Below are 144,179 nucleotides of genomic sequence, written 5' to 3'. Positions count from 1 at the left end.
ATTATCAAGCATCATGTTCGTATATAAGTATGTACGTACTTTACATGCAGAAACATCTAAGCTACTGATTTTTATTTTTTTATTACACTCTAACTGACCTTAGCATAAAAAACACAAGAGATGAGACTGCTGTTTCCAAATTTCATTTTTAAAGGAGATCTGCCAAATTTAAAATGCTGCTCCATCTTCAGTTTTTTAAAACTCATTCTTGTTCCCTGCATCCCCTTCAAATTTATTGGAATTGATGTAGCTAAAGAATAAGATGTTCCTTTTTTTTATTTAGTTTCCTCCATTGATTTAGAGTATCTTGAGTGCGGTCAGGTTTTGCTATCCTGGGGTACCCTTTAGGCAGAGTACTAACTCCTTAAAGGGTTTGTGAACTGCCCTGCAGTGCTCAGTGTGTTTTAGAGGCCATCGGAATGTGGTATGTTCGTAATGAAGCCTCTGTGTTCATCAAAACTTAAAAAGACATTTGATACTGCACTGCCTTATGTTGTTCATTCATATAGTTATAAGACTAAGGCATGGCACTCCGAATAATTTATTTCCCATTCTCTTTCTTTTTTTTTTAACATGGAATTGCGAGTGTGACAAAGTTCCTCTTTTTTCTATCCCACACACAAAGGAGGGGCAGGCAAGTGAGAAAAGTAAAAAGTGCTTAATCACTTCAAATACTTTTGTCTTGAAATTGACTAGTTATGACTTAGATCATGTTTCTCTTAGGCAGTAATGTATTTATGCTTCTGTGCCATTCTAGAATAATCAGCATACATATGTGTCACTTGAAGAAAAAGTGATTGCAAATTTAAGTAAAAAAATGTTCTATAAGAATAAATGTTTTTTACAGCCAAATGAAGGCACTTGCAGATGTTCTTGTGTGAAGGCTGCTCTGGAGTTTTTTATTTCACTATAAATGGTTTTAGTCCAATATTCCACTCTCCTTACACTCATTTAAAACTGAATCAGAATTCAAATAAGGATTAACCACCCACGGAGTCTGGCACAACAATAGAAGTACTTTCTAACTTTTTTCTTGCATGTTATTAGCAAAGGGAATCGAGGTTAAAGAGTTTCATTACGGAAATACAATTTTTAATTCTTGACTCGTCGTCATTTTTGCTTTCTACTCAGCAACTGAAAAGTTTCCATATGGCCTTGTGACCTAGATTAATCTTTATTCAATAAATATTTCAGATAGTGAATAACATACATTCTTATGAGCAACTGGAGAAGTCACTCGGCAAGGCAAATAAATTGATTTGGTTTGCTGAGTTGGCATCTAGTACTCGGAAAGAAAAAAGAGTCAATTCTTGTCTATCCTTTTCTTGCCTTTAGACATTTGTTCAAAATAGTTAAAATCAGGCACAGGCAACAAATATTCATAGTCATTTAGGATGTTTGTCTTCATATTTAAGAGTATCATTTCTTTCAGTCATTTTGAATGCTTACAGTAGAGCACTAGAAGAAAAATTAAATTTAGAGTTATCAAATGAAGATTTTAATTGGCTGAAATAACAATGTTATTTATTCCAGACTAATTTTCAGATGTTAACATGTTAATGAATGGCTGAATCTTGGATATGCCAACTGCCACTAAGTACAACTATATGAAATAGCTGTTACTAAGCTTGAGAAGCTCTTCCAAAGGTGGAATTTAGCCAGGTTATTCAGTTTTCATTGCTGGGTATCGAATATACATTATTAGTAACGACATTTCAGAGGTAACCGTATATATATGCAAATATCTTGACTAGGGTTTGGAGCTGTAGTTGCAAAGTAATGCAACATTGCCTGAAAATTAATGGTCTTATTCAAACCGCCTTATTCAAACAAAAAGCAAAACTTCCATTGATTTTAACAGTGCGAGAACTTCACCTGTGAGATGAGTTCAAGTGCAATGTGTTTTTACACCCCAGACTGCAAGGAAACTGTAGTAATACAGTGCGGTACTAAACTGCTCATCGTGAAAAAACCTGCCTGGGAAAGAGAGCTGGCCTCCAGACTTTTAAATCAGGGTCCACCAGATGCTGTCTGTACAGATGGGCTAGCGTAGACTGAGCAGTAACTCAATGCTAAGACAAGTTGGAGCAGTTGGGATCATTAAAATGGCTCTGGGAGCCTGACAGAGGTTTACTTTCCTGGTTTATTGTTTTACCATGGCCTTTCACAAACATTATGTTGTCATATTGCATAATTTCTTGCCTATAGGTTTATTAGAGTGATTTGCTTGTGATTTCTAACTGCATCTGAAACTAGGGGTTGAGCCAAAATACAGAAAGATTCCTTCCCCTGCAGTAGCAGAGCTTCATTTCTAAAGCCTTTCTCCCCCTTCTATTGTATTTACATTCATTTCTCTTCCTTAACAGCTAACTCCCAATGAGGGAGTATAAAATGTAGAGATAGAGGTCTTCATCTTGCAAAGACCAGTGTGAATTGTTTGCACTCTGAATAGTTCCATTGAGTCCATGCAAATGTGGTGAAACTAAGCCTTTTCAAGATGGGGGCTGTAATTTACACCACTGTGCATGGTAAAGAGGAGATTCTATGACTAGATCATCCTTCCTACTTTTCATCTACAAGGTAGGATGGAACAAGAAAAAAAGTCACACCTCAGCTGGAAAAGCTAGTTTTAGAAAATAATTCTTTCAATAGCTAACATCCTATTTAATTACAAAGCACTCATCTTTCAAGATATCTGTACCCCAAGTGCTATACTTCTTGTCTGAATACTTCATTTGCAAGGACATAATGTTCTCTGGTATAAAAATAACAAAACAAAACAAAAACTCCCAAACTCCACCAAAACTAATTTCATTAATTTTCTCTTGGCCAGACTGTTACATTTCTATAGAACTACATATAGTCCAGAGAACAGAATATGTGGCAGAATTTATTCCAGGCATTCAGAGCTTTTATTTTCTTGGGATAAAATTTTCCGCTGTGAAAAAAGCCTGCCTAGAACCTAAGCATAATGTAAACCTCATTTAATACTTCTAAAGAGAGGGATCAAATAGCATGTATGTCTTCAACCAATGCTCTGAGAAGGTGAAAGTATTATTCTTTGCCTAGTCCTAGAGAGATCTCACTTGCGCCAGGAAGTCACGGATACACCAGCAGTCATCCTCAGATATGTGGGAGCTTTATGTCCTGCTTTAAGAACGAGTGCTGTGTCATCACAATGAATGGGGCCAACATTCCTCTTCAGTATCCATGGATTTTTTACACTAATTTTGTTTTCAGTACTTTTATCTCCTTTCAGTGTTTATGCATCTTGGATGTTTTGTCTCAGATCACTGCAGGAAACTACAAATTTTAAGCAAATATCTCCAAGCAATTGAAGACAGAAAAATCTGAACTTCTGAATGGGAAATCATTTCTCTGATGGTGGAACAGATGTGCTCCACGTCCTGCTCAGCACGGATCATGTGGCAAAACATGGAGGACCTGGGTGCAAGAATAGCATTTTGTCTACTTAAGTATAAATAATAAAATACAGTACTATTTCTTCAGCAAAGAAAAAAGTTGCTTTGCCTGACACTTGCCATCTGTGGCATTTAATGGCCAGTGGCATGGGCATTGCCTGCCAGGTGGGGTGTACCTCTTGTTATCTGTTTAAAGCCCAAGTAGACATTATCATTCCTATAGCATGTCCAGCTAGGCAGGTGAAAGTGAGTCATGAGCTTTGCACCCTGCATGTGCAGATGGGACCATGCTAGAAGCCATTCAGACATTCAAGACTGTGTGCTAACTGACAAGTCCTGGTATTCAGCTCTGGATTAACACATGTAAGTAGGGAAGTCAGAAGATGAGTGGAGCTAGCTTTAATCTTGCTCCATGCAACCCTTGTGCACCTGATAAAAGCTCAACAATACAGGCTAAACTTCACACTACTAAACTTGACAGAGGTCCGATCGCACACTGAAGTGAAGTGCAAAACAAGAACTGCACACAGGAACAATTTGGGAAAACTTCCTGAGAAAATATGTGTTTGCATGTTTGCAAGAATTTGATGAACGGGATAAATTTGTGAAATTTAGCAGTCGAATGTTTTTCTGAAAAGTATTTGCTTGTTTGCATCTATTATTATAAAACTGGTCAGTCCTTAAATACTTCCTTTCCAAGTTGCTGGTGCATTATGGGCCTGGAAACAGACTGAAAATGATCAGCTAGTTAGAGAGAGACAGATGGAGCACAGGCGCACAGGCCTTTTTATTTTATTTATTTTTTTTGCCGTTGTTAAGAAAAAGGGTAGCCAAATTAAGTGTTCAAATTACCATGACCAACTCATGCATGCTATTTGCATGACTTGCTAACACTTTTGCCCATTTCAGGAAATTCATTTGCCTTTGAAAATTGAGGCTGTAGTGTTCAAATGAAGTGCCTACCCTCCAACTCAGTAGGTGCCTGATGGAGCTGAACAGCTGCACCGGCTTGAAAAGAGTTGCTATTGTGCATTGCTCGTTAAAGTCCCGGGAGCAAGAAATGACTGCTGCCAACCAGGCCTGCTCTTCACGTTTACTGCTAGTAAGTGCCCTCAAATTGAGAAATTGATGCCTCTGAGTAGTTTCCTCTGTATTTCTTCTTCCCATGTGTCTATATCCCTATGAACAAACCTCTTCTGTACTTATCCTCCTGGAGATAGGATAAGTGTAAGGGGTGCCATTACAGGTGATGTAGGTGGAAGACAAAGTGCTGGCCTCTGGTGCTTCCTCACAGCTGGTGCCTCTTTCCCTGGCTGTAATCCCTTGATAACACCCCTGGCTGAGTAACGTTTTAGGCTGGCTATTTAGCCTGCACTGTAGCCCATTGAGAAAGAGAAGAGCATTGCATTCCTAGTGCTGATTCATCCTGAGTGCCAAGCGCAACAGCAGTAACCACAATTTGTGTTATATGCATGTGGATGCCACCTATTCTTCCCCACATGCACTTTAAAGGGTTGTGTTCTCACCAGGCACGAGATCTGCATTTTGTGATGACCAGCGCTGGCCTCTTGCTCTGCCAGTGGCAGGTGCGCGCAGCCCTGTGGAGGTGACACCATTGGCCCCTCTGGGATCCTTCACAGTACTCGGCAGCAGTCTCTCCCACCAAGTAAGTTGGTGGGTGGACGAGCTCCAAGGGGAACGGCAACCCGTTTGCCTTGGCCAGGGGAATGAAGGCTCTGCCTGACGCTGCTGGAGCTGAAAGCAGGGAGAAAAGGAAAGAACTGTTTGAAAACAGATCCATTCTGAGAGATGCACAAATAAACCAGAGGATGTTTAAAGATTAAAGCAAATACGGTACTTTTGACAGGACAGGAGAATGTTTTTTAGCCCTTTATCTCCTGCTAAGCTACTGGGCACTTGGAACAGAGTACAGCAGAGTATTTTTAAAGGCTCATTCTCCTGTTATGATACATAAGTGAAGCATCACTAAGAACTCATGGAAACACCAAAAGGGTCAGGCTGCAGCAGCCTGCCCACTATGCTTTCCACAGTTAGACAGTGAAACACTATTTAGTGATTATTAGTGTGTGCATGGGTGGGGGGCGGACTATCAGCTGGAAGAGCTGCCAATATCTTGTGCCATCCTCCACAGTGCAGAGGTTTACTATGGTTTTGAGGCTGCACTATGGTTTTGGAGGTCTTTTCTTCAAAACAGCTCTTCTGTTGTTTAGTGACAGTACTGTGGGCTGTCGTATGATCTGGTAAGATCTGGGGCTGTGGTAAAACCCATTAGATAGCAGAGGAAACATATCCCTGTCCAGAATCAAAACCCTGATTCCCTCCTTCTCCTTGCAGAGCTTGCACTAGTCAGATCAGGGAAGGTCGTGCAGTAGTGCTTATCTGCTATACATTAGTAATCATTATGATTGCTTTTTTATAGAAATCTGAGTTCTGAGGCTGTGAACTCAGAGCAGCCTCACAAGAACAGGTATGAGCATGACCATTTCTGCATGAACTGAATTTTTCATTTTAAAACACAACATGAGTTGTGTCATGAGTTATTTGATCCACACAGCGATGCCTTCCCTTAGCGCACAGCCCTGCCGTCAAACTACCCTCTCTCATAACTAGCAAATACCTTTTAGCAGTGGAAGAAAATAATCTGGCAATGAGACAATGGTCCTTAATCAACACCAAGTTGCCCTGCTGCTTGTTGGATAACCATGGAAACGTTACTGTGTATGTCTGTGAATGGAGGAGGAAAGGATGTGACCTGGAAGATCTGTGGATTTGCATCACCAAAATAACACTTCAACTCCCTCACAAAACAGATTTCTCTGCTCATATTAAATTTTCAAGGAACTTGAAGAAAATAACCTCTTTGGAAACCTGGGGAATGGAATATTCATTCACTGAGCAGGGAAACATCTTTGTTAATGGTCAGTTTTTTGGCCAGTCAAATTGTTCTGAAGTTTTATGTTTGCCAGAGGAATTGCCCTTGCCCCCATCCCCCACCCCGCCGGCCCAAGTCAGGGCTCTCCTATTCCTGTGATCTTCATCCACTGGCTATTGTGATGTGAACGGAGAAATCCATTCCTTTCCATGGTGAGGGGTGGAGGGATAAAAATGAAGCTAAAAAGAGTAAATGATATTCTTATGTCTTTATTGCCTCCAGGCACTGGCAGAACTATTGCTCATGTTACATTTCTGCAGTAGCATCACTTATCTTCCAAGAGAAGTACAGCTTGTCTTTCTGCGTTTGAGAAAAGGATATCCTGATGCAGGACCCCTAGAAACTCTTAAGGGCTGCTTGAAGGATGGGCCTGTACAGAGGAATACTGCACTGTGAACACGATGTGGAGGCAATTCCTTAAATATTCCTAACAAGGTCTTTTAACACTGTTCACTCCCCTTCCCCTCCGCGCCTCCTCCCCTAAGTGTCAGACGACTAGCCAAGATTTTTTTGCCAGTACGATGTGAATGTTAATTAAGGATTATTCTGGCCATTTCAGGACATGTAGCCAGCTGGGGCTCACTTCTGTGCATGGGTAATAAACACCATGCACATTTCCTGTTTCCTGATCTCACACTGGGTATTTATATATGTCGATCTGGTGGTTGATTTCAATGTTTATCACTGTTTCCCAGCTCATTTCCGGCTTTCCTTCTCCCAAAAGCACACTCCTTCCTGAATTATATCAAAGTAAAGTACATTTCTGGATGGCAAACATTTGTTTCCGGACAGGTAACACCCAGCAGAAGCAGATAACTCTGCAGAGTTGAGGTTTCAACATGCCGATATTTTTGCAGAGCTACTGAATCCCAACACAGCTCCTGCACATCCTGCGAATGTTGGCAGAAGACAACTCCTTGCCAGCTGGTGTGGATCAAACTTTTCCTCACTCTTCATTTTACTTCGAGCTACATACCATATGGCAGTTGGTGATGTGCCTATGTGTAAAGGAAGAACAAGGCTGAATCCATACAGTGAAGTTGCACCTAGTCCCTCACCTTTGCCAGGGCAGGGTATTTTCTAAGGTATTGTCCCGTCTTATTTCATGATCCAGTACATATGTGATAACCTTGCTTGCACATAAGACAATGCATTAATATACGCAGAGTTTTATTTTATTAGCAATCTTATTGTCATAAAGTCTGCATATTAATAGCGGAGTTTTTGTTTGTTTATTTGTTTGTTTGTTTTTTATGATAGGCTTTTCATCTCTCTTCAAGCTTGGCATATATATATTTTTTAATCCTGTCTTAAGCAATTCCTTACACTGAAAAGATACCTACTTTTCAAAATAAACCCATGTTTCTGCTTAAAAGTCTACACAGCATTTGAAGACATGACATTTTGATGACATTGTAAACTGAAGTCGTCTTTTTCCCCAGTAAACTCTTCTAGCACTAGTGGGAGCCAGTTCTGCACAAACTACTAATCTGCATTGACCTCTTTCTGGAGGAAGAGCTCTCATAACGACAGACTTTGCCCACATGCCTCACTTACTGTGGTTTTGGACCTATCTGGGAAAGTCAACAGGGGTACCATTTATAACGGCTGATTTCTTTTCCTTATCGGAGAGAACTGAGCAAAGACCACAGAGGTCACCAATGCAACTTTTAGTCAGTGCTGTATTCTGACTGGAATGATCTGAACTGTTGAGGTCCCTCTATATGAAGGACTTAGGCCATTAGCTTTCTCACACCCTTACACAACACTTCAGCCAATCTGCCTCCCCCTGCCAACCCCCCGCCCACCCCCTCACCCATCTTTTATATTTAGGTAGCTCTTCACTTTTTCTGTCTACAGATTTACAAAGTAATACAACTAGGTTTTAGTGGCAGTTTTTCAAGAAATAATGTAGGGGTTTTGCCTCATGGCCCTTATTAATGAGTCATTTAATGAGTCAAATGACTAAATCCCTCACAAAATGAATAAAAAGTTTGGTTTGACAGTTAGTCAAAACCAACAGACATGCATCTGGAGCAAGGAAGACTTATTCCCGTTGGAGATACACCAGACAGATATGCTGCCACTTAGAGAGACTTTGACAGGTAGGAAAATAGGCAGAGAGGAACTCATAAAGATAACAAAGGCAAGGGCAAAGTCCTTTCCCTGGGAAGGGGAAAGGACTTTGTGAATTCTCTTTCCCCATGCACTGGCACGTGCTGGGGGCCGACCACTTGGAAAGCAGCTCTGCAGAGCAGGACGTGGGAGTCCTGGTGGACAAGACATTGACCATGAGCCAGCAATGTGCCCTTGTGCAAAGAAGGCCACCAGCCTCCTGGGGTACATTAGGAAGATCATTGCCAGCAGGTGCAGGAAGGTCATCCTTCCCCTCCACTCAGCGCTGGTGAGGCCATAACTGGAGTGCTGTGTCCAGTGCAAGGGCTCCCCAGCACAAGGGAGAGATATGGAGCTGCAGGAGTGAGTCTAGCAAAGGGCCACTAAGATGATGAAGGGACTGGAGCATCTCTCATACAAGGAGAGGCTAAGAGAGCTGGGAGTGTTCAGCCTGGAGAAGGAGAAGACTTAAGAGGGATCTGATCAATGTGTATGAATATCTGAAGGGTACATGGAAAAAGGATGGGGCCAGACTCTTCTTAGTGGTGACAAGTGACAGGATGAGACACCGCAGGCACAAACGGAAACACGGGAAGGTCCATCACAAGGAAAACATAAGGAAAACAAAAGAAAAACTATTTTTACTGTGAGGATGACTGAGCAGAGAAACAAGTTACTGAGAAAGGCTGTGGAGTCTCCATCCTTGGAGATATCCAAAAGCTGACTGGACAGAGTCCTGAACAATGTGCTCTAGGTGACCCTGCTGTGAGCAGGGGGTTGAACTGGACAATCTCCACAGGTGATTGCCAGCCTCAAAGCCTCTGTGATTCTGTCGTTCTATCACCGAGACAATGGAAAATTAGATGGCTTTGTGTTTTATTGTGAATTCTAATAAATAAAGAAAAATGGTACTTAAATGGTGAAGCAGCTGAACAAAAATATAAGTTAGGCAGCAGTTTCTTTTCCTTTTTGGAGATTTTTTCTGAGCAGGTTAATTTCAATGAGATGGGGACAGTGAGTAGATTGTGAAATCAAATCCAAATGTTGATGGTTCCTTATTGCATTTGTAAAAAATGCTTTGTTCCACTGAGAATACTTTCAGCTCTGAATAAGGCTTTGAAGTTCTTTATTTTAGACCAAAAGATAAGGTACCACATGCAAAACAGAAAGAGATTGTATTGTTTTTTAGCAACTCTTCCTGAAATGTTCAGTGAACATTTAAAGAACTTGATTACATGATTTTAGTAGATTACAGCTGAGTTAATGCCAGCAAGTTACAGACTCCAAGAAAGGTGAAAATTTCTCCAAACTACAGTGAAATTACTGCTGCCAAAACTGAGCTGAATACTCTCCAAAAGTATTTCCAAATAAAACTCCTCCATTACTCAGTTGGGTGCCAATAAACAGGTCAACTTTAAGCCTTGGAACTTTAAATGCAGTGAAAGCCAAGAGCTTATTTGCTGCATTTTCATGACAAGAAACTTTTTATTTTTCATTTGAGCTATTAGAAGACACTTTCTATATTTAAAAAAAAACAAGCTGCTTCGCTTGGATTTATTTAAGTTTATTTTATTGTATTTATATCTATTTAAAAAATTATATTTATTTACTTTATTGTGGTCCTCTTAGGTAGAACAAAAGAACTGGAAGAAAAGTTCTAAGATGCATTCTCCTCTCAGTTAAATTGGTGAAAATAAAGGGTAGTCATACTGATTTATACTAGTGTAACTGAGAAGATGATATGGTTTTTAATCTGGAAATTTACTGTGAGTGCCTAGCAATTTAGCTATCCTTTCATGCATTTTTTCCCTTTTTTATAGTGAAAGTTGTTCTCATGATAAATATCTTAGTAGATTAACTCAGGTTACTGCCTGTATCCAATCCAACTTGTCAGGCTCTGTCTGTGTATGAATATGTAATTGAAGTAAAAATATCAATAAGATGTAGTAGTATAAATACATATACGAATTAGAGAAGTACAAAAAAAAGTATTGACAGTTTTACATGTGATTATTTTTATGTTTTTAAAATCTATTATACTTTATAAGCATAATTTTGCATGTAGGTTTTCTACGGGTCTTTGATCTCTGACAGAACAATCTGAGCCAGACTTAGCTTTTGTGGTACCCAAATGAACGCTACACAGCTACATCAGTGATAAATGTAGTCATCTATGTTTTCTTGCCTTGTACTTTTTTCCAAAGATCTTTAGAGACAAATCTGCTATAAGTCATGCTAAGAGTTGGATTGGAACCTGTTATCTGAACAGCTCAACTGAGCTTTCACTGAAGTCAGTATAAATGAGAGCATGCTCCTGGGCTAAGTGATGAGTGCTGCCCTGCATATAAGTAATTTGCAGAGACTCTCTCATGCAACATTGGAGTAAACAATTCTTCAGATGAAAATCATGGAAGATTTCTTGCGGCTTAGCATGCAGCAGGAAAAGGAAATACTCTTGATGCAATTCTGCAGAGCACCTCTCATGACAAGAGGGAAGCGGACACCTGAGTTTACTTTACCTTTAATATTTTAGATATTTTGGTGCAATTGCCTTTATATAATCATGCACATTTAACCATCAAATTGGCAGGTATGCAGCAGTAAGCTACATTATTCAGTGCTGTATATACGTGTATGTAAGTATATATGGCATCTGCTGCAGAATAATAGGTTTCTTTTGTGTGACTTCTCTTACTAAGACTGTGTACCAGGAGTTTCAATTTTCCATTTCAGTCTATATGAATCTATACATATTGCTTTCAATAACTAACCTCAGTAGATATAACTAGCTAAGTCCAAACTCCATGATTTCAAAAATAAAAAAGTGAAAGGCATAAGGAGAACAACTAAACTGATTTACTTTCAAAATGGTTGTTGAAATGAAGAAAAGGAGTTCAGAAGAAAAACTATTCTGCTAAGTCTCAAAATATTTCAGCAAAAAGGTTGACGAAAAACTGAAGAAGAAAATGATTTGAAGAAAAATGATTTACCATGTAGGAGGGAAAAAAATAAAGTAGAAATAGAAAACAAATATTTGAAGTAGAAAAGTAAGATGAAAGAGAATACTCTTAAGAAAACTATCTGTAAAAACAAACTGAATAAAAAGTTTGGAATAAAAAGACTAAAGGAAAGACAAGCAAGAAAACAAAATTGCATGGATTGAGTTTATTATCACATACAGTATACATACAGTCTGTTGTTGATTTACAATACAACTACAGAGAAAAATCTCTGTACCTCAGATTCCACCGGTGCAGCAAACCTAGAAGAAAGAACTGAGCTCTATATCTGATAAAGGATACTAAATTCAGCAAATTTTTATAATATTTTCCTTTTTTCTACTATTTTCTTACTGTACTTTGTGGATAAAGCTGGATTGCAGATATACCAGTACGAAGGGGAAAATAAAACCCCCAAGCATCCCTATGAGTGCCCTGACGCTGCCCGTCTCCAGCCCAGGCACAGACCCAGAAATCCCCACCCTGGTAGCACAGGAGGGTTGGTCCTGTCACCTCCTGGACCAAATCCCACTGTTTGCTCCCCCCAAAACACACCTGCAGGGCCGCTTCTTGCAGCCTAACTGCACAATATTGAAAAGATACTGAGTTCCTAATCTGCTGTAAAAAGCCTGATGCCAGTAACCCCATAAAAATACTCACAAATACATCTGGAGGATTCAGGTGTGTGATGGTACGAGACGGCAACAGGAACAGGGGGAGGGGAAGCGTGTGCAAGGTGGGCAGTGTGCTAGAAATGTGGTTAGTGAAGGGAAGAGGGCCAGGGAGAGTAATTTGAGTGCATGCAGTTTCTTGCTTTAGTAAGTATAGCATTTTTGTTTGACACAAGTGTTTTCACTTGTGTTTCTTCTGGTAGTCTTCCTCTATTTTTTATATATATGATTTGATTTTATCTGATGGGACATATACCAGCATGCTAGGGGCCCTGTGGCCTTATTCATTTATTATTATGACACAGCTTGCTAAGGAATCGCAGATAAATACAAAGCAGGTTTCAAGATAAAATGTTTGGTTTTTTTCAATGTCTTAAAAATCTTCTCCAAGCAATTGAGCTTCGTGTTTGCAGTACTGGTGCGTTCTTGGACTACCAGTGGACTCATTTACTTTTCAAGTAAAGATTTTTATGACTCTTCTTCAGATGAAATTCTGCTTGTTGGCTATGTGTAACTGTTTGTCTCAGTCAATGTGAATAGTGCTGTATATAACTTATGCCTATGGAATGCTGTGGAATCTGAAAGTAAGTTTCTCAAATCTTTATTTTCCCCTCTGTCTTGTCAATTTTTCTTCACTGTCACAGGTCAAGAGAGGAAAAGTTTCAGATCTGTTCCCTGCATTGCTCACAAAAGCAAAACAAAACAGAACAAAACAAAAAATATTGAAGTAATTAATCTGAAATAAACTTTTTTTTTATTGTTAGTGCTCACATGGAGAAATTATAACTATTGTACAGCTTTAATGGGAAGTTTGTTCTGTTATGCTGTGAATTTCCACATATAGATGAGTGCTGAAAATGGAAAGTCAGGATATGAAAAGAAGACTTATCCTTGCAAACCCTTTGTGTGGATCCAGCATCTGTCCTAGGCATGCCAGCCAGTAGAGACCTCTAGAGGCTGCTCGTGGCTTCATCCTTCCGCACTTTGGCATCCATCATATAGGAGTTGCATCTAAATACTCCATCATCTGTGGGACAGCCATTTGTTCCCATGTTGTGTACATGAAAGTCCCACAGCTTTCCCATTTCTGGACCATATGCTGCTCTCATTTATATCCCATGGATTTGGAACTGAGGCATAATGTAAATGGAGAAGCCTAGTTATCCGGCTCTGCTGTTTAATTTATGTAAAACCGGGGCGCTGTCATTCTACGAATCATATGGTATCCATTTCAGGAATCCATCCATTTGCATAAAGATGGAGGTGTCCTTTAAAGTACATGGGAACATATGCATATACACATCTGAATCACAGAATTCACACTTAGATTCCTGCTACTACTTCACCTCCAGCTTCCACGTTACTCCATTTCTCACATTTAGGTCAGATCATCGCAGACACAAATATGAAATTTGGGTCTAGGCGAGGTTTCCAAATGCCTTCAATATGTAGGTGGATATGCAGCTTTCAGTTAGACATTCTCTATTTTAAAATCTCCTTTTACTCAAAATTCTATGAAGATTCTTCTTTCTCTCTTTCAAAAACATGCTTCTGACCATTTTAACCTGTGGAAAATTTGGTTCTCAGCAGATAACAAAGGTTATTCTCTTTCTCTTCTGAATTAAAATATTGAGTTGACTCCACCAGGGACATGGACTCTGTAATCTGTGTTTCAAGTCAGATGCTGTGGATGGATTTTTTTTAAATTATTTGTACTATGGGCCTGGTAAGAATCAGCAGTCAAACTCATAATATTGTTTCCTTCAGCACAAACTGACATACAATTTTACTGCTTTCAGAATTAGTTTCAGAATAGCTTTGCAGCTGGCACCAAGTAATGCGACTGAAGGATGGACTTTGACTAAGCTCATCTCATCCACCCTTGTGGGAGCCAATCTTGATCAGCCGAGCAGCTGCTGCTGTCTATAAAAAGGTGCTAGGGAAGGTGCAAGACTCCTCGTTGTGTTTGCTGCTCAAGTGAGCAGCATGCCATGTGCTTTCCTTAGATGACATATTTTCTTCTGTTGCCCTGACTAAAGGCCAGATGCATAATGCTCAAAGCAGTCATTGGCTGGGAGTAAGATGCCTAAATACCTTTGTGGATTTAGACTTTAATGCCTCCCTCTTAGCACCATGAAACTACTGCCTCTGCGATGAGCCGCTGTACCACTGAGGCAAACCACTGAAAAATTGCTGGTGCTACCACTAGGCTTGCTTATTTCTATTGCTGTCAAGAGTTTTGTTAGGGCAGGTTACTTTTCATGCCCTATTTGGCAGTATCTCTCATAGCTCTAGCTAATGAGGATCCTTCTCAATGAATAGCTGTCTAGCAGTCTTCAAAAGAGAGAGGAAAAAAATGGAGTGAATAATTGTCTTCCTTGTTCTACTCAGTCATCCTTCCTTTACTTTCTGAAAAGCTGCCATACAATACGGAGTTTAGGGAAATATTCAGCTGCCCACTTCAACTTAACCTTTAAACAACCTATCAAGACTCCGGATCTCAACCTATGTCAAACACTGACTGCAAAGCTACAGAAATTGGAATCCAACAGCACCCTGCTATCTCGTAGCTATGTGATAAGTACGCTGAAGCACAACTGGTTGCTGAATTCCTGAAAAGAAGCAAGGAGGATGAAGGAAGGTTCAGTTAAGTTGCATATGTTGTTAAGTGATGCCACCCTCTGGTGCACTATCATTTTTCACAGTAGATTTTCATGACACCCATCCCCAGCTGAGCTGTCACTGCAAAGGCTACGGTTGGAGCTCTGTCCACCTGTGCTGGCCAAGTGCCCCCTGGTGACCAAGGACAGGCCAGACTGTGTAAGGAGAGCACCCACCTGTGAAGACAACGGAGGAGCTGTAGGACAGTAAGACTTTAGCAGGTAATGTTCTACGTTTCTCTTCGACTTTGTTATTTCCCTGCTGGAGGTGAATTTTGTGACCTAGTGGTGAGGCCAATCCCCTTGGGGCTACCAAAGCTCTTGCATAAAGAATACTGTGATGATCTTCCTCATACAGGGAAGGCATGACAAAGGGGGCCTTCCGCCAGCAAACACTAGGGAGGGTGCTTGGTGCTGTTGCAATTCAAGATGGGCAGCCTTGTATCACATTTTGAAGTTCTTCTTTAAGTAAAATGCAACAGTGCCTAACTAGTGACCACCCTCTCTCAGAAATACAGTGCTTGTTGTGCTACGTTATGTGCGATTTATCTTCTCTCTGCTGGTTAGCTCTCTTTTTAACAAGAGTTTATTTATTGAAGGGACCAAGTTTTCCCTTGTATTTTGTCAAAAAAAAAGACTAATTTTAGATATTTGTCTCTTTAAAGAGCAAAAAGTGAAAAGATTGTCTCTTTTTCACAGAGAAGCCCTTCTCGTGTAGTACCTATTTCCGTGTGGTTGTATCAGAGTATCAGGGAAATGGACCAAAAGCTTCGCAGTGTTACATGTCATAATCTATTTTCTTTCAGTGGTATGTTGATTACAAATGGCTAGTCTTCACTTATCTATTCTTCACCATCTTTGACCCTAACCACAATTCCCAGGTTGCATATTGAGCACAGGCTCCTCAGTGCCTGATTTTATCTCTCTTCTTTCTTGTTTAGAGTTTCACTTATCTGGCCAGAGAATTGAAAGTGACTGATGAATCCTCATCCTGAGCTCCATAATTACTCTCCTTTACTGGATATTATGTCCGATATACATCTTAATGCTGGCTATCTGCTAATGATCAGCAATGTGCAACTTGCCTGTCACGAGAACTGCAGACATTGTAAATAATACAGCCTGTAGGTTTTGAAGAAGAGATGTTAAACTTTCTATGATTCATGAAACCAAGAAGCATGTTAGTCAAGAACAGATCTGAGGCTGGTATTCCTCTAAAACTATACTGGCCTCTTTAGAGAACAATGTGAAACATCCCACCTCGTCACAGAACTTGAAATTTGTGCATGGCTAGGACACAGATAACAGGAGTCAGAAAGAGGAGATAGGAGCAAGTGCCCTGGTAAGATTCCCCAAATTGAACGAGGTCCAATCTGCATTCCACATTCAGGATCCTTATATGAGTTTCTAAACCCTAAAACAATAGAGCAAGTTGTCCATAATGGCTTTGTTTAAGCTGATAGTAATATGTCTGCGTTTATTTAAACATGGTTGTTTCATAGATTTTTTTTTCTTCTCTGTGCTTCTGCTTCATCAGTTTCAGGTGTGTGTACCAACAATTTTCATTCTGCATGATGCTGATAGACTTTGCTTTGTAGAAGGAGGAGTTTTAGTTAGTTTTGTGTTTTCTCTGCCAATAATGACCTCAATAAACACCTAACATGGTGAAGAATATAACTTTGTGTTCTACTTTAGGAATTAGGGCTATCATCAGCTCTTGTAGGAAAGGATAAAGAATCACAGCCTTGAAATACAAAACATTAAAATGTAGGAGAACAGTATCTTCAGTTATTTTATGTTTTTATGTGATTATAAATCTATGCATTCAACATATCTGGTCTTGGTAGCTAACATATTTATATAAACCTACATACACATGCATATTTCTGAGAAAAGATAGGTGTATGCAGAAATATAACAGGAATGTAAAATGTGTTTTTTACCAAACTAAAGCACATTCTTTATGCTTAGCTTGAATTTCATCATATGCTTAAATAAAATTTCTCTCCATATTCCTTCCTGAGAGAAAATAGAGCTTAATCATGCCTCTTGTAGCATTTGCTATTTTTACCTCCAGTCTGTAAAACACTTTACTAGCCTCAAATGAAAAAGTGGAGGGCAGATAACCCGTTACAGCTGCTCAGGTCCAGAGACAAAATCCAGGCCTTTGTGGTTCCAGTCTGATGTCCTGTGGATCAGTTTGTCACCTATGCAAGGACAGTAAAAAAGTGTATCTGCAGGACATGGAGTAATAGAGAGAGAACCAAGGCACTGCTATACTTTAAGTGCAGGTCCTCTTTTTAACAGTTGTCCCAAGGTCTCTCATAGCAAACACTGATCAATATGACATAGAAGTCCCACAGCAGAACAGTTGCAAGCATATAAATTCAAAACAGTCAAAGTGGTGCCAGAATGAGAAGGTCTATTATAGTGCAGCTTGACAAATGTTCACCAGCAGGGATAAAAGATGGTACCAGCGTAGAAATTAGATCTTGTGCTACCTCCCATTTCTCGTCTTCCTTAGGCTGAGTCCAAGCTGGAACTCGTACTGTGAGTGAGCACTGGTGAGACCCAGGCACCCAACAGGCGCTTTGCCCTTGCTGCATCCTTCCATCCTGGTCTCCACAGAAAAGAATCTTCAATGTGCAGGCCAGAAAGGAACAACAGCAGGCTACATCTGGGCCCCTGGAACTCACTTTAGCCTCATCTTTCATTTCTTTGGGCATATATCTGTATCTCTGTGGAATGCAGTGAGGATAAAATTTCTGTCTGTTTCTGATCAGTTCTCACTTTGTCTAGGTGTCTTTTGGAAAGTGTCTAGGTGTCACATCTTGCAAAATAGATCTGTTTGTGGCAGTTAAAAAAATTCACTGGCAGGCTACTTCTTATTTTAGGTTCTAGATTGTAATGGATGCTATCAGCCTCAGATCCTTTTGGTCAGATGTAAGAGAAATCAAGCTGTGACACTAAGGGTTCAGTTTTCAAAGTATTATGGCTTGATAATGTTCAGATCCAGGATTCAAACTGTTGTAAATAGCAGGGTCATATATCGTCAAATATGGGTATATTGTATACCTAGGTATTTTTTTGTGCGGGAAGCCATTGCAGTTTTTAGGCTGTCAGATAGGAAGTACAATTGAATTGGTGGGGCAAGCATATTAATTGCCTCAAATACAGATTTTTGGTTGTTTTGGTGCTACTCACAGTGTCAATTCTACAGCTTTTGGGGGATTCTGGAAGGCAGGGTTTAGTCACAATTTCAACCCAAGGAGCAAGATGCTTTGAAAAAAAAAAAAAAAAGGAGAGGAGATGAAACTGTATCAGAACACTGTGGGGAGATAATCCCCCTGGACGATAGCTGATAAAGCCATCACCACGCCACTCCTACTCCTCCTTGCTTTGAGTGTATCTGGTTCCAGGGTCTCTACCCATTGACTACCTCAGGCTTTGTTTAAACTTGCCCATCCCCTTGAAAGTCAGAGAAAGGCTTAATAAACATGAATTATAGTCCTCTCAAGTCTGGTCTTGTGGATATTAGCTGGAAAGACCAGAGAGAACTGCAGTTAGCTTTGATGAAGTTTAGCCACCTCGCAGGAGCTGGGCTTCTAATTCCAAGGCCAGCTGGCAAAAAGTAATAGTCGCAATACCTACTTCTTTAAATGCTATGAATTCATTAAGGTACAAGCAGAGGATTTGGGAAAGAAAATGGACAATTAGCATTGCTCTTCAGCAAGTAATGAAGATGGCTGCAAAAATACCTTTTAAATTGTTTAAAACAGAAAATCTGTATAAGCACTAGATGTTGTAAATCAATCCATTAAAAAAATACAGACTCAGTTTTACACAAAACTCCAGGATTGCTGTACCGTGATATACTAATTTTCAGGCTATATTCCCTGTTTGCGGTAACAAACAGGGAGAATACACCGTGCTGTTTTTGTAGTTGAGTTTAATGATTGTACTGACATCTACTGGTACGGTAATATTTATAACTAGAATATGACATATTTGACATAAAAGATTACAAACTTGTTAGCTGTGGTGTAGAAGAAAATCACTCTCTTCAGATAACTTCTTTTTTGCATTAAAACAAACTATGTTATTTTATTAACATCCTTTAATAACTGAATGGAATTGCATTTTCTGAAAATGGATTTGCCATTTTCTGAACATGAAATGTCACTGCCATATGTTAAGCATTTTAGCAAAGTGGAGAATGATGTAAACTGTCTCTAGGGAGAAAATCTTATGAATATGTAGTGGCTGCAGAAGAGAAAGGCAGAGGAAAACTAGCTGTACTGTGTTGAGGGACAAGGCAGTGGAGATGTGTCCAGCACATCCCTGTAACCCTGCATATCATAGCAGTTAATCTCTGGAGATCCACGCAGGAAGAGATATGCTGGGTTTAAGGGTTGTTCAGGGGAATGGCAGAGGCATGCATGGTTGGTGAGATATTGAAGGACTCCTAGTCCTGCAGAAAGGGACTGGGGATGCTACAGCCTAATTCTGCACTGAATGTAAGTGATTGCAGGGACACAGAAGGGCATGACCACAGACTTAATGTTAGATACAGGTTTACTGAATTAGGGTTTAAATTACGTTTGGGTTACAACTAAACAGAACTGCTGTGCTATCATTTTAACAGTTCACACGTCTTGCACCTGGCCTCTGTGCGAGGACAGAAAGACAACCTACCCTGTCCTGCATTTCTCTATGAATAAACTTATTTTGACAGTTCTTAGGGGAAATTTTAATTTATAGCTGGCCAAATGCATCATAAAATGAAAGTGAATCTCATTAGAAATGAATATACTAAAAAGTTGTCTAGGAGGGAACAGAATTATTGCTCTTCACAAATCACTTTGTTAAAAAGACAATAAAGACAAATAAACCAGAACTATTAAGTGTAATAAAATTTCCAGTGGAAAATATCTTCACCTATTTAAAACACGAAAGAGGTTAGGTCAGTCTTTTTTAAACTCCAGCTCAAAAACTTTTAATAGGTAACCTACACTACATTTTAGATGCTTTTATACGTCAAAACTTGAAGAAATAAAAATAAGTTAAGGTAATACTTTTAAAATAATGATTAATTGCTGGGCTTCAAAGTCATATTACACAAAATGTCTGAAATTAGTAATGTTCTCTCTAATTTTAGCAGAGACTTCCCTGACTGCAGATCAACATTCTTAATCTTGACCAGAGAAGGGAGGTAAAATAGTCACTGTGCTAGTTCAGGAGTGGACTAGAGATGACATAGATCCTCTGTGATTTAATAAGAAACGTGTGTGCTTTGTCTCTCAGAAGCTCTTTGAAGTGGTCTGTGGAGCAGCCTATTTAAAAATGAAATTTGTGGGATATGTATAGCAGCTGTTGCTTGATTTTTATTACCATCATTAAATTTACCCCACTAACAAGAGGTGCAAAAAGTCAACATAACACTGTATAGGCCTGTGTTAGCCTGAGGAGAGCTACCCTTAAAATGGCTGATTCATGTTTGACCTGCAATCGAACAGGAACTACAGAGTTGCACGCTTCTTAAATGTGATTATAATTTTTATGTCAGGCTTAGGACTTTTATCAAAACAATGAGAAAACATGAAGTGGAAGCTGAAGGAGTGGTAATCCTGACAAGTATTATAAGCTTCATTTGGGAGGTTAGAATACTCATAGTTTCTTGATTCCCAGTGGCTTTGGATATTAGAATATTTTGCATGTGTGAAGATCTCAGATTCTTTATAAATTACACATCATACTTACATATAAATTAATGCTATAAAATTGAGTCATTATAGGAATACACAATTCACTGTAGTTTACTAAGAGAAACTGTTGATTGATAGCCATGACCTTTAACTACTAATGCTTTTCCTTTACTGATATGGTACAAGCTTTCCAAAACTATGACAAAGCATGAACATTTGGCCCAGCCTAACCACCCTGTCATAACATGTTTTCAGTGTGCCATTAGAGCAAGGCATGATGAATATTAATTCACTTTTAATAAATGGCTATTATTTAAGATATTTAAATACAGTTGGTAACAATATGAAAATCAGCTTTAGCTGGAGCCTTCAAACTGAATATTCCATAAATGTTATTTATAAAACACAGCACTTTTACAGTGCTGTGTTAATTTATGTGAATAATATTCTTTTTATATTTTACAATACTAAATAAACCTTGTATATCTGTCAATAATCCCTAAGGCAGTGGTAAGTGAAAATCTAAACTGAGATTCGCAGCTGCAAGGATTCAAGTTATTTAAAATTTAATTGAAATGCTGCTGTAACCAGCAAAGCTAAAGATTTGAAAATGAGAATTTAATGTCCCTACAAAGACTTAAAGCTAACCTTTTATTTTCACACTGTGAGAGTATTGCAACAGAGTTTTGTCTTTGTAAAGGGAGACAAAAATGAGCATACTGATAAGCTGTTATAGCTGCTTTTAGAAACTGTTTGTATAATTAGGTATCACACTTAAATACCTATATGGCTGCATTTTTAACCATGTACCTTAAATGCCTGTAATATTTTGCCACCTATGTTCAAATCTATCATGTACTTCATGACCCTATGATGCTCTAGGTGACCCTGCTTGAACAGGGAGGTTGGACTAGATGATCTCCAGAGGTCCCTTCCAACCTAAACGATTCTGTGATTCTGTGATTCTGTGATTCTGTGATGACAGAAGACATCACATACTTCTGAAGCAATGCCCCTTCATTCCATATACCTTTGAAGGACAACACAATGTTTCTACCCTGAATTTGTGAATTCACTGATACTGAGACCATGAAAATAACTTTAAGCATAGCAGTCTGATTTCTGCTGTGTTCTGGAACATTAGATTTTACATCACAGGATCACAGAACGGTTGAGGTTGGAAGGGACCTCTGGAGATCATCTAGTCCAACCTCCCTGCTCAAGCAGGGTCCTCTAGAGCATATTGTCCAGGATCACATCCAGACGGCTTTTGAATATCTCCAGCGAAGGAGACTCCACATCCTCTCTGGGCAACCTGTTCCAGTGCTCTGTCACCCTCACAGTGAAGAAGTTTTTCCTTAGGTTTAGATGGAACTGCCTGGGGTTCAGTTTGTGCCTGTTGTCCTGTCACTAGGCGCAACCAAGAAGAGTTGGGCCCCACCCTCTTGACACCCTCCCTTCAGATACTTTTACACATTGATGAGATTGCCTCTCAGTCGTCTCTTCTCCAGGCTGAACAGGCCCAGCTCTCGCAGCCTTTCTTCAGAGGAGAGATGTTTGAGTCTCATAATCGTCTTTGTAGCCCTCCGCTGGACTCTCTCCAGGAGTGCCATGTCTCTCTTGTACTGGGGAGCCCAGAACTGGACACAGGACTCCAGGGGAGGCCTCCCCAGGGCTGAGTAGACAGGCAGGATCACCTCCCTCCACCTGCTGGCAACACTCTGCCTAATGCACCCCAGGATCCCATTGGCCTTCTTGGCCACAAGGGCACACTGCTGGCTCATGTTTAACTTGTTGTCCACCAGCACTCCCAGGTCCTTCTCGGCAGAGCTACTTTCCAACAGGTCAGTCCCCAGCCTGTACTGGTGCATGGGATTATTCCTGCCTAGGTGCAGGACCTTGCACTTGCCTTTGTTGAACTTCAGGAGGTTGCTCTTTGCCCAACTCTCCAGCCTGTCCAGGTCCCTCTGAATGGCAGCACAGTCTTCTGGTGTGTCAGCCACTCCTCCCAGTTTTGTATCATCAGCAAACTTGCTGAGAGTGCACTCTGTCCCTTCATCCAGGTCATTGAGGAAGAGGTTGAAAAAGACCGGACCCTGGACTGACCCCTGGGGGACACCACTAGCCACAGGCCTCCAACTAGACTCTGCACCACCGATCACAACCCTCTGAGCTCTGCCATCCAGCCAGTTCTCGATCCACCTCACCATCCACTCAGCCAACCCGCGCTTCCTGAGCTTACCTACAAGGATGTGATGAGAGACAGTGTCAAAAGCCTTGCTGAAGTCCAGGGAGACAACATCCACTGCTCTCATCTACCCAGCCAGTCATTCCGTCATAGAAGGCTATCAGATTGGTCAAGCATGCTTTCCCCTTGGTGAATCCATGCTGACTACTCCCAATCACCTTCTTGTCCTCCAGATGCTTAGTGAGGACCTCCAGGAGGAGCTGTTCCATCACCTTTCCAGGGATGGAGGGGAGGCTGACAGGCCTGGAGTTTCCTGGCTCCTCCTTCTTGCCCTTTTGGAAGACTGGAGTGACACTGGCTTTCTCCCAGTCCTCAGGCACCTCTCCTGTTCTCCAGGACCTTTCCAAGATGATGGAGAGTGGCCTAGCGATAACACCTGCCAGCTCCCTCAGCACTCATGGGTGCATCCTGTCAGGGCCCAGGGATTTGTGGATGTCAAGTTTGGACCAAAGATCTCTAACCTGATCCTCCTCCACCAAGGGAGAGTCTTCCTTTCTCCAGCCTCTCTTTTTTGTCCACAGAGTCAGGAATTCCCGAGGGCTGGCCTTAGCAGTAAAGACTGAAGCAAAGAAGGCATTCAGCAACTCTGCCTTCTCTGTATCTTTCATCACCAGGGCACCTGCCCCATTCAGCAGCGGGCCCACATTTTCCCTAGTCTTCCTTTTGCTCTTGACGTATTTGAAGAAGCCCTTCTTGTTGTCCTTGACATCCCTTGCCAGATTTAATTCCAAACGGGCCTTAGCCTTCCTTGTCACATCCCTGCACGCTCTGACAACGTCCCTGTATTCCTCCCAAGGGGCCTGTCCCCTTTCCCACATTCTGTAGACTTCCTTCTTCTGTTGGAGGTTTGTCAGGAGTTCCTTGCTCATCCACGCAGGTCTCCTGCCCGCTTTGCTGCACTTCTTACTCAGAGAGATGCACCGATTTTGAGCCTGGATGAAGCGATACCCGAAAATTAACCAGCTCTCCTGGACTCCCCCCCCCCTTCCTGCTAGAGCCCTACCCCAGGACATTCCTCCAAGTAGGTCCCTGAAGAGGCCAAAGTTAGCTACCATCTCATGGTCAGTGCAGCTAAGGCTGCCCCCAGCCTTCACATCTCCAACTAGACCTTCTTTATTTGTTAGTACAAGATCTAGCAGTGCACCTCTCCTCGTTGGCGTCTCCACCATCCGTGTCAAAAGGTTATCCTCAGTGCTCTGCAGGAACCTCCTCAACTGTTTGTGCCTAGCTGTGCTGTCTTCCCAGCAGATGTCAGGGTGGTTGAAGTCTCCCATGAAAACCAGGGCCTGTGATCATGAGGCTACTCCCAGCTGTCTGTAGAAGGCCTCATCAACTACTTCTTCCTGATCAGGTGGCCTGTAGTAAAACCCCACAACAGCGTCACCCCTGTTAGCCTGCCCTTTAATCCTTACCCATAAGCTCTCAACTTGCTCTTCACCCACCCCGAGGCAGAGCTCCATATATTCTAGTTGCTTCCTCACATAAAGAGCAACTCCACCACCTCGCCTTCCTGGCCTGTCTTTCCTAAAAAGCACACAGCCATCCATGACGGCATTCCAGTCGTGCGAGCTATCCCACCATGTCTCTGTAATTGCAACAAGATCATGGCCCTGCGACCGCACACAGATCTCCAACTCTTCCTGCTTATTCCCCATGCTGCGTGCATTGGTGTACAGGCATTTCAGAGAGCCAGTGAAGCATGCAGGCTTCTCAGGAGAGGTGCAAGAGGATCCTCCATAGCTGTCCCCTGCTGTCTCCCCTGGCTGCATGCACCCGCTGGAGGCATCCTGACTTGAGCGGCGTTTTGCTGACTACCCTGTCTCTCTAACACTCCCCTTCCCCCATCTTTCCTAGGTTAAAGGCCTCCTTACCAGGCCGGCCAACCTGTTGGCAAAGACACGCGTGCCCCGCTTGGTGAAGCGGATCCCATCTCTCCCCATCAGCTGTCGCTCTTCAAACAGGGTCCCATGGTCATAGAAGCCAAAACCCTGCTGCCAACACCAGCGGCGCAGCCAGTTGTTAACTTGGAAAACTCGTCTGCTCCTCCTCCCGTCCTTCCCCCTCCCTGGCAGGATTGAGGAGAAAATGACCTGGGCTCCCAGACCCTTGACCACCACCCCCAGAGCTCTGAAATCCTGTCCGATGGTATCCAGTTTGCCCTCGGTATCAGTAGTGCCCACACGGAAGAGCAGCAGAGGGTAAGAGTCCGACGCATGGACAAGCCTTGGCAGTCTTTCCGTGACATCTCTTATTTATTCGAGCCCCTGGCAGGCAGCAAACCTCTCTAGACAAGAGGTCAGGTCGGCAGAGAGGTGCCCCTGTCCCCAGGAGCAGGGAGTCACCACAACAATCACTTGCTGCTTCTTCCAGGCCTGTCAGGCCAGTAGCTTCCCTTGAAGCCATGTCCAGCTCCTCCTTAGCCTGGGGGGCACTAAACCTAGTCCTCAAATGCAAGTCTTCAGAAGGAGCAAGAGCCGTTCTCTTCCTATGAGACGTGACCAGTTTCCAGCCTTCTTCTACAGTGTTATGAGGTACGGTTTCACATGGCACACAGCCCTCTGGCAACTCCACTGCTGTTGGGGGGTTGGGACGTCTGCAGCTCCACCGTCGCTGAGAATACCCTCTCCCTCTCTTGCTCATCTTCTTGGATGCTATGCAGCCTACTGCCTTCCTCTCCTAACTCCTTCAGCTGACCACACGCCTCCAACAACAGCACACCTTCTGCAGGAGAGCTGACTGTCAGACCAGGCCTCACGGAGAGGCCCCAAGCGCTCCCGGCAGCCTGACACCTGTAGAGCTGCATCTGCTGTCAGAGGGTCTGTCTGGGTTGAAGCTTCAGACACAGGTGATGCAGCACCTCCAACAGCCTCTGGGGAATGTGCTCTGTGGCATGTCATGACCATACCTGAGGAAGCACATACTGCTTTGAGAAATGAAGGTGCCTTCTGGCATCCTTCTACACAAACTGCTGCCTCTGTTTACTGTGCTCTAGGAGCTGCACTGTAGGCCTGGCTCGTATATAGGCCTCTGCCTTGCACTGACTCATAGGGTGCTTGACCCTTCTGTACTCAAGGGCCACCCGGATCAAAAGCCCCAACTCCCTCTGATCAGGGGCAACCAACAGAGCTCCTTAGCAGCAGCCACACCTAGCTAGAACTTCCCAGGAGAAGTTAAGGCCTCCTGCAGTTGTCCTTCCCTAGCTCTCCTTTCCTGCTAGCAGCAAGCACCGTCTAGTTCCTTGAGGGTCCCCAGAAAGCCTCCACAACTTCCAACAAGGTCCACAGATGGCCCAAGCAGAGCCCAGACACTGCTGCACAAACGGCTGCATCTGTTTGCCGCATCTGTTAGCTGCACTACATAGTCTCTTCCTTGGTTAAGATCACTGACTTTGATTTTAATAAAGTTTACTTTCTAGGTAGCAGCTATATTTCTTCCAGGAAGGCACCCAGCCTTTGTGAGAAAGCTTAGCACGTAGAATATTTAGTGCTTTACTTCATAGTTTTCCTTATACGTAATTATCCTCACTGTTAAAACAAAAATGTATGCCAAAGTTACATTCTGATTTTTTCTGCTTTAGGTAACCAAGAATTGGATCTGGGAAAAAAATATAAAAGCTTATTTGAATAATATCACAATGATAAACACATGAACTGACATGTTGTTTCATTAGACACTAGAGACAAGTCTTGATTTTTTGATGCTTTGAAATAAAACATCATTATGAAAAAAAAATCTTATTTAATTTGTATTGATGAAAGCAAGCCATGTTTTAGTGACAGAAGCTCTTGATGACCAGCCTGGGCCAAGAGAGCAGCATCCCTTGACATCAGTAAACATTCCACTATCTCATGCTTGGAAGGTCTGATCCCAGAGGAGGATAAGACAGGATGCTGTTGATTATATAAAATTAGTTAGAAGGTCCTTACTGGGGAACTGTCTTGCACTATCTGACTGTGACTAATGACGACTACGAGAAAATTATGAGCAGAAACATAGTGAGACTTCCTCAGAATATTTTCTCTGTGGCCTGTTGTTTGTCATGTCTTCACATTTGATAGCCTTGAATACGTTTTGTTCCGTATTTTTTTCTAACCCTATTCTGACCCCGTAAAAACTTCTGTCTTATAGCAAGGAGTTCCACGCATGCTGTACAAAGAAGTGTCTCCTTCTGCTTTACTTGGTACTTTGTACCTGGTTTTGGGTACAATGTGTTGGTGCCAGCTCTGGGTTACAAGATCTTCTAGTTTAATTTGAGGTCTCCTAGTGTTTGTATTGGAAGAGACAATCAACTATTGTTTCCAGTTTTCCTCTTTTTGTTATTTGTTTCCTCTATTTGTTATTCTACAGAGTTCCTCAGTGTTGACTTCCTGTGAGCAAAAATTGTAGCAGCTTTCACTGCACCTATTGAGGAAATATATTTGATGCTGTAGAAATCAACTAATTTGTACATCCTTAGTGTCAATCTTTTAATCTAAAAACATTGCCAGCAGGTTATCATACTGTAAAATAACGATAGTGTGTTAATAGCTTGTGTGCACTGTGGATTGTTTATGCCCTGCAGTAAGTATTTGATACTTGGATCTGTCAATGCGATGCAGCTGTGGGGTTACTAGGAGCAGTATAGACACGTTACACAGCACCCACCCATGTTAACATGCTCTGCTGCTCAGGAGGACTAATCAGCCTAGGCAGGGTATTGCAGGAATATGGATCTAATGTTTCTGGTACCCAAGCTATCTCTGAACATCTGAAAAGGCTAGGTTGCCTATTCATACACGACAGTGCATCATGCCACATAGACACCTCTGAAGTGCCAGGTAGTAAAAGTGCTGCTGACAAAATGTCAGGATGGGTCTCATAAGCAGCTTGAGCCACCCTAGGTGGCCAATTCTGCAGAGAAATTAATGGGAACTAGCTGCCTTTTTTGCTTTATGAGCTTGTAATAGGTTTAGTAAGTTGCAGTGATGAGATACTCAATTATACTGTATGTCTCTCCTCATTTGACATTTGGTAAATGTAATCCTTAAATTTCTCTTAGTTTCTCTTGGGTGTTCTACTGATTTATTTACAATTCTGAAGAGAAATTAAGACATCCCTTTTTTTTTAACCATCTGCCAAATTAATTTGAAGTATCAATCTCTTTTGTTTATTCTCTCCAAGCTTCTGTGCTGAAAGTCTATCAGATTTATTATTTCACCCATTGGAGAAACACTTACTGAGTTTTAACAGATGTTCAAATTCTGTAATTTCTAGAGTTTGCAATTCCCCCCTGGTCTTAATGAGTTTTTTCAGTACCTCTGGGTTACGAGACGTTTATGTTCTCACAGAAAATTTGATTTCTCAAATCTCCCATCAAGGGTGAAAAATCACTTACCCCCTGCGACTAATGCCACACTTTTAAGAAAGACAGCCTTATACGCAACGCCTGACTGTTACTGCTCTATTTGGTACATGCTTTCCTAGCTGAGTGCTGATGCTCAAGGCCTCATGGAAGCAGAAAGTCAGAAGTTAAAACTAGTAGGGACATTTTTTGTCAAGATTATTTATAACTAGGTATAAACATATTATCTCTTGAACAAAATTACAGAAGCCAAGGGAGTCTTACTGCACTATCCCGAAGGTGAATTTGCCAGTTAAACATACTTTGAACGTTTCTGGTACAATTGAGCAAGGAACTCCTGGCAAAACTCCAGCAGAAGAAGGAAGTCTACAGAATGTGGAAAAGGGGACAGGCCACTTGGGAGGAATACAGGGACATTGTCAGAGCGTGCAGGGATACAACAAGGAAGGCTAAGGCCCAGTTGGAATTAAATCTGGCAAGGGATGTCAAGGACAACAAGAAGGGCTTCTTCAAATACATCAGTAGCAAAAGGAAGACTAGGGAAAACGTGGGCCCGCTGCTGAATGGGGCAGGTGCCCTGGTGACAAAGGATACAGAGAAGGCAGAGTTATTGAATGCCTTCTTTGCTTCAGTCTTCACTGCTAAGGCCAGCCCTCGGGAATTCCTGACTCTGTGGACAAAAAAGAGAGGCTGGAGAAAGGAAGACTCTCCCTTGGTGGAGGAGGATCAGGTTAGAGATCTTTGGTCCAAACTTGACATCCACAAATCCCTGGGCCCTGACAGGATGCACCCACGAGTGCTGAGGGAGCTGGCAGGTGTTATCGCTAGGCCACTCTCCATCATCTTTGAAAGGTCCTGGAGAACAGGAGAGGTGCCTGAGGACTGGAAGAAAGCCAATGTCACGCCAGTCTTCAAAAAGGGCAAGAAGGAGGAGCCAGGAAACTCCAGGCCTGTCAGCCTCACCTCCATCCCTGGAAAGGTGATGGAACAGCTCCTCCTGAAGGTCATCACTAAGCATGTGGAGGACAAGAAGGTGATTGGGAGTAGTCAGCATGGATTCACCAAGGGGAAAGCATGCTTGACCAATCTGATAGCCTTCTATGACGGAATGACTGGCTGGGTAGATGAGGGCAGAGCAGTGGATGTTGTCTCCCTGGACTTCAGCAAGGCTTTTGACACTGTTTCCCATCACATCCTTGTAGGTAAGCTCAGGAAGTGTGGGCTAGATGAGTGGACGGTGAGGTGGCTTGAGAACTGGCTGGATGGCAGAGCTCAGAGGGTTGTGGTGAATGGCGCAGAGTCAAGTTGGAGGCCTCTAGCTAGTGGTGTCCCCCAGGGGTCAGTCCAGGGTCCGGTCTTTTTCAACCTCTTCCTCAATGACCTGGATGAAGGGACAGAGTGCACTCTCAGCAAGTTTGCTGATGATACTAAACTGGGGGGAGAGGCTGACACACCAGAAGGCTGTGCTGCCATTCAGAGGGACCTGGACAGGCTGGAGAGTTGGGCAAAGAGCAACCTCCTGAAGTTCAACAAAGGCAAGTGCAAGGTCCTGCACCTAGGCAGGAATAATCCCATGCACCAGTACAGGCTGGGGACTGACCTGTTGGAAAGTAGCTCTGCCGAGAAGGACCTGGGAGTGCTGGTGGACAACAAGTTAAACATGAGCCAGCAGTGTGCCCTTGTGGCCAAGAAGGCCAATGGGATCCTGGGGTGCATTAGGCAGAGTGTTGCCAGCAGGTGGAGGGAGGTGATCCTGCCTGTCTACTCAGCCCTGGGGAGGCCTCCCCTGGAGTCCTGTGTCCAGTTCTGGGCTCCCCAGTACAAGAGAGACATGGCACTCCTGGAGAGAGTCCAGCGGAGGGCTACCAAGATGATTAGAGGGCTGGAGCACCTCTCCTATGAAGAAAGACTGCAAGAGCTGGGCCTGTTCAGCCTGGAGAAGAGAAGATTGAGAGGGGATCTCATCAACGTGTACAAGTATCTGAAGGGGGAGTGTCAAGAGGATGAGGCCAGCCTCTTCTCCGTGGTGCCCAGCAACAGGACAAGAGGCAACGGGCACAAACTGAACCACAGGAAGTTCCATCTGAACCTGAGAAAAAACTTCTTCACTGTGAGGGTGACAGAGCACTGGAACAGGTTGCCCAGAGAGGTTGTGGAGTCTCCTTCGCTGGAGATATTCAAAAGCCGTCTGGATGTGATCCTGGGCAATATGCTCTAGGTGACCCTGCTTGAGCAGGGAGGTTGGACGAGATGATCTCCAGAGGTCCCTTCCAACCTAAACAATTCTGTGTGATTCTGTGTGTGATACAAAAGATTCAAATCAAGATGTTCCCAAACTGTAGGAGGTTAAGCAAGAGAACTATTTGGGCCTTCTCCTGAGACAAAAAGTAGAAGATAAGAAATTTTGATCTGGATCTAAAAAATGTGGTTAGTCCAGGTTGGTACAGATTCACAAATCCATTTGCTTGATGGGAGTATTGAGACTTGGGCAGAGAGCATTTAGTATCTTAGTGAAGCGTGCCAGGCCAAAAGCTGCCTTAGTCAGGAAGAATATAGATAAGGATATTTAAATCTTTTTCCCTTCTGGGATTCAGGCACTTCTCTTCATGTAAGACTTACAGCTCATGAAGCTCTCTGGCTAGCTGGTACCTGAAACAGAAGGTTGCTCCTTTCCATATCCACTTATACACAGAGGGTGATTCAGGGGATGGACTCTTCACCGAGTGTGTTGCAGACCTTGATTCAATTCTCATTCTCCCTGTGTTTGGAGCGAGGGCAGAAATATGGCATGGCTTTCTTCATCAAGGGCACTATCAAGGGCATGACATTCTTACAAGGAGATAGCCTAAACCAAAGACCTCAATATCGCCTCTGTTTTTAAATGTAAATAATCTGTACATGGACTGCAAAACGGAACAGGAACAGTACCAAATGTGAAGACAGTGCCCAACACAGCACAGCATTAGTTAGGTATGGATAGCTTAGGATACTTTTACAAGAAATGTGAGTTTAAACGCCTTCCAAGACGGTTTTGATCTTCATTTTGATCTTCTGCATTTTCAGTGCAGAAACAGCAAGACGTCCTTTGGCTGATGCGGTAGCCGGGCAAGAAGGTATCTTATAATGGAGAAGCCTGGATACAGCCCTCAAAACTTGACAGAAGAATGTCAAATGTCAATGTTTATGAACCCTAGCAGAGCTTACGTGAGGGTAGGCCAAGGTTATGTAATGAAAAAAAGACAGAGTCATGTAGGTAACTGTAAGGTCACAAACTTAATGCTGATGGATCTTGAGGAGTGAAGACTTAGGCAGCAGCCTTGGGTTGAGCTAAGTGCTGGGTCTAGCAACAACATGAACCTTCTTTAGGCAATCTGTGACTTCTGCAGATGTAAAGAAGGGCTTTTTAGTCTCTCCACTTGTAGTAGATTCAGTAGGAACTTATTATCTCTTACTTGCCTAGAAAAGTTTCATTATTTAGGTTCCACATTTATTCGATTACAGACCAATGGGCAGTAGCATTATTAGAAAAAAATCATCTGCATAAGACATCTACCACAAGCGTGGCTGTGTGGGCACAGTAGCGCAATTCGGACTGAGGTAACCAGCAAACATTCCTGCTGTGAAGTCTGTGGCATCCCTCATGCCTGAGGTCCCAGAAGAGGGAGACCACAAACCCAATAATCTGGAAGAGAGAAGGAGAAAGGCTGCTTGTAGCCACAGGAGCTGGATGAAGGGCTCTGTGCTGTGTGATGAGGGGCTGTATGCAAATTAGCAGTTTAAGGAGCCTCTTACGGTTTATGCAAAGGATATTCCTGAAAACTACCAGGGCTGCTCTCCTGCTAGCAGCTTCTCTCTCACCTCTCTTGTGGAGTCTTTCCAGCTGAAAACCATTCAAGGAGAAGGGGGAAATGCAGAAACTCCTCTTGTGCAGAAACATTTCAGCAGCTCCTTTCTGCTGTCACAGTAGCCTTTTGCAAAGCAGATGCGCACTTAAGACCATCTTTATGATTCAAGAATGTCTATGTATGTTGAGGTAATATGGGGTTATGATATTTAATAATTTCAGTCTTTTTTGCCCTTTATTTTCCCACCTTCCTGCTCTTGCCTCGGCATTTAGAGTTCTGTTTTTTAAAGGTGAAGTTTGGGAATGAACCAGACATGAGAGAGGAGAGCATAGGAGGGAAAAGCTGATTTTTTTTTTTTTTGGTTGGGTTTTGTTTATTTCCTGAAATGGCATTATTATTCTTCATTCCTCCTGCAAATAAATTAGATTCAGAGTTCAAATATTAGTAACAGCAGCTTTAAAATTCATCACTTTGCAGTTGTTAAATCCATTTCCTCTTGGTTTGTCCCCTTGGCAACAAAAATTAAAAGGTAACCATATGATGGAAAAAATTGCAGCTCATCCGAGCCTGTCTTTTCATAACGCAGGCTGAGATTCTGCCTGGTCGTACACTTGATGTTGGCTCAAGCCAGAGAATTGGAAGAAGCAGGTTTACGAGTTGCTTGGGACTTGTCCTGTGCTCTGCACACCACTTAAAGGTTAGAGGAAAAAATGGAGACTGGGTTAATGACAGTGGTGACAACATCTAGCTAGGAAATGAACTGTTTTCTGCATAGAAAATTGGAAGTACAGATAGGCATGCATTTCATTGCAGGAAGGGAGGGGTTCAGCTTTCTACAGTTGTGTGTATTTATATTAAATATTCATTCTTATTTTTAATTATTGTGGAAGTTTCTAACATGCACTGAACAGCTAAGGGCAAATTTTCACACGTCACATATCCAAGTCTTTAATAGCCTCCCATGGCAATGCTACTGCGAGAAGGAACCTTTATCTGTACGAGAAGCAGCTGACCAAAACGAATGAGGCATACTTTAACAAAAAAGAAGGGATTTACTGAATCAGCTTCCTGCTCTAACATAGCTCTTTTATCTGCGTTAAACTAAATTTGTATCTGTTTCATTTGCTAAAGTGATTTTCATTTAAGACTAAATTCCTATTTAAAAACGAAATGAAATTTACCTTGCAAATAGTTGTCAGATGCTTGTATAAATGGGCTTATTCCAGAAATATCAACCTCTTTTCAGCTTTTAGTCATTTTGAACCTATTTCCCAGTTGTGCTCATTCACAGTCCTCTCAGTATTTTCTCAGTGGTGTGTAGGAATCCTAAACTCCTTTGCACTGGCTACCTGGGAAGGCAGGTCTGGTACCAATTAAAGCCATTTGTAAGAATTTTTACATCAGTGAACCTGTCTGATACCTTAAAAACTCTGTCAGTTACACACAAGCTCATTTACATCTGTGCTCACAGCTTGTAGCTCGGGGCACCAGAAGTTTCCTCCTTTCATCAGACTCATTAAATAGGAGATGTTCTCAGTACGGGAAAGCTTCTCCACTTTTGCAGGCGCTGACCTTGCTAGACAAAATAGCATGGGTATGGAATGACAGGGCAAACTGCTGAAGAAGCCTATTTCCTGGGCAGCCTTTTCAAGAGATTAAAGCTACTTTCTTAGGAGATGCCAGCTGGCCATTCCTAAACGACTAGAAGGAATATACTGTTTGCATGTTCTTAGGCAAGGTGATGTGAACTTTGTATGTTTAAATTAGTCTTAATTTAAATAAATTTAAATAAGTCTTAATTTAGTCTTCAAATAAAGTGCAGATACATCATAAATAAGGACATAAAGAAGGACACAGATGTATCTTTCACTCTTCCGTAGGTGTAACTTAAAACTGACAGACACCATGCAGAGCCAAGCACAGATAGCCGGCTTGGGAGCATCAAGCATCTCCTGGAGGGCTGGGGACAGGGGTGGTTTGCAAATTCTCACCCTGCACAGAATTACTTGGCAAATTTATCCATAAATCCGGTGATCATTCATTGCCCTCTTGACCAGCCTACACTCCTGATGCTGTTCTTTGTCTGAGCTGGAATCTTTTGTTCTGATAGTCCAATAAGTAGGCAACTGTTTATCCAAAAAGGGTCATAGTATCCCTGTTTCAGGGCACAGAGAGCTCAAGGCAGCAAACACAAGAATGTATTTCTGCTGTGCCTTCAACTCTGAAAACCACTGAAATAAATCCAAACAGAAACACCTCTGCAGTTCTGTAGTTTGGGACAGAAGCAAAGAACTGAAGTAGAAATAATCTTAAAGCTAGTCTGCATTGCACACTGCGTAGGGTAGAATCCCACGAGACATTAGCTGACACATTAATGTGTACAGTGGAAAATACTAGGTATTTAGATACTATCAAATGTGGGATGATGACATCCATGTGATAAACTGTAGAGCCATGACAGCTTGAGTCTCTGCATACTGGTCTGCTTTACTTTAGTTCCACTAATTCATCTTCAAGAGAATTCATTCTGGAAATAAATCAGCCTGCCAGGGAAGTATTTCCTTTTCTTACTACAAACATGGCTCCCTTCCATCTATAACACACTTTAGTTTAGCTGGCTACAAACTAGTTAATTACGTGGCCTTTTTCAGACAAATTTATATTATTGTAACCAATACCACTATTAAGAGAAGAGATGCTATCATTTTCAATATGTAACATCAACATAAACAACTACATATGAAGTCCTCAGCTGGTCAGTTCTTCCCACTCCAGTTTTTTTGAAACTCAGGGCAATCTCATATAGGACCTACCTACTTTTCTAACATGAAGTTTATTGTAAAGATATCTTGCCTTTTTAAATACTGGAACAACTGTTGCATTGATGAGTACCTCATATCACATGTTGCTTTTGGACTGTGTCCCTTGAAGTGTTTCTGAAGAAAGCCCTTTAAATTAGACTTTCTGTGAGTGAGCTCTGTCAAAACTGTTGCTACCTTGGGGAAAACCCCACACTTTTAAAACCAGTCTTAATCTGACTAAACCAGACTCTCCTTGCAGGTATTCTGTGTCCGAAAAATCTACGATAAGGTTAACATGCTTTGTCATTTATTTGGCTTCACTTCACTGCTATGGGCAAGGCCTGTGGTATTAAACAATCCTGTTTGTATGTAAATAAATGCCCTTTTAATTTGCCATAATTTCAAGTTTTTTGTTTTGTAGTTGAGAATAATTAACATACCTTTTATGATTTTTTTTACTCTGTTCTACCTTCCGGGGCATACTTTCTCTTCCAGACACATGTGTAACCTCCAATAGCAATAATAACAGTTATGAAGTATGTCTGCAGGGGAGACAATTTCCCTAAAAACCTTTAAAATGTAAATCTATGCAACATTCCTGCCAAAATGTATGCTCCAGTAAGTGAAACTAATATTCTGTACTTGCCAGGACAATAATCCAAAAATGGAATAAATTCCAAACACCATACTTAAGAGAAAGTTCGTAATTTCAACTTTGCATAATAACATGCATGGTGTTCCCTCCAACTGCATAGTTACTTCTTGCCATCTGACTTTCGAAGTGTAACTTTTATGTTGAGGTGAGGGAGGAGAAGAGTGTTATATTTAACTTGATTGTATGCTTCTATTAGTAAAACTTCTGGAAAACGTAGTACACACGTATTGTATTCTAACCAGTTCCATGAAAAAGAAGAAAAATACTGATGCAGCCTTATTTGGACAGATAAGGATAGAATGCATAACCACATGCTTAATATATTTGGATTAGCAGCTATAACAATTACGATCACAGTTACCTTTGATGTCAGATTAGTTTTCTACAATTTAGTTCTAGTTAATGCAATAGATTACTCTTAACGCACACATCTGGGAATAACATTTGATTTATAATTATTAGTATTTTCTGACAAGGAAGGTTGTTAATAGTTGTGTTTAGTCTAAATTATGAACAAATGCTCTATTCGAAAGTATAATAATGTGTCTATGTATTCATACATTCACATGCATATACAGTGGCCAAAATTATGCTCTAAGTATTGAAGGGTAAGGTATAAAAACTGAAATTTATTTTTAATTAAGGTAGTGCTTATGAAAAAGGTTTATTGGAATCTTTCCTTGGGTTTTATTCATAATTCAGAAATGGAATTTGCCAAGCAGAGAAGTCAATACTTACATATCTATGACTATGTCTATATAAATATACAAATATGTAAATTATACATGTGTGTGTCTTTTATATATATAAAAAAAATATATAAAACATACACATCGATAACATCCAACAGCTAAGTCTACGCACAAATACAATACCCAGAGTGATTAGACTAAGCAACTCTTTCTGTCAATACATCTGTTTCTTAGGAGACAGACTGACTTGTGCCATAAATGCAGTCAAATGTCCTTCAGAGGCAACATCCTTTTTCCAGGGAAGTCAATGTTTGTGAGTCAAAAAGAGTGGAATCAGACGCACTCACATTTCATTTGCTGGATCCTGTTCCCATTACCATTTTAAAAGACTACATTCCCAACGGTGGTCTAATGGATGACTTAATGGATGCTTATGCTTCTATTTCTAAATACTTTTTTGTGCATTTACTTTTCCTTCATGTCTTCTAATAAATCTATGCAGTACACCATTAACACTAATCTGTGCTATTTTACTAGCAAGATGTGAATACCAGAAGTAAATCAGGAAGACAGACATGTCATCCAATATTGATGTTTCTTCCATGAGCATTTTTTAAATTGGCTTCAGAAATGAAATATTACTGGAGACTAATATTAGACAAAATCAAATGTTTTTTTTAGTTCCCTCTTCATCTCCTCCTTAAGAGTCCTTTCTGACAGACTATTACATTAGTAATTAGAAGTATTACTTTACTTACTTTTGTCATAATAGCAAGTCTCTGAGAAAAACTTGTTTTACAAAGCTATTTGTAGTTTTTATTTAAAATTACATGCTTTTCTATATGTAGACAAATTGATTAATCTTTAGTTTGTAAACACATTTATACTTGGCATGCAAAGTAGATTCTCTTCCCTCCCAGTTTAAGGATAACAGTATAGTTCAAAACTATACCGTACTGACCGGTACGCTACCCGCACTAACGAAGGCATGACACCACCCCAAGCCCTGCGTGACAGCGTACACCACCCAGCCCACCCCTTAACCTTCCTTCTCTGGGAAGCAGCCGCAGAGGTGACAGCTTTACTCAGTGTGGAGTCTGTAAAATGACTCTCTTTTTGTCCTACTTGGTAGCACCTTCTGTGGAAAGAAGAAACAAGTAAATATGAATTGTCTATTGGGTGTCTGTCTAGTCATCTCCCTAAACTGGTTATCAAGTAGACCTGCAGGACAGCTACTGTACTCCAACCCTCAATACTTTTCCTTGCGAAAACTGTGTCAGCATGAAGATAATCAGTTATTTTAAATGAGTTCATTACGTTACAGTGATGCAAATTCCTGGTACAGATGTGCTGCCGCCTGTTTACCAGGCGGCTAGGTTTGAGGGTGCTGCTAAGTTGGTATAATTATATCCACGCAAATACTTTTAATACAGGCAAGGCCTAAGGTAGCATGATTCTTTGAACTTCAGTGAGTATAATCTACTTAATATATACTGCGACAGCCATGGTAAAATCTGAATATTATTGTAGACGAAATTCTACTTGAGAATAGCAGATTGTGTATTAAAAGAATTATCTGGAAGATATATCCCACACAAATACAAGTTGCAATGGGAAGAACTACTGCACAGCTGATATTGCTATACATTGGAAAGAATAAACTGCCATTTGGTTTTGGCCCATTTTTAGCTGCAAATATGCTTACTAGTGTCACTGTATTATATTTCAGAGGGATGTCAAGGTCAAGGCCAGAGCAACAGAATTAATAACAATAGTTGTTACTAATTCTGTTATTAATTCTACATTGAATGTTCTACATTCATCTAACCCACTGTGGTTCTTTTATAGATTGAATAATGATGTACACAAACGAGCTGTACCTTCTTTTTAATATTTCATTCTGGAGTCATGCAACATGGAAAGCTGGTGGGACGCTTTATAGAGCAGTCACTTTTATAACTATAGCAAATCGACTCTCAACATTTAATTTAAAGGATCAGTATGTTAACAGGCAAATGTTAGATCAAAAAATGTGAACGTGTGATTTCCAGATCTTGAAAATGGTTACGTTTTTCTCAGGTAAGCTATGGAAGAATGACTGTCAAGCAGGTGTGATTACATGCACTTCCATGTACAACAGACAAAAAAGAAGCTAATCAACTGGAGTTCTTCAATCTGACAGCTGTAATAAACAAGAGAAATACAGTGTAGGGTAATTTTTTTTTCAAAAGATAATGTGCAAAATTAAAACAATCAAAATAATCCTGGAAGTGTACAAAGACCCATGTATCTTAAACTTTACACAAGAAATTTCCAACTCGTGAAAGTGCCTTCACCAAGGCTGCACTTAATGATCTTCTTTTAAATATTAGAATGGTATTCCACTGTATCTCGCAAATAATGACTTTTAAAAAATTGTTTATGGGAGAAAAAAACAACTATCACACGAATATGATAACACTTGCAATTCAAATATGTTTGGAGAGAAAAACAAATCAAACGAGAAGACAAGCAAAATTACAAAGTACCCAGCTTCTGCAGAGATGGCGTATTCAGTAGAACACTCCAGATTTCTTTTTAGCTTGAAGGGTGTTATCACAACAGAGCTGACTGAGTAAACATACTTGGCAGCAACAAGGGTAGACCATGATCCTAACCACATTAGCTAGAAGAAGCAAATTTAACAAACAAAAAGCAAAACACTTGGACTTTTTGGTGAACTAATTTCTGTTGTCATAGCAATCATTTTAGCTTTATGTTCTTTAGTCTTATGACATTTATACGTAGGTGTAAGGTATACAGCATCTTCACATTTTTACTTAAGACACTAATCTGCAATTGCTCAAAAAGAGGGATAATTACCTCCTATTTAGTCCTATGACATTATTCATCATTTTGTCTTATTCCATCATGTTTTATTTCCAAACACTCCCTTTTTTTTCCCCATTCAAACGTGGGCTCATTTTGTTCAGACTGTGTTAGGGCAAAAAAACGGTGGCTTGCTGGGAGAACAAGAAGGGGTGGCACGCTCTTGCACTGGTGGGTTGTGGCAGAATGAGTTAGCAGACCAGGCCCAAACTTTGCAGCGGGCATATCTACAAAACGTAGAAGAGTTTCTTAGAGGGACAGCGCATAGCATCTTTTTAAATATTCAGAGGGGAGCTCAATGGCACCTGGTTAATTTTACAAGCAGCCCTTCAAAGTGGGAAATCGGAGAAAATTAGTGCAGAGAAACAAAATTAGCACCAACCTACTTTTAGATCTGATCACGTAGGCTAACATCTCTGCGTGCTGAGCCCCTCTGCCCAGTGTGCCGCCTTGCCGGCAGCAAACGCAGGAAGTTTACTGAGGGGACGCTAATGCAAAAGAAAAACCAAACCGAACCAAACTAAAACCAACAGTGAGGGAGATGGATGGGAAGCCCTAAGACGATTTTTCTCCCCCCCCCCTTTTTTTTTCTGTCCTACCCACGCTGCAAACCGGGAGCGCCGCTGCGCGGGGCGCGCTGCCGGCCGGGGCCGGGGCCCCGGGGCGGTGAGCGAGCGCGGGGGGCCGCGCCGGAGCGGCGGGGGGGGCGGCGGGCAGGATTAGGTTTCAGGGCCGCCGGGGCGTGCCTGCGTGCGCTGCCCCCGCGGCGTGGCGCGGCGCGGCGCGGCGCGGCTGGGCTCGGCGCCGCTGCGCGGGGGCGGGCAGGGCGCAGGCGGCGAGCGGGGCCCGCGGAGCCGGCGCGGTAAGCGGGGCGCGGGGGGCGGCGGTGGCGCTTTGCCCCGGCGGGGGGGGGCGAGGGAGGGGGCCAGCGCCCATCGCCGGCCCCCACGGAGCGGGGTGCCGGCCGTAAGGGAGTTTTGAGTTTATTTCATGTGCATTTGATTTATTTCATTTATTTCGCAAAGTTGTTCTGTTTTTTTTTTTTTTTTAATTTTCCACTTATTTATTTTCCCGAGCGGCTGGGTTTTGCGGGGGAGGGGGTGGTGGCGGTGTGGAGGAGGAGAAGAGAGGCCTTGGAGGGAAGGGGGCCGGGGAGCTGCGGGCGCCGGCGGAGCCTGTTGCGTGTGCCCGGGGGCGGGGGGGGGGGGGCGGCGGGGAGCGGGCTGGGCTCCCCGGCCGCCCCGCGCCTCCTGCCCGATGCTCCCCGGGCTCGGCCCGCCTGCCCGGCACTCCTCCCGATGTAAACAAAAGCCGGGTCTCCTCCTGTTGCTGCAAGGCTGGCTTTCATTTTGCTTTCGCTCCCTACTACCCCTCCCTCCTTTTTTTTTTTTTTTTCCTCCTCCCAGTGGGGATTTTTTCATCTTTGCAGAAGGTCTCCTCCCTCACCCCCCGGCTTCTCACCTGCTGCGCTCTGCGCACCCGAGACCTATTTTGGAAGGTGTGTTTTGCGAGTGATGCCGTGGTGGTGTTTACCGCTCCCTCCTCGGGGAGGACTGAGCTCGGCTCTGAAATCCCCTGCCCTCCGAGTGTGTGGGGGGGTGAGGTGGGGGGGGTGCTGCGGCCGGAGGGGGAAGACGGGACATGCCGCAGACATGTTGCATGCGCAGTGGCCTGCGTCGAGCCCGAGTGGGATGTGACTGATGGGAACCAGCCTCCTCCTGGACCGCTTGTGCCAGAGGGTTTGCGCAGCGCTAGCAGCCGGCGGCGGCAGCAGTGCTGGGCGATGGCCCTGAGACGGACCCCCCGCAGCAGACGCCACCACTGCCCCTACTTTGCTTAGCAAGTCGGTGGTCCTGGAGGCGCTTAGGTTCTCAGCCAGGTCTTGTGGCGCCAAAACTCAGTTATAAGTGAAAACCAGCAAAACTCAAAAGGCCCAGCCAAAACCACTAGTTCTGTGCAGCAGATCTGTGTGAAAGACTCCATAAAAACTGGCTGGCTCTTTGATGTCATTGTAACTGCTGATAAGAGGTCACCAGTGTTTTTGGTCTTATCTTTCTTTATCAGTTATTTTATTGACGTTGGGGAGTTCTTGCAGTTATGGTCTCAATTACAGCTTTCTAAAGCCCAGTGGGTATTTATTTAAACGTTAATCCACGTTACACAGTGCCTTTAGAGGGGCCTAAATTTTGCCTTTTGATAGATTTGGCCAATGGATACTGCATAAGTTATATTAAGAGAAAGGTATAGTTTTCGGAGTAATTTCTTTTCCTGTGTGATTTTCCTTCTTCCTTCAAGAACATTCATAAACTATTGGAAAGAATAATAGTCTGTCACAAAGCTGGCAGCTTAACTCCCTGTACTGCATTTAACAGATTTGATTTATTATTTTGCTGAACAGTGTTTTATCCTTTTTCTCTCCTCGTCCTTTTTTTTTTTTTTCCTGCAGTGGTCAAAATAGCACCCCAGCCGTTTATATTTTTGCTCCTCAACGCTTGCAGGAAATTTTCCTAGTACAGCCTGTTGGATGGAAGATGTCATTAGTGGTTTTGATAACAGAAAGTGCAGCACGGGTTTTTTACTCAAGCAGAGCAGTGGCCTACTGTGTTAAAGGGTCTGAATTCTGCAGTTCTTGGAAGTTTATTTTGAAATGCCAGTTGGTATCAGTATCAGCAGTGCATTTCCCTAGATAACAACTGAATGGGAGGGAAGAATCTGAACTAGGAAGGAGGAAAGTAGTAAAATGTTAATGGGAAATGCTACTTGATGCTCACAGGCAAATGGAAAGGTGTGTAACATTAGAAGAAAAGAGCGTAGTACTAAAATATCTGAGGACATATTTACATAGATATTAACTAGCAACAAGTTTTATGATAGAGAGCATCATCTTAGCTTTTTTTTCCCCCAAAACTTTTGTCAGTTTTTAGAATATATTTTTTGTACTTCCATGTTATTAACAGGAACATGCATGTAACAGTTGCATGTAACAGTTTCTAATGGTTTCCTTTGTGTTCTCAAGAAATTTTTCTTCAGGAGCTGGATACATTCTTCCCTCTCTTAACGTGAAAGCGTACTAGGAAAGTTAGATCAATATCAACACTAGGGAAAGAAGAGCTGCACTGCTTACATACTAATTTTCTGTCTGACTCTGTGTCTGTGAGCCCCGGGGGGATTAATGCCATACAACTTTTTAGTCACTCAGAGCACTGTAGATGATCTGTGCTTCTTATTCTTTTTTCTTTTTTAATTGATCCCTCTTTAATCACTGTAGTGAAAACCGTTATAAAGACCCTTTAAATCATCTGATCCGTGTTTCATATAAGCAAATTTAAAATTCTGTAGATAAGATTTAGTACACTTTATATCTAAATGGCTTTGCATTAAAAGCACTCCATTAAAGCAGTTTAAAGCTAGTGGAGTACCATGCTGTTGGCATACAGTCTTACCATTGGTAGAGGTAGTTTTGTTTCGCCAATTGGAATTCCCAGCAAGACAACATCTAAATATGTCATTTTGTTTTCAGTGCCCTCTTTTTGCTTAAAATAATGCTTTGTGGTACTATTGGCTCGTGCTTCTGGAATAACTGCCGAGGCAGTATTGGGGTATTTCTCTCACAGGCTTTTCAGACCTGCTCCTTGCATCTGAGCAGCCTGCTTATTACGTGTTGTAACAATGATCAGCACTGCTCTTCTTGCATTTTCACAATGCACAATGTTTATTTTATAGTGTTTTCAGATAGTAAGGAAGAAGGTAACTGTTTAGTAGGGCTTTTTATTTGTTCATTTATATGTATGCAGTGAGGCATATACGTATTATATGTATCTCTGTGAGGCGTCTAGTGTACGTTAAGAGATGCAACTATTGTAGGAACTATGTTTAATTAAGTTTAACTGAATTTAACAAATACAGTAATTAATTCTCTATGCTAAAAGTAAATAGACAATATTAACCTTATACATAATTGTTTTTGAGATGTAAATGTGCTTGGATTTGATGTACTATTTTGATATATATCATGAGACTTGTGTGCTGCATATGGTGAAAAGTTATGTTGAAAAGGTGTTGGAAGCTAATCCTGTGTTTGAAATGTTTGAAAAAAGTGATTCCTATCTAAATTTAAAATATTTAATGAAAGAACATTTTTTATAAACAGATTATCCATTTGTTAAGTAGTTTCCTTACCCCCCACCAGAAAAAGAAAGGTTCCCCTAATATGTTGTTGTCTTTACAGTACTATTTATTGTTTAGTTCTGAAAAACCTGCATTACACACATTTGTCAATAGGTGAAAGCAATAAGTATATTTTAGGTCCAGTTCCAAATTGCCACTATAGCACGTGTATCACGTAACATGAATATTGCACTCGTACAGAGTACCGTACTGAATCACAGAACATTATTAATTAAACCCCAGTGGATACATAGCTTATTTATCCAAAAGCATAATGTTTCATTTAAAACATTAACGTGACTTGTGCAAAAGTTTTTAAAAATAATTGGATATTCTTCATAGAATATTCAATATTCTCATAGTTGCGTCAAAATACGTAATGCTATTTAGCTCCATCACAGGCCTCTTCTGTTGCATACAAAGCTACTACTCTCACCTTTTTTAAATCTTTGTGGTGCATTTCAAGAGGCTAGTGGCATCACTTTTCAAAAAAAAATGCAATCTTAGTATGAGGTTTACATTAGTTTGTGAACTGCCTTTTTATCTCTGCTTTGAATGTTTCAGAACAATTATTCATTAATGCAGCTTTTAAATGTAAATTTTGGGCTTTTTTGTGTTTTTTTTGCCTGTTGCATTCCAGATAGTTATTGAAAATCGGCTGTGTGCCTTGTGGAGCAGTGCATACTGCTTTTTCTTGTATTAAATCCTAAATATAAATTACTTTCACTTGTATTGAATCAATTTTCTCTTCTGTCATCTGGAGGAGTGCAGTCCAAGCTCTCTTGGCTGATGAAGCGAATGGTTGGTGTTAATTTTGCACATAGCTGTCCTGCCAGTAAAGCAGTAGGCTAGCATTTTTTCCCAGTGCCTTCCTTTATGTTTATTGTCTCTGTTTCTCCTTTCCCTGCCTGTCACTGCTCTCCAGCATTTATTTATTTTCTCACCTTTTCCCTGCATGCTAAAGTATGCATATCACTTTCATTATGAGTCGTGAAGGCCATACCAAGCAGGCTACCCTCTTCATGTCTGTGTAGAATTGCTTGTAATCCTAGGAAGTACTGCATATAGTAACTGAATTGCCCCCATGGGAGTAGAAGAATAAATAGAAAGTGTGAGGTTTTTTTCGATATCGCTTATATGTTTTCAGCTGGTTTTATATGGATGGAAAAAACACTTTTTCCAGGAGTCCGGAGAGCACCTTAATTTTCTTCGCGTGAATGGTAACCAGTGTGAGGAAAATAACTGGGTGAAACTGAAGATCTCCTTCTATAAATTGCAGGCAAAACAGAAGCTTAGCAGTAATTAGTATCTTCCCCTTCCTGTGTGGTTTGGTTTTCATTCCCCTACCAAGTGGTGCTAACACAACATGCCTGCTTGAGTCATAGCCAGAAAGTAGGGGAGGGGAAGGACATGGGATAAAAACCAAGTATGAAAGGATATCTCCAGCTGAACCAAATTCAGGCCCAGGTGTTGAAACGTAGATCAAAAGTTTGAAATACTCATTTTAGCAGCTATGAGATGTATGGGTGGTTATGGTGCTGTTTAGTTGAATTAGATTTGGTTTTAATCTGCCACACTCCTAGTCAAAGTTTGAGCCTAGATATCACTCTTTCTGTTGTATCTTGAGAGCACTTCCAGTAGCATAAAGAGCTATAGGGCAAAGCCTGTTACTGTAGTTTCTATCTTTGGCATTGCATATTTGCTAATCCACTGCTACGAGCATTAGTTTCTAAGGTATTATCTGAAATGGATTTGTGAAATCGTAGATGGAGTGTCAGTGAATGAAACGGAATAATTTTCCTTGTAGGAAATTCAAGCTTGGTAGTAGAGTAGTTATTAGAAATGGGTTGACTGTTCAGCCAAAAGGCTTGGATACTTGCAATGAAAAAAAGGAAGGAAAGTCAACATAAATTTCATGGTTATATTTTGTAAATTCTTGCACCCTTAGATTTTGGTGTTTTAGGAGTGGACACTAAGAAAAACAACTGCAGCATGTCAACTATTTTCTGGCAACTGGCCTTACAGAAGAAGGGCACCTTAAAAATGGGGGTGAGAATGTATTTTTATGTTTCAGCATGGGAAGAGTCAAATTTCAGAAGTGCAAGTGCATTCAGTTTGTGCCTGTTGTTGCTATTCATCTTGCTCTTGAGCACCACTGGAAGAGTCTGGCCCCATCCCCTTGACACCCTCCCTTCAGATACTTAAATGCATTGATCAGATCCCTTCTCTGTCTTCTCCAGACTGAGCAGGCCCAGCTCTCTCAGCCTTTCCTCATATGAGAGATGCTCCAGTCTGTTCATCATCTTAGCAGCCCTTCATTGGACTCACATCAGTGTATGTCCATGTCCCCTTGTACTGGGAAGCCCATTGCTGGACTCAGCACCCCAGAGGCAGCCTCACCGGGGCTGAGTAGAGGGGAGAACCGTCTTCCTAAGCCTGCTGGCAGTGCTTTTCCTAATGCAGGCCAGGAGCTGGTGGCCTTCTCTGCAGCAAGGCTTATGCTGGCTCAAGGCTTATGCTTGTCCACCAGGACCCCCAGGTCCTTCTCTGCAAGCTGCTCTCCAGGTGGTCATCTGCCTTTTGTGTGTGCTTTAGGAGATTACAAGGCTCTTACAATGTACCTGGCTAACGCTATCTGTATTTTACACTTTCCTATTATGAAATAGGAGGAAGGACAGGATAAGCCTTTATTTTCGATGTCTCATCATTATCTGATATCTGTGACTTTAAAAATCTGAAAGTGAATTTAAATTTGTATTCATTTAGCAATATTTCTTCAAGTTGCCAATAAAAAGCTCTAATTAAGTTCATGCTCTTATTACTGTGAAGAGATTAATGAACTTGAGCACTGAAACACAAAAATAGTTAAATCTACTTTAAACTAAGCTTGTAAGCTCTTTGAGGCATGAACAGTATTTGTATCATGTATAGAAGGGCTGGGTTTGGCATAAGCCTAGTGCAATACAGTCTGCCAAGAGCACAGAAAATAACAGAATCAGCAATAAATTTATCTTTTGTGCATCTGAAAGCATGTGATGGTATTATAAAAAATATTCACTATAGCAAATTTGGTTCTTTTAATGAATAATCACGTATGCCTCCATATTTCCCCCAGGCAAGATTTGCTCCACTTCATAATTACTAAAATACCTGGAAAAAAGCCTTCTAAAGGCCAAGAATTATATCTGTAATGGGTGGTGGTGATTATGGGTATGCCTATCGGGTATATTTTGGACAGACACGTGCTTGCTTCTCCCCTACTTTTGCTATGTTTAAAGTGACATTAAGCTGGTGCTGACAGGTCGCACTTGTTGGCATAGATGTGACACAGCAGGGGCTCAGTCACGTGGCTCTTCGCCATTTCAGAGTGCAGGCAGGAGCGAACGCGGGTCAGCCTGGAATACAACGTATAGAAATACCGTATGTGCCTGAATACGTTGTTAGTGCCCCTTTGGCCTGATTCTGCATCAGAGGAAGTTTCTTGAGCGAAAACATCCTGATGGCAGTTTCAGTCCGCATCCAACCTTTTGCCGCAGCCAACAAAAGCATTAAGGAGGTCAGCTGAGAAGGGAATCTCTGCTAATACAAATGCAAAATAAGGAGATTTAAAGAGAATGAAAATAAACTCAGAGTTAAAAATTGATTTGCTGACATTAAGATAGTTCTGGAACAGTATTCCTACCTGTAAAGCAGGGGGCAGAGAGGAAGTATAACACACAAATCTTAGCAGAGCCAAGCATATCTTTTAATTGCAAAAGAGTCATCTTTGTCTGTATAGTATATTTAATGACTTCTGTCAGTAGGTCAGTTTCTATTTTGAGAAAACTTCCATTATAAATCTTCAGAGATCTTACCTCTATGCCTACATGAACACGGTGGTGACCTTGTCCATTCTCTCACTCGTGAAGCATGCTTCTCACAGCACACCAACGGTGAGCTTTTAGGCAAGTCTAGCCAAAATACAGAGCAAGATCTAGCTAGGCAAAAAAGATATGGATTGTCTTTATGGCTGTTTCTCTTTTTGAGGCGGTCAAAAGCCAAATCAGAAGAACAATAACCCTGTATTTTTATTTGTCCTGCTTAGCTCTTTGAAAGACAGAGATGAAGAGCTGATGCTTGATTCCACAGTCAGTTCTCTCAGTTGCTTGTCTCTGCCTCCATGCTACCTTATCAGCTGTCCTGCTGTATGTGCATGCAAGGGAGCATGATAAACAGGATCCTGAGATTGCAGCGATTTAAGAAACCCTTTTTTTTTTTTTTTTTTTGACTCAGTTCTCTGGTAGCATTCACTACACAGCCCCCCACAGTAGAGAAAAAGCTGGAATAGTGAAACGGGAAAGAGCTGCTTTACTTGGCACTACCACTGAGAAAAACACCATCACATAAACGCCACTATTAGTAAGTGAGGGCCCTGCATAGAGGATGTGATAATGATTTCTTGATGCAGAAGTAATCTTCCTGCGTAATCTTAAAATAGCCTTATCCAGCCCTTCTCATGTGAAGTTGAGATTGACAAAGCAAAAACACAAGGTCTTCTTCCATCTGATTTTCAGACCTGGTAATCAAGTTCTGGCATTTACCTTGCCAAGTGAGAGAATAAATTCATGAAGTCTTGTTTTATTTATTACTGGCATGCATGGTCGTCTAGTTTACATCATGGAATAAGGTTACTGTGACAAGGTCATTCTAAGGAATTGTATTTCTTGCCTGTCCCAAGGTGGTAGATTGTGATAAAAGGATCCTCAGTGATTCAATGTCAATTCATTGTCTGCATATTCAGAGGCGATAAAATAAACTACCATGAGTTTGTTGAAACTAGAAACATTTTGACAATGGAACTTAAAACAATTTTAAACCCACTTGATTTGGGTTTCTGCACGAACTACAGATAATACAGGTTTGTCAAAATATTCACCCTGGCTTGTGATCCTTCCAAGTGAGTCTGTGCTGTCAGCTCTTTTCTCAGATTTATTGTGGGGATTGATGCATGCTTACTGTGTTCAGGTTGTATGACTAATGGTCCTTTTGGTTTTACCTGAGCTCTCTTATACAGTGATCTGTCAACACCATCCTTTACCTATCTCTCTTCTGAATTTCACTAAAAAAATTACTTTTCTTGAGTGAGAGATCACAGCTCTTTGTAGTGATAAGCTCACCAGATGTAAATTGAGTTGGTATATTAAACTGCTTTGCTGTTATCAAGAATACAAAGGTACTATTGTGAAAGATACAAAGATAAAATGCACATCTCAAGTCTAAACCTGTCGTGATACTGGGACTCCTCCTTGGACTTGTTTTTTTTCTCAAGTTATCCATCTGCATCAAATGTATTCAAACACTCCAAATGTCTTAGCAACTTCAGATGGGCACTGAAAAACAAAACAAACAAAAAAAAAACCTCACACAACAAATTTCAGATTTTTTCCTCCCTATGTGGAATTTCCACCTGCCTGCATCCAGGTTGGCAGAAATCAGCCGTGGATCAGAGCCGACTGTCAAAATCAACGCGTGTTAATAGTAGAGGTTGTAGAGCCTGAGTCCTGCAAGCCTGTGTGGAATTAAGGCTTTGTGGCTTAAGTGACTTCTTTTTAAAAGGTGACTTCAAAAATGTGCCATGGCTCATTTTGAGGCTCTTATATTTGCACTTAGAAATGTACTTGAAATTGTCAGCGTAGGGCTTGAAAATGGTTCCCATAGGGAATGTCGTTATGAATCACTGAAAAGTAAAGGAGTGAAACTGTGTAAGGTGTCAATGACAGCTGTGATTCATAGCTTCTGATGAAAGTAGTGAAGGACAGTTTTTGTGCAACTGTATACAGGCAGCATCTTTGCTATTTGTACAAAATACATTCCTAAAAACAATTTGCAGGCAGGGTTTAAGCTCTAAAGTGAATCAGAAGAGGGTCAGTTCTGAGGTTATTTTAATTATCCAAGGAGATGGGGTTTTTGTTTGTGAGTTGTTATTTTGCTCTTGTTCTGAGATTTTCTTTTTCTCCTTCAAAGCTTAATCCTTATGTTTCTGTAAATGTGACCCTTTTTTCTATCTGTTATTTTTCAGGGAAGTACTGTATTAGCTGCCTGTTGTCATCTTGGAATAGAAGCTGAGAAGCAGAAAACATGTTGGAAACAATTGGTAATATTTTTTAATATTTATCAGTCTATTTTTGTGACCAAATTAAGTGTGCATGATAGATTTAGGACATTGCTGTGCACAGCTGAAATTCATTCTGTCAAAAATAGCTACTGCGCTTAGAAATACATGATGTATTTTATTTTTGTATTTTATATTGAAAAACACAAAGATGTACCATCATTTGTTTAGTGTATTTAATATATAGCCTGTTGCCTTGATTTCATTTATTTAATTTTTAATAGAATGAAAACAGTTTGTATGAAGAAGACAATTTTTTTTTCCCCTCAGGATACCTCTGCCACTTCTTATTTACAGTTGCCTATAGCCACAATTCCTGCAACTGAATTTTAATGAAGGTTCTTTCACATTTGTAGCCCATTTCTTAATGGACAAGAATGTAATTTCCTTTGGCTTCAGTTTTGTGCTTTGCCTGTGACTTGCTGATTAATTCAGACGTGTTTGGGCTGGGATTTTTGTTCGGATCTGAACCTTTCAAGTTCTCTGTAGTTTGAGCAAAAGAGGGTGATACATTAAACTCCGTTACCTGCTTGTATGTGAGCGTTTCCAAACTGCTGCTAACTGGATACGAATATCACTACAGACACACATCGGGCCCTCCAGGCCGTGGAGCGCTTACAGGCAAAGCTTCGGGATCGAGGTGACGTTGCAAATGAGGAAAAGCTGAGCTTACTGAAATCAGTGCTGCAGAGTCCTCTCTTTAACCAGATTCTCAACCTTCAGACTTCCGTTCAGCAGCTGAGAGATCAGGTAGGAAAATGGCATCCCAGACGCAAGAGGAAAAATGATAAAAGCTGCAAAATATATGTCTCTCTTTACATGTTGAGTAGTGAAATTAAATAGCCTAAATTGGAGGGGTGATCCAAAGCTTCAGGGAGCCGAGGCAAAAATATTCCTTGACTTTGGTGGGATTTGCTGAAGCCCATAGTGTGTGTCTTTATGCATTTTTTTATGTACTCTTACTTATTGTTGTATGCAGTACGGAAGTGGCGATGTTGGGTATAGAGTTAACATATGACTATTTTTGCCCTTCAGAAAGAAGGAATGGACATATTTCAGATTCTATCTTAAGACTTTTCCACTAAGAACCTTTTACTGCTCTTCTGCATCTTACCCTTCTAAAAACGAGAATATACAAGGAAAGTTGTTCCTGTAACGTGGACTTTATAGGGAAATGAGAATTGTTTTTGTTTTGTTTCGTTTTTTAAATAAATAAGTGATTAAAGACAAGCAAGAGCTCCTACTGGGAGCACTATATCCCTTCTCTTGCTTGGGATATAGAGTATTACTTTTCTGCGTGTCCTCAAAGAGACTAAGAAAACGAGTATCTTTGTTTTAAAGATTCAGTTATTGCTGTTATTTTATTTTCTTGTCATCAGAGTAAGAACATGAATATAAAAAGTAGTTCAGCAATTGAATTAGGACTAGACCGTGCATCTGACTCTGCAAACAGCTCTTGCAAGATGGGTAGCGCCGTGTCTGGTATGCCGAAGTGGGAGGAAGCAGCCCCTGCAGTCTGACCTTGCCATCCACCTGGAGTTGCATCTGGTCTTTGACAGAACTGCCACTGGTGAAAAGTCCTGGCATTCTTAAGGCTATTACAGCAGAAAACTGCAATCTGGCTCTTTGTTGTTTTATGCTGATCATCTTGATGCTATTTTACACAGGCACACTGAAAAGTACACTGAAAGAGTGTTTACAGTTCCATACGTTACCCTATTTTTCAAATTTTGAATGTTTGGTATGTGGAGACTAGGTTACTTGAAGTGATTGGAGTGATTAAAAAATTCTAGGGAAAAAGCTGTTTTTTGAAGTTCATTGTACTACGTGAGAAAGAGAGTCTAAAGCTGACCTCCAAAATTTACAGTGAATTATGTGGTTTATTGTTCTGGGAACACGTCCTCAGAAGTGAAGGTGTGCCTGAAGCTTTACCAAGAACTTTCTGAAAATGCAAATTCAGTTCTCAGTACTAGACATTAACTGTGAAGTTAAAGGATGCTTCTCTCCTTAAAAACTAAGTAAACTGAACTAGTAAAATGAAGCAACTACACTGATAGCAGAGACAGGTAATTTGAAAAAGCAGATCAAAAGTTCACCTGTCCTGTCCATTCATCAACTGTCCTGTCCATTCATGTTTATCTGTGCAGTAACTTTAGGGATCTGTGCTTGTTGGATGATATATATTCAGTCTGGCTACCGTAGGAAATATTTGCATGTGAATTTCCTCATGTGAATTTCCTTCTTGATAAGTGCTAATATAAACACTTGCACATGCAAATCTATGTATTCTGCTGTTAGATTTGGGTCAGCCCTTTAGTAAGGAGCCCATAGCATCTCTGTAGAACCATTTCTTCCCTGGAATTTAGACTACAACATGAGATTTTCTGTCTCCCCTTTGCTTTACATGAGTGTTTATAAAGCACACTATTGAAACAGGACAAGGAAGAAAGCAAGAAAATAGGCAGGAAATAAGAAAATAGGTTAAAGAAATTAAATTTTTTTGCATTTTCAGAGGCTCAGTTTTGTTCAAGGCCACTCTTTAGTTTTCTCTTTTTGGTTGGTTTGTAAGCATTATGCTTTTGAAACTCTTAAATTAGTGGTTGGTGAAAATTGTAAGGCACGTGGATGGTGATCCAGCTTTTTGGCCAAGCTCCGTCAAACTGAGGAAGGAGGCAGATTGTTTCCCAAGCGTTTAGAGCTGCAGCTCTGTTTGGGTCATGATGTCAAACGGTGCTGAACTGTGCAGTGGGTAGGCATTACGGGGTAATACTCAATGAAGGCTAAGGCAGCCAAATTTATTTTGACATTTCACAGTGAGTTGGACTGAAAGTTGTAGTGAGGTCTCTTTCTTCTCAGAGTTAAGTGTAAGTGACAGTTTAATAAGCTTTTCAGTAGTTTTTAAATGTTTGTGAGTTTTTAAAGAGCAGTAAGACTCTTGCAAGCTCAGGAGAGGGCCATCTTTTAGGGAAGAATTGACTGGAAGAGAAGATAGGAGCAGAGGAGCAATAGTTACAATTTATTTCTAAGTCAAACAGATTTGTTCCAGGCATCAAAACAGAAGTAGGTCACTAAATGAGATGTGCTTGTGGGTTTGTAGCGGCCCTATCAATAAATCTGAGGGCAGGAGATGCCATGTGGAGAGGAGCCATATATAGACAGCATAGAGATGATAGCAAGAACTACATCTTCTGTTTATGCAACGAGTCTGGAAAATCAGCTGAGAAATCTTGTAATTGTCTGCTGTCTTTTCCTAGCACAAAGCAGGATGTAAGTGTCTAGTTTTCACATACAAATAACTGTTTGCAGTCTTGTGACAAACAGTGCCTTATTTTAGGTTCTAAAATACTAGACTGCCTGTTTTTTTTTTTTCCTACAGATAAGTGATCTTTTAAGCACCAAATGAAGATCTGAGAAAGACTGTATTTCTCCATAAATGGTGGTGTTTTGGCATGTGCTCTCCAGTTTCCTTAAAGCTTCTGTGGGTTGACTGGCAATTGATCCCTTTCATTGTTGGTGTGTGCTTACCAGTTGGAACCTCCTGAGTTTGCATTTCTGTTATGCACAGTGGTGAGGTCCTACTGGTATGTTGCTTCATCTGAACGTTGATGAGGCATGCTGACTTTTCAGTTGATGCTTTGGTGCCTATTTATAGATGCTTTAAAGACTTTTTCTGAAATAAGCGAACAGGATTTATTTGCGCTGCAGTCTGCCGTTGCAAAGTTAAGAATTTGAGTAGGAAAAGTCTAGTTCATGAACGTATTAAATGGGTGATTTTTTTGAGAATTACTATCGTGACTTTACCAGTCACTTGAACTGAGGAGCACCAAAGTAACCAAATATTTTTTCTCCCTCTTAATATCCTTATTCGTCAATAAATGTTTGTTTTCTGATGCTGAAAGGAGTAAGCTCAGTGTTTGAAGGTAAGAGAGTGACAGAAAGTAAAAATAGAAATTATGATATTTTGAACCTTTTAAATATCTAATTAATGTTTTTTTTCCCAGACCAAATATAGCAAACAAAGTAATATTTAGGCGGGAGTGGCAATCCTTCTCTGTGTCTTATTCCCTTTCCTTTTTGTCTCTCCCTTGTCCAGCTCCTCCTCCCTCCTCCGCTCAGCTCAGGGCTCTACCAAAACAAAAAAATCCTTTCCTTGGCTGGGCTACATTCCTCAGATTTTTTTCCTTGCAAGTTTGACCCTAGTTTTTTCTACACAATGCAGGAATGGAAAAGCACCCTCCCTGCAGTGCAGCTACATGCTGGATTACACGTGATAGCTGGGTACTCAGCACTGCAAAGCAAATTTAGGAAAGACATGAAATGGAGAAACTATAGCTTTCAGATTGTCTGCGAACAGTCCTGTAGCTCAGTGACTTGCACAAATAAGTAAGATCCTTTCGTTATTATTTTGAATGCCTTTCTACAAGAACATTATCTGTTCTGTCATTAATAAAGTAAATAAAATATTTCACATGCTTATTTAAAAAAAAAAAAAAAAGCTAATTTGGGATCTGCTTTGTAGACCCAGGGACGGAGCCTGTTCTCCGAGCAGTGAAGGCGCAGTTACCAGAAACACTTTGGAAGAGTACCAGGGAGTGGAGTGTCTCGTGAATAGCTGCTGCTTGGGGAAACGCGGGAGGCGACGGAGATTTCAGTACTGAACTTGCAGTGTTTTTTGTCTGTGCTGCTTTCTCCGTAAAAGAGGAGTTTAGGGGGAGGGGAAGGGAGCCTTCTGCAAAGGGACTTTTCAGAGAATTCCTCACTCTCCACCTCCCCCTGCAGGATTTTCATGATGACCGAGTTATGCTTTATTACTTTTGTTACTGTTCTTATTGCTGTTGACCTTTTTGTTACTCAACACGCTCAAATATCGGATGAAATACTGCCTCATGTGGCATGTGATCTTAGGGGGCAGGGACTCAAAGCCCAAAATGCAGAAATGCTAAGAATTTGTTCTTTTGAACACTGAGACCTAAAATGCTAATTCTTTTCCTTTAAATGCCGCAGACATGGGTGGAATAGTTTCTTTTTTATTAAAAACACCTTAAACAACTACATGTAAGCAGTATTTGATTGCATTTAGCAGCTGTGTGTCTGTAGCGTAAGTTTTATCATGCTCTGTGGTATCAGTGAATTTTCTTTTTGTCTAATGGCAAATTATATCAATATTGCAGCTGTTACATGCAGTAAAGAGAAAGCCAATCAAGGCAAATTAGCATAAGCCAAACTGTAGAAGAAAACAATATTCTTTCATGCAGTACTTACATAATCACAGTGCTATAAAGCTATTTCATGATGAAATTATAGTGATTTTATTATTACCAAGTAGTACAATTTATATGTTATGAAATATGTTTTTTGCAACACAAGAGCATCATCTTTCTAAGATTTCCACTTGTGGTTTATTTTTCCCTCTAGAATGACCTGTACCATTGTGATTAGCAATAATGCATACCAATTCTTCTCAGCTTTTTCATGCTCGGAACCTATATTTGGGGTTGGGAGGGGTGGTGAAGACAAAGAAGAGAGAGGTCATGACCTTTCCATTTCCTGTTCATCTGGGAATTCTGAGCTTCTGCCTTTGGGTTCATCATAAATGTCATTATAAAATAGCAATATTTTGAAAGTATACATTTGGGAAGAAAAGGGGAGATTAATTCTGAAATATGTGGTTTTTGCGCACACAGATAGACAACACTTTATTCTTTTTACAGTTTAGTGTTTTTTCTTAAGAGTTTTGATCACAATTCAGAAGCCATTTCATGTGAGGTAGAATTTCTGTATTAAGCATGCTCCAGCGAGCATGTAGCGCTCTTGCTTAAAAAACAGATATAATCCAAAAGAAGTGCCACTATCAATTATTATAGGAGACTTACTATTTCACACTGCATTCTAGATATGCTGTAGTCAGAGTTTTATTACAAATTTGAGGGGAAGCTTTTTAAAGGTCTGATTAAAATGCTGTACGTTGGAGAGGGCCTTTTCCTATTGTGCGTAGTGTGCAGCATTTCTTTTCAGTGACATTTCAACTGACACGCAAACAAAAACCATCCAGTCTTTTCAGAATGATAGAATTAATTATTAGTTTTAGAAAATATGTCTTGCAAAAATCTGAGTAACCTCCATCATAACACTGATTTTGAAAGCCAGAGGAATGCAAGAGGTCAGTCACTTCCCAAACCTTTGCAGTAAAGTAAAAGTGTGCAGGAGGGATGGAGTGTCAGGCTGATGAGCTGGGAGCTGTATTGCCGGTTTCAGCAACATTTGGTCTGTGGAAGCATACGATGTAAAACTAAGATACAAATATTAGGCCTAGCTCCTGTTCTGTTTTAAGATGAGGATGTGAAAGCTGTCTACCAGATAGGCAAGTATAAATTACCAAGGAAGATTTCAGGTACCAAATTAAAATATAATGAACGCTGTGCATTTTAGAACTCCTGCAAACTTATCTGAAAAACAGAATGGTGATATGCAGCACCTGTTAAGGTGGACGTTCATGTGTCCGTCATGGCTGGCCCTGCTCTTTGAACATTGCAAACAGTGAAATGAACTGCCTAAAACAATCCCCAGTTAAGCAATACTAGCAGAACATTCACTGAACTTTACACGAAGACGTTGAGAGAGCTCCTCTATATACTGAAGGCTGTGCTGTATAAGGTATTGGGTGGTATAAGGAGAATGGTAGAGTCAGAGGGACCATATAATATAATTCATATTGAAAGGAACTTGTGCTCAGTGGGCTTTTATTTTTGACAAAGAGCACCTTTTTTTTCTTTCTTATTTGTGCCATATGAGAGGAAATAAGAGAGGGTGTTTGTGCTACATCTGTATGAGAGGAAAACCAATAGCATGATGTAAATACCATTTACACCATTCATACCATTTGAAACATTTTATGTTTTAGGATTATTGTGGCTTGCTTGATCTAGTTTTTTGTGTAGTGCATGATTTTCCTAGAGTTGCATCTTGCTCCCTGTACCTTCCTGTGTAAAGGGTTATTCTACATACAGCAAAGGCAAGGCCGTTTTAGTCAGAGAGAGGTTTTGCAGACTGGAGCTGTATGTTTGTTAGCTGTCCCCACATCTTTTGGTAACACAGAAAATTTTCAGTGGAATTCATGAGGAGAGGTGGAGTTTCTTTTGTAAGGGAAGTAGACTATGGGGTAGGAATAGCAGTTCCACAGCTTCAGACAGTTTCTGTGCCTTAAAATTCTGATTTTATCCTTTTTTTTTTCTTTCTGCCTCCAAGGCTCGCTCTTGTATGGCTCTTTCTTGTGTAAAGTAGAGAGGTTTTAGCTTTATGCATATAGTCCTAAATTTCACTGTAAGTATTATTTTAAGATTTTCTTTCTTTTCCTTCTTTCATCTTAGAAGGTGACTACACACTGCATTCAGAAGTGGGGGGAGGTTGTGCACGCTTGGGTTTTATGGGACTATCAAAGAAAAAGCCAGTGACCCTTCCCCTTCTGCCTCCTGAACAGTGAAACCTTAGGAGGTCCTTGCCATGCCGGAAGGTCCCAAGACAGTGACGCTCTGCTCAGAGTGCCACCAAAAGAAAATGAAGGCATTTCATATATTTTAATGTATGGATTTTATGCAGATAGGAAAACATGCTATAGCATGGCCTTTATTAGCTTCAAATCCGTGCATACAGTGTAAAGGGAAGGGTAGAAGTTGGTTATTTTTACAAATAATAATCTTGGACACAAACTGAAATAGAGGAAATTCCATTTAAGTAGGCCTGGCCCCAAATGACTGTGGTCTTGGGCAACCTGCTGTAGATGTCCCTGCTTGAGCAGGGGTGGGACTGGGTCTCCAGAGGGGCCTGCCGACCTCAGCGACTGTGATCATGTGAACTGTGGAACAAAGCTTACACTACCTTTACCCAATGGGCCTGCTGAAGTGACTGTGCATGGTTAAAGAAAGTGTGACATGCCTATTTTATGTATTATAACTCATTTGAAACATTACCCAGGTGATTCCTCAGGAATATGAACAACAGAACAAGATTGCTGCGTATTTGAAATCACGGAGATCAAAATATGCTATTTTTTCCTCTTTCCAGGTTTAGTAGCTGAGCGAGGCTAAGTGCTACTGTGTATTGAATTCTTCTCTTTCTAATTTGTTTTGTTTTAGACAATTTGTAAAATAGGTTTTCACCTGTTAATTGGGGTACTTCCCAGGCAGATATTAAAAAAAAAAAAAAGACATTTATTTTATTCGGTTTTCATAAAGCACCCAGACTGAGAAAGAATTGTGTGAACACAATAGTGACTTTTTCATGGCAGCAGTTTTAGCAGAATGATAGGATTAATTTAACAGAAGTGATATATTTAAGAAGTTGAAACTGATGCAGTAGTCACTTAAAAAAGAATGGAATTTAGAAAGTAATTTAATAATATACTTATGGATTTCGAATATTTTTTGTTCCTTTTTGAAATTTAAAAATAAGAGTTTGAGGAAAGAGAATTCCTATCTTTTGTACTGCAGAACAGAAAGCTGGAATTTTTGCACTGCAGAACTATTAAAAGTATCTGGAGCCACACTGGTGTAGTCTTAATTGAAATTGGCGTGCCATGCAAGTATGAAACAGATTAGTGTGGAGTGAAATAGTTCTTATTGGTAGTCAACAAGCAAGTGGGACAACAGATGGAGGCTTCTGCTTCTCCTGAGCTTTATTCATTTGCATAAAGCAGCGACTCCATTCTCCCACTCCCAGCCACTCCATCAGCAGAGACCTGGTTGGAAATGGGCAGATAACTGTGGCTGAGCAGGTTGGAGAATTTTTCTTATTTTATTTTCTGCTGTGAGAAAAGGCTGTCTGTCTAAAAGTAGGGTTATGATTTTCAAATCAGCCTGGTGATTTTAGACCTGTTTAGTGGTTTTTAACTCTTGAGCTCATGTAGCGATTCACAGTGGCAGCCTTAGAGTACAGTGGTGCAGAAACTCTGATCAGTGAAATTTTAATGGGCCCTTTGTTTCCACAGAATTGGTGAAGTTCCTCCAATAGCCGTACCCTTTAGTCTTTGTAAAATAATTAGTAAATTTATCTTTAAAGATCCGGGGTCTGTTGAAACAGCTTGCTCAGGTTTGATGACCGCTGCTATAGATTAGAGTACTTCAGGCTGCTATGCTAATATGAACAAAAGAATTCTAGATGCAGAGAACGTTTTATGTGCAGAGCACAATTTTACATTATTTCCATCAATTTGTTTCATATATTATGCTGATAATTTGAAACTTTACATTGAATATAAATATATAAAAAGTCCTTTTCAAAATTTATAATATTGAGATAATAAATATTTTTAACAAACAATCGGCTAACCGTAATGTTGTGTGATCAGTAAGATGAGTTTGTCTGTGGTTATAGATCTATGCTATTGTCGATCTTTTTCAGGTAAATATTACACCTTCCATACATACCACTATTGAGTTCCCCCAGCTTCTCCATCATGGTGTGAGTGTGGGTTCTTCAGCGCATAATGAGTCGTATTTATTGGCTCAGCAGAACGGCAGCCCAGCTAGCGTGCTGGAAGCCTCGATGAGATCCATCACGCCTCAGATTAATGGGAAGTCCTCTAGCGATGACTTTGAGCAACTAATCAGAAATATGTCCCAGGTAACTGTGTCTTCTGGTAACCATGAAGCATGAATCACTGTTTATCTGATAGACTGAAATGCGTGTCTGCTTCTTTTAAGGGAACTGAGTTATTCAACAAACCTCAACTCTTTTGCTGCGTGAAACAAAATTAGCCTTTTAATTTGAGGAATAATTGTTGAAGGAGAAAACAGTCTTGGAAAAATAGCCTTGACATTGTCACTGCGTAATTAGTGTCCTTAGCTGGGCCTCTCAGGTTTGCATGCCATGGGCAGTATGCATCCTTCCACGTTCATGTGTAGGACAGCTGTCCCGCGTGAGGGGACCGTTTGTCATAGCATGCTCTTGAATGCATAACTAATAGAAACCTTGTTTTGATAAATGATTTCAAATAAGATGGAAAATTCCTTTTTGGCCTTATTGTGCGTTATTTTGTAATCTCATAAGTATTTCCTGTGGTAGGCGAAAATTGTTTAGAAGTCCCTTCAGTTTTTGGGGCTGACTTTAGCCCAGTGTGTATTCCAGCAGTTTTCTAGTTAACGTGTAAAAGGTATGGGGAGTCTTCCGTTCTCTCAGAAAGCCTTCTACACAGTCCTGTCTTTTCTCTCTTTCTGAGATTCATCCTGCTGTTTCTAGTTCTGCTTCAGAACCGTGCTGTACCCTCTAAAATTTTGTGGACATACGAATCCTGCTTTAGTCACTAGTGAACTCAAACTTTGCGTGGGAAGCTGTTTTTCCTAATCTTCCCTTCTTCTGGGCTGTAATAATTTTTATTTCTCAAATCTTTCATATATTTTCAGCTTCTGTATCATAGTGAGAAGTCAGAACTGAACAACTGTGTTTCAGTTATTAGGTTACTTAGCCTTCTGCAGCTGTAGCAGTCAAATTAAAACTCTTTCACCAAGTTGTCTACTACGCTTTAATGCTGCTTTTCAACATTTTTAATATTTGTACCCTTTTCTTTCTTCCACTGAACAGGGTCGTCTTGTTGAGACCATTGAGCTTATTAAACCTTTTAGCGGTGGTCTGGGCTTCAGTGTTGTGGGCCTGAAGAGTGAAAACAGGGGAGAACTAGGAATATTTGTTCAGGAAATCCAGGAGGGAAGTGTGGCACATAGGTAAGGTTACTCCTGCAGAGTTTTACTGTACCAAGCATTAAAATGACACTGTAATTTTGTTGTTGCTTTTATGGCACAAGGACATGTTATCTTTTATTCTAAGCCATGCATTCTAGCAGATTTAAAATTATTTGTTACTACAAATAATAGAGAAGCATATGATCTGTGCCTAATTTTTCCTCAGATGTTCTTCTGTGGTATCTTATGGTATCTCCCCTTCAACGGGGGAAACAGTTAAGTTGCAGTTATGTGTATGGTTTTTAAAACTAAAAATATAGGTTTTGATGCCTTTGATTACACTTTATTTAAAACAATTAATCATGTTGGTGGGGTACAGTGCCACTGAGCAGGTGTCAGAAAGGGTGCTTTTAAGTCAAGCAATACTTGACCTAAAGTCCTTGGACTTTTAAAAAAAGCTGATGTTACCAGAACCTCAGCAATAATAATAGTTTCCTGAAAGTACCTTTTCGACTTTAATCCTGATCCCACAAGTCCTGTTGAAAAAAAAAAAAAAAAAGATTTCTGCTCTAAGAACAGCCTGAAGCAACAAGCAAACTCAGTGATGAGCGGTAGCAGTATTGGTCCATCGTAGACAAATGGTTGCATTGCCGTACAGTGTATGACTGCGCACGAATTTCCTGACCAAGCTCCTGGTGGCTGTTAGAGCTCGCTTGTGGTGTCGTGCAGGAGCTGAGGCATTGTCTCCATGCTGTTTCTCTCTGTGTGGTAGGGAACAGTTTTCTGATGACTAATGACCTGAATGTTGATATTTTAAGAGTGCAGAGTGTGACCTACAGAGTTAACTCAGTTAAAAAGTGGCTTGCTATATGTCCTTACAATATATTCTAATTTGCCTAAAATGCCCTTTCATTTCTTGGGTTTTTATTCTCCCTCCAATGGTTTTTGCTTTTGCTTCTCTTATTCCATGGAAAGCATATTGATAGATACCCATCTATATGTACATTGAGGCATATCTATACCAAATCAGGTCCTGATTCGTTGTCGAGAGCAGAACTATTCAACAAGTGCTATAGGCTGCATCAGTAATAAGTCCAGAGCAATAACAAATGTAGAGCACTAGGAAAAAATCATTCAAATTTGTAAGCAAAACATTACAGCTTGAAGCTAGATACCGTTTTTCCTGAATGCTGTTGAATATTTTGGCTTCTGTACTGTAGGTGCACACAAAAGCTGGGATAATAGGCATCATTATTTTTGTTGCTGGCCTTTGTTTCATTGAACATTGCTGCGTAGGGATTCTGAAGATGTGACCGCCAGAGTCTTTGCTTGTTTGTTGTAGAAGTGATGGAAGCAGGGGAGAAGACAGAGGGAAGCTCATCTGTGTGGGCTTCATACAGTTCCTTTGAAGCAGGTCTGGGGAAAGGCTCAGTATGTGATTTCACAATAATATTTCCTTTATCAGATAGTGAATAATTGTTTTATAATTTATTCAGCTTTTTTTTTTTTAATTTAGAAGAGAGGTTTTTTTTTTTTTTTGGATGCGATGAAAACCAAAATTAGTTTCCCTAACGTCCTGATGAAAGTGTGTTCCACTCTGTGGTTTGATGAATATTCAGAATGGGTGCACTGAACAAAGTAGGGCACTTGGTCTGTTAAGCAAGAGGCTCGAAGTCAAGAATAAACATAAGTTCTCAGGCTATGGTTGGGAGCAACTGAGATCTAATATGCTTAGTCTCGGATGGAGGTACAGGGAAAAGAAAGCTAGCTAGGGGGTAGCAGTCAAGAGAGAGTGGCAGTGGGATTAGCTTCAAAGGAGGCGATCACCAGGGTGCCGTCGCAGCTCCTTGTAGCAAAACTGCAGGGAGAGATTAAAAACTGGAGAAAATGGAGAACTGCATATTAAAAATACCGGAAAATTGTCAAAATATTATAATTTCTGTGGCAACCCTTTTTTTTTGTTTTTCCTTGTTTGCTTGTTTTGTCATCCTCCTTCCCTGTTTATACATATGTGACAGAGATGGAAAGCTGAAGGAAGCAGATCAAATCCTTGCTATTAATGGACAAGCCCTTGATCAGACAATTACACATCAGCAGGCTATCAGCATCCTCCAGAAAGCAAAAGATAATGTCCAGCTAGTTGTGGCCAGGGGCACTTTCCCTCAGCTCATCAGTCCTGTAGTTTCCCGATCTCCATCTGCTGCTAGCACAGTTTCAGCCCATTCCAACCCGGTGAGTATACCCCAAATGTATCTGTATTCAGTTCTCGTCGTGTACGCTCTTACTGCGTCTAGTATTTTGAGACATTTTTGTAACTTGTGTGTGCGTTTCCTTCACAATTCCTGACCTTTTTCTTCCATATATCTATGTTTTACCTTTTCCTGTGCAAATAATGGAAAATATTCAGGCTTACTAGGGAGATCTCGACCTTGACCATATTCATTTTCCCCTCTGCCAAACTCTGAGTATTCACCAATGCAAATAGAGCACGTTTGCCTTCCATCATAACACTTTATTTATGATAGCAGTAAACAGCATCTTTTTCTCTCTTTCCTCTCTGTTCGGAGAAACAGAAATTTCTGAGGCATGGCAATCTAGTCTGCACTACCAGCTGAACAGGTGCTTCTCTATTTGTTCCTCTATTGCCTTTTAGCAGTGGAGTTCAAACAAAGCAACAAAGAGAGCTATCAAAATGCCATGTGTGGGGAGAACACTTCAGGTCCCATAAAAAGCAGCTCTGCTGCAATTCCTTTCTTCTGAAAAATCTGTTATTTCTAGGTGCAGAGAAGATGATTCAAAACCAGGGTGATATTAACTGGACATTTCTCCTGGTCTCTTTTCTCGTATAATGCACCTTATATGTTTGCTTGCCCTGGGACGGAATGGCCTATCTTCTCTTCCTATAGGAACATCGGACTGTTCAGATATCTGTGGCTTTTCTTGAAGGGAGTCTGTAATCAGTGGTAGACAGTAGGATGTTTTGAAAAAGCAGCTATTTTATTGTTTATTTTAACCATTGGCATAAAATACTTAGTGAAATTCAGAATGATTGTTTTCTTCTGTATGCAGATTTGTACATGTAAAATGGCTTTAAATTTCTTGCCAACACATGAAAAGGCCTGTTTTTCTCCAATATTCCTGTTCTTCTCAATTTGATTACTTCCATTTTCTCTGAACAGCTTCCGTTTCTTGAAAAAAATGTTCTTTTTAAGCCTACCACAGCTCCTCTGCTTCCCCCCTTCCCCCCTTCCCTTTTAATGCATGCCTTTTCCTTGTGATCTCTTAGCTTGCAAAGGCTGGTGGAAAGCAGCTTATCCTGAGCTATTCTTTTTCCTTCTGGCTTCTCTTTTTAGTCATCAGTTTATGCTAAGACTATGGATACCCAAACAGGTTTTGCAGTACCTTGGTTACTCCAATATGTCCACTTGTTTGTAAGGTTCTGCCTGGCAGAGCACCTGGTGCACTTTTGAATTTCAGATAAGTTGATGATTTGTCCTTACATTAGAAGCAGCCCTGTGAGTACTCCAGTAATCAATTCGTTACCATTCAGTAGGAGGTACCATTGCTGTTTCTTTCAGAGCAGTTACTCTTCTGTCACAAAATGAAGCTTACCACCAGAATTATTTCATTCTAATACCGTCAGTATCAGATAACCTAAAAATCTTTGTCGGCAACACAGGTGGCAATTTTGCAAACATATATCTTGTAATATCCAGTGCTGCTCTGAAACTTTATTCCACCTCTGAACTGGGCTTACGCTAATTCTTTGTGCATTATTATAATTGCCAGTTTGAACATGCACACATCTGAATTTTCAGTCCTGTGAGAATTCTGATAAGCAGTACTTTTGTCACTGATCATAATGGGGTCAGACTGTTTTCAGTGGTACCCAGCGACGGGACGAGAGGCAACGGTCACAGATTGAAATACAGAAAGGTCTATCTGAATACAATGACCCTTCTTTCCTGTGAGGGTGACTGAGCACTGGAACAGGTTTCCCAGGGAGGTAGTGGAGTCTCCTTCGCTGGAGATATTCAGAACCCGTCTGGACGTGATCCTGGGCAACGTGCTCTACATGACCTTGCTGGAGCAGGGAGGCTGGACTAGATGATCTCCAGAGGTCCCTTCCATCCTCAGCCGTTCTGTGATTAAGATGTGGGTGGACCTTGGCCGCTTCATAGATTTGTTCAGCGATCCAGTTCTGGAACAGCAGGACCCACCATTCAGCTCCAGTTTTTACCACAGAGTTCCAGCTGTTATGGAATGAGCAATTTATTATGTTAAATATTAGATACTCTAATATTTAGAGTAATAAATATTACTCTAAATAACCCTAATATTACCCGTTAGGGTAATATTACCCTAACGGAAATTGTTAAGAAGGTCTCATGTTCCCACTCTCTTCTTATTCCAAAACCTACCTAAGAAATAAGAGAAAATATTTTATCACATTTTAATATGTTTATCTTTATTTTAATCATTTACGCACTTATATGTATTCCTTTTAGGTTCACTGGCAGCACGTGGAGACCATAGAGTTGGTGAATGATGGATCTGGTTTGGGATTTGGAATAGTGGGAGGAAAGTCAACTGGAGTAATAGTTAAAACCATCCTCCCGGGAGGGGTAGCTGATCAGGTAAATTCAACCCAGCCTAGCGTTTACCAATCAGTACAGTGTGAAGTTATTATTTATCTCTCTGATGCTACTGAGTAACAATCATTTTTCTCCTCACAAGTGTAAGAAGCAGAGCAAGTGTTAAAAATTTATCCTCCGTAACGGTGCGTTTAGTGCATGGGGTCTAGACGTGTAAATCCAAAATTTGGATTAGGCTTTAAATTGTTTTTTCAGATCTTTCACAGTATACTTGTTTTGTGCAGACTCCTGTATCTGACCCAGATATCCTGGCCCTAGTCCAGGAGAGGGACTGAGCAGCGACTGTCTCTGTTTTTGCCAGACGGGGCTCATATGAAGTAAATTTGGTCAGCTCAGTCCATTTCAAGCTGATCCACAGGACAAGTGTCCATACAACTGTGCTGCTGCTGCTGCTGCTGCTGCTGCTGCTGAAGGGCTTCTCTGTTAGAGCGGAGGTCAAGGGCTGAATAGGCACCGAGGCCAGTCAGTCTTGTAACTGCGGGAACTGCGTCTTGAGGAAAGGGCTTGGAGAGGCATGGACAGAACAGGCGTTACTGCTGTGCCCTTCCAATGAGCAGAAAGATGGGCTATTTTCCCACACCTGACACTTCAGTAGCTTTCATATAGGCTAAATTCATGTGAAGCATTTTTATTGGTTAAAAAAATAAAATAAATTTGACAGTAGAAAGCAACAGGAGAATAAACCAGTATAAAGCAATATCAATAACCAGATCACAGCAAATGAGAAACGTATTTTATTTTGAAGATATGGCTAATCCCGAGGACAGGTTTTTAAATAAAAGTGTAAAGCTTGAATGTACTTTTTGTATGCTGTTACTTGGAGGTGTGTTTGGAGATGAAACCTGAAATTCTCTAATGTACAAATATATTTTTAAAATATCAGCAAGTAATAACCATAATTGGAAGCATTTTTTTTCATGCCCAGATGTTTATCTACTTGAAAAAGGTTTTGTCCTTGATATTTCTGTGGAAATTTGTAGTAAAATTAGCATACCTTTTGGTAACCTGCTTTTCTTCTGCATGGTATCAGGGTATTGATGTGGCATTCAAAAATTAAAGTTACTTAGCCGTATCTTAAAAGTGACTACAGCTAGGTAGTAGTTTTCTGATGAAACTACTGTTCTGATTTTCAAGTGAGATACCTGATGGAAGTGGCAGATTTTGCTTTTGGTGATTTTAACTCGCTGGTTACTTCCTCCAGCATGGCAGATTATGCAGTGGAGACCACATCTTGAAAATTGGTGACACAGACCTGTCTGGAATGAGCAGTGAACAGGTGGCCCAAGTCCTGAGACAGTGTGGAAATCGAGTGAAACTGGTAATCGCAAGAGGTCCTATTGAGGATCCAGCCCCGCCAGCAGTCCCACCGGGTACACCAGTACCCACCTCCACAGCAGAGAAACAGGTAAGTACCAGTGAATACGCGCGACTTGTGACAAACTTCTTCTTCAGGCTCTCACTTTTTTATTTTTTTAATTGCTATTGGAATACCTTACACGTGTATGTTCTTTCGAGCCACTGTTTTCATTCCTAGTGGCGGTGTTCTCAGCCTACAGATTGGGAGAATTTGCATGCCATCAAACACGGCACAATGAGCACATCCTTGAAGCCTTTTAGGATCTGGGCTTGGAGATAGAAGTGTGATCCAAATAACTTCTGGGTTGATTAGTTCATTAACTTGCTTGTGATTATGCAGAAATACTTTGGGAACAACAGAAACTGAGAGATTTTTTCTTCAGACAGAGCAAACTGACGCTGCAGCACTTCTTTGCTTGCCTGTCCTTTTCCTCTCCAGAAATGCTTTTCATTCCCATATTGTTGCAGCCATCCATCAGACAGCTCCTCCCTGTGCCAATCAGCACTCAGATGCCGCTTCCTTCCAGCGTCATCTGGCGTTGCTCGTTTGCTAGTCATCTTCCAAAAAACCAGTCAGCCAGCTGCTACCCTTATTCCCCTGCTGACGATTACGCTCACTGTGCTCGGTTACTCCTCGAACTCATTATGACTCCATCAGCCACTTCAGAAGTGCTGTAAACATCCTAATGCTTTGTCAAGTTAAAGCCACTAGAAAATAAGTCATTTGTGTGTTTACAGCAAAGTCTCATTTCAGAAAAGTGAGGAATAGTAGTGTGTAGTCATATGTAGTTATGACCAGATAACATTTAAGTTGTCTGAATACATGAAATAAGTTAATGAGAGAAAAAGTAGTTGCTTTTGGGCCTAACATACATACGATTTATGCCCTACAAATAGTTTTTTCACTGTAGTTTTCCTGTTTTCCTCCCAGATACAAATTGCGTTTCAGATAAGTCACTTTAAAAAAAAAAAAAAAAAGTCTTCCCTGGCAGTTCCTTGCATGATTACATTTTTTTACATCTTTTTACATGTGAGCATTTTGGTGGTATCTATGGAAAAGGGCAAGACAAGCAGATACTGTTGTGGCTATAAGTTGTACTAAGAACGATCGTGCACACTGAGTCTTTTCTGAGCAAATGAGAGGAGGGACTGCTATTTTTGTGTCTGTGCAGCCCTCAGAGGCATGAGGACCCGGCTGTATTTTTGATAGAAGGATCAATATCTAGCCTGAAAATTATTTATCTGTAAAGTAGTTGTCTCAGAAGAGAAGCTGAATTTGATAATTTCATCTGTGCTTATGTCCTCAGTATATCTCTTTCTGTGGGCAGTTATGTGATGTGATGTGTGTGTGTGTTGCATGCCATGTCTGCAGTTTCAGGAGAATGTGTGGAATTTCCAGGACTGAGGGCTCAAAGGCTCCAAGGAGCCAAAGCCAACTTTTTTGCCACTTTCCTCTCCGTTTCCATCCTTTTGAATACCTTGTCGCTGGTACACACGTGGCTGCCTCTGCCTAGACAAAGTCTTACTCTTGGAGGGAGCACTCAGTGAATGATGCTGCTGCAAGCTTCATTAATTGGGGTCTGGGTATTAAACATCAGTGGAGTGGGGGTGATGATGGGTGCAGCTTGATTTGCCTCTTCCTTCCTGACAAATACAGGGTAGGTGAGAATGTCCTATTGTTTGAGGCTATCAGGGGGAGCAGAACCGTGCTCTTCTCCTCACGTCCCCCCATGTCTCTATCCTGCAGCATTTCATGAGGTCGTGGGAACAGGAGCAGGCTTTAAGTAGCTTTGGCTGTGGCCAAAATAATTCTGTATTATGAAGTGAAGATGTAGTTAAGACTGTAGACTTCTATTTTCCTGGATGCTGGGTTGTGTTTCTGGATGGAGTTACTGTGATAAAGCACTAAAATCAGACTCTCATTTAGCAAGTAGCATCACAGTTCTCCTGTAGTAGTCAAAGTGGGTGAGTGGGTTTAGTTAGTATCTGTCCGTTTGCCATGTTGTTAGTTTAAACAAATATGCTGCTATTTGTCATAGAGAAGAGACTAGATAAAATAGGAGTATGCAGAAGGATCTTGATAGATTTATGCTGTATATATGAATTCCCGTTTCAAATGTGTGTTAAAATATAGAAGTTTGTTTAAATAAAATGAAACTGAAGCCCCAACTGTGTACTCATGTATTGACACATGTCAGTTGTGGAAGCACCGTTTTAGAAAACTGAAGGATGAATATTTTTGGAAAAAAAAGTCTTTTAAAGTATGAAAGGAAATTCTTCAAGTTTTTTTTTTTTTTTTTTTACTATGAAAGCAAAATTATTGAAAGGGGGTTTTAATATGCATTCTCCTATGATAAGTAAACCACTTTCATTGGAAATAAATAAATGAATTCATTACCACAAAAAGTCTTTGTAACAGAAATTCAGAGGACTGTAGTGGGTGTTGGGGGTGATTGTCATTATGTAATTACCTGGAAGTATAACTGCTGCTTTCTAAAAGAGAAGTTTTAAGTCCTTCCAGAAACTGGAAGCGTAATTGTTTCAATAGAAATAGCTTTCATTGCATTTCAAACACGGTGTGCATAGGAAAAAAGTAGCTAGAATTACTGAGCAGGTATTTAAACAATTAGAATACAAAATATGATTTTGATGATTCTTTTATATTAACACAACAATCTATAAAGCTGGTACTGAGGAACTTCCAGAACTGAAGTGAGCTGCAAATTATAACATTTAAGCATAGGTTGTGTAACTTATTATAGGTGACAGACAGTGTTCAGTTTGTTCAGGTTTCACCAGTCAATGTAGTCATCAAATAGTAGTTTTACAGGCTAGAGGACTAGTACCCCAGGGACAGTGAGGAGGGGAAGGCATGACCCTAATTGCATTGTTATCTATGTGCGGTATATCTGCTGAACACCAGAAAAGAGAGCAGAAGCAAATTTGCTACTTTATTGGTAATGTTTATATTAATATTATATTTTTATATTAATGACATCAAAGAACGTGGTGGACTTTCAGAAAAAAAAGAGTTTCTAATCACTGTTTTCTTATTAGGCAGAAGCTTCTGTTGACAGCTGCGAAGATGGAGAGAAGTTTAATGTGGAACTCACTAAAAACATCCAGGGTTTAGGAATAACTATTGCTGGTTACATTGGAGACAAAACCTCTGGTAATATTAGACTCCTAGAGCTTTCTTTACCATCTGTTACTTAGAGCGGTCTACCTGCACTACAGACCTAATATGAGATTTGGTATAGTATCTCTGAACAAAACCTTGATCCTCCAAAACTTTTCTAAAGCTTGCAACAAAAGGAAAAAAAAAAAGTGTTTTCCAATGGGAATTATGAGATTCAGATGGCAAACAATAAGTATTCATTAGAAAATCTTTCCTCAGGGTCTTATGTCATTTTTAAAATTCACTCTTAGCTGAAGCTTGTGATAGGTATATTTTTGGAAAATACTTCTAAATTAGACTGAGGCAGCTGCTTTTATTAGAACTGGCTGAGCTTTTAAAATCAAATGTTCATTTAGAAAGGCTCTTATAAAATAATGCATTAATATTCTGGATGTATCAATGGTCACGTACGTTATTTATTTTTTACCCATAATTTCAACTGCGTTTTTCAGAGGAATGATTCAGAACTGCTGGGCCTCACTATTTGGCAAATACAGTCCTGCCATGAGAGGATGATTGTGGAGTGTGTCATAACACATTGCAAAGAGCTGTTGCTATGACTCTTACCCATGTATATATTGTTAGAAGAATGTAGGGATAGCCTACATCTTTGGTGGTTTATGGACATAACCTGGTGGCTTTGAGAAGCTGCACTAAATTTTCATGGTCTATTAGCTTAGCCTCCGTAGGATGGGTCGTCAGAATTTATGTAATTCTACTTTTTAGCACGTCTGAGTAAACCATTAAAGGGTCAAATAAATTATAGAGCATATGATAGATTTGATTGGTTATTTTTACTGGTTTGATGTTGGAGTATCACTAATGTAGATTTTTAATTGCTTTTAATATTTTTTAAATATAATTTAAAAATTATATTTTTAAAATATAATTTTAATTAATTTTAATATGCTACTCATAATTGTGTTTAAAAATCTTCTTGCTTTGGAACTAATTTAGCGTCTCACTCAATTGTATAACTAAACACTTGGTTAAAGAATTACTGTGCTATCACAGAAGCAGCAACAAAACTACTGGACAATGAGATCTGCAGCTCAGTCTTTCTTCACCTTTGTTACTAACAGCTTGTCGTGTTACCTCATAGCTGTTCCAGGATATAAAGACACTGGGAAATTAGGAAGGCCAGCCATTTAATTATTCATAAAATCTGGAAACACAACAAACTAAGAAAAATAACAAAAGAAACAAATATAAAGTGTTTTGCAGAGAAAAAAAGTGACATCATGACTTAAATATATTTCTTTTCTTGTTCTTCATAAGTTAAGTCTAGTTGTTAGGGCAAAACACAGATGCCTCACTACTCACTTTTGTCATATTGAGGCTGGGGAGAAGTTGAGTTTTAGGCCTATTAAGGCACTGGTGTCTAGAGGTGTCTAGAGAGCCGTTGAAACCATTTTTAGTAGATTATCTTCCCAGCAAAAATTATTCCTTTAACTAAAATTAATTTCTTTTTGCAAATTGTCCCTTCCATAGATGCTTCATATGTCTGACTTTTTCCCCAGCTCAGAATTAATGGTTGCCTAAAATTGGTTTGTTGCAGCTGTATTTTTTCTATCATTCTTTTTTTTTTTTTTAATTAGATCAAATGCTGGCTTATAGCTATAGTTAAAAGGTGATTCAAACATACATTGTAGTCCTGCTTGTTTATACTTCCTGCGTTTGGTTATCCAAGCATTCATTTTCTTAAGCAGACATAAAAAATATAATTAGTTTAACAGGTGAATAATAAGTAGTCACTAGAGTACTCAAACTGAATTTTCTATCCTGTTATTTTTAAATCAGACCAAGAGTTAGAGATAACGCGTTCTGTCAGTGTTGATTTAAAGATTTAGATTAAATTAAATTAGAATTTTTGTTGTTCTTTTGCTGCAGAAAATGGAATGTTGGGGTGGTTAAATTTTGCATAAAATAAGATAGTGTTAGCTGATATTAATCAGGTTCACCCTTTTGAAAAATAGTAATACATATGTTTCAATTTAAGCATATACTTTCTTATTAATTCCTTATCTTGCTTGGAGATTGTGTTTTCTTTCTTCCTCTCGCTTTGGCTCACGTCCTTAGTATGAGATTATTGCATTACTTGAGTTATTTCCATAATAAATGAGTTAATTTAATTTTCTCTGCTTTCTTCATCCCAGAACCTTCTGGTATCTTTGTGAAAAGCATTACAAAAGGCAGTGCTGTTGAACATGACGGTAGAATCCATGTAGGAGATCAAATTATAGTTGTAAGTAAACACAGAAAGGAGGCTGACACAGTCATCTGGGTCATGTATGAAGTCACTTGCCTGCAAAATGCTATACTTTTTAAAATTGCAAAGTAAGGCTCATGTAATACTTTTTCAAAGCCTTTGAGATTAGTCTTTAAATGATAAGGCCTTTTTTGTCTGAGCATTCGATCACATTATCTTTTGGATTATGCTATCTCTAAGTGACTCTGTTGCTTAAAGAAATCTCTGAGTGTGTATGTATGTGTGTGCGTGTATCTTAGCAAAAAGAGCTTTATAGAATGCTTAGCAAAGGCAAAGTTTAATATTTGATTTGACACAAATTAAGCAACTATTTTCAAAATGATTTTTTTAAAGTCTGTCACTAAAGTCTTGATGCTTAAAGAAGAAAATATTTATCAATATTAGGAAAAAATGCATAAAACATTAGGTCTATTTTGTGGTGGAAATCAGGACATAAATGCAGGAACCACGTTTTTGTGGCTGTCTCAGATCTGACCTCTGACTTATGTGAAGGAATGATTTAAAAAGAGTTATGGTGCCTGCATGTGTATAGGTAGAAATATATATAATTTTTATAATGATTTAAACGCTGAGTACAAACCGAAATAGAATATTGCTAAATTTGGCTTCAGCTGTTGCTGCAGATACTGAAGGAGAAAAATGATTTGAGTTGACCTAAGGCAAAAGAACAATAAGCGTTTTTTTAAAATCTGTTTTGCTTAGGCGTAATGGAAAAAAATAAAATAATACCAACTCATTTTAAATTATTTTATATTTAGGAGAGCACTGGAGTTGGAAGAAGTTCAGAGGAAGGCAGCAATGTAATTAAGGGTGTGGGGAGATTGATTCTTCATGCAGGAAGGATTAAAATAATGGATTATGTGTATTGTGTAGACAGACTCAAAACAACAGCTGAGGTTAGGGATAGATCTTTTGTTAGGCATATTTGAGAAATTACAGTCACCAAGGGGTGAAAGGGAGAAAGGATGGGGTAATTTGGAGCTTGCAGAGAAAAGGAGAATGAAAAGGTCTGTACGAGGAATAGTCAGATGAAACTGAGCAACACCAGATTAAGTCTGAGATTCAGAAAATAAAATTGAGTTATTGATAGCTTCCAACAGAAGAGGTCAAAAATTCTGTTGCTTAAAATATTTAAAAAGTTGACCAGAAATAACATCTGGACAGATGAGACAGTGATTGGGAAGTTGAACTTCATTGTGTACAATAGTAGACTTCACTAATCTGAGAGTACCTGACTTCAAGACATCTGTGCCAGGTCGTTCTGGTTGTTACCATGAATGAACGTGCCCCTCATGGCCCACGCCCCGCCAGCTATCTAGAGGGTGGCCGTGCTTCAGCCTTTCTGCCCTAGAGCCGGGATGGCTGGGGAAGGGTGGGCACAGCGAGGGCTCTGCCCTCTCGCACCATGCCGAATGGCCCGCGTGACACCGTTGCGCTTCCCACCACCGCTTCCCTGTGCTGCTGGTCGGCAGCTGTGGGGTAATCCAGTGAAAATGCTTAGTGTAGCTGAGGCCACTAAAGCTTTTGGGTTTTCTCTTGTCCCTCCACTTGCCTAACAAACGCTGAGCGCTCAAAAGTGACCATGACTATGTTCTGGAGGTGGTGTCTTGCTGGCTAATACGCTGCTTAATCCTGCAGGTGGATGGAACAAATCTTCAGGGTTTTACTAATCAGCAAGCAGTTGATGTTTTGCGGCGCACAGGACAAACAGTTCGACTCACTTTGATCAGGAGAGGGCTTAAGCAGGAAAATCGTAATCAGCCCCAGGAGGACTTCAGTGCTGCTGTTGAAAAGGACGTACTGCTCCAAATGATGGATGGTGGCACAGCCAAGGGTAATTAACATGAGCCTTGCGTCAAAGTCCGCATGAAATAGTTTTATTCCCAGTTACAAGCTGGAAATAATGGGCCAGGTTCATTCTGAGTAGCTATTCCTGATAGCAGAGCTGCTTCACATGTGGAGATATTCGGTCTACTGTGGTTTGATTAATTTTTAGAAGCAATAGTATTATTTTTTACATTTCCAAAGCAATTACTGAAATCAGTGCATTGCACTTCTAGCTAATTTACCTCAAGAGTTTCGTCCTGTAAGCCTTTGAATGGTGAGGAGGTAGTGAACGTTGTATTTGGGCTCAAGGGCGAGAACTGCGTTCAAGTACAAGCAAAGATTTACCCTCCGCACTGAGCAGAAATACATCTCAGTTCCTTTCACTCTTGCATCTCCACGTCCTCACAAGTTCAAGGTATAAAAGGATTGGCCTGTACGTGGAATTTATTAATAATCTCATAGGATACTTACTTGTACATGCATACACAGTTCAGAAGCCAGTGGTAGGTTTGCCAGTGGTAAGATGAGACTAGTGCCTTTTCAGTGGAAGCCCTTAACCTTATATTGTGTGCATCTTGAGATGCATACATTGTACCTTGTAAATCAATGTATTCAAATATCCACACAGGTGATGGATGCGTAAACAGATTTTTTTCAGCCACTTATGTCATAGATTGATGTCAACAGAAGTATATCACACACCACAGATTAGACCGTAATCACCCACTCACACAAGGTTTTGAAAGATAAAGTAGTGTGTTCCCTGTATGGTGTCTTGTCGTGCCCATGTTCAGCAGCAATTATGAAGAAAATGCTCAAAAAATGCTGTTTCTCCTGCCTAAAGGTGTTAAAGCCGGTTGACAGCCAGCAACACACCTAGCAAAATTGTTGTGGTAGAACAGGCTTTCTAAAAGTGGAAAGTCTGTCAGGTATCCGGATCCCAAAGTATATGGGCATTTCTTTGTGCAGCATCTGATTCTTGAATTGTACGCTGGAAAGAAGGAGGAAAAATGTGAGCGTGGCTTTAGCATGCGTGTGCTAAAGAATGCTAAATGTGTATGCTGTCCGTTAACTGTTTTTTCAATCGTAAAGAGAGGTGCAGCTACTCACAGATGTGTTTTCTTTTTTCATTTAAACCATACCTGCAGAAGGCAAAGCATTGACAGAAGACAGAATATCTTTAAAATATAACATTTCTTTCTGGCCCTTTACTCCACGCTGTCGCGAAGCCGTTTCCCAAATGTGGATCCTCTGAAGTCCTGCAGAAGATAAGACAGGCATGCCAAAGAGCTTGATTGAATATTAAAATGTATGAAATTGAAATAGCTGAAGTCATCTTCTTTTTCCAGAAAACAGTGAAACAGAGCAGGGATCTCCATCACTGCCGTGCAGCACCGGTGTGGTAAATGTTGGCGAGGACATTAAACAACAGGAAACAGGTTCCCTATTTTTAATATCTTTTCTCTGTGAAAATGCATGGGGTTGTGCTTACACAAAGAGCAAGTGTTTTCTGTGCCTCTCTGTCTCACGTGTGCTGTGCATCTGAGATTGTACAGCTAGAAAGTGGAAATAATCATACCAGAAAACGTATACTCCGTGTGCTATAGAGCAAATGCGGTCATTGACAACGACTGTATGTCGCTGAAAAGAGCGATTATGTCTGTGTGTCTCAGACATCGTTTGAAGCAGCGCGCTTTTGCTACGTATTCTTCGTAGCCTACTAATGTGTTTCCACTTGAAATCCTCCATCAGACTTTTTCCCTCCTCGTTCCCTTCCCTGTCCACCACCGTGCCTTATCTTTCTAGCTCCCTGCCGCTGTCTGGCTACAGCTCCAGGACTTTTACCTCGTGTGGTATGAGTTCTGCAACATATATCTCTTCTGTGTACCTTTTCATAACTTCTGCTTTCCATTGTTCTAGAAAGCTGAAGAATTTCTTTTTAAGAGTTTTCCTTCAGACACTGCCAGGTCTTCTGGGTCTGTTGAATTACTGTCACATTTGAATGTCACACAGCATTGAAGCAGCTGGGTTTATTTTTAATTAACTTTCAGAGCAATGACTAGGTTTAAAACCCGTTATGAGGCTGTCAGCCACTTTCATTTCTTACTGAAATCAGTGTGAGTTGGGAACTTACCTTTTTATGTTTGTATGACGAGCCTAGCTTTTGCCTGCAATAGGCACTCAGATTTGAAGAGTTTATTTTGATGCTTACTGTGTGAGCAGCACAGTCCTTGTAACTTAAATATTAGATTTCAGTTAAATTTGCTGTGTTTATTAAATATTCCTTCCAAATACTGCTTTTTTAGTTTCCTGTCATAGAATCTAAGCAGTTCAGACGAGGAGAAAAATGAGCAGAAGAAAACTGTTTCTCTATAGTTTGAGCTTGTAGATAAACTTTCAGTCAGGTTAAGAGTTGCTGCAGTTTGCTTTCTTGCCTGTCGTTGTATTTCTCACAGCATCATTCCTTTTCTTCTCAGCTTCTCTTCCAATAGGCATTTCATTGGTGGTCTTCAGCTGTTAGAATTATTTCTCTTTGTACGTGTGCGTGCGGAAGTGAATCTAATGGAACAAAACGAGCTGGGACTTGCGTTCCCTCACTGCCCTCTGGGGCCTACAGTTTTGAAAAAATCTTTTACAGACGTTCTTACATTTTTGAAAACATTTTGTTTGATTTGTTTTTTTTTCTTTTTTCTCTTGCACGTTTTCCGTGAAAGCTTATCCGCGTATATGCAGAGTCTGTCCAACAGGAACAGTGGGCAGTGCCACGAGTGCTACGGCTGTTAATATTTCAGCCGGCCCACGAAATCAATCTGACTAGCCCGCATACAGCCTGATTTAACAGATGCCTGGAGCATATAACTTTGTCATTTATTTTGTGCCCGTTCTCTTGGTAAGGTTGCATTACAGTTATTGAAGATGGAGGCTAGTTTAAATATTTGTCCTTTGAAAAATATAGTTATTTTGGATGGCTGGAGATTAATTTGGTGCTATTTGATCACCAGGCCTTAGCAGGCAAACTGGGGGATGTAAAGTAGGAAACTGTCAGAGTCAAATACTCTCTGACCAGGATCTTTTAGATATTGCACGCACTAGGAGAGTGCAGTGTTTAATATAAAAGTTTATTTTGAGAGAATTTGTTGTTACACAGGATTTTTGATTTTGCAGAGTGATTCGGCAATATACTGAAATCACAGTTCAAGTGTATACACTTAAAGCAATCTAGCAATTGCACTATACAGTTCAGTCACAATACCAGTGTGTTTGCCCTTACCTGTCTCAAATGCGCTCGCCGTCGCGACGCTGGGTGTCCCCAGTCGGCAGGAAGGAATACGTGGGTTGATGCCGGTTCTTGCCTGTTGCTCTCTTTGAAATTTCTTTGTTAGTTGTTGAGGTTTTATACTGTCTGTTGGGCTGAGGCAGGTATACACTTCCCCCATGCTGATCTGGCTGTGCTCAGGGAGACCTTCACATTCTTTTGAACAGCTCAGAAGAAACATTCACACCAGTCTAGCTGATTAGTGGCTGCTTATCCAAAACGAAGGTCACCCTCTGGCACCCTTTGTGTTGAGATAAAGTCAGTCCTCTGTGCAACAGCAGGGATTAAGGAGCCCATCCTACACTGTGCTTGGGCTTCATGGGGCACCTGGCCCTCTGAGCCTTCTCCCGTTGTAGGGGTTACTTGTAGGGGTCACAGAAACGATATTGGAAATATAAGAGCTGAGTAGGAATTTTGGGCACGGTTTATGCCCAGCACAGTTTCAGCGTTGGAAGAGAGCCACGTGGGCAGCCTGTGGCTCACGACACCCCCGGGGCGTGTCGGTAGTGCGGTCCCTGCCCCTCCTCTGCACCCCACGGCTGCTTGCTGTGCCAGGGTCTTAAAAGTGCGACTTGAAGGGTGAAGAAGGTTAGCAGCAAAACAAATGGCATGATTTAGTGGTGTATTTTTTTTTACAAATCAGTATGCTAGAACCAGTACTGTCAGTAAGTGGTTTTGCTCAGTCCAGGTGGAACGCATGAGCTGACGGGGGACAAAATGTCTTTACCTCATCTTTCTGAAAGTTTTTCTTCTGGTTAATCTAAACCTGAGGCAAAACATGTCAAGTTTTCAGTCGTACCTTGGAGCATGCTGGTACCATGGAGTGATTCGGAAGTCCTGCAAGACACACTTACCTTATCAGTGATAAGAATAGACAAAAGTGTTTAGTTTTCATCATAGTAATTTCAGATGTAACTTTTAGATTTCCAGTTAACTACTGCAGAAGAAGTAGCTCTGAAGACTAAATGGCAGAGAATTATGGGTTCAAATTATGAGATAGTGGTAAGTAAACTTTGATTATTATTGTTAGATGCCTTTGATGCATCTGTCTGTTATATTGGTTACCTGTAGATCTATGTATGTATACGTTATATTTGCCTCTCTATATTTGCAGTGCATTCGTATGCTCCTTAATCTGCTGAGATGATTTTATTTATTTCAGTTACAAATTTTGAATATAGATATATGTATTTTTCCTCAGTGACTCAAAAAATAATCACAGGCTTCAAAGGTTAATATGACTGTGAGTACTGATAGCTGTTTCACAGGTTTCATACCTGCCTGGGAGGGTAAATGTGTATTAGGGTAAAATACGTTTTTGAGATGAACATCAGGACTCACTTGATTAGCAAGAATTTCAAGCTAGTATCTGAAACTTCTTACCCACCTATATACTGAATGAGTTGCTCGTCTGATGTAGTGATCTAAATAACACTTAGGACGCTCACTGTAATTGCAATTAAAAAACCCAATCTCTGAGTTTAGGACTTTATTTCAGAATTTTATGCCTCAAACTGTATTCTTTACAAAAGTTATATTTATTTTATGTGATTGGTTGTCACATACAGCTTGCACTTGTATATGTTGAAGTGATGCATTTATTGTTATGAAAGTTACAGTTTTTACCTGGCTGTCCCTTGATCCAAGTATTTCTACACAAATTCAAATCTGAGTGCATGAAGCCTCTTCCTCATCTTGCGTAGATCGTATTGGATGAGACTGTGTTTCAGTTTCAGCACTGCAAGGACTTTTTTGGTTGTTCTTGCCTCAGAATCTGAAGCACCACAGAAAGCTAGGTAAAAAGTAGATCTGTCTTGCTGACCTCTTAGCCGTACGTATCAGGCAATATAGACACATTTCTCCAAATATGTTTTTTTTTTTGGTTCCTTGGTGAACCACTCTGTGAATCCATAGCAGCAGTTTTCTTTCCAGAATAGTCTACTATTTTGTGACTGCATAACTTTCACTGAGTGAGGCCTGTACATCTTAATTTTTGTGCGGTCTTTGTATTTCCCTCTCAGTGCTTTTAATCGTACTGGGAAGTTAAAACTGGATGCTTTCTTTTAGCTGCTGTTGTTATTTCCCTTGGTGTTATTAAGAAATATAAAACCCAGACTAATAACTCTGAATGTTTTTTTGCAACCTGCAAGGTTGCATTACACATGTCAATATTTCTAGTTTCTCAGTTCCTAAATAGTCACTTCATTGCATGTGAATTGAAGTGGAAAGTAACAAATATGGCTTTAAATATGTCAAAAGTAACTTTTTCTTAATCTTCTTTTAGGTGGCTGTAGTTAACAAATTTAGTGAAAGCAGTGGGTTAGGGATAAGCCTTGAAGCTACAGTGGGGCATCATTTCATCAGATCTATCTTACCAGAGGGGCCAGTTGGACGAAGTGGCAAGCTGTTTAGCGGAGATGAGCTGCTTGAAGTAAGAAAAAATTCTGACTTTTTCTTAGTCTGCCTTCAGTAAGTCTTGTGAAATGACCTGCTTTTCACAGGTTATGACTTGGGAATGTAGCCTCGCTTATTGCATATCAGCCCTATTGCATATGCCCTGAGTGTTTGAGCAATCACTTCATATATTCGTATGTATATTTATTTATGTAAATACATATGCTGACAAGCATCTCTCAGCTAATAGCTGATTTTTCAGAGATACAATTCAAGGTGACCAAAAAAGAGTACTTAACAGAAGAATGAAGATTTAATAGAAATGCTCCTACCCTATGAAGGGAGTAAACAACTCTTTTTCTAAACCATTTTCTTGGAATTAAAATGTGAGTTTCCTTCCCATGAATACAAGAAATAAAAATGATCCATCTGTTTTCATGCTTAATATGCCAATTCCCACATAAATGTGCTAATGTTGCTTATTTTGTTCCATTGTCTTTCATATTCATATCTTCCCTATTGTACCTGGGGGCTCTTGCTTAACAAGTGCCAGAATTCGTGGTTTTTGTAAGGCTGAGGCAGGCCGTTTATGGGACTTACCATTCAGCACAAAACTTTTTTAAAGATGCCAGTTATGTTGGAAAAAAAATTCAATGGACCCATCAACATTCTCTGTTAATAATATTTTTTAAACTTTTTAAATTTTTTGTCATTGTACTTCTACTAAACATTGTTTATTCTTGTTTCTTGAGGTAAATGAGATCTCTTTGCTTGGAGAAAATCACAAGGATGTGGTCAATATCTTGAAAGAACTGCCTGTTAAGGTGACGATGGTGTGCTGCCGTCCGGTAGCTTCCCCTGTGAGTCACCCAGAAGTATTGGACGGTCTAAGTCTGTCTGAGGTTCAACTCACAGAAAAGGTATTTTATTTAACAATTATTAAGAAAAGGAATGTTTCCTTGAGCAAAACATACAAAGTTAATGTACAAGATGGACCTTTTAGTATTTTGGGATTTGGAATCAAATAGATAGAACAGGACAAATTATATTCACCAACCCCAATTTAAGACAACCAGAAGATGTAGCTACTGGTAAGCCATGGGTCAAAAAAAAGAAAGAAAAAAGAAAAAAGAAAAACCTGGAATCCAGGAATATCTACCCAAGTACTTAGCTTCTGTTCTGCCGGTGGGCTGTTTCGGTATAGCAAATCGAACTATGTGTTTTTTAGAGTCTGAAATATTTAATCTGATTTTGAGCTTGGCTTTCTGGTTTTCTTTTTTGTAGATCTCAGTGTATGCTCTCTGACATATGCATTTTTGTCATTCATGAGTTCAAAACTCTGGCCAGCCTGGTGTGCTAAACATGTGGAAAGGGTATTTTTATGAAAAGAGACAACTAATTTCAGTTTTGGGCAAGGCGCAAAGATTGGCTCGTTGTTGCTAAGCTTTTTAATGAAACCAGGGGAAGAGAAAAACATATAAACGTGTGTATATGTGCGAGTGTGCATGTATATTTGTGTGCTTGGTTTTTAAAAATATTTTGACTCCTGTCAGTAGTATTATGTTTAAATTTATTTAAGATTTAAATTTATTTTTAGAGGTACCATTTAGTAACAAATATTGCCTTTATATTTAGATAAAAGTATTAATGAGAGTTTTCTGAAGTGATTTGTTTGGCAGAACTTCCATTTTGTAAGTATTCTTACCAGTGAGTGCTTTCGTATATTTACAGCATAGATGATGTGTTACAAAGATAAATGAATTCTGTATTAGATCCATCAGACACGTTTCTTAACTCTACTGAGTGCTTAAACTTTCTGTATGTTTAGGGAAACATCACTTATTTATTTATCAGGTTTTGGTGAACAGAGTTTAGCCTCTGCTAATTTATGAACATTTACATAAATGCAGTTGGTAGACGGTCTGTGTTTTTTCCAGGCTCATGTAGAACTTGGATTCATTGGCTCCTCAGACACAGAGGGAAGAGCTTTGGAAATTGCTGATGAGGATCCGAATATGGAAGAGATACAAAGCTCTTCTTTGGCAATGTGGGAAACAGAAGTTCAGCACATTGAGCTGGAGAAAGGGAATATGGGACTTGGATTTAGCATATTAGACTACCAGGTAACTTCTACATTCCTTCCTCTGAGCAGAGAACACAGTACTCTGCCTTGTTTGGATTTCATTATGTGATCTAAATATGTTTTTTAATTGTAAACCGTAATGTAAACTAGATAATACAATAAAGCTACACAGATGACGCTATTAGCAGGCACCCCTTTGTTACTTATTCCTCTTACTGCATTAACGCTATCAAATTAATCCAGAAGAATAATCAATAGTATACTAGATCTTCATAAACTTTTGTCTTCTGGTGCCCCAGGGGCAGTGAATGATGTAGACAACTTAGAAGATGCAGGCCTCTAACCATACATTTTGCATGTGCAATTGGGTGCTGAGGGCTAGATCCAATAAAGGACTTAGGTGGTTAAAGCAGGATTTACTAAAATCCAGAACTGCAATGCTGAAATCCCTTGCTTAGCCGCTGTCTAACCATGCTCCTAACCATGTCTAGCCGTGTCTTAAATGCTCCAGTTCAGTTTGTGTTTGACTGAAAAACTCCTGGCATCCAAATCCGTGATTCTTGGTGTGTCCCGATGTCGGGGCAGCTTGGTGCCTGCCTGCTGCCTGGGCGTCAGGATCCAAGAGCAAATGCTCCTTCGTTCAAGACGGGCACCTGAATTTTAGAGAGGGAGTAGAAGGGAGGTTGTTCTCTATTTCCTATTGTCTCAGTGAGTATTTTTCCCAGATTCAAGTGATTTCTTCCCATGGTCACTGTACACGTCTGCTCCAGTTTATGGTATTGCTGCAGAACTGTTAGTTCTCCATTGGATCTTGTCCTTAAAAGCATCTTCCTGTTCGCATCCGGCGTTCACTTGCAGATGGAAATTAGGCCCATAGGGCACTACTTAGAAGAACTCTCTGTCCAAGTAATGTTTGGCGTTTGCAAGCTGACAAAGGTATATGACAAAGCAGGGAGGTTTAGTAACGAGCACAAAATCTGAAGGTTAGAGATGTAGTCAAGCATCTGTTCTGTGCAGCAGTGATGACAGTTTAATGTGTTACTTCTGGTACCCTGAATTGAAACACCCTTGCTGAACCTGAGTATTTCCAGTCTTGTGTCAGCATGAAGTCAGTCATGTTTTTCAGCCTTAACCTTCTGTCTCTTGTTAAGTGTTGACGCAAACTAGGATTGCTCATATGCTCAGTTACTGCATTTCATTTATGGATGATAGTAATGAAGAGTTGTGGGAAAACCTTACATTTTTGTACGTATTTTGCATGTGCATGTTTGATTATATCCTACAGTTCTAGGAATCTCTCTGAAGCTTACTTATTTCCATTTGGTATTTCATATTTGTGATTTATCTTGCGTTCTTTCCTCTGAGATGTAGTTAAAGCCTTTCATTTTGTCAGTGAAGTTTATTCTTTCATCTGGGATTGTGTAAATCGTAAATCTAGTTTATTGTTCACATTTTATATTTATGCTTTGCTATTTCTGTTGAATTTTTAATTAATTTTCAATGCACAGTGACTAGAGCTGTGGACTGTGTTCATGTTAATGCATTCCTCATGTTTTATACAATGACAGGCTTGTTCGTGTTGCTGCTTACCCTAGGAAAAAATTGTCATGTACACTCTAGGTGATTTTTTCCAAAAAGCGTGTCATGCAGTGTCTTTTCAAATGACAATGTAATTATTTGTTGGTGAAATAGTGAGGAAACAGTGTTCAGTCCCAAGTAATAACTTCAGCAGTTCTGGTTGTGGTTCAATATGTAGATTGTTTTATCGCTTTATGGCAGTTTCCTTATTGCATTAATTGCCATGAGCTGTCAAGGAGCTTCGTAGTCTCCCTCCTTCCCTTTCCCCTTTCTCTCAGATTAGCTTTGAACAGTGTCTTATTCCTATATTTTTGGATGCTGGCTTTATGAGTGCCTCTTTTCTGGTGTACATCTTGGCGTGGAAATTTATTGCAGTTGCATGCCAATTTGTAAATGTTTACTTTTCCCTTCTCTTTGGTATCAGTAAAGCTGATACTGTATTACATTTCCTATCTTTTTTTTTTTCCTTATATGTGTGCACAAGTGAGTTAACATATTGGTAGCATTAACGTCTATCTATGTTCCTTGTGAGTATAATTCTGTAAGAATTATGCAAAGGTATGATGCACCTGTGGTAACGGCTACAACAGAACTATATGTTCCTGTTCCTAGTATTTAATGGTAGCATGATTATCCAAGTCAGTGTATTGGAGAATGGGGACTGTAAAGCAGTTTTCTTTTTAAAAGAAAACTTCTCTTTGTTGTGTCTTTTTGATTAAAGAGTGCTGTGCTGGTGAACTCCTGTCTCTCTTGCATGCACAAAGACTTTTAGAATGTGCTTTCTCAACTGAGTGAGATTTGGTGCCAGAAAGTGCAAGACAGCCCTTGAAAATAAGTCCTTTGTTCCAGCAGCTGAGTACAAGTGAGGCTTAAGTCTGATGTTTTCATTACAGCAGAAATATTTGAATTTCTGATGTGGTAATTATTTATTACAGTGTAAAATGCACTCTATGGCTTAGCAGAATTTTATGCTGGAGATGGGGCATCACCTTGTGATAATTTTCACTTTTCAGAACAGAAAATAGGGGCAAGCCTAAATGTACGGACAGGAGGGTAAGTGCCTGCTGAGGGTTCATCTGCAGCAAGAACTGCTTTCGATTCTTGAAAGTTAATGCATAGAAATGATCCTCTCGAGGCATAAAAGAATAAATACAATGGAATGCTTTTTCTTCCTTTCATTTAATTAGGATCCCGTGGACCCAGCAAACACTGTAATTGTAATTCGCTCATTAGTTCCTGGAGGTGTGGCGGAGCAAGACGGCAGACTTCTTCCTGGAGATCGGCTCATGTTTGTCAATGATACCAACCTGGAAAACGGCAGCCTGGAAGAAGCGGTACAGGCGCTAAAAGGAGCCCCGACAGGAACAGTTAAAATAGGAGTTGCCAAACCACTGCCTGTAAGGATTTTGGAATTAGATGGGTACTTTTCTGATCTTTTAAGCTGCTGTGTAGTGGTTCTTACTTCCATATACACTTTACATGCTTTAAGGTATAGCTGGATGACTCAAAGCATCCAGAAAACTTAATTGAATTCCTGTACCTCCTGGCATATAGCAGGGGCCTGTGTGGTATATGAATACAGTAGTGATTCCAGGACCTAGCATGCTTATCTTCTAGATCAGGGATGGTTGCTGAGGAAGCAGCAAAGCCTCTTGTAACCAACACAGTCTTTTCAGGGCTGCGTGCTGCCAGGCGTAATTTTGTAACCTTCACAGAATCTTCCAATGCATAAGATGGTGGCATGAAGTCAATTGTATGCTGTTTATCTGAAATTTGCGAAGTCTGCTTTGCGAAGTCTGGTCTGCTGTATGTGTAGCACATATGCAGTCTTTATATTCAGACCACACATTTTATATTAGAAGAATGCTAAGTAGCCTTCAGCTCAGATACCATGGACCTACTGGTTATTTTGATATATCCGTAAATAATTTTGGGCTTGGTTTAGAAGACGATCTCAAGCAATTAGAAGACTGAGGTTGTGGAACAGTCTTCCTTTAGCCTTCCTGGGGCAAAAATAACTAACCAGTTTTCAAAGGGAGCTCAGTAACTTTAAGATTCTGTTTGTATGACGACTCAGAGATAACAAGGGACTCAAGACCTAGAAGGTCTAGTAGCAGCAGCGTTACCTAGATAGCGTGTCAGCAAGGATGCTGTGCAGTTACGCATCCCTGCACTTACTGAGTTCTGTACAGCTAAGAGTCCTCATATTGCACAAAGTCTAAGTAAGTCTGAACATACTTTTGAATATATAATTACCATAATTTACAAAAAAGGGAGAATTTAGAAGATTTCCCAGGATGGTAAACAGCTATTTCAAGATTACATCGGCATGCAATTAAAGAAAGAGCCTAGAGCTTCCTGAACTGTGTTCATTTCCTCATTGATATCTCAGAGGAACAGATTAAAAGCCCCACTACAACCTTTTGACTATTTTTCTGAATTATCCAGAGTGAAGTCGAAAGTGTGGACTAGAGGCCCTAGTGCATTGCATTTAAATCAGTGGAATGGCACTGGTTTACATAGGCAAAGATGATTTGGCTCGCTGCTTTTGGAAGCACAAGTACTGTGTTTTGGGTTTTGCTTTTGCCTCTTATGAAATGTTCATCTTGCAGTCCTTGTGGATGAGAGATTTCAAATTTTATTTCTTAGTGGTTTTCTGCGTGGGGGGTGAGAAAGAATGGGTAGAGTTGAGGTTACTAGGAACTTTTCTCTCCCTTTCACTGTAAGAGGGCATTTTTTTAGCTTGCTTTGTGAAATTATTTTTTTGCAGTGTAGATTGTATGTTGGGCACTAACATGTCTCTTGAACATTAACATTTCATGCAAGAAAACGTCAGCTCAAAAGAGGACCTGCGTAGTTGTTCCATTGGTGTTCCCAGCAAAGATTCAGTACCAGGACTTTAATGTTTCACATATTATGCTTGCCAACTAATTAAACATTTTGAGTAATCTTGGTGGGTTTTTTTTTTTTTTTTTGAAATATGGACAGATATACATAAAATCAGATTATATGGGGAAAAGCTGCTGGTTTTTAATGGTGAACATATTTTATCCTTTTGTGGCTGCTCCACCCAACAATTACAGTCTTAATATAGGCAGTAGATGCAGTCTTCCTACTTGCTAACGTGCTTACTTTGTGGTTAGTGAGGCCTCTACTGTTGGGCTGTGTCGCTAGTGGAAGTTCTGAGGGCATGTTTAGAAAATGTTTGACGATAAGAACAGAAGTCTAAAATGAATTTAGATTAAGCTGTGGGTACTATGGGATAGCTGCCTATACGTTTTTCATTACTTGTGCGTATAAAACAGCATTGTGAAGCTGAATCAATTCAGGTAAATTAAAAACAAAAACAAAGTTTGCTTACCTACCCAACATTTTAATTGTGTCTAAGATGAACTCTTTGCTGCATTTGATATTCATTTGCCTCTCTCAACTCCCTCACATAACGCGCTCTGCACGTCCTCTGTCCTGGCCACTCATCCAACTCAGAGCTTCGTTCTCTCTGCAGCTGTCACCAGAAGAGGGCTATGTCTCTGCTAAGGAAGATTGCTTTTTCCGCACTGCCCAGTCACTTGAGGAGGAGGGCCCAGCTGATGCAGCCCTCTTCCGTGCTGAGCTGGCTCTGGTTAGTGGCCCAACTTACCAAAGATTTCCTTAAGTCCTTGCATTTTGTAATGAAAAAGGGTTGCTTTGTCACTGTTCATGCTTACTTTTTAGCCTTTACTGTCAATACACTATTCCTGCACCGGAGCCGGGGTGGTTCCCCGCATGGTGGAAGCTGGCATCTGGAGATTTTGTCTGTTTGCATGAGCTGTGGATCTGGCCTGTGATATCTGAGTTGCTGGAAAACATGGAAATATTATGCTGAGATTTTCAAAAGAGCATGGCCACCCACTTCTGCTTGCGTCCATTGAGCATCCCTTTGAAAATCTCACCTAGCGTAGAGAAATGTTCATGTACTTGTTCTATTAATAAATCTCTTCACCTGTATTTCATAAATACATCTTTCTACCATCCCAGATGATACCCTGAAAAGTTTGTGGAACTCTCTTTTTGCGTGTAAACCAGCCTTGTGAGGAGTGTTGTCTGTCTTCAGCAGTTGCCAACGCTTCATCCTGATAGTATTCTTTAGACTTCGGCATCAGTCAGTGATTATGAGATCTGCAAGGTTAAGGGGTGTTCACTTGTACAAATAATACAGTTTAACTGAGCTTTTAGTGCCTTATATAGCCCAGAAGTTACCAATTATAATTCAGATAAAAAAGACAAAGAAAACAGGACTTTACCAAAAAAACATGATTATTTGTTTTCTTGATCATTCATGCTGATCTGGGCCTGATATTGGAGTTTATTATGTCTCCATTTTGTTGGGGCATGAGTAGGGAAGCAGATTCTACTAAACAGAACCTAATGTATTAAAACCAAACAAACCAAAAAAATCCAGTCCAAACAAAAAAAAATCTTAAATGGATCCTCCTCAGTGAAAAATCTCTGAATTACCGATTCAAATATATTTGTTATCTTTTGACATATTTGCAAATGACAAGCTGTTTTTAGCAATGTACTTTTGAACGAGACTGCCTGTCTTCTCTGTACCAAAATACCTCAGTTGGTATTTTGGTACAATAGTTAGGCTACTAGTTTTTTCAGAATAACAGCATTTGACTTCTTCCATTCATTGAGAAGAAATATGAAGAAACCAGGTTATCAGAAATATCCTTTAATTAAAAATATGTGGAAGAGGTCAGATAAAACTTAAGGACATAAAAAAATGACCTTCTATGTGTAACTCATATAAACATTTTTAAAATAATGGTCAAGAATAGTGAAAATGCATGGCAGGTAACAGTATGGTTGAAGCTGTCGAAACTTGCTGTCTAACTTGAAACATGAAACTGAATGTGGAATTACACAGCTGAGAATGAGCTTTCCAAGTGAGCCCACAAGGAATTATTTTTCATCGATAAATCTACGCTCAGATTTTAAAGATCTTCCCTCTTTTTGCATGGTCTTCTTTTTTTTTTTTTTTTTTTTTACTTCCAGGCTCTGTTAACATTAAAATATGTTTTTCAGAAGACGGGCTGGGAGTGCGTTACCTCAAGGGATTAGTGTGAATTAGATGCTGTTTTTTGGGGGTTGCGACAAACGAAAAAAAAAGGAATCATTTGTATTCCCCAGAAAAGGAAATATCTTCTGGTGGCGCTCGAGATTTTTGCTGTTGCTCTTGTGAATCTGCCGTGATAAATTCACGGTATGATTAACCATAAAGCCAAAAAACCCTGCACTTAGATCTTATCTCTTAAGATAGTTGACTGGATGCCATTAGCTGCTTCCCAAGAGTTTCCAGTACGTACTGTCATGGTTCTGAGCTCACTGAACTGTTTAATATTAGCATACCTTGCCGCCTTGAACTGTGCCAGAGGAGATGCAATTAGAGTCAAAGTATGGTAGGTGAAGCACTGTGAAGTTGTTTCAGGACTGAATTTTGCTCTGGTACTTGAAAAAATGGAAATCTTGGGGGGGAAAAAACCCGCTTCATTTGAGGAAAGAGAATGAAAAAGATTGAAGAATGCTATCTGTATCTGGAGTAGTTCTTAAAATCTCATTTCTTATTGTAAGACAGGAGAGCAGTCTGTATTAATCTTCTTCTTATTAAATGTTTTGAGAATGAAAGTATAAAAACATGTATGTCGTGAATATTTCTTATAAATGTTTTGGAAAGTATTGCACTTCCCAGAATATTATTTTTTGTGTGCTTTTAAAAGCAACCAAACCTATGAGGTTGGGTGTGGTGGGGGGAACATTCCTGAAATGTGCCATTTAAGTGAAGCTTTTTATTTTTCCAGCATTGATTCTTGTAAAAGAAGAGAAGAGGGGGAAAAAAAAATAAAGTGAACAAAAACATATATTCGCTACAGGGAGTACAGCAGAATTTTCCTAACACTTCATACTTCTAATAATAGGCATCAGCCTCTGTCAGCTCTAAAATGCATTTCAGTTCAGACTCCAACTTTATTTCACATATGCCTTGCAACCTCTAAAGTTGGAGTAACATGAATTGCAACTAGAGGCAGAAATTTTGCGTCCTGTGCAGTGCATATAACATTTCATTGTAAATGAAATTTACAGCGGTGGGAGGTGGGGGTGAATGCAGCGACGTGCCAGCCAGTATGTAGCGGCTGAGGTGCGTGTGTTCAGGGCTTACGTGGTGTGGAGGTAAGAGATATCCCGGCTGATTAAATTGCTGTTGTTGTTAGGTGGACTCCAGCGAGGCAGATCTAGCGGATGAGTCCACCTTCGACTCGCAGTACTCCCCGGACAATGACAGCACCTTCCAGGCGTCGATGCTAGCTCTGCGCGGCAGCGCCTGCAGCGATGAGCTCAACTATAGCCTCTCTCTGCCGTCAACTCCCAAGGTAAAAAGGAGAACGGTTTTATTGATGGCAAACCTTGGTTATGACTGTGAAAAGGCTCAGTGCTTCTGTGTGGCAGCTGTATTGTTAGATGTGAAGGCGTAAAGTTGTCACAGCTCCATCGGCATGTACTTTTGTTACCGGATAGGCTGCAGTTTTGTTTCGGGGTAGCGTTGGTGCCTTTCGGAGACCCGCGCTGAAGAGTGTGGCAGCTAAAAAGTTCAAAGTTTGGGCTGTGTTTTGTGTAGTCAGGTAAAGTGCTGTGAGAGTATTTGCACTGTTAAAATTGTGGTGAGCGGTCTGCTACAAAAGGGTCAATTATTATTACTTCAGCGCTATTAAAGATCGGTTGCACAAAGTAAATGCAATACTCCACAGTATTTTAGCCATAAAAAGCAAGAGCAAGTTTTCATCGTAAATTTTGCTTTTATACTATGTGGTTAGCGTATTTGAGAGCTTACAGTGTTCTTGAAACAAGTGCTCACAATGATACTGTAACTAAAAGTACATCTGTAGCATTTCAAACCTCTGGATGATAATTCGTTAGTATTTAAAGTCAGTAAATGAAGGTAAGCTCCTTAAGAGTGTTTTTGTTCTTGCCAGTCACGTACCTGTGTTGAATTGGTTTTTATGTCAGTAGCGATGCTTTGTTTCTCACATGGTTTTTCTTCCTCCTTGCTGTTGGCAATCTACAGATTTATTTCTCTAGTCCAGAGTCTTTAAAGTCATTTCCTCCAGTATTCATCGTCTCTGAAAGCAGCAACATGGAACTTGCTTCCCGGGTTCTCACTAGCGTGCAGTCTTGCAGGGAGTAGCTGCCTCTTTTTCCTCCACACTTGAGGCTCAGTAGCTGTCTTTATCCTTTCTGGACTGCGTTCAGCCCTCGCAGGGCGCTTGTCTGAAAGAAGAGTTCATCCTCTAATGGGCTCTCCTAATCCACAGCAGAGCACATCTTTGCTGTGGCAGTGGGACAGCTTGCGTTGTTTAACCCTGTAATTGTTACTTAAAGGGATTATGCGTTTTGCATGCTGAGAAGCATTTTATGAGATAGAGACTGGATTTACATTCCGTATAGTGCTGAGGTTGTCAGAAGTCTTAAGTTTTATTTTCAGTATTGACTTGAAGAAGGCTTTTACTCACTTTTTGTTTTTTAAGATCATGGTCCTGACTTTTCACTGTTTGTCTTTGTGGTGTCATTTGAACCGTTATGACCTGAGCGTTAACTTCTCATCACATAACATTTTTACTCTCTGTAGAGCCATGAATGGCTTTATGAAGTAAACATAGTGAGGAAATCAGTCCTTAAAAAAGACTTTTAAAACAAATGAGAGATGTGCTAAACCAAAAAAGTGCTCTTAGGTGCTATGAGGAACGCAGAGGCATTTCAGCTATTTCTGGTGATAAGGACGGCTGAAACAGAGGCTCTGAGTGCCTTTGCTGTCGCTTTTGAAAGGGGTGATGAAAAAACATTTTAAACCAAAGTAATGTAAATGGTCTAATGAGGCCACACATTCCTGCTGCTACGGATTCCTGAAGTTATGTTTATCTTCAAAGATTAAAGCATTGCCCTCTCTTTAAATCAAAAATAAGAAAGGATGTATACTGCTGCTTATATCTAGTAGCATATGGAATAAATTTTGAGTATGATCTGGATTTTGGTAATGAATGTGTTTTCACTGATTTGGAAATAGATACATGAAAAGGGTTAAAGTACACATGCCATCTGTTACTGAAACCTTATGAAATCGTTTAAATAGATTAGACTCCTGCTATTCTGTGCTCTGAAAGGTAGGAAATGATTTCATTGATTGCATCATGCAGATTAGTGGTATTTTAGGCTTTGCTCAATTATCTTCTCAGAAGTTACTTAAAGCAATTGTTCACGGGTGAACAGTTTTTGATGACTGTCTGGAGACAAGTTCCTCCAGAAAAAGTTCCCTATATTGTCCACTTTTTCCTTCTTTCTTTTTACTGGGTTGTACTGAAGTGTTGGGACTGCGACAAGCGCGGTGTTTGTGTTGACATCTGAACAGAAACTGACTAGCTTGGGTCTATGTCCTAAGTCTGTACTTGGATGCTTCTTCATATTAAGAAAGCTGCAATGTTAATTTGCACGCAGCAGAAAGAAACAATTGCTTTTGAGTCTCCTTGAGTTTCGCTAGACCTTTGTTTAGAGTAAAACTGGAGAAACATGTCCTTGGGAAAAGGAATAGAAGTGTGAATAGGACCAGTAGACAAAAAGCTAAGACAGACATAGGTAAGGGATTCTTCTGTCTATATTTAGTATGTTAGGCAGAAAAGTCACCAATATTAATGTAGAACCTCTGTGTCCTTGATTCATCGTCTTAATAGCTAATGGCCTACATGTTTTCAACGTTATTTTGAAAGCTCAGATAGGGAATGTTTATTTATTTTTATCTATTTATTTAATTTTTTTTGGTCGGGGTGATTTTTGGAATCCTTTAAAGATATATGAAGTTGGGCACCTTGGAATCTTGAAAATGTAAACAAATGTTGTATAAAGGACTTAACCTTTGTACTGCAGCCGTTATCAGTGAAACTTGCAATAAGTACTAATTGTCAAAGTTCTGTAAGAGCAACATTGTATGTTGATGCTGTCATACTTCAAAACCTCGTGTTCCATTATTGCTTAGATTTGACTGATTTTTTTGTATTCCTCCCTTGTATAAGAGGGATATCTAAATATTTCACTCAGCTGACTTGATTGTCAGGTTGTACTCATATTTCATAGGCTGCTTGAAATTTCCCTTGCCTTCCTATGTATTTTTAGAATAAAGACGTTGGTCTTACAGACTTCTTCTCCCTGAGAAAGATGATTGTACCCTTTAATTTTAATAACTGAATGGAATTATGTCTAGTTTGAGAATGAGTGGATTGACACTGCTTTGCTGAAATTAGTGAAGTTGTGCTGACAATCACCAGGTTAGAATTTGGCCTCTAATGTTTGTCAGTAATTTTATCCTCATTGGTTTCTGGTACAAATGGAAAAGGTTGTCTGAGGAATCAAGTAAATTTTATAGTAGAAAGCCTGTAGGGGTTTACTGAAGATACTGCCATGACAATAGATGTATTTACATTCTGTAAAATTAGTGTCTGTTGAAGATTTTAGCGTGACATACACATTTAATTTATACTAGAAAAGAATGTTGGTTGTTTACTGACTCCTCTGTTTAACAGGCTGTTGGAGAGGAATGCTCAAACGCTGCTGCTGATTTCCAAGTATCCAGCAAGAATCTGTGCAGTGTGGATCATCTGAGTCAGAGAGTGAGAGAGAAAATGTCCCTAGCTGGCAAGAGCTTGGAAACTGCCACTGGTTTTACTAACAAAGAGCTTTTGGCTCTGGATGTTTCGGATATCAACCAAAATGAAAATGAGGACACAGTGACTTGGGCTGCACCTCAGACAGCAGCAGAAGATGCACGAAATACAAACCTTGCTACTGCAATGCAACTGGATCCCACTGGAAAAGTAAAGATTTTTTAAAAAGCAAAAAATTGACTAGAGAAGGACTATGTCAAACCGTAGAAATCGCCAGGAGAAATTGACGTTGGCTAACAGTCATGAATGGTTATTTGATTATAAATGTCAGAGTCAGCTGTGGTAAATCACATCACAGCGTATGAATTCAGAGATGATTTATAGCTTAAAGATAGTGATCTCCCAGAGGCTGGAGATACGGGGGTATAAAAATCTGCTTGTTCCTCACGGCAGTAGACACTGGTGAACAGCAGCTGGGCAGGTCAAGAGGCTAGAGCAAGGCTTTTCTTCTCCATCGTTGAACTCCACCAAAGCGTGGCCATAAAGAGGAGGGAGGCGCATAGCTAGAAACTAGGACTAGGAAGCCAAGGGGGGAATTCATGTGAATGTCTTGTGTTCTGGTGCTCACACAAGGTCACGCAGTTCAGCTCTAGTCTGTGCATCAACTAGTCTGTGATGCTACAGGGTGTAAACACAATTTTTCCTAATGGCAGACACTATGATATGTGTTTGTATTTCTTCTATGGAATGATTTATTAAGGAATTCTTATAAGAGCTGTAGTTTCTTCTAATATTCTTTTGCAGCCTTTTTTTTTTTTTCTTTTAAAGTTTGGCAGATTGTCAGACATCTGTGGCGAGTGAGTCAGAGAGCCTTAAGTTCATCCCACTAATTAAGAGTGTAACTGATGTCACTAAATTAAGACCATACTTTGCAACAGACTTTCTGTGTCATATGGATGAAAACAGGAACCTCACATGTTCAGTCTGACCTATGATGGACTGTGTTTTCCACCGACTGTATAAGGAATCTGCATTAGTTATGCTCCTAGCTTTGATATGAGATAGGATGAACTGAGGTCAGGCTGCCTAGTTGTATTTCCAGTGGTGTTCTGAACTACTGTTGTTTTTCTTTGTGTCAGGATCAGGTGCTTTTAATGGAAAAGAGCTGCCCCGTGTCTGTGGAGAGAAGTTCCATAGTCCCAAATGCAGTTAAAAACATATATGAGAAGACTATCACTATCGCAAAAGGCAATTCAAGTCTAGGTAAGGTAGCTAATCTTACATTCTTGCAACCTCTACAGGGATATGATTTTCTGTTTCTCTCCTATGTTTCCTGTTTTGATAGAAGTGACTGAACGTTTTCATTTTAGCGCAGATAGCGTAACAAAATATTAGTATTTCATTCTTTGCTGCTTCGACTGTGATGATAATGAATCCAACTGTAACCACCTTCAACAGAAAAGTGTCCAGTCTCGCTGAGATACCCTCTTTTTTTTCCATAAAGAAGAGGAGTTTAGTCACTCCTAAATGTTAATAGCATGTTTTTAAATACATTGTTTTTTATTGCCTGTAAGTTTATGTAATACAGTGGAAAAGCGTGATATAGCCAAGGAGTTCCATACTGTGGCACAAAACAAACTTTGGTCAAAGAGTTACAGACTAGACTTTCAAATGTTGGTAAATAGCAAAGGATCCTGCTCTCTGAGGTTACTCAAAAGGGTCTAAACTAGCTGTTCAGTTGCTTGCTACTGAATTTTGTTTGTACCCTTAAGTGCCTCAGTATTTATGAAAATCAGATCACTGATCCCTTTAATGGGCAACGTCTTTAGCTCAGATGCTTGGACTGCTTGGATAACTACTGGCTTTACTGACCCCACTGCCAGGCTGCAGAGAAAGCAAGACATGGTGCAGTCCCAGGCATTTGGATTTTGTTAAAACAGTTTTGTTAGTAATAACCTCTTAGCTAAGTAGAGCTGTGTGTTTCGTATATGGCTATGAGCATTGTAAATGCAGTGAACATACAAAGCGAATTTCACGACACACATAACAATAAAGCATAAAAATACAAGCCTGGGGTGAGGTGCAAACTGTCAGACGTTAGCAGCGTGAAAAGCAAGAATAGCTTCTTGGGCATCCATACCATGAATGTGAATTATGCTTTCTCCTGGGCTTTGACTGTAGACTTTTTCCTCCAGTCTGTGTTCTGGTCCAGTGTGCTGCTTGGGCACAGTGACCAGTTTACACAAATGGCTGCACTGCTTTTTACTTTCATTTCTACAAAAGGAGCTAAATCAAGAGCTGTGAATAATGTTGAAAGCTGCAGCTGCATCAATTATTGCAGTTGAGAACTGTTTTTTTTTCCTTCTTTTAAATGACATCACTCATAGTGTGCAATAGCTCTTCAAATCCAACCATAACTGGAGGTGCAAGCTTTCGAGTGTGATTCAGAAAGGTAAGAGCACCAAGCACCCACATAAAAGAGGAATTCAGACGCCAGCTTTTTCTGCGATAAATTGGTGACTCTGCAGTGGCATTTAGATTTTTCACCTGTGGCTGTCCAATGTGTGACATGAGAGTTGTAGTTGCCTTGTAATGAGATGTCACCATAGAAAAGTGGGGCCATACTTTTCTCAAGTACTGCTGTGCCAGCCTTAGTAAAACTGTGTTATTGGCTTCGTGAAGCGATAAACACCGGCTCGGAGTTTTAAACCACAGGTTAGTTGTTTCCTAAGAAATTTCCTCCTGTGTATGTGCTAACTGTAATCTGATGTAGAGCTATGTCTGCATTCAGATCTGATTGAGTAACCTATGCAAGCACATCCATAGAGAGATCTCTTTTGGAAGGATTATGTGAATGTCAATATTAAGGCATCTGTCTTAGAACAGCACCTCCGATTTCCATCTGTGATGTGCTCAGCATTGTAATACCACTAACCTAGGAGGCAGAAGACAGGCAGTATATCTCTATTGTATGCTCTCTCTAATAGCAAGGGATAAACCAGTGGCATTGTGTGCCTGTAGCATAAGTCTGATATACCCGTATTTGGATTATAGATTATGAAAGTTAGGCAGCTAGCCTAACCACAGCTGACATAATTACATGGCAAATCATAAATATAAATCTCCAGTCCTCAATAATTCCATAGTATTTGATCTTTTTAATATTAATTACCATCATGAAGATGGGTTTGTGTTCTTTCCAAAATGTTAAACGATGACTTCTGCATACCAAAATAGACAGGTATATTCCTTTGTCTAAGAAGCTTATTGGACAGCTCCTTGCTAGTTATGACCACCTTCTTTTTATGGCCTGACAGCTATGCTGATCTCAGCCGTAAATGGATGTGAGACGCTAAGACCAGTAAAAGCTCAACAGTTTCTGGAAGGAATCCTAAAAAGCACAGTATTACTGTTGTTCTCTAAGGTTACAATTTTTTTTCCTCTCAGACAGATGCAGAGGCAGATGTTTGTAGGGTTGGCTGAGTCTGTGTACCCTGGGGGTTAGAGCTGTTTTCTAAAAACTACTCAGCCAGTTCACATTCTCTAGTCTGTCTTCCAAGCTACAAGTTTATAGAGTTAATATGTTCAGTCTTTCCCTTCTGTAGCCATGTATGTGTATAAATGGTTAGAATTTTTTCATAATTAATGTCCTTGGAGCTCTTGCTGTAGGTAGCTATCATCTTGGAGATCATCTTCCTTCCATTCACAGTCTGGAGAACGTGACAAAGGTCTGAAGATACAGAACTGTGCTAGTAGGGTCTGCTAACTTGGTGTCTGCACGCAAAACCAGGAGAACACAAATGGGGTTGTCACTGCTGCTTTCTCTAGGAAATCTTGTCCTGTAAGGCACTCTTTCTTCAGTTGCTTGATGTTGTTCCTAAGGGACAGCTTCTGTGTTTGTCGCTCCACAGAAAAGAGTAAAAATAACTTTTGGGATATTAAGACAGTAGAAGAGCAACAATACTGAGGGGAGAAGACTCTGCTATCCCTGCAGGTACCTTCCCGTTATTCCCGCTTAGGGAAGAACACTTTTTCCTAGAGCTGGCATCGAGATTTATTTCCTGAGCACCAACTGCCCTGAAAATAACAGTAAGCACTCATGCATGTAAGAAGATTTCACAGAGTCATGTGAAACCCTATACCAAGAATAAATCGGAACCAAAACGAGTAGTGGGGGGGAATGAGCATTTGTGTCTTGTTTCCCTTTAGAGAAAAGAATGTGGTGTGAAATGGTGTGTAAACCTAGAGAAATCGTGCACTGCAGGTAGGTCACGGTGTAGCTCAAGTAATGTTCTGTATCCTTCAATATGAGATACTTGCAGAAGTCAGGATGCTCTTCTGGGCCCACCAGGGTAGCGGGAACGCAACCGCTGTCTCTGGTGGGGTCTGATTTGGGCCTTCCTCAGTGGACAAAAAACGTGCAGTTCAGCTAGGTTATTGGGCGTATGCTTCTTTGATGTTTAATCCTCTTAGCCATGGCCATGTCCCTCTGTTTTTTTAAATGGAATCCACACAAAGCACAGTAAAATGTGGTGAAACATCCAGACGAGTGATGAATTTGGCTGGTTTTGGAATCAATTTCGCTTCCATTTGTTCTTTTTCTGTTTAGCTGGTTGGGCTTTTTTGGCTTAAATTTTCCACTGCTCTTGCATTTATTTATTTATTTATTTATTTTTTGTATTGAGCCTTATGTATTAGACAGCACAAGGCAATTGTATTGTGACTGTGCTTTGTAACTCACTGTGCTTTGTAACTCCTGTCTCCTCTTAGGAAGACGAAAATGCAAGGAGAACTTGAGTGATGCATATAGGTTTGCTGACACTGACGAGTTGGTTGGCTAGCTTTTTCCTTCTGAGCCTCAGCTTACATTCTCTCTCTTGGGACTCAGAGCTGTAGAGAATATTTTGACTTTCCTAGAGATGAGGATTAACTGTTGTCTGTTGCATGCCTATTTCACTGTAGGGATGACGGTAAGTTCCAATAAAGATGGCTCAGGAATGATAGTCCGCAGCGTCATCCACGGAGGCTCAATAAGTCGAGACGGACGGATTGGTGTGGGAGATTGTATCCTGTCCATTAATGAAGAATCAACTTCTAACTTAACCAATGCACAAGCTCGGGCTATGCTAAGGAGACATTCACTCATTGGACCAGATATAAGGTAGGTAAAGTTAGAATATGAATTGCGGTAGGAAAAAGCTTCTAATTAAAAATTGTTTGTAAATTTCCTAAAACAGAATTTTGTTTGTTTGCTTTTACAGTGTAAATTCACTTTTAAATTACAGCATCGTGTGGATAATTCATCGTCACATTACAGCTTCATGGGTTGGAAAGATAAAATCATTTGTGTGAGAGGCTTTCGATGTTTTTAGAAAAGCCGTTGTCATGTAGTTATCCTCATCACTACCGTCTTGACTGGCTTTACTGAAGGAATAGGATTACTGTGAGCATTTAAATGGGTTTGTTTGGATTTTTTCAAAATCAGGCTGCTCGTCCAGGTTTTCCATTGTTAGGGAGTTGCAGTCAAAGTTTTGCATTCACAGTATGACTCTTCTAAAGAAAGCAAGGCTTTCAGAGAGGTATTTGAGTTTCTGAAATGAGTTTCTTTATTCTATTTGATAGATATCTTACTAATGGATTTTACTTTGACTGCCAGACAGAAAGTATGACACATGATGTTAATGCAGAAAAATAATATTTATAAAATTTTCAGTACATCTGTGAGAAACAGTAGGAATAGTCTGTTTTGTGAAGTCACTTCCAAGTTTTTATTAGTATACGTGAAGGAGCTGTTGTTGTAGTACAGAAATGTATGTTCTCTGGAGTACTCCTTAAAATTGGTGTTATTTAATAGGTGGCTTGAAAAATCCATTCTTCTTCTCAAATTCTGTCAGCTTACAGAATTTTAACTTTCCTTTAAAATGATTTTTTTTTCTAGCTGCTACAGTTGTGGAGTTGACTTTGCCAACATGTTGAACCATCTAGAAATGGCAGGTTCCTAAGTGAATGGACAGAATTCCAGACCCGTAAATGCTGAACTTACAGGTCAAAGAAACTGTTAGCTCTTTTTTCTGAAATCCGTGTTAACATGGATTAGGTCAGGTCTGCTTGTGGCATTACCAGAGCTGTCTGTACTAGATGCCTTTACTTATTTAGGAGGGTGGCCTTGAAAAGGAACAGCTCAGTCCAAGTGTCAGGTAATCATATAGTTTCTATCAATCAAATGGGCTACACAGCATTCCATTCTTCCCCTCAAACTGTTCCAGTTTTGAACAGATCTGGCTTTTTGGATCAGCTGTTTAAGGAATCTTCACTATGTGTAGTAGGTTTAATTGTCTACCACATAGCTGTCATATGTTTAGGATGTAATGCAAGCTTCTTCAAAATGATGGGATATGCGCATATAATAAATTACATTATTGTCAGTACTGTCTCAAATGTGAATGAGCCAGTGATGATAAAACATGAAACTGATTATTGTTCTCACCTTTCAAATTGTATTATCATTCCCACTACCATTACCGAAATCAAATTGGTATGTGCGTGTGCACGTGTGTGTATGTCTACTTAGATACACAAATGCAACAGCACCATTCTTCTTTGAGGAGTCTTCTATTCATGCCAAGGTTGTGTAAACAAACACAGGTGTGTTCATTATTTGTGCTTATCCTTTTATAGCTGCTACGTTTGTACGCTATGTGAACAGAAATTTTGTTTGGTAAGCATAGTCTGTTTCTGGACATGTCCGGAAGACCAAAATCTCGTCTTAGACGTAAACATTCAGATGTCCCAGGAAAATGCAACACCTTTCTGAGAGATCTCATAGGAAAAGGGCAGTTGCCATTCAATTCTGACTAAGATTTTTGGCTTTCACTTTATATTTTTCATTGCATTCCTGTGATAGAAGTTCAAAATGAGGCCATCTTGATTTCGAAGAACTGAAAGACCAAGTCCTATGGTAGCTTCCAAAGCTTGCGAGAACGACAACAGAATTTTTGGCCTGCACAGTTTTGGTAAAAAATTATGTCAGCGTAACTGAAGTGCTCTTTGATTTGTAATTTCAAGAGCGGTACAAGATCCCAGAAACAAATTATGATACAAATGTCTGGGGAGATGTCCCATATCTGAATATTTGGAGATATGGAGCACTATTCTGATTCTTATTTGCGTCGGAAGGCTAAAATGTAAACCTCCTGCTGCAGAGCTAACGTGGGTGCACCACCATGTAGGAAGCCTCTGTGATTTAAGGGCTAGCCTTTCAAACAAGTAAAAATTGAGTCTCTGTGGCGTTATCCTTGGGAAACAAGGGTGTACAACCACTCAAATGTGGCCACCTTGATTAGTGTTCCGCTTTATCCCTGCAGGGCTTCAAGGTTAGGGCCTCAGCTGTTAAGTTGAAGTTTTTGGGCAAAGTATCTTAATTTCAAAGCTGTGTATTCAGCAGCGAACGTTTTTTTCTGAGCAAATTTCAAGCCATTTTTACTTGCTACATAAGACTTTGTTTTATTTTATTCAAGGAAATTTGATTTTTAATAGTTCAAGAACCAGCAATCTGAGTTCCAGATTTATGTATTTAAATTTTTATTTTTTCCCGCTTTGTGTGTGGAAATCCAGTTGTATGGCCTTATGCATTCTGTTTCGTTTCTCGCTCTACCTTGCCAGGAGTTCTTATATTTCCGCGATAACAGCCAGGGGTTTGTGTTCAGCAGCAGCTGCTTGTAACATCTGCGAGATAATTACTGAGCTGAATCAGAATTCACCTGCCTTAACCTGAAAGTGTGGGGATGAATTCCTGATCAAGGAGTACAAGATTTATTGCAATTCCATTTTTACATGCTTGTTAATAATCACTGCTATAGACACTAATAAAGTGCAAATGCTTTCTGGGGGAGATGTAGGTGGAGAGGAGGTGGAATGGCAGAAAAAAAAGGAAAAGAAAAAACAGAAAGCAAAAAAAGAAACAGCAGCTCACACTTTTAACTACATAAATATGCCTCGCACATTCAGCATGAGACATTGACAGTTGTTAACACCATTGTAAAAAGATGCTGCATCATATGCTTCACATTCTAGATCTTCTCCAGCACCTGCTGATGATCAGGCCCTCTTTTATGTGTGAGTATTGGTGATTCAAAAACTCATTATGGCTCTGTGTTGCAACTTGTCTGTAAAACCATTTCATGCTTTTATGACATCCGTAATGTCAGGGATATATCCAGATATAGGTACATATTCTGTGTGTGTGTGCGTGTGTGTATAGGTGTAAAAGTGTGTCTGTGTGTGTGTATGTATGTGTATGCTTCTACAAATCTATGTGGCTTTAAACCTGAAGATTGGAGCATGCTTCCTAAGACGGGCATGAAAATACCTCTATTCTAAAAAAAAATTGTATTTTTAATTTTGTCTATGTTAGCTGTCCCAGATGTGCTCAGAGCACGTGTGAGTGCGTACAGGGCTCACTGCTAGAATTGGCATGAGTATGATGTACTGATATCTGGATTAATCTCAGTGTCATATTTTCTGTGGCACTTACATTTTACTTTTGTCATGTATAAAAAAGGTTCAAATTAGACCTGAAGCGTTAATGACAGTAATTTGTCCTGAACGTTTTACATACTTTGTTATTTGGTTTGTGGATGTTTCAAGGTTTTTTGTGTGGCTGTTCAGTCAAGCATGTGATAAATGTTCCTCTGTACTGCATGCAGTGTTGTGTTTACAAGATGTTTTCATACGTACACCATTTGGTGTTTCCATTGTCACTGCTTTCGTTGCTAGTGCATATCTCTGGGGGGGGCGGTTTTTGTATCTCTCAAAAAAGGAAACAACACTTTCTCCTTAAAGCTGAACAGCTATGAAAGAGTGGAAACATGTAAACTCTGCATATGCTTTCCCTTGAAGTTGCTGACCTTTAGCTTCTTTTGCAGATAAGAAATGCAGCACTGTGGTAAAGCAGTCATTTACTTGTTTCCTCTGTTTTCTCTGTCTTCCTCCCTGTTTCCTGGCATTTGCTTCTCTTATTCTTTCTTTCCTCCCTCTAGCATTTTAAAACAGATACTGGTCCAGGTGCCTGGGTTGTTGTTTCCCCCGAAGCAGGAGGTCAGCAGTCAGTCCGCGCGCCCGCGCTCCTGCTGTTGTGGGCCTGGCACCAAGGTCTGGCTGGGGGTGTGCGCTGGGCAGGGCAGGGTGGTGGCAAGTGTCTGCAGACCTCACTGAGACCACCAAGAAGTGAGCTGTGGTAGCCAAGAGAGACAAATTTGATAGCTGTGAGGGTTATATCCAAATACTAGAGAGGGAACAAATTCTTGGCAGAGGCAAAATCCCAAGGCAGGGTAAATCCAAGGGCATTAGTACAATCTGATCTTGCTCTGTCTCACAGAAAGCAGCCTAACAAACGGAGCAGGAGAGACAGCCACTCAGCAAAGATGAATTTCTGCCGAACACACTCCCTAAAACTAATTTTCAGCAGAGTTAGCTTTGTGTATTCATCTTAATTTCAGTAATAATGTGCAAAGGAGAGGGGAGAAAGGGATTCTGACTGTCACATCAGTCAGACGTAGCTTAGCGAATAAGAGCAGCTGGGGAAAACCTTTCCAGTTAACTGAACTCAGGAAATTAGTAAGCAAGAAACGGATAAACTCCTACATAGAACGCACCTTTTCATGCGTTTAATCCATGTGATTTAGTTTGTGGGTTTTTTTTTTTAATAATGTTTTGCAATATTCAAGTAAATATTCTAGATTATATTTGTGAAATAGATGAAGCATTATTGATGTTTATTTGCAGATGAGAGCAAAGAGCTGAAATGCATGGAACGTCCTGTGCTTAAAATTAAGCAGCTAGATAAAACACTAGAATAGAAATAATGTAATTCTCAGAAGAGCTAAAATTTGATAGCTCCCACTGATACAGTCTGAACTTGAATCCATCTGTGGAAATTAATTATTTCAGTTGCTCGATTTTAGATGACCAGGTTTAAAATAGCAGAGTGAACTGCTTTACCTCTCATTTTCTGTACACTGCACAAAACAGATAGATAGCTACCTAACAGAATTGTGGGGAGCTACTACTAAGTAACGTGTAAGGCTTTTTGAGAGCATCCTCTGAGCCATACCTTTTGAATACCCTAGCGCAATGTCAGTTATTTGCTGATATAATTAATCTACAAGGTATCCCAGATGTTGGAGAGCATATGCTTTCCCTCCCCCATTAACTGATCACTCATGCTAATGTTGCATGAGTGAGGGGGAAGTACTGCTAAGTACCCGTTTGCCTTATGCTCCCTGCACAGAAGGACTGGGCGAGAACTGAAACGTGCTGGACTCTACCTTAATCAGCAGTTACTCTCTACTGTCTACATCTGGGCTGAATCTTGAGCCTTGGTGTATAGGTTTCCTGTCTAAGAGCCTGCTGTTCTCGTTTCTGTGCTACAAACAACAGCTTCCAGCTACAGTTCAGCATAAAGGATGTAGTCCAAATGTTCCAGCCAGCAGAAACATTGCATGCAATTCTGGTGCCTTTATTGCAGCTGCCTTTCAGTGGAAAATGTATTATTTCCTACTTATTTTTACAGGGTGAAAATTGATGAATTTGAGGATAGGCGGAAGTAACTGGATGGATGATGCGTTTTCTTTCACTGAAATGCAATTGGCACATTTTGTGGGTCTCATAATGGCAAGAATTGTATAAGCTTACTGGATGGAGCATCTGTAGCAGCATTTGTCCCTGTGAGAATTTTATGAGCGTAATACTAGCACTTTGCTGTAGTTAAACACATCCAGAATTGGAGATGGCTGATGAGCAGTTGTGGTTGCTTTCACAAACTGAATAACTTTTCAAACATTATTTCTAAAATGATAATTTCCATTCTTTCCCCTCTTTCCCCTCTCCGTTTCGCTGTTTAGGCTTAGTAGAGTACGTGTGTTGTGCTGTTGGGTGTTCCTTGGTGCTGGCATGCCCTCAGGAGAGAGAGATAAAAATCAATGACCTTAGGCTCAGTATTCCTTATTGTATGTTACCTTTTGAGCATTTCAGAATGAAAGCACTTTGAATACATGACCCTGCTGTGTTTGGAAAAAGGCCAAGGCCGAAGAGGGAATAGATTTCAAGGGAGAGAGAAAAACAGGTGATAGTATGTCTGGACTGTACCGACTTAATAGCCAGCTGCTGCACTTTTCAAGATATGAAAGGAGGTGGGGAACATGCTTGGACATGGATGATGGAGACAAATAAGGTGCTCTCTATGATAACTTGTGTAGAGCGTTTTGGTTAGGGAGTGTTGTATAAAAGTTTATTTGCCCTGCTTTCTGCCACTTGCTGCATTCAGCAGAAAACCAATGGGAAAAGGAATCACTGACTGTTTCAGAGAGTGACGAACAGGAGAAGGGCTCCAGTAAGCGAACAGCCTCTAAGCTGAGGGATCCTCAATGGCTTCCACATCCCTGTGAAGTAGTCAAGATGTATTTTTTTGCCTTGCCTGTTCTGTGGGGAAATAGGCTGATATTTCTTTCAGTGATGTGATGAATGAGACGGCATCCAGGTTATTGAGGTTTTTTTTCTTTTTTTTTTTTTTTTTCCTTCAGCCTTACTTCTTGGCAGACTTGGAACTGTTAGCTAAGCTGCTTATCAAACAACTGAAGGTTTTTGACACAACAAGGCCTGGTTAAAGTAGGGCCATCTCCTTTATCTAAATGCCCTCAATTTGATCATGATGTCCTTTTGCAGCAAAAGGGAAGTCTTTTAGGGAAGATTCTTCATACCTTATTCTTATTCCTTCTCTCTGTCCCCCTGTGCTTACTCTTTCTGGTGTTCAAACCTGATCAGGTTATACCAGGGCTTCAGGAGTCTGCATGTCGTTTGACCAGTGAAACACAACTGTCTGACTGTCCCAAGCTGGCTGGAAGTACAGAATAATGTGGTAGGGAGGAGCTGAGTACAGGCAGGGGATTGCTCCCAGAAGCTTAGGTGCTGCGCTGTAACACATTTGTGTGCCCAAATCCATGGAGTTCTTCTTTGGTTCTTCACCAAAACCTAAAACAGATTCAAAACTTCCCTAGAAACCACAGAACCTTCTGCAGACTGACTTCCAGAAGCATTTTTAGGCAGCACGTAGGATGCTAACGGTGCTTCACACCTCCCAGATCCTTCAGTGTTTCTCTGTGCGTGAAGTATCTCTGTTTTGAATGTGCCTTTCAGCAGGACTGTCTCTACTGCGCTCCGTCGCTGTCCGCGCATCGTTTACCTAAAGTGGATTGGCGAACCCTAAATAAATTGTGCGCTGTTCAGCTACCTAATTTGATCATAGATGCTTATTTATCTCAGTTACACGGGTTGTATATAATCCCGTATTCCCAAGATACCAGCATGGTGGATTTGAAGTCAATGGCTGTCTGAAGTAGTCTTTAGTGGCTTCCGTATACCCATTCCTCACACCTACCAAAGGCAGGACCAGCACTTCTGATGTTACTTCATTCATGTTCTGTTTTATTGCAGTATTACCTATGTAGCAGCAGAAAATTTAGAAGAGTATCGAGCCAGCTTAGGACAACAGACAGAGGGAGATGTGCCACTTGATCTTTTTTCTTCACATACTGTCAGGTGGGTCAAAAGACTCTTATTATCATAATCTCCTGATGAGTCTCTTTGGTTTAACTTTTTCCATATGCGGATACACTTCAGATTGTTTTGCTCAGGGAAATAAGTTTTCATTTAGAAGATTTGAAAGGTGGATAATTTTCTTCAAACTATCAGCCATCGCAGTAGAAAGTTGTTGAGAATTGCTTTTTTGCTTTGGCTAGCGAATTCCATAGGTATTTGAGCTATGTATTAAGGAGATGGTCTGCTGTTTCTTCCTAAATTTCTCCTAAATTCTATGTTGATAGACTTCATTTCTTTTACTTGCTCAGTTAAACGCTCTATCACAAATACAGACTGTGTGCAGGTAGTTTTCATTAATTTCTTCTAGGCTTTTTTTTAAAAACAGTTATCTCAAAACATTAGAAAAAAATACTGATAGGGTATCATAATATCGTATTTTGTTTCCATCAAATAGGCAGTTAGATCACAGAAGTTTCGTAAGAGTGAAGCTATATGATTTATGTGTGATGCCGCATACTCAGTACTTGCGACATTAGAATTTAGCATTGGTCATCTGTCCAGAATGTATCTGCAAAGAATGAACTGTGCTTTCCTTTTTTTTCCTTTGGTTTCAAAAATTCGTTACGACTGTAGGCCAAGATATTTGAAGTGACTAATAATTTTATTTTCTTCCATTTTGGTGATCTGGTCTTTGGCTACTTTAAAGAGACCTGATTTTCAGAGAATGCACATGGTGGTTTTTGATAAGCATTGTTTTAAAACCTCTGAAATTAATCCCCAGAAGCACTAACTGCTTTTGAGGACTGCTTGTTATTCCTTCCATTTTGAAAACAAAAGGCAAAAGGTGGAGTCATTTATTCTTTAAGTGTCGCTTGATGAAATCTTAATTGCAGAGACAAGTAGAAGGGGAATTCCCAAGTACAACATGCATTCTAACAGTTTGCTTATAAAGAAGTCCGCTGCATGCCTGTTGGCTCCAGATGGTTTGCAGTTGTACTATAACAGTTTTTAAGCTTTCTTGTAGCATAAGGGGAACACGAAGGAGTAAACACGGTAAGCATTTTAAATGCGTATAACTACTTGCAAACTGGGTTTCGCCTTGCTGCCTAGAAAACCTCTTTTAGTAATATATATGCTCACATCTTCTGGAAGATTAGAGGGCTCGTCTGTTCGTACCATAACTGCTATTTACAGGGAGTATACAAATTCTAACGCTGGCAAGGTGTTCCAGTATGTGAAATTTTGTTGTGAAATGTACTGTTTTCCTTGGGTTTTTAACAATGGATGGCGTGTTCCTGTTCTGTAGCAGGGAGATTGCAGAACTTCCAGAACGTGAAGAGGGAGAGGGAGAAGAAAGCGAACTTCAGAATGCAGCTTTTAGTAACTGGAACCAACCCAGAAAGTAAGTGCGGATCGACTTGTGCAGTGAACGTGTGAAATCTCCAGATATTCAAAAAATTTGAAACCATTAATACATTTCAAGAGGAATAAGAGAACAACAGAAATAGTGCACTTTTATGAATCGTGTGCTGCAAGAGTAGTTCATTGCTGATTTTTACTGTCGTTGACCTAAATCCTTGCAATCTAACAGTTTTTGGATTGCGTTGGTAGTTTGTAGACTAAATCTGTGGCATCCCTTAGGAAAAGGTGAAGAGAAGGATTCAAAATTTAAATTAGAAGCCAAAATAAAGTGAAGGACATTAGACACAATTATAGACCCAGTAATTAACTCCCACTAAAAGGCAAAAAAACCTTACAGGAGGAGTTATTCTTGATTTTTATTTTTATTTTTAACGTACAGATGGGTCTTCAGAAGGTAGACCAGAGAGGACGTTGTTATAATGACAATAGATTGTCATTTATTCATATCTCATTTTTGTCATGACAGGGTTGAACTTTGGAGAGAGCCTAGCAAGTCACTGGGGATCAGCATCGTTGGTGGACGAGGGATGGGGAGCCGCCTGAGTAATGGGGAAGTGATGAGGGGGATCTTCATCAAGCACATCCTAGAAGACAGCCCAGCAGGCAAAAATGGCACACTGAAAACTGGAGACCGAATCGTGGAGGTACCAGCCTGCTTCCTTTCATTCGCGACACCCCTCGCTCCTCAGGAGTCACCAAGATGGATGGTCGGTCCTGAGGAGATGGCTGTGTAATTGCTCCAGCTGGCAGCACTTGAGCCATTCAGTGTTTCATAAACACCGTAGTACCATCTGCTGATACTTAGATGCAGAGAGCTTTATGTTGAATATATGTTCAGTGGTATAGGTGGCTGTCTGTATATGCGGGAGTCTAAAAAACCTGTGGCTCTGCCTCTCTCTCGTAAAGCCAGTATGTTCAGGAGAAAGCTTAGTTTGGTGAAGCTAAAAAAGTTCTACCGGTGCATACTGGATTGCAACATAAAAGGACAGGGATTGGGAAATCATGCAAAAAAAAAGTCAATCTTGTCTCCCTGTTCAATCTTACTCTGGTCCCATCATTCTTGCACACCGTGTGCAGGAATTAAGGAATTAATCTTTCTTTTTCCTGCTGACGTGTGGATAGCTAGGTTGGCGAGGGAGGCGTTGCAGGAAAGTAGAGTGAATGTATCCATGACTGAGGACGTGGAAACAAATGGTGTCGCGGGGAAAAGTTTGCCCAGGTTTCTCATCTGCTGTTTAGTCAACTCTCTGCTTTTGCAGCCATTTTGGCTGGCTTGTTCAAAGAAATTGGAGAATGAGCGTGCTAAAAGGAATGTATCTTTCCCAAGGTGATCCTCAGTAAGTCAGGCATTACCCCATCTCCAGCGTCAGGCTGCTAGGAACTGCGCTCCTCTTCTCCCGCCTGGATGTTGTTAGCTGACTCCACCAGTGTAAGTGTAATGAGGTGGATGGTGGAGACTGTGAGTCTTCCTCTAAAACAGTGAGCCGGCTTTACACTGTGGCATTCAAACTGGTGATATACAGCTGCTGTTAATAGAAGATCCAAATATAAGACCTTGAAGTAATGCAGCTCTTTCTAGGTCAGGATGGAAGAGCTTCCAGTATATAATAAATCTGGAGATGGAATTCTACTCAGTGGCCACAAAGATGAGAAATACTCATTATAAATGAATATCTGAATTTTTATGAATGCAGTGGTTGTCTCTGTTAATAGCGCTTGCAGAAGTGAAAGTGGATGAGCAAAATTAATAAGTAATACTGTGTGAGTGTTTCTGAATGGATGGTTTCTGTTTCTCAAGTTGTGCCTTACCTAGGTTTTGCTCTGTACTAGTGCACACAGTATTTCAGACAGGGGAGGTCACAGAACTGTAACGTTACTCTTCATTTCCTAGCTTTAGAATATTCTCTTTCGGATTGTTTTCTTTCTCTCCTTATTTTACATTGGATGGTTAAGTCTAAGATAGAATTATACAGTTAAAGAGGCAGAAGTAGTTCTCTCTATATAGCTTCTGGTGCAAAAATTGCCACTAACAAATAACCTGTGTTAGCTTCTAGCTTTTATCGTGGTCACCGTGAGAACGCTTTACTGATGCTAACTTCACTATAACGTGGTTCTTACCTGTAGCAAGAGAAAGTATTTTACACACAAATTACTTAGGAAGGCACAAAGAGAAGCAACCAGTGAAAAATTTGTTCTTAGCCATCCTTTGTAAATGCTTTCTTTAAGAAGAGAGAGAGCTTTTCACCTCTGGGGAAAGTGTCTCACAGCTAAAATTGGTCTTATCTTTTCTATTAAGCAAAAGAAAGAAAAAAATATTTTTTACTGACATAATACCCCGTAGGGAAAGATCCTCGAGCACTTAGAAGTTTCAGTTTGTTAAATCTTATAAAGTGCTGGGAGGTAGGTTACTCTGAGAAAAGATGCACTTGAAGCAGTGTTTGGCAAATGCTATCACTGTGTTCCTAGAATTGTATCTCTTGTGGGAAAATGTGTGGAGCTTGAACCTAGACGGTCGAGTAACCTGTTTTTAAAACCATCGAGAATATTTAAAACCTGACATGAGTGGGTTTGGGCAGGGAGTCATCCTAGATCCTGTAGCAATAAAAGGGGACTGTTTGAAGTGCTTTGAGCACTCTTGGAAATCTCAGCCCTCTATGTGAGGACTTTGCTCTACTTCAGGCCAAGTCAGTAAGAGACCCCTCCGCTAGCTACAGTGGTTTGGGCTCAGATTTCAGTGGAAGTTTCCAGATCAAAAACCCAAAGCTGGTTCACGATACTGTTAACTTCTTGTGATGTTAAGATGAGGCCTTCCAATTACAGGTGGATGGGATTGACCTCAGAGATGCCAGCCACGAACAAGCTGTGGAAGCCATACGGAAGGCAGGCAATCCCGTAGTCTTTATGGTACAAAGCATTATAAGCAGACCAAGGGTAAGCATAAAGAATATGAAAAGAGACATAATATGTAGTAATAGATGAAATAAATGTTCAAGGTGGTGGTGTTTGGGAATGGGATATTTAATCCTCAAACTTCCATCTCAGCTGTTCTAGGAACACAGATTTGATTGAAGTATTATTTCCATTTAGAACGAAATCGATTTGGAACTGGAATTACCCTCCAGCACGCCGTCCTCAAACTATTTTGAAAAGCCTCAAGAATGATAATTTGTTGGGGGGCAGAGTAGGAGTCTAACTAAAATCAACTTTTAGAGATTGACAGCATGTCTGAGGAGCGCATGCAGAAACACAACACCTGTTAAAATATTCATTGGACATTAATGAAAGGACCTAGAAGTACACGGAAGTTTTCCGTCACTAAGCTGCATGGACACTGCAGACACAAGCTAATGAGCTTTAATAGAGTTGCTTGCATCAATTGAAACTAAACTTCCTCATTGCAGAGTCTGTGTAAGCTGCATGTTTATTTACTAGTTGTCTCATAACTCTTATTCCCCAGCCAGAGTCTCTTTATAGCCCTTCTTCAGCTTCTGCTCCCTGTGGGCAGAAACCTACTAACCCATTTTACCGTCAGTCATCTCAGGTAAAGTTGCATGAAAAATCTCTGTTGAATGTTGGTTTTTGAGACTCGAGATGCTGAAATGGCTTTTGCATTTGCTGTGATGTGAACAAAATTGCCATTGCTGAATAATTAGGCCACTGTTTGGAATGTGAAAGATGCCATTACTTTATCACAACTTATGTTTCTTACTTAGAGAGTGCTCCTTTGCTGTTTTTGATTGCATTTTATTCTCTCTCTCTTCCACTTACTAAGCTTATTGGTTGTTTCTCAACTGTTTATTAATGAACCTTTGTTCCTCTGTAAGCAGAAACATTGCAAATGCTCTTAATGTACACATGCTTTGTGTTGCAATCTTTGTAAACAGCATTATTTTTATTGTCTTCATTCTCTGAAACTTGCAACTGTACTTTACAATAAGATCTTTAAAGGAATTTCCTGCCTTCGTTCATGTGCAGTCACCTAGACAGCTAGCTGCCTGCAGACAGTAGCTGTGTGTAATATGGTACTGCTGTGTACTCAGCAAGGTAGTTGTTTTCAAGTGACATGTTGCTAATGAGTCAGATTCTCTTTTCTTTTTTTCTTTTCTGTTCTTTTCCTTTTTTTTTTTTCTCTCCATTCAGGCTGCTGTAGGTAAAGCCAGGCCTGAGTGTACAGCAGAACGACCCAGATAATGCAAATAGGCTGTGTTGCTGTGAGAAACTAGCTCGATAGTTTTGCCTGCAAGCAGTTATCCATCAAATCTGTGTTTCGTACTGATACTGCTCTGTTAATTTCTAAGTAAGAATTCATCTGTCACTGGGGTTATGGTCTCAGACAATCTGTAGGACTACAGCATTACGCTTTACAAAGTATTTGCTTGCTTCTGAACATCCTAAACACATTTGTGGAAAATACACACATCAGTAAAAAAAACATTAAAAGTAAAAAATACAAACAAACAAAAACCCACAACCCTTTATTTTATTTCTTATTTTGCAAAGATTAGTTTAAAAAACCTAAAACTTTACTTTAGTCTTTTTTTTTGCTTGTCCTAGATTCTGCACGAAAACACGCTTTGTGCACAGTATATAAAACATACCTGTAAGGGGAGCTGAAGCGCTTCACAGTTCATAATGTTAAACAGTCCAAATTAATACAATATAGTTGCATGGGTAGAAATTTGAGCTAACAGTTATCTCTTATGTTCTCTGGCATCATGTCAAAACATAAAAGAAAAGATTCTGAACTGCTATGGTTGATCTTCTGTTTTCTGTCTTACTAGGACTTCACTGTTTATATGCACAATGTTTGTGATGCTTCTTTTATTTGCATAACATTTCATCAAGTTACGATTTAAAATTTTATGCAGCTGGCAGATGTGGTGGTTAAAGTGTAATAGGATCATTTGACTCATAAATTACTTTTCCCAAGACTGTCTTTATACAAGACAACGTCAAATGTGAATTGCATGTGTAAGTAGAAAATCTTGTTGTATTGTAGGGAACACTTTGCCTGTTGACTTTGAGTGGCTGTTCATGCACAGCTTAACTTCCTCAGTACTGTAGAACCAAGACATGTTGTTTTATCAAATTACTTAGTTTTTGTTTTGCAGAATGAAACATAAGAATAAATGGTTAGACTACCTCCTCTGTTTTCAGGAATGTTTTTAAAAAAATGAGCTTTAAGAACATTTTCAAACGGCAATATAGATCTGGATTAAGTTACAACAATTAAAATTTATTGGTTGATACAGCAAGCCGTTAGGTTTCTTTTTACTTATTATGCTCTTACTTTCAGCAGCATTAAGCTTACAGCAAAGAGACAGTCAGGCAACAGCCAGAAGGATGCACCCTTTATAGAAATTATTTTTAAGTATTCATTTGATAGCCTTTCCAACTCACTGTGCAGTATCAGAGTTGTTCCCTCTTTCTTTCAAGTAAACAAGTTTATTGAAAAGAAATCTGATGTTAGAACAGAGTACATTACAAGAACTGCCTAAGGAGTATGAAACTTCAAATTATATCCTTTATTTTTTCCTAAATATTGAAAACCTTTTGGTGTTAAAATAACAAAATAATAGTAAGCAAGTACTTTGTACTGTTTAAGGAAAAGACCAGAGAGTTTTATTTTTTTAAGTTGTAAAGTATACACACATGCTCACACATGCAAACTGATCTATCAAAGGTATCGTCAGTTATTAAGTCTGTTGCAGAGATGTCTAACATTACTGCAGCTTCTGTTTTGAAACATGCACTGCTGGTATGTCACCACAAGAGGTAATTCAAACAATGAGAATTAACCTGCAGTTTTCAAAATACATTAAACCTAAATTTGTACTGCATTATCACTAAGAATTATTACATTTATTCTGATCCAGGAATCCGCAGTTTTGTAGTCGTAAATGCATAAGAGTGCCCCGTATGCTGAGATGCTTGGACAAAATTTTGCAAATATCGCAGCAAGTAATTTTGGGTTGTTCAGACTGCTGAATTCTGGCTTTTATGGTTGGTGGGCTAGGGCAGGTGTGAAGGTTAGTGCTTTTCTCTGCTCTCTGTTTACCTCAGCTGGTCTAGCTATAGAGCAAATGCAGTTTTGCCTGCCTTCACGTGTCTGTAGCCAAGTGCATGAAGTGGATCTTTTTTGTTTAGCGCAGACTGCAAAACAAATATGGTTTGTTTCATGAGTCAAGTCACAAAGGTTTAATCTAAAGTTTGTGCTTAGTTTCTATTATGTTTTCCTTTTAGAACCCCTCCCTGGCTTTCCTGCAGAACAATCTTTTCTGTAGGCCAGCAGTCTTCAGCAGCACTAACCCGTTTGCTGATACTTCTCAGTTCAACACTAACAAGGTTTGATGACGACAGACTGTCTGCTTTTGACTCACCCAGCATTATATATGTGTTTCTTCACCATTTGTGTGTCTCTGTGCTTGTATTTTTTAAACCAAATTTGGATAAAATATTCTGCTGATGAGGGTGGAAAGTCGGTGTAGTGAGTTGAAAAGACACAGATCACATACCAGCATAGAAAAGTTTTGAAGAAGTTAAAAAATACCAGCTCCATTAATCATAACCACTCAGTCTGAACTAATCAGAGCTACTAAGTAGTTTGCCCAGTTACAGAATCAGTCTCTGTGATAACTGTTAAAATATGCACGTGAGTGTAAAGGATCTCTCCTCAGTGTGAGGTGTTTTGCTGCTGTGTACTTTATTTTCCTTTTATGAGGTTAGGACTTTCCATATTTGCTTTCTCTTACTTTGCATGAAAAAAAAAGAAAAAAAGATTGACAGCTTTCATTTTACGGTGGTGAAAATATTTCCCCCTTGCTTCTTGAGTATTCTTTTGATACCCCATGAACAGGATGCTGACATCTTCGGAAATCTGACATATATTAGACCTTGTTTTTTTTTTTTTTGTGGTTAGTGATTACTGCATGTTATTCAGATTCGGAAATTGACCTCTAACTCAATAATGAATAAAGGCTGAATTCTTGTGTGCATGCATTTCTGATTTAATACAATAGCTTTTAGCTGTGTACCTCTTGGGAGTGATTGTGCCCTCTCTCATTTTTTTCTGTGTTGTAGTATGTCAGATGTCTCAAATGTAAAAAGAACATTTATGACGTGTGCTGCGTAGTCATATGTATGTTTTTGAAATCTGTAAGCATATTTTTTACAGTTCTGAGGAAAGGGAGTAATGTAAAAGTGTAACATAAAGTGTAACATAAATGATGGCTTATTTTCTGTATTTTCAAAAGTATTTCTGATAGAGCAAGCCTCATGTGTTTTGCAGTTTCTCCACAGTTATGTTTTTTTAAAAATTCAGATAAGAATGGCCTTTTGCCTTCTGTCCCACTTCTTCTGCAGGAGTGGACTGAGACCTATATACAGTAAGATACTTTGCTGAATCACCGTTCTTAATAACACCTTAAGTAAATGTAGTTAATAAATCGTCTGCAGTTAGTAAACGAATCTAAAATTTAAACACGTCGCTCATTAGTAACGCTGTGTGTTGCCAAAGGTACTGTAATACATGGATTGCTGTTTTCTGTTACTGTAGGAGGTATCGAATCCAATTAGGGTTACCTTCCGTTGTTCCCCAACTAACCCTTTTGCTCCCACACCATTCAAGGTTTGTCTTGATCCCCGTGAGTGGGTCATACCCTCTGTGTGCTGTGCGTTTGTACATGGTGTGTGATAACTTCCAAAGTACTGCTCCTTCTTCCACATGTACCTCCTGTGCTGAAGGTGGAACTGCTCCCAGTTTGCTGCCATTCTTAGTATTTGCTTGGCTGTGACCAGAGCAACCCTGGCAGCCAATTCAGTTCATGCACTGTCTGATGCTTTGCATTTTAAATGGCATAATATGAAATACTATGTCGTGGCACACTGGAAGTATCTGATGAGTTAAAACGGTTTAGTTTTTTTCGAACACGGCCCGATTCAGAAAGCAAAAGTCTTATGTGTGTGTAAACGGAGGGAGCTGACGTCTGTTGCGAGAAGTGCAGCCGCGACAGACTGAGCTCTGCACGCAGAACGTGGTCCCACGTATTTGAATTGTATGTGAATAACACTCTTTTTACGCTTCTCACAAGAGCCTTGCTTTTACTCTCATTTCGGCCTTTCCTTAAACATCAAACATTCAAATTTATGTGTGTTTGTGCAGAGATGTAGAGGGAAACATTTTTTTCATCAAGGAAACACTGACGCTGCGATTCATAAGTGATCATCTGTCAGGAGGTAGCCGTATGTCCACACCTTATAGATATTCCAGAGTCCCTTGATAGCAAGTTTTTGTCTTCTTTTTTGGGGGTTGTGTGTATATATATATGTATATGTATATATATATATTTTTTTCCCTTTATGTAAAATTATTGGACGCACTTTCTCACTTACCAAGAGGATGATTAAAGTGATGCATTGATTCTGATTTTAAAACACAGAGACTACAGTAAGCTCTGTTAATCTAGTCAGCTCACACATTGTATTTCCTCATTTTTTTCTGTACGTTATGTAGTTTTAAGTTAAATCTCTAGGAAGCAGTCAGAGAAATCAGTGCGTTTCTAGAACTAACTCCCTTTCACACCCCCTTGAGATAATGTTCTACCATTTCTCTGTGTTGGATACATGAATTTTTGATTGTGGAAAGCCACCTTGAACTGGGTTTCCACCCTACTCTAATTCTGATGGGTGAAAATACCTTTGCTATAGTTCCCCTGCTTCAGTTTAGGTTTATAGAAAATTCACCCTGTGGCTATTAGCATATTTTAGAATATAGTTTGCATAAACGGTGGACTAATTCCTACATGTGAGTTGAGTGATACAGGGTATCTCAGCTGGGTGCTCTGACCTTTCTGGTTAAGATTTGAAATGCCTGTGGAAAGTCTTAGAAGGCGTCGTCTTAGGTTTGAAGCGCAGACTGAAAAGGCTGATAAAACAGTACAAGTATTCATGTGGCATTTACATGGTGTTTTTAATGGAAACCATTGCCTTGGGTGCCATTTTAACACTTCCCTCAGATTTGGCATTTATTGACCCCTTAGTTAAGCTCCTAGAGGAAATTTTTGAATGAGAGGAAAATCTTTTTCAACCACAAACAGAACGAGGGAACTGAAATAGGACATTAGCATTTTCTTTAAATCTTTGGAATATACAGAGAGTGAAGGTAGCTTGTTTCCCCTGAGAGGTGGCAACTTCCTTAATCTCAGTACGACTTAATTGGTGGACTTCTAGTCCTCTCAAAACCTTCACTTGAAAGCTGCTCTGATACATCACCTACCTTTAAAGTCTTCCAGTGTGTATGTTGTTATCTGTTTCACTGTTGTCTTGGACAAAGAAAGTTGTCTCTGTGTTTTTGGCTCCCAGAGATGCCGTCTGAGACGCTGCATTCAAACTTTTACTAACTGAGGTACTGAAAACTGAAATGATGATAAAACTGCTAGGAAGCCAGGACAATGCCTGAAAATCCTAGTCCTTGAAAAATGCGTCTGTTTTTTGTCTGAGGTTGATGTTGTTTACATCAATAGTTGATCCACCAAGGATTAAATTCTTCTGGGCTTGGATAAGCTTCAGAATGATGGTATTCAGGCATGAGTTTCTTGCCTGCATATTTACTCGCTTACAGTACTGAGCAAGCCAAAATGGTACAAATTAATCACAGTTAGTCGAATCCTTGATCCGAGTCCTTGTTGCCATTTTCCTCAGGGAAACTGACCTGAATGGAGTCTTGGCAGACTTTAGATTTAGGTATTTAACCGTTACATTGCAGTGTTCGTATGTGTTTACACTTTTGGCTCTTTGTGAACATGAATAAATCACGCATATCAAAACCAAAAGTATTTTTCTCCTTTATGGCTGAATCTCTATCTATCTCTGTTTATTTGATCTCCCCCATGGAGCATATAGCAAACCAGTAAATAAGACCAAAAAAGTCCCATTACTTTGGATTTTTGTCAGCTACCGGTTTTGTTTTGTATTTAAGTTTTCTTTCAGTTAATACTCCAATTATTCTCCTTGACTAGAGGAGTTATTTAAAGTACCTAATTCTTTTCCTGCCCCTCTCCTCTTACATGGCTTCCAAAGTATATCACAGGAAGAAATTACATTTATGAGCTTTTAAAAGTAAAATAAAATTCTTCTGTAAATATGATACTAAAGAATTACTTGAGCCTTCGTATGAGGATTCTTTTGAGATGTAAAGTGGCACATAAAACTTTACTGAATTGGGCTTTCATTGTCAGTTCTCTTTGCTTCAAAGTACGCTTTGGAGTGAAGTTGTCTTTTACCTTGCTTAGTACTTGTTTCCATCTTTGATCTCTTGCAGCCTTTCTGTGCCGTGTTTTTCACTTAGAATTCCTGTTGCTTGGTATTTAAATTTCAAGGCCATAGTCATTACCATTTTGACATTTTTTGTATACTGGTTTGCCCTACACAGAGTGTGCCTGTGCTTAGCCACTGCATTTTTCTTATTCTCCACAGGCATCCAGTCAGTCAGATTCAGAGCCAGAAAAGACTTCATTTTGTAACTTGCCTCTGCCCCCTCCTTCAGCATTTTCAGGAATGAGCTGTGATGTTGCACGGTCATCTTCCAGCAAAGTCCCAGAGGATGTGGAGAAAGAGGACGAGTTTGGTTACAGCTGGAGTAAGTTTATCCTTTGTTACAATGTTGGAAACATTCAATGTTGAAATAGCATTATAGCAGAAGATGTGGGAGGTCCACTTTGGACTGGCTTGTTTTCATATGCTTCGTGGCTTAGGTGTTAAGTATTGCTGTCAGCGTTCAGCTGTGCTTGGTCGGATGCACATGGTGAAATACGAGATTAATTTGCTCCTGCAGAACGCACTCTGATCTCTGTGCTCCTCAGTGGTCCAGATTCACTGTTTCACATGTTGGACTACTTGAAGAATTTCACTGTGCTCCAGATAATGGGTGGCAGTGATGTAAGATACTTCCTGTTATCTGAGAGTGCTATTACAGTGGAAATTACTGCTTTTCAGTGTAAATTTTTTTTTTCTAAGAGAAGCTTCAGTATTTTCCATAGCTAGAAGGAAAACGAGCGACTAAGAATACTGTTATAAATCACCTAAGGCTTAACTGAAAAGAAAGCGTGGTGTACACTTAAAATTTCTCCTCCCGTTTGGGATTCTGCTGTTAAATAATGCATGTTGGATGCTGACCGTGGCTCTGTAGGTTACTTGTGAAACTTTCTAATGCAAATGCAACCTCTGCTGCCCACACTTTTACATTTAGAAAAGATCACGCAGCGCTATGGAAGTCTGCCGGGGGAGCTACACGTGATTGAGCTAGAAAAAGGAAGGACAGGTCTGGGACTTAGTCTTGCTGGTAACAAAGACCGATCCAGGATGAGTGTCTTTATAGTGGGAATCGATCCAAATGGAGCAGCTGGCAAAGATGGCAGGTTACAGATTGCAGATGAGTTACTAGAGGTGAGTTTTTGCAATTTGTACTGAAACTCAAACATATTGATTAAAGCAGCAATTAAATACTAGATTCTTGGTGCAGTATATTATGTTCTTCAGTGAACTGTATGACCTTGAAATTGCCAAGTTACCCAAGCTGAAATCACTGTGTTACCAGATTTTCAGTCTGAAATATATCAGAGTGTTGCAGTTGGAATTGTTTTCTCATACATGTGTGTGTGTGTGTGTGTGTGTGTGTGTATGTATGTATATTTGTGCGTGCATGTGTGTTTGTATGTATGTATCCATTTTAAATGGCTAAAAATGAGGGAAGACAGCTGTTTTTGTACTGTAGAGATGTATGGGAGGGGAACGCACTATTGTCCATAGAAAACACTGAAGCCCGTCAGCCCGTCCATCTGTGGAGTGCTGCATACTTTCTAACTACAGCTCTGTCTACTGGAAGTGTGATAGTACAGAATATATTTATGCTGTGTACCATATAAAATGGAAAATAAAAAGAACAAAAATCAAGAAAAATGAAATCAAGAACAGCTCCATTTATGTTATGGATTCTAATTTCATAACACATTCAGGCTGCTCTCTCTTGGTATCATGAAGAGACCCTAAAGCTTAGTGCACATCTAACGTGCTCACTGTGTATGTGAGCATAAAGTGTTTTTTTTTTAATGTTGTCTCAGTTCACTTATGACATTTGCAGATGCATTCTTTGCTGTAACTTTTCCCGCTCTCTCCAGAGTAGTAAACAATGTGTTGCTCACATGGAGCTGCCCCATGTAACTTCAAAACTCTATTTAGAGGTGTGCAGGGATGCGCTGGGGAGAAGGCACAGTGAAGGAAGGGTGAGATCCAACAAAGCCTGATGGAGACCCTGCGAAAGCAACCTGTATAGGCTAGCAGGTGCAGACTGGGAGAAAAGGTGAAGAATTTGTGACTCTGTTAACCCAGCTGCATAGAGGGATTTGCAAGTTGCGGAGTCCCGTGTTATCTGCTAGAAGGATCTCTTGAGTCAGTTAGAATGTCCTTCTTCTAAAACCTTAATGCTGTAGATGTTGAGTATCCTCAGAAATCATTGAAACACATATGGCCCGAGACGGCGCTCAAGTAATCCCTTACTTACCGTCCACACTAGAAATACGCACACTGATGCTAAGAGATGGTCTCAACCTGTGCACTCTCGAAGGAGGAAGAGTCTGAGCTTACCCTTCGTTTTCACATGTCACTGCCTGTCAGCGGTGTGGGCTGTACCCCATCCCCAGCTGCTGTCCTGATCGTGGTCCTTCACAAGCGCAATGTGATCACCTCAAGCACAGCTGCATCTGGATTATCCCTTCCAGTGTGAATGAAAGAACCGAGTATCCCTATAGCAATGCCTGGCAGACACAGCCTGCATGGGAGCTGAAGGGTTGTTGTTACGTTCAGCCTGCTGTTCAGACCTCCCTGTTAACGGCTTCTCTGCATCTGTTAGTACTACTTCTGTATGCGTTGCCTTATTTTCCCTTTGTGTAGGTCCAAGCTGTCATTTTTAACTCCTTTTCCCATTCTTAGAGTGGACTTCTCCACTGCAGCTTTGCGTTTGCAAGAACAAATGTAATTAATAAAATGTGAATAAATTATCGCCTGATTCTGCAAACTCACATTAATATCTCCAGTCACACCTGAATCACATGATCTTCAAGGGTTTTCAGCAAGCCTGCTCTGCCAAATGAAGCCAGTGATTTGTAGGGTCAAAGCTTTAGATTGCAAATGAACCAGCATTCAGATTCCTCTGTGTAATATGTCTATGTCAGAGTTGAGATTCAACGAAAAATAGTAATCTTGTTACTGGTTGTAGGCAGTTCATTTTTTTGTTAATGGTAGAATTCCCCATGACTCTGCTTTATCCCTGTATCCATCATGAGGCGATCAATGGCAAGTGGAAATAGATGGTGTGCCAAGTCAACTAAGTATAACCAGAGAAGGGCGTTTTTAGCACTGTGACAGTGTTCATCTGAGAGGGAGTGAAAGCAGGACACAACATAGTCCAGAATTTCAATACAGTTTTTAAAATGCTGTTTTAGCAAGCATAAAGACACATAATGATGTGTCTTTAAGGCTCATAAATTAGTTTTAAGTATAAGAGAATAAAATATTCTGAAATGTAATTGTTATTTTCTTTGAATAGATAAATGGGCAAATACTCTATGGAAGGACTCATCAGAATGCTTCATCAATAATCAAATGTGCGCCATCTAAAGTAAAAATAATCTTTATCAGGTAAGTTCTGTTTAAGGGTTTTGCTAAAGTTTATTTTTAAGATGCTCAAGTTCTTACACAAAGAGCATTTCTGTTTTATTTTTAATTTTGATGAGGCAGATGTGCCTGGTGTGCTTTTTTTTAGCACGGTCCTTAGCAGTTATTGAATGTGTCTTGTGTTTTCTCTGTTGATGTTTGCCTTGTGACTGCCAGAAATAAAGCAGAAAAAGGAGCTAGGCTTAAACTTTTTTGAAGAAATACAGTGCTGCTTTATCACGTGCTTTAACTGCATCTATTGTAGAAATAAAGATGCAGTAAATCAGATGGCTGTTTGCCCTGGGAAGTCAGTAGAGTCATCAGCTTGTACTTCGGGGACACTTCAAAACCAAGAGGTAAAGCAAATTTTTGTTTTTCTCATTTGAGTGAGATGTTAACAGTATTGTGGGTAGTGCCCCATTTACTAAGCAAATAATGAACAAGAAAAACTCAATGAAAAACAAATGAGATTTTAGTACGGCTGTTATGTGTACTGTGCCTCATTCTGTTTTACTTTGTGCTCATCTAAACTGAGCCAGTAACTAGTACTCCTAGGAAGAGGATTATAGCAGTTTAAATGGGTCCATAAGTTGATTGGACCCACTCTGAGTGTTTGTGTGCTACCTCAGTTTGGGGCAAAGCGTGTTCTAGTTTTGAAAATAGCTGCTCACAGTTCTGTTTTCTTTCTCTGTCAGACTGATCTCAGCGCTACAAATGTCAATGCTTTTGCTGACTTTAGTTCATACAAAAACATTCAGCACGTGGAACTCCCTAAGGTACATTTTTAAAATTAAATTTACATCATCCACAGTTGTATCCCTCAGCTTGCTGCTGTGTAATGGAGTCCCTCTTAAGACAGAGAGACTCTGTCCTTTCCTTACTCGAAGTCACAGCAGAGATTTCTAGGGATCTGCCCTTCCTGTTCGTGAATGGACTGCCAAACTTCCCTGACCTAAAGACTGTCTTCAGGCTCCTGCACTTTGTTTCAATTTGCTAATTACCGTGTGTCTTGAGAAGAAGGCACCTCTGGAACTAGCTGCAAAACTTCTGGCAGGCCACAACAAAAAATTGGTTGCAGTGTCGCGAGAGAGGATGGCCTGTGTTTAACCAGAACTGGTTTAATACGGTGACATACATCCACGTTTTTCTAGTGGTTTGTCACCTGCTTGATGCTGCCTCAGGTAAAACAGTTGCCTGAGTTGTTCCGACTAAATTAATTAGCACATTATGAGCACAAAATCCCCCGAGCTAACACATACACAGTAACAGAAATCATGCCTCTCAGAGAAGATGGCCAGAAGTTCTGTAATTATGAACTGGCCAAAGGAGGGTGGGAAAATTGCTACTGCTGCTTATTGGCATCCAGAAGACAGTCCCGTCCAGTGGGCAGAAGTGTTGTGACTTTAAGACTGTTGGTTAGTTTGTAATCTTGCCTTTCCTTATTAAGCTGTACTAGATGTTACAGGTTGTGGTACCCGGATGATTTATTTCTAGGTGAAAAAAAGTTCCAAAGAAATTTCACTGTGCCCCAAACATGCCCTAATTTTATAGGAGGAGCATGCATTTTTTCCGTCCTCTATATTTTCCACTCCTATAGGTATTTTTTCTGTGGTTTCAAATAAGATATCTAGGCAATATCATGAAATTCTGTTTATTTCAGTCTGTAGTTTCCAAGCTGTGTGTTTTTCTCCTGTTTATGAATTTAACAGCTGAATCACAGTTGATCTAGGTTTCTGAGTATTTAAATGGATTTGAATTTAGAAGTATTTCAGATACATCTAGGTAGTAGGTATGCTGTTAGTAGGTTGGAAAAAATTGCTACTTCAAAAAGAAATTAGCTTACAGTAAAAATATTGAGGTACTGTGAAAACCCAAACCCTTTTCTATGTCTTCGAGCTTCACTGGTCTTTAGTGAGTGTGTTCTAACATTTTGATAACTGCAAGTTTATCTAAATGCAAGTTTATCTAATGATAAATGCAAATTATCTTCTTTTTTCTGTTTTCCCCAGGATCAAGGAGGATTGGGAATTGCCATTAGTGAAGAAGACACAATTAATGGAGTAGTTATTAAGAGCTTAACAGATCATGGTGCAGCAGCAAAGGTATGAGACCATTTAAAGTCCATATAAGGAAGGAAAAATAATGTTTAGAGTAGCATCCGCAGCTGATATTTTGTTTTCTGTTTGTTTTCTAGGATGGACGAATCAAAGTCGGGGATCAAATCCTAGCAGTGGATGATGAAGTCGTTGTGGGCTATCCAATAGAAAAGGTGATTGTGGAATATGAGATATGAGGAATATTGTAGAAACTAAACGCCTAACTACGTGAAATGATTTTGACTCGGACAAAACCAGGGTTTCCATGGCTATACTCTTGATTGCATTTTCAAAGCTGGCTAAAGCAGTGAAGATCTACAGCCTTTATCTGGATGAGAAAAACTGTTGGAGAATAGGAGTCTGAATTGAAAGCTCAGTTTCTATTTTTCATTAATTCACTGCATGATTAGTTTTGCTCCGTGCTACTTTTTTTTTTCTTTTTCATTTTTTGTGTATATTTCTTCCTGTAGTTCAGATTTGGTGTATCAGACACACCTAATTGTGGAATAAAAGCCATGAATTATTGCTGAATGATGACCCTTCCTGGCTTTCCCACTTTAAAAGTATTGGAACCAGTAAAATTAATACTTGTATATTTTAAACGAGCAAATTGCATCAGTGGTATATTAAGTCACAAACTGTCCTTATGCATGGGGAGTGATTGTGATGGGGGCCTTGTTATCTTCCAGGTGAGATGTTTCAGCTCTTTGGAGAAAACTTAACTCCTTTCCTAAATAACAAGATTTATTTCTAACTTCCAGCTCTGCCGACTCAACTAGGGTTCTGTAGTGTATCAAGGAGGGCTTTTTATGGAATCTCCCTTGCTACCAAGAGAAGTAATTATTTAATATGAGAAGATGATTTTCTGTTTGTTAAAGGCTGGTTAGGAGAGCGTCCATCTTGCTCTCTAGAGCGCTGCTGTGTCAAAGGGGTAGTGCAGTTGTTTGCAAGGAAGCGGGTAGAGTTTGGAAGAAGGAACAGAGTGATTGAGTAAGGAGTCATTTTTGAAAAAAATCATTTTTCTGATTCTGCTGATGTGATGAAGGCCTGGGAGGATTTTATACCTTCCTGTGAGATGACAATGCATTTTGAAAGTTTCTTCTCCTAAAGGTAGACCTTGAGTTTTTGTCAGTTCTGTTTAACAACCAGGCATCCTTCTCTCTCTCTTGCCGTTCAGATAATATTTTCAAGTTTTTCTTCCACCTGTGTGTTTAATTAAGGTGCTTGCATAATATTGCATTAATTTAAATTGATAGATGTGTTGGCATTGACTTCAGTGGGATCAGAATTGGGCTCCACCCAAACATTAGAGGTTAATAGTAGTTTTCAAATTTTTCTGCTAATTACTATAAACAGATAATATTTCATGCAGAGAAGCTGTCCAGAGACTGCTGCATTCTCATCTAGTTCAGTGTAGCGTAGTTTCATGGAAGCTAGTGAATTAACATTAGTCAGGTCTGGCCCACGGCTATTAACTCTGTAGCTGTTTATCATGGAAAACATAATTTTTTACCCTTGTTCATTGCCTAGAACAACTGCAGGACTGCAGTCCTGGCTCCAGTTTCTGGAAAAGTTTTTCTACCTGATCTTTGTTTTACAGCTGAACAGTCCAGTTACTCCCTTTACCGTCTGTTCTCTTTATCGTTCAGTTTATCAGCCTCCTGAAGACATCCAAAACCACTGTGAAGCTTACAATCAGCTCCGCAGAGCTGGATAGCCTGACTGCAGCAGCAGTCCCTGCCGGCACTGCCTTAGCAGAGAGGAGGAGTATCCAGCAGTCAGCAACTGTCCCTACTTCGGGCTCACCAGAACCAGAGGCCATCAGAAGTAAGGTTTCTCCATGCGTGTCTAGCTTCATGTGAGGGTTGTAAGATAAAAATGAAGACCCATCTTATAAATGCCTCTTTTCTCTTTGTATGCACTCAGTTGTCTTTTAGAATATAGATCAATCTAAATAAAGTAATGAAGCTCCACACCTAAGACCTCTACAGGCCTGTAAGGCCAGCTACAGAGGTGGAAGGAGGGAGGAGTTTCCTCCTGCATCGCAAAAGCTGTGCAGTGAGTGCCTATGCCATGGTTGTCTAGGATTAGGTGGCAGTCATTTCCTTTAGAGTGGTGAGAAAAGTCCTATCATCCTATGTGGAACAAGGGAATGAGTGAGACTGTTTCGTGAATGTTACTGACCAAGTCCAACTCTCCCCCTTTAGACTGGAGACTTGAGACATGACTGATTGCAATGGTTATCATGTTTATTGATAAAGCAACACACCACTAAGAAGCTAATAGTATCTTAAATGATTAATAAGTGCATCGTAGTATTAATTCACATATATATCACCACGATTATTACTTACAGAATCACAGAATCACAGAATTTTTTAGGTTGGAAGGGACCTCTGGAGATCATCTAGTCCAACCCCCCTGCTCAGGCAGGGTCCTCTAGAGCATATTTCCCAGGATCACATCCAGACGGGTTTTGAATATCTCCAGGGAAGGAGACTCCACATCCTCTCTGGGCAACCTGTGCCAGTGCTCTGTCACCCTCACAGTGAAGAAGTTTTTCGTCAGGTTTAGGTGGAACTTCCCTGTGGTTCAGTTTGTGCCCGTTGCCTCTTGTCCTGTTGCTGGGCACCACAGAGAAGAGATTGGCCTCATCCTCTCGACACCGCCCCCCCTTCAGATACTTGTACACATTGATGAGATTGCCTCTCAGTCTTCTCTTCTCCAGGCTGAACAGGCCCAGCTCTCTCAGCCTTTCTTCAGAGGAGAGATGTTTGAGTCTCATAATCGTCTTTGTAGCCCTCCGCTGGACTCTCTCCAGGAGTGCCATGTCTCTCTTGTACTGGGGAGCCCAGAATTGGACACAGTACTCCAGGGGAGGCCTCCCCAGGGCTGAGTAGACAGGCAGGATCACCTCCCTCCACCTGCTGGCAACACTCTGCCTAATGCAGCCCAGGATCCCCTTGGCCTTCTTGGCCACAAGGGCACACTGCTGGCTCAGGCTTAACTTGTTGTCCACCAGGACGCCCAGGTCCTTTTCTGCAGAGCTGCTTTCCAGCAGGTCAGCCCCCAGCCTGTCCTGGTGCATGGGGTTCTTCCTCCCTAGGTGCGGGTTACTAATGGTTCTATTATGTATTATTAGTAGTAGCATTGATACACAATTGCATTACTATAAGGAAATCTTATAAATTGCATGAGAGCGACTAAGTTGTAATTCTATTGTCTTTCCTTCTTCACTCAGTATTAAAGTTCCTTAAAAGTGTGTCTCTTCTTACTTCACCCTGCCACATCAAGTCTTTTGGACACAGACCTGATGAAGAGTTCCGTGTGTTGCCCAGAGGGGCTCCCCCTAGTGTACCCAGGCATCCGCAGCCCTACTGTTTGAAAATCTACTTACCCCCCAGCCACACACCCCTTTATTCTCCATCGGATTATATACCTTATCCCCATTTTTCATTTTCGTGAGTCCCCCTTATCACTACCCCTGGTCCTTCTTTTCTCTGAACAGATTCTTTCCAAATAAACAATCCACCCCTAATTACTTTTTCCTCATTGATCCCATTTCTGCTACAACTGTACCCAGATTTGGTGTTGCCGACACCAAAACCTAGCGGGTTTTGGCCCAGTATAGTACTACTGATGCAGCTAACTAGGTAAGGGCCGCTTTGTATCCCGAGGCTCCCCTCCAACTCTTTGGTTGATGCTGGTTACATTTGATTTACGTTATATGTCTTTTGGACAAAATTACCTTACTTTAGCCTTGATTCTGCTAAGCATTAGCAGTTTCTCATCTTATGCAAAGAGAGCTTGCATACTGGAGCAACAGAGCTAGCAGTAACCTTACACAGATTTATCCTTGAATCATTTTCATCACCCTTCTGGTTTCCATCAGAGGCCAGTTTTGAGGCTTGCTGTTCCAGCAGGACCTATTGCTCACACTCTGCCTAAGTACTTCTTTAGGATAAATGTATATTTCTGAATGGTCAAGTCGTCAGTTTCAGTGGAACTTCTTTTAGTCAGCACCCTTGTTTTAAATGCCTAAAATGGGTTTAGATGCCTGATTTTACCTTGCGGAAAAAGGTAATTTAGATATTCTTTTTAAAATCAAGCATGATATCAGTGGTAGAGATTATCTTAAAACATAAGGTGTTTTAATTTAATCCTTTGCTTTAATTATTACAGAATTTCAAACCCTCTTGGTATTGTTAGCCTTTTTTTTTTGGTCTTTGGACAAAAACTTTGGACTGCCCCAAAAATGCCGAAGGTTCATTTATGACATACCAGATAGGCTAAACTTATTTATGATCACACATAAATTACTGCATAAGAATGTAAGTTGCAAAGTCAGGAGGAACTTTTCAACACAACATATATATACACCATGAGAATATATATTTACAATGTGAGACTTGCTCCTTCCAAAAGCTGTAAATTTTCAAAAGCGAGTTAAGGGTGGACAGGCATGCTAATGTAAATAGGTAAGCCCTTGTTGAGGGCCACTAAATCTAATAATGTAAATATATCCTTTGGCTTGACCACAGAGTGCGTGAACTGGAAAATATTATTTGCCTCATGCTTATTATTCTTTTTCTAAAAACATGGTACAGATCTAAGTCAGAGACAAAGTATTTGGTTAGATGCACCTTGACTTTACCCATTATTTAAGTGCAAGGGTGACATTCTTGCATATATTTGTTTAACGTATAGTATGTGCTTCATTTATGAGTGATCTGTGTTTCATCGTTGCTGGAATAGATGTTTAAATTAAAATGTATCTTAATATAAGCTGTGTGTATTCCATACACCTTTGGCTGTCCAAATTATAAGAGTGAGCTAGGCAGTACAAATACAGGGCATTGTATGTAATACAGTTGATCTTCCCAGTAAACTCAAAACTGAGAGCAGGGTAGCCGATGGCATCAAAACTGGGCAACTAATTGAAACTGCAGGACAGTACTTGCCTGAGGGGAAGGGAATGATTAGCTGCATCGTTATGTGGGTGTTTTGAAATGAGAAAGTATTCTGCAGGTCAGCCATTGCGGTTGAGCTGTCAATGGACTCTTTTGAAGTCACTTTCAGATGTTAAGCCCTCGTACTGTAACCAGGGTGTTTAATTGTTGTTTTAGACACAAGCAGATCTTCAACTCCAGCCACACTAGCTTCTGATCCAGCTACGTGTCCCATCATCCCTGGATGTGAAACAACCATTGATATCTCCAAAGGACGGACTGGTCTTGGTCTGAGCATTGTTGGAGGAGCAGACACTTTGCTGGTTGGTTGGAAAAAAAATCTGTGTCCCTCCAGTGAAATGGCAATAATAACGTTAAAATATCTGATAGAAGAGATTTTGTCTTCATTTGGTCCTTTGACATTTATAGAAAGATACCAAAGAGACCATCTCAGGAAAACAAACAAACAAACAAACAAACAAATTTTAATTGAAAATAGAAGTGACCTTCTTAAATATTTTGGTAATTTGATCATCATTCATTTAACTGCTTGGTTTGTCACGCCTTGGTTAATTGCAGTAGCATTTTTCAATAGGTCTTGTTTCGAAGTAGGGGCATAGTATACTTGCAGTGCTCAAAGTAGATGTTCTTGCAGCATGCAGTGCCTTTTTGTTATTTCTCCACAGGGAGCAATCATTATCCATGAAGTATATGAAGAAGGAGCGGCATCTAAAGATGGGAGATTGTGGGCTGGGGATCAGATATTAGAGGTGCGGTGGTTTTTTTGGTCCCTATTTATTGTCATTAACTAATTACACAACTTCTGTTTGTATGTTGGAAAGCCCTGCATGGTTTATCAGTGTATGCTTAAATTGAAGGTGAATGGGATTGACCTCAGGAATGCCACACATGATGAAGCGATAAACGTCCTCAGACAGACGCCCCAAAAAGTTCGTCTAACTGTATACAGAGATGAGGCCCAGTACAAAGAGGAGGATATGTATGATGTACTCAATATAGAGCTGCAGAAGAAGCCTGGCAAAGGCCTTGGACTGAGTATAGTTGGGAAAAGGTATGAATGGGCGTGGAGGGTGTTTTTCGGGGACTTGGTGGGCACGCTTGTACTCTCCATTGTGGTGCAGTGCTCAGATTCTTTAAGTCTGAAGGCAGTGCATCTGTCTCAGGCTAATTTTTCGCCCGAGCTAATTGACCTTTCCTGCAGGAGCTATCCAGACATTACTGAGTGCAAAAATGAGACGACATCGTATTCTCATTTGAAAGCAGGAGCCCTAAGAACTTAGAGAATGAAAATGGCCTTTCAGCACTACTGTAATGCAGAATACATGTATGTGTTTGCAGAAATGATACAGGGGTGTTTGTGTCTGACATCGTCAAAGGAGGAATAGCAGATACGGACGGGAGATTGATGCAAGGAGACCAGATATTGACAGTGAATGGAGAAGATGTTCGAAATGCTAACCAGGAGGCTGTTGCAGCTTTGCTAAAGGTATCAGTGAAACTGGAAGTAGATGAAAGTTGGGATCCAGATTTTCTGAAAGCTTAAGTTTTAATCAGAGTGTATTCAGACTGTTACTGAAATGGCAGTAGGAATGAACTTTGTTTCCAAATTTAGGCTTGCTTAAGGTTGAAGCATTCAGATTTTAATAATTTTCCTAATGAAACTGGGAATAGAGATGGCAAAAGAGGGCTATAAGGCGCTGTTACCTAGATCAATCTAAAATCTAACTGTATAGTTCTCCAACAAGCTGTTAACTGGTTAAGTAGCTCACATTTTAGAAGGATATTTAGAATTTACTTAAATGATGAAGAATTCATCAGGTTTGTTGTCCCAATAAGTGATATTTTCACAGTTAATAATGTGCATCTAATTTCTCTTGTGTACATGTAGTGTTACCTTACAGCTGTTGAATTCTACAGTATGTTTTCCAGTGAACTAGTCATCTAGTGTCAGAAAGCACTTTCCCACAAAGATAACTGAAGTAACCTCAGATCTGTAGCTGCTCAGGAACGAGAATTTCTCTTCGCAAGGAATTTTGCATTTCTGATCTCCTCTCCCGATTTCCAAATCCAAGTGAAGTCAGAAATACAGAATTTCCTGTGGTCTGGCAGGAAGTCCAGATGGTCAGCCGGCACGTCTGTTTTCCAGCTAGTGCTTTGAGGCATTCCTGCTGTGTGTTAGGATTCCATCAAGTTAGCGTTTTCCAATGGAAAAATGTAGTACTGGAAAATTTTTAACAGACACTGCTCATAGCTGACTCTTGGATGCATAGACAAGATCATGCTTCTTTGCGCTCACATTAGAAGGCAGATTTTTCCAGGCCTTGAACAGTTCCTGAGGGATTTTGGTTTTTTGGAACAGTTTTCCTGTATTTTCAGCATGTGCCCATTAGTGAGAATGCCAGAACTGGATGTGTTCTCAGGCAGTGAACTCAGTTATATACTCTTCTGGGGCAACAGTACTTTTCCATTCCTACCTGATACTTTCCTTAGGCATCTAAGGACATATTTCTTCATATACTGTGCTTTTATATCTCTTCCTAATTACTGTTTTATTTAGAAAGTTTCCTTCGTTTGTGTCAGTTGGTGAGGGTTGGTTCCCACTTACCATTCATATTTTAAAGGTTTAAATACTTCATCTTACTCAGTATTGCTTGTAATTAATTATCCTAGCTCTGAGAAAAAAAGTTTTTAAAATACCTTTCCTGTATCACTAGTAAAGGTTCTATTTACTTCATGAAGTGTAAATGTAGTGAGGCCTGATCTCTCACATGTAGGTAGTCACCATTTTTAATTCAGGGGTCAGTTCTGTTTTCATCCACAAGAGTAAGATCTAGGAGAGCATTGTCTTGAATTTCCTGAAATATATTGTGTTAGCTGAAATAAATTGTTTCGGAAAGTTACCTAGAGTCTTTGGAACATCCAAATGTATTTTAGCTAGTGTGAGTCCACCAGAAAGTGTCCTCAGGCTTAAAATTCTTCCTGTTCTTGCAGTTTTTATTTTTAAATATCCCTACAACGTGTGAAAAGCTTATCGTTCTTTTCTCTCATTTGACTTGATGATTTATCAAATGTGAGATTTGGGGAAGAGAAAGGAAGTCTTAAATAAAATTGAATATGAATTGATTTATTCACAAGTTCAGTTGGATAGTATTACCTCCCAGTTTCACGTATAATGACTCTTTGGTCTCGTTTGTGGGTTTGCATTTTATGTGAGGATGTGAAAAATTTACGTACGTAAACTGCCTCCTGAGCTTTCCATTTTGGACAAGAACGGTCCATATAGTCTGATATGAGTCAGTGCATAGCAGTAGGAAAGACTGCTTTGGACTGAGCCCTGATGAGATCTGTCCCAGAATATAAAAGAAGTCAACATTATTTGAAAACATAAGGAACGATTTGGTAATAAATCTCTTCTTAGTGTCATCCCTAAGAGAACAATAACTGGTTATGCTAGTTACAAGGTATGGAAATGTTATTTAAATGGCTTGATTTTGATATATTGGTCTGTTTCTTACTGTGAATTTTCTGATAAAAGCATGACCCCTTCTTAGCTTAATACAACTAAAGCATGATAAATACATACAAACTTCTGTAATATTACGTTGTTTGGCTGCATGGATAACGGAGTCCATATTAACAACTGCCCAGTGGAAGAAAGAAGGAAAAGCAAAATAGTAATAAAACGTTGACATTTCTGTATTTGAATATATTGCAGATAGTTGTTCTTGTTTTGACACTTCTAACTCCTTGTATTATTTCAGAAGTCCAGATTTTTAAATGTGGTTTGTGATAATTACGTATCTGTCTGTTTCCAAAATCAACTCAATGTCTTGGTTTCTAAATACTTGATTCCATGGTGAATTTTCTTCTGAGATACTAATTTCATGCAGCCATGTAAATACTTAATCCTATAATTAAAGTCTCAAAGAGTAATGGAAGGATTTGCCAATGTGCAAACAATTCGTCTCGCTGAACTTCCTGCTGGGAATCAGGTATAAAAAGGGCAGTTAAACTACAGGTGGATGTTTGGAAAACCTCCTACTCAAAAACTGATTACTTATGTTGGTGTAGCCCCGGAGTAACTGGTAGTTTCAATAACAGGGCTAAGATGGCTAACTACCGGTTTAAATAACATGCTCTCAGCTATTTGAACAGAAATAACGGTTGATATACTTTGAGTTTTTATACTGTTTTTAGTGATTGCATTGAAGATGCCCCACTTCTAATAATCTTTAAAAAATGGTATCTTGAAAATATATATTGACATTACGCTTTAGAAGTCAATACTTCTCCCATTTAAGTGAAAGGCAACAGAAGTAGGCTCCTCCATAGTTTTCATGACTGTATTGTAATATTGGTTAATCCAGAATATACCCTCTCTGCATTGACTATGACGCTGCACCTAGCTGGTATGGCTCTGATCCTGCCGTGAACTCGGTGCTCATTGCAGGGTTGTTAGGCCTGTATTTTCCCTTCTACCCATAATTTTTCTTCTTCCGTCATCTAATAAGTGACTTAAATATTGAAATATGCTTTAATGGGACTCCTGTAGTTAGAAGAGACACATTATAAATTACTGGTTCTTTAGTGTTCATTAGGTACAGTAAGACTAGAGGTCGGAAGAATAAAAGCTGGTCCGTTCCATTCTGAGAGGAGAACATCCCAGAGCAGCCAGGTTTGTAACTGTAAAACTGTTTAGTTTGGAAGAAATCAAATGTGGTTAAATAATGAAAGCAAATAAAAAGAACTGATTTTTGTGATGACAATGATTTTCCACCTACCCGATCCAAGATGGATAAATGTAGGAGCTTTTATGTACTTCACAGCTTTCCGGTAGCCATTATATACATTCACTTTCGCATACTGTATCTGTTAAAGACATGATGCAGCCAAAAAATTTTTCCAGAAGTGGTTTTGCTGTGTTGCCTAAGTATGATTTTTAAGGCTGCATCCTGGGAAGTGGAGAGAACTCTGATTCTCATGGATATCAGCAGAACTTGGACTGGGCTTTAAGACTCTTGGTTGCTTTACAAGTGCCTCTGCTGTAAGGGAATGTTGCTTCCGAAAACTAAGTGAACTTCTCCCCTGCCTTCGTATTTTTACCGCAGTCTTAGTCACCAAAAGCAGCAAACTTGCACCCTTTAACCAGGCTTCTCCAATAAACTTGAACAATGTTCAAGTCTAATTGTCATTAGACAATTGGATTGTCATTAGGCAATTAGTGTTATGAACTTCCATCAGTTTCTGCATCTGACTGTGTCCTTGATGCGATAGAGCAGCTCACGTTGTGGTTCTCTGCTGATGCAAGTCCCAGGGTTTCCAGTAGGAGCTGTATTTCTGAAGAGCTCACAACCCACCTTAGAACTGCTCTGGTTGTAAACTGGGTAGGCAGATCGTAGAGGGGTGAAGATAAACTTAAATAATTTATCTATCTATCTCCAGTCATAATTAAGCAAAGAGACCTTTTCCTTCTGGAGTTTCAAGTTAAACGGGTTAAGACTGGATAAGGGCTGAAACGTTAGATTCTCTTCAAAAAGGGTAATGGCAATCAAGATGAAAAGATGTAGGCTCTGTAGGGTCTTAATCCGCACTGTTAAATTAGAAAAAGCTCACAATGATGAGTGTTTCGAAGAATCAATACCACAGTCAATGAATTAGACACAGCGTGAGCCACATTGTTTCTTTAAATTGATTCCTGAGCGTACCAAAATTCTTTCTGGAAATTGTGCACGTGTAGATCGATGGAGAATCTGGTAGTTGATGGAGTGCCTGGGGGAATGCAGGAGTGCACATGAGAACACATAAATGTTTTATTTGTCTGTCTTCTGTATTCTGTTCCTACCTTGGTAATTGTGGCTAACTTTTGTGCCAGAAAATCCTTTCAAAGTGCTGGAAGGTGCAAAACGAAGGTCACAATCTGACCCTCAGAAGCAGAACTTCAGAGTCTTGGGTGGGCATTTAGCCATCCAACCTCTGTTGGTCTAATGACATATTTTAAACAAAGAGCCTTCTAGAATGCCCTAAAAATAAGTGGAGGTGTAGTGTGTCAGCTTTTAACTGGGCACAGAAAACATAGTAAAATAGCTGAAGATGGGAGATTATAGTTTCACTTTCTAGCAAATTGGGAATCTGAGGCTGCTGTCTAATCCCAGTGTAACACTATATTTAGGTCAGTGAAGGAAGTGGCAGCCTCTCATCGTTCAGTTTCCCAGTTTCTGGTTCCAGTGCACCTGAGGTCTTCGAAAGTGGTCTGAAGAAGAATACCACCAGTAAGATTCCTTTGCTGCTTTCACTGTTTGATACCTGTGAATTTGTAGCTGAGATCGTTTGCTTAGTCTGAAACATTGTCATTGTGTGCTGTGGGTCTGAAAGTAATTCCTTAGTCTTTAAAATACGGTGGGGATGGTTATTGTACATGTTATTTACTTTTAAATAGCCTTTTATAGAAGAAACCAGCAGCTTGTCACACCAGCAGTTTAGATGGTGAGAATGTAAGTTGAACCAGAAATTTCTCTTTAATCTAAATATGTCTTCAGTTGAGCTGTATCATGCATGGAAATCTGTGGCCAGTTGCTATTACTGTGTAGTTATTAGGATAGATTACTGCATATTAGGATAGATGTGGGTTTGTTTTCTGGTGCTCAAATTTAAAACGAAGTTACTCTCAACCCAAGTTTTGCTTGAAGTAGTTTTTCTGTTTTATTTGCGCATTCTTGGCAGTCTTTTTCCAGAAGTTATTTAAATTGAGCGAATAAATGAATGACCTTTTTTCATCCATCCTAGAAGTATTTCAATTCTGTTAATGTAATGACAGCCACTTCCAAAATCTGTTTAAAACATCTACATGTGTCTGTAATAAGCTAGCAAAAGTTAGACTCATCATAGTGGTTTGGATGGCTTTCATGGAAAAGCTTCCTTAAAAGACTAGTTTAACTTGTATTTTTGGAATTTATTTGACAGCAGCTTCTGAAATACAGGGATTGAGAGCAGTTGAAATAAAAAAGGTAAGCTGCAATATAAATATTAAATGGTATCTATCATGAACATGTTCTGTAAGTATTGTAAATAGATTTGTTTACATAAGGTTAGAAATGTGAGCCTTTTAGTCACTTCAGGTCAAAACTGTGTGACCCCTAGTGCTTATGTTCTTGTGTAAAATCACTGTGACTCATGCCATCATATTTTGTGACCTGTTTTGAAAGTGAAGGGAAAGAGCTAAGCAGGCTTTGTTTCGGTGATCTCAGATTAGGTTAAATCCGGACTCAGTTTTAGTGAAGCCAAAGGAACTGTATTAGGGTTGCAAGCTCATTGCTTTAGATTCCGTATTTTTCTCATTGCGTACCTTTTAGGTACCTGTACAAGAGCTGTTTTTTTCTGTGCTATTGATTCAAAAAATAATTGATGTGTGAATTAGGAGACTCGTTTTGATTCTCAGCAGGTTTTCAACAGGGACATTCAATTGACTTACTCATTTTCAGGAGCAGAAGATTTAAGTCAGAGATTGTTTCTAGTTGTCCAAAATGTATTTATTTGGCTTTGTGTCATCTAGTTTCTTTGATTACGTAGCTTATATTTAGAAATTCTCTTCTCAAAGCAGAATTTGCCAGTAATTCCACTTTATGATGGTGGCTTTTGTTCATAGGTAGTGGAGTATTGCACTGTAATAAAATAATGACTATTTTTGTACTTCAACCGTGAGACACTAGGGGGAGCATAAAGGTTAGTTCTAATCTTTGGGTGGTTCATGATAGGGGGTTGTTAATAAAGATCACGTAATCTAATCTGTCCCTTTATTGTTGCTCTCTATACTTTATGGATCTGCGGCTGACTTGTGTTAGCAAATTTTCACCTGCAGCTGATAGGAAAAGAAAATATTTTGTGCTCTTTCTGCTTTCCCAGTAGGAGCAAAATTCATTAACTTCAGTAGCTTGAGACATAAGCATTGTGATTTTTGGAAGATAGGGGATAGGGAATTTGGAATTTTTTTGAGTTGAGCCTACAGATTCTATTCATATATTTTTCTTCTCAGACAGATCTAATTCTTTTTCATGATTATAACAGGGCCCTGCAGACTCACTTGGCGTGAGCATTGCTGGAGGTGTAGGGAGTCCTCTTGGAGATGTCCCTATTTTTATTGCCATGATGCATCCAAATGGAGTTGCAGCGCAGACTCAGAAACTCAGAGTAAGTTAATTGTTAAGGGGTTTGTGAAGATTGCACTGGAAATGCACAAGATTATCAAAAGATGGTATATGAGTGCTTCTGACTGTAACAACAATTTTTGCTGTTTAGGTTGACAGTACAGTAACTCAGGTTGGTGGTGTGCTGAAGGGTAATTTGTAAAAGGTATTAGCATGGGAAAGAAGTCCTAGAGCAATGTCAGATCTCAGAGCTAGTAAGGTTTTCAGAATCCAAAGTAGGAGGCTGGGTTCAGGACAATAGGTTCTGTAAATAAGCTCCAATGATTAGCATGGTGGTAAGTCCTGCAGCTGCACGTAGGTGCTCTGTTCTATATTTCATGTTTTCCATACTTGACTGTTTTAGGACAGAGATAGAGTTAAAATGGGAGGTGAATTGCTGTTTTATCTAACACAGCACTTAAATGTGTACTATATTCAATCTATACCAGAGGCCGGTTTGCTTTTTTGTTACTGAATTTGAGTCATACTGCGTGGGAAATGAAGGGATCATTTCAAGATGAGTTTGAACACGTAATCTCTGATTAATCTGATTAATCTGCTGCTTCAGCCTGTGTCTGCTGCTTCAGCCTGTCTGTCTGTCTTCAAGTGATGGACAAACTGGACTTCTGTTTTCTACATACTCTTATGTTTCTCAAATATTAGGATAAATTCAGTAAAGAATCATTAGTTTTTTTAAACTGAAAAGAATAAATTACACTAAACTAATATAATTTTATAATTATGACATCAAATTTTATACCTGTGTATCACCTTATACTGTGGCTCAAAGACTTTGTGCCTTAGAGAGAAAATACACCGTGAACAACTGCTAACTTCTTTCTTCATGTCTTACACTGCTGATAAAAACCAGCTAAATCCATGTATTCAGATCTGATATTGTTTAAGAAAAGTAACAAGTAACGCTGTGTAACTAACTTTTCCTTCTGCAGGTTGGGGACAGGATTGTTAGCATCTGTGGAACGTCTACCGAGGGCATGACCCACTCCCAAGCCGTTAGTCTCTTGAAGAATGCTTCGGGCACTGTTGAGTTGCAGGTAAAAAAAATTCAGTGATGTGTGCAATATTCGTTGTGGAAAGAAAATTCTTTATTTGCAAGAAAATGTAGGAGAGGCAGTGGGTTCGCAATGCGTACTTTTCCCCCCCAGAATTTTAGCAAATTGTCTTTTTTGTGTAAGAAATGAGTCAAGTTATGATAACTGTAATTTTCTGAACATCGTTTTGCCGCCTGCTGCAATGAGTTGTCTGAGGATCAGCATTCTCATTCTACCGGTGTATGATCTCTGTTCCTAGGTTGTAGCTGGAGGGGACGTGAGTGTCATAACGGGCCAGCAGCAGGATCCACCTACATCCAGTCTTTCATTTACAGGGCTAACTTCGACCAGCATTTTTCAGGATGATTTAGGGTGAGTGACTGTCTGATATGCAACCCATGTTGCCTGTTATTTTCAGTGGGACCCCACCTAAAATACTTACAAATTCTAACAGATTACGAATTAATTGTTTAACTTAATCATGACTGACACACTTGGTATACATGGCACTCCTAGGTCACCCGTCCGGTTTTGCATTTTTTTCGTGATACAATTCGCTGTGCTGCTTTTTTGCCCCTCTGTAGAGTTATAACGTGATTTGATTTCTTCTCCAGAAATACAGCCTCTTCCTTGTGCTGTGCCTTCGTAGCTGAGATTGACTGTTTCACCCAATATGATTGTTCTCCAACCTCAATATCAAAGTCCTAGCCAGAGCGGTACCTGTGTTTCCACACTGTGCTTTCTAGCACCAGACCATCAGAAACGTGTAACTTGTAACTGACATCGTCTGGTATTCTGCAAGGCACAGCTCTTGCTGTTGCTCAGCAAATTTTGCCTCAAACTCTGTGATAAATCTGAGGCATTTTTCTTTCAGGAATAGGAAAAGAGAGAATGGGGTTCTTTAGTCACACAAACATACCTTAGAAAATAGAACTCTAAGAGGTTCTTGCAGTCAAAGCATGTTTATGGAAATATATTATGCCTGTAAATGGTCTGTAATAACACAAATATACAAATATACAGACATATATCAGAGGAGGAGAGGAGCAATTAATACCTTGCAAAATAGCTACTGTGGCTATTTTTAGACTTCTTTTAGGAAGTGTTACAAGTTACGGGATATTTGAAGTAATTGTTTTTTATGGATCGTCTGTTCTTTGAGGTCTGAGATACTGGTATTGCCCCTGTATGCGGCTAGTGAGCACTGCTAAAGGAACCTGGCCAGCAGTAACTGTGCTGTGAGCTGGGCGGAAAAGGTGTGAAAGGAGTTCGTGTGAAATAACCGGCTAAATGACAGCATTGGACAGAATTAGTATTTTACATGAGCTAAGATGTCCCTTACATTGCAATTAAGATGTTTGTAGTTACAGTGGAAAGCAAAATGTATTGTTTAACTTGAAAGGAAAAATGTATCATGTTGAATATTCTACATGTTTAATCTTAAATTAAGAGAATGCAGAAGTGCTGTTCTTTCTTTTTTTTAGACCTCCTCAGTACAAGACCATTACTCTGGATCGAGGACCAGACGGCCTAGGCTTTAGTATTGTGGGGGGATATGGCAGTCCCCATGGAGATTTGCCCATTTATGTGAAGACAGTATTTGCAAAGGTAAGTGACTGAGCGTAAATTTGTTCAGTTAAGCCACTTTTTAGTCCGTTCTCAGCAGCCAATTTCTTAAAGCATGGCCTTTGAAGCCAAACTTGTTAACGGTTTATCACTGCTTTCCTTTGCTAATGCAAGTACTGTTCAAAACGTATTTGCGCTGTTTGAAGGCTACAGTTGAGGTAAGATTCAGAATTTCCACATTGTATAGGGCAGAATCTGTTTCAACTTTCAGAAGCTGGAGCTATGTCCATACTTTGAAAAATAGCCACATACCTTGTGTTGGGATCGTACAGTCTTCAGGTAGCAGAAGGGATTCTTTTATTTATTTTGACTAAGGGTCTGAAAGGTAGGTGAAGACAAAATAGTAGAGCTCAGTCCTGGCTTTTGGGGAAGATCAGGTCCTGGCCTGGATTTGATAGCTTGGACTGCCTAGGAGACAGTTCTGAGTCAGTGAAAATGGAGTCAAGTACCCCAGACTTCTGTGGTAAGCCAAAGTACAGGGCTGGGTTTGATTACCAAATTTCTAATACTGGTTGCTGAAAAATTTGTCAGGTCTTGAAAAAACTTACTATTACGATTCCGGAACTTAAAAGTCATACTAGTTAGACCAGGAGGGTTGTAGGAGTGTGAAGGTCTTATAGATACAACTTCTACATGTGATTCAACTTAGAGAAGGCAGGGCATACTGCAGAGCATACAAACTGTGCTGCTATTGACTGTAGTCAATAGCACAGGGTCACAGAAAACCAGAAAGGCTTAAGGGCACCAAATCCATCATATTAAGAGCAAAAGGTCAATATGGCAGGGAGAAAGAGAGATGCATGAGTCTGCAATTACGTGTTGTATCATTGCAGGGTGCAGCTGCAGAAGATGGACGCCTGAAGAGGGGGGATCAAATCATTGCTGTGAATGGGCAGAGTTTAGAAGGGGTGACCCATGAGGAAGCGGTTGCTATTTTAAAAAGGACAAAAGGAACAGTCACTCTAACTGTTTTGTCGTGAACCAGCTGCCCAGAGGAGTAGGGTCAACAAGACCATACTATTTACATTCCGCATAGCAAAGAGGATGGAAATGTTTATATAGCCTTCTCGTTCTTCCAGCTTCACAGGACCGTGTTACTTCACTGAAGAAAAATACCATTTAATCTTATTTTTGTATATGATAGAAGTATTTGTCTTAGTGTCAAAGCACTGGGATGGAGTACTATAGTCTCACAACTATGGTAAAGACGTGGCTATTTTTTCCTAGTACTATTATGATAACCACTTATGATCCACCAAAAAAAAAAAATTGTTTGATTTAATAACCGCACAGGAAGAGTGGAATGTTTTGCTCGGAGGCTTTGAATATTTGAAATATATGGGAAATATTTGGATAAAATGAAGTCATCAAGTCAACAAGGGGATGGCAGTGGCAAGAATAGTCAAACAACAGAAATATGGTTATTGGAGAAAGAAATTATTGACAAAATAGGAAAGTTTTGGAGGAGAAGGAAAAGTAGGTAACCTGGAGGCTAAACGATCCAGTAATTTAGATGATTATTTGCATTATTTCATAGCACCCAAATTGAAGGAGCTGGGAGGAAGACTTGAGTTTTCTGTTTGTTTTGTATTATTTTTTGTATCTTTTTTCCAGTTTCCTAAGTCAATGGTGTGTTCAAAAAAAAGGAAACTCTTTTTTTAGTTTCCCTTAGGTTTGGTGGGTTGAGGAGGGGAGCAGGCAGGGGGAAAACCAGAGGTGTTTGAAAGGGAGGGGAATTGTGCTCAGGGTTGCAAAATCTGTTCGTCAGTGGAAGCTGTCCCTGGTGAATGAGTGTGCCCAGCAACTGCAGTATTAGAAGGATTTAGACTTTCCTTTTATCACAGTAGTATTTGCTAGCCTCTGTGGGTCTGCAAGTAACCTTCCCAATGTGAAATGTGTGCAAGTGAAGGCTATCCTTTTCCAGCATGCAAGATGAATTCAGTCTCGGCGCAGAAGTTTCTGAGAGCTGCTTGAAGCAGAACCATGAAGAAACCACTCAGGGCAGGTTTCCTTTGCTACGTTGAGAGCCTTGCAGATATTCATTAAACCAAGGTGGAAGAAATTAGTGTTATAGCTGTAAGTAGCAGCGAAGCTAGAGCTGTCCCTGAATGAGGAGGGCTAAAACTAGTAGCTGGAGGTGGGCAGAGAGCTGGAGACCCCTCGCAGCAGAGGGGGGCTGTGAGCAAGAGAGTGGTGGAAGGTCTTCCTGCGTCAGCATCAGGAATCAAGCTGAAAAGGGGGATCTAGAGCCACAGATACGATTTTTGGATTATTATTTTATCTGATAAAAATATGTAAGATAGTGTCTGGTAAGTAAGATGCAGTCGTAGGGTTGTTCTTTGGGCAGCACTGTGGTCAATCAGTAGATGTTATCAACGTCCTCAGCTTCCTGAGAAGTTGGGATCCTCACTAAAATATTTTCCCCAAATCTTGCTCACTGAGCCCCCTAGCTTTGCCCCTGCTGCTTTGGCAGGAAGCCCTTCAGCTTTTATGAATCTGGCAGCTAATGCACATTTTGCCCATGATTTACCTTCCTACAGAAAAATTCCATTAAAATGTTTGAAGGAGAAAGACAGATAGCTAATTAGCATGCTGTACATATATATCCTTGTAGCAGCAAGGCCCTTTGTGTTGATTAGCAAAAACATTGTAGCGAGAAGGCCAGCATGTCAGCTGTCATTTAAGATAAATTACTGAACTCAAAATGTAGGAAATGGGTCAGGCCATTATTATATGAGTATGGAAAACACAGAAGACTAGCATTCGTTTTAGTGGCAGATAAAAACAGTATTAGGAATGCCTGTGAAATAGTGTTAGCAAAGTGCTAGCTAGATCTAAGTGGATTAACTAAAAAAAAAAAAAAAAACCGCTTTGTCTCGTTAACTGTTCTAGATGTTACACTGTGATAGGTTAAGACAAAAGAAAACAGATGATACCATTACTAGAGGCTGTTGGTAATGAATTGGTCTTCTGTACTTATTCCTGGCTTAGAGTGAGAAATGCCTACATTAGAGTATGTAAAGTCACTTCAAATGGTATCTATATTTGTAACAGAAGTAGTGTACAGTTATTTTATTACTGCTGTTGTGTCTAAATGGAGGATTTAAATGAATAAATATGAAACTGTCAGTGATGAAGAAAAAAGTTGCAGGTGTGTTTCTGGTTGCCCCTCAATGATAGGCTAACATTGTTCATTCTGTTGTGAAAGGTCAATTCAACATTTCTTTTTAAATTAATAACAAAAAGTTAATGGCGTTATTCTTTCTGTAGATCTTAAAGCATCTGCTAAAAATGGCTTTATTTGGATTTTAAGATTTTCTTGTTTTTATTCCCAATCTCTTAGCAAATCCGTGAGACCAGGTATCAAAGCTATCTAGGAATGAATAGGAAGTTGACTTGCTTTTTTAAAACAGGCAGAACAAACAGCAGAGGTCCAGACCGTTTAAAAGGCAGTGCCTTAAGGCATGGGATGTGGCATGAGAGATCATAACAGTGAGCCATGCAGCCTGGACCTCTGCTTTTAGCTGTGAGCCATGCCACTGTGTCAGAGTACAGTGCAGGACCCTCGCCTCCCCCAGCCCCACTGTGGAAAGCATTGCATGTCCGTGTTGCATGACCGCTGCTTACGGGCTGCCGTGACTGGACCTTGAGATCTAAAAAATGTTGTGAACTTTGGGTGTTTGGTTTTCTTTGTCATTAGGTATTCAGTGTTACTGTCATGTTGCCAGGGTTAGTCCTGCAAGATGCTAAGTGCTCTGGCCCTGATTCTGCCAAGTTCTCCCATTTTTGGGTATGTAGTGGTTTTTCATATGACTGTGTTAACTTGACAGGGGCTAGAGCTGAAGGGCCTGGCATCTTATGCGATCAAACTACTATCTCTTTAGCTGTCCGATCTTTTCTTTCAATTCAATATTAGTTATCTTAAGAGTGGTGTTAATAAAAGAGGCTGTCACCTTTTTTTTCAGTGTGGGTCTGGAGTGAAGGACAGCTGGCTCGGGGGTATACACATATTCCATTCCTGGGCACTTTGGAGGTATCACTGGCGCAGCTGCTTTCCTAGTGATTCCTGGGATTCCCCTGCTGGATTTCATTTCTTGGTTAGCTTTATGGAAGCAATGGTAACGATATTTTCCTGTTGGGAGACAGGGTGGAAATTCGTAGCCACTGAAGGTCACCTTCCCTTCACCCGGTACAGTCTCTTTTTTTGAAAGAGAAGACGACGCTGTGTATTAAGTGGACGCTGACAGAGACTTGCCTAAATATATCGATATATAGACGAAGTCCTCAAGTGGCAAAAAGAGGTTTTTAGTTTGGTGACAGAAATCTGCAAATAACATGGAAAAACTGACTCTTTTTAATAGTGTTTTGCAAAGGAAGCATTATTCCAAACTGAAATAGACATTGCAAAGAGGCTGGTGGTTTTCCCCCTCTTTTTCTTGAAACCATTTGAAACTGCCAAGAATAGTTAAAATTTGTAACTTTCCTTTACAAGTGCTATTAAAACTATGTCCTTATCACATTCACGACCTGCAGTATATACACGAGATATTTTTGTACCTTTCTGTCTTGCAGACCCAGCATCTTCCTCCCCAGCTATGTAAATCTGGATTCGTTTTATTCCATAGCCAGTACTGCGGGGTTATGGGTTAGCTTGTGAATTTGTGCCACTGATTTTCAGGAAAAAAATTCTGATAGAAGCAGGTACTGACAGTGATAGACGTTACACTGGTACGTTTCAAATACTTGAAAATAGTATACCTGCTAATAGGAGATGATGCCTGAGTGGGTTTAGCTTCATCAGCTTCTGCCGTATGTTTTCTTCTTTCCTGTGGTAAAATCTTCCACAATATTAAGATTTCTACTCTGAATGAAAGCAATCATTTGAAATATGGAGAAAAACATGGATGTTGCTCCCTTTGTAGGGAAGAGGAAGGTAATACTAATCCTGAAAGCTAATTGCATCTTGGGCAAAGCTACTGGAATTCTTCAAACTGGATTATTAATTTTTAACTCAAGATTTTTTATTAAGTTGCAGCAGCAGGTCGTTTTTAAAAAAAAATTCCTTTACAAGGACGTTTGCATTGAGACTCATACAAAACAAGTTTTTTCATCTGACTGCTTTGTGGTCACTCCATCTTTTTGATCTTCAGATAGGGAATTTAAGTATCTTTTTTTTTTTTTTTTTTTTTTTTGCATAGAAGTAGCGTTTGGCTTATCTTGAAAAAGTCTTATCTGTGTTTGCTCCCAGCTGAGAGTGCTGTCCTGGATATTTTAAGTGCTTGCAGTTAAACGTCGTATGTCCAGTTTTCCCTATAGATAGACCAATGAAAGGAAAATTTGTTTAAGATGAGTCTTCAAATTTGTCATCCATTGTTCATGTTTTCTTCTATTTCAGCATTTGGCTGTGAGATATAATTAGTTGAGAATAGACTTTGGGTGAACAAGATGGGCATTATAGCAAAAAGGAAATAACATCTTCAGTTTTGCAGCTTTCTACATCTCTTGGCAGAGTAAATGAAATTCTGTGCTTTCAGCAGAAAATGTGCCTTCTGAGTATTTCTATGGGATGTGGGATACCTCTTTGAGAGTCTCAGCACTGGACAACACAGCTCCAAATTTAGTGTGTGTTCATACTGTTTTTTATGCTGCTAACGCTTCATATCGACAGGAAGGCGCATGGAGGGCAAGGCTGGGAGGGCAGTACCCCAAGGGCACATTTTCAGAATGCTTTTGCCCAGGTTTCCGTTACTGCACGCAGAACAGAGGTAAGGGAGCCTGAATTTCATGTCGGGCACTTTGCACAAGTACTTAGGCTGAGGTTCCTAAAAGGTCTCCATGCTGCACTTCACAGTCTGCAGCTTTCAAGTACTTCACCACCACAGCCTCAAGGTCCAACATTTCTGAGTTTCCCATTATTAGAGATGTTACAAAAAGCCGTGGGTAGATGGAACCGCATCTGACGTACTTAATAGAAAATGATTGTGGGAGAATCTTTTAGACTGAAACCATTGTAGACATATGTATTTCAGTTTGGCTTGAAAAAAAGTAATTCCTTGCTCACTGTTAAACGTGAATGAGTCTGATGGTGGGTAGAAAAGTCAGGGTTGCAAGTGAATTAAATAAATATCAATATAATCCTAATGAGTAAAGCAGTGTGCCCTGGCAAGTGCTGTTTTTGACAGGAACCACTTGAGGACAGCAGATAATGATCATTGTCATAT

General features: G+C 40.1%; 1 protein-coding gene across 41 annotated transcripts; it reads left to right on the top strand.

Moving 5' to 3' along the window:
* Positions 1 to 39,582: 39,582 nt before the first annotated feature.
* MPDZ (multiple PDZ domain crumbs cell polarity complex component) lies at positions 39,583 to 141,102 on the top strand. 41 transcript variants are annotated; one of them, XM_068926848.1, is made up of 50 exons: positions 39,624 to 39,641; positions 49,201 to 49,275; positions 49,877 to 50,043; positions 58,690 to 58,911; positions 59,869 to 60,008; positions 61,985 to 62,198; positions 64,475 to 64,603; positions 65,823 to 66,026; positions 69,035 to 69,149; positions 71,312 to 71,400; positions 73,063 to 73,258; positions 74,601 to 74,690; positions 77,490 to 77,569; positions 78,852 to 78,998; positions 79,714 to 79,881; positions 80,899 to 81,084; positions 83,810 to 84,019; positions 86,128 to 86,244; positions 88,877 to 89,035; positions 92,231 to 92,521; positions 93,451 to 93,574; positions 97,274 to 97,472; positions 100,385 to 100,426; positions 104,801 to 104,905; positions 106,212 to 106,307; positions 106,794 to 106,971; positions 109,148 to 109,258; positions 109,785 to 109,868; positions 112,571 to 112,672; positions 113,883 to 113,954; positions 116,801 to 116,963; positions 117,573 to 117,769; positions 119,928 to 120,019; positions 120,300 to 120,390; positions 120,730 to 120,810; positions 122,044 to 122,136; positions 122,229 to 122,303; positions 123,780 to 123,957; positions 127,257 to 127,402; positions 127,766 to 127,849; positions 127,958 to 128,151; positions 128,439 to 128,586; positions 131,689 to 131,775; positions 133,270 to 133,369; positions 134,061 to 134,104; positions 135,162 to 135,284; positions 136,231 to 136,335; positions 136,592 to 136,704; positions 137,817 to 137,940; positions 138,792 to 141,102. In XM_068926848.1, the coding sequence occupies exons 2-50, from the start codon at positions 49,260 to 49,262 to the stop codon at positions 138,936 to 138,938; spliced, it is 6,438 nt and encodes a 2,145-aa protein (XP_068782949.1). In that variant the 5' UTR covers positions 39,624 to 39,641; positions 49,201 to 49,259; the 3' UTR covers positions 138,939 to 141,102. The 41 variants fall into 41 exon arrangements, with proteins under 41 accessions (XP_068782980.1, XP_068782949.1, XP_068782957.1 ...); XM_068926856.1 differs by lacking the exon at positions 39,624 to 39,641 and adding an exon at positions 39,763 to 39,837 and having other exon boundaries at positions 58,801 to 58,911; XM_068926855.1 differs by lacking the exon at positions 39,624 to 39,641 and adding an exon at positions 39,763 to 39,837 and having other exon boundaries at positions 58,798 to 58,911.
* The last annotated feature ends 3,077 nt before the right edge of the window (positions 141,103 to 144,179 follow it).

Source organism: Struthio camelus, chromosome Z, assembly GCF_040807025.1.
Source record: "Struthio camelus isolate bStrCam1 chromosome Z, bStrCam1.hap1, whole genome shotgun sequence".
Lineage (NCBI taxonomy): Eukaryota > Metazoa > Chordata > Aves > Struthioniformes > Struthionidae > Struthio > Struthio camelus.
Note: the sequence above shows the minus strand (reverse complement) of the source record. Positions and strands in the feature narration are given on the sequence as shown.

Excerpts from the sequence above, each read along its gene's own strand:
- MPDZ (XM_068926848.1), top strand. Across the intron at positions 60,009-61,984 it reads GAGGGAAGTGTGGCACATAG|AGATGGAAAGCTGAAGGAAG; the intron begins GTAAGGTTACTC and ends CATATGTGACAG. Across the intron at positions 66,027-69,034 it reads CCTCCACAGCAGAGAAACAG|GCAGAAGCTTCTGTTGACAG; the intron begins GTAAGTACCAGT and ends TTTTCTTATTAG.